This window comes from Podarcis raffonei, chromosome 6 (genome assembly GCF_027172205.1).
Source record: "Podarcis raffonei isolate rPodRaf1 chromosome 6, rPodRaf1.pri, whole genome shotgun sequence".
Lineage (NCBI taxonomy): Eukaryota > Metazoa > Chordata > Lepidosauria > Squamata > Lacertidae > Podarcis > Podarcis raffonei.
Window position 1 is genome coordinate 88,096,389 of NC_070607.1, and position 144,179 is coordinate 88,240,567.

The window sequence follows — 144,179 nt, forward strand, 5'->3', positions numbered from 1 at the left end:
TATGTATTTTTTATTTGGAGAGAAAATACAATTAAAATACATATTTAAATATGTTTTGTGCTGATTCTTTTTTTTAAAGATATTGATACAGAAATTAATTTGAAACACCCACCTTATGAAATGATCTCTCTTTGGAGGTCTGGCAGGCACCTACAGCACTGGTATTTCACCGCTTATTAAAAACTCATCTGTTTACTCAGGCATTATCAAGCCATTAATTCTTCGTAACAGCATTTAATAAGCCTGGATATTTTTGTGTGTGTGTTTTAGTTCATTGTAAATCACCCTGTAATCATTCTGGTGAAAGGTGACATAGAAACTGTTTTAAATAAATAGGATGGAAATATGGGTGAGCAAATGCAAAAGTGCCAAAGACCATAGATAGATTGATTTGTCCAACCAGAACCAGAACTCTATGGGGCAAAGTACACATCGCTTGTAAAAGAGTACAACAAAGCCCTATTATACTCTTTTTCAATGAAAAGCAGTCTTGGGAGGCTGCATTGCTGATCAGAGGAGGATTAGGGACAGGTAACTCCTTCCCTCATTGGCTGATTGCATGTTTCCAAGATTAAGTATGCATCTCCTTCCCTGTAGAAGGGAAAGTTGCTTGGGGTACATGTGCTTTCAATTGGAAAATCAGCCATTAGGGAAAGAACTAAGCACATACTCGTCCACACACAAAAATGGGCTCCCAGCCAATCAGCACTCCTGCATAGCTGGCTCCCAGCCAATCAGCATCAAGCACAGCCTTCTGCCAGCTCATCAGTGCTATGCTGTAGACCCGACAGAACCAGCCTTTCTGTTCTAAAAAGGAATAATATGTGAGTCAACAATGCAGTATGTGCATTCCAGAACACAGTGAATTCTGTCCCTTAAATCCATTTTACTACTTTCTGTATTACCAGTGAGATTCTATAGAAATGTTTCCCTTTCTCCTTCAGAATGTATATTTTAATAAAGCTATTGACACCATGCTCCCCACTCTAAACCATAATCTTCTCTTTTTCCACTGCATAACTCAAAAATTGCATCAACTCCTCCACTCCCCAATCACTGACTTCTTCCCTGGTCTAGTTTAGGAGATTCACCTCGACTCAAACTGTCTTTTGAAAGCAGGCAGCAACAAGATTAGACTGAGAAATTCAAGGCACTCGTTTCCTAAAGTTAGGGTCTGCTTGAAAGGAATTCCCATTTGACACAGGGTCATGCTGGATGCACAAGCAATCCAAGCCTCGGCTCGGAAAACATCAAAGACTTCAAACAAGCCAATAAGGAAAGGAACAAACAAAAAACAACGTGTAAATTGAGACTCCCTGGGAGGTTTGTAAAAATAAAAAATAAAAATCAATGTTTTTCCATTTGAAATAATGTCTCTATTTTCAGGCTTTTCTCCTGAGAATATTGGAAATAAAGGGGAGGGGTTGAGAATAAGATGTTGTGTAAGAATAAGAATTCAGCAGGAGGTGAAATCAGTTCCTGTATCCTTTCCATTGCAGGCAACATTTCCATGAGCAAATGCTACTATCCAGCATGGGCTCGCACCAAGTGGAAAAAGGAGTTGGGTTCAAAGTGCCCTGGAGTGGACCAGTGCCTGGGAAGTTCATTTTTAAAAGGAACTAGTTCTAGCTATAGTTCCTCCTTTCCCAAAAGGAGCTAGTTCCAGTTCTAGTGCTTCCTTTTACAAAACAAATTAAGGTAAAGGTAAAGGGACCCCTGACCATTAGGTCCAGTCATGACTGACTCTGGGATAAATCCAAAGCAACGGCATTAGCCATGCCTGCCTAATAAGCCTTAAAATGTTGCCTCCACATTTTGCTTTCTAATTGATGTCTGATTAATTTACTTAAAAACAGAAAGTTAAGAATTCATCAGTGTTTTAGTGCACTTTACTCATAAAAGACACCAGTTTGGAAAACAATTTCCTTTAATACAATAAATCGTTATATGATTACTTTATATGCATTTTTATGCACACTTTCCCTTAACATATGGGCTTCTGGATTAGACAGCTGTACTGTCTAATCCAGGAAAGTTGGAAGGACAGCTGAATTTTGATTCATGCATTTTTCAGAAAGTGTAAATTAGCTGGGTTCGCACTAAAATGTGATTGAATCCCCCCCACATCCCTAAGAAGGACATGGATCAAAAGAGGTAATCCAGGGTCATTAACAGAACATAGTAAAATTAAAAATGTAAAGGACACCTGGACAGTTAAGTCCAGTCAAAGGCAACTATGGGGTTGCAGTGCTCATCTCACTTCAGTCCGTGGAAGCCGGCATTTGTGCACAGACAGCTTTCTGGATCATGTGGCCAGCATGACTAAACTGTTTTTAGTGCAACGGAACACCTTGATGGGAGCCAGAGCACATGGAAATGCCATTTACCTTCCTGCCGCAGCAGTACCTATTTATCTACTTGCACTGGTATGCTTTCGACCTGCTAGGTTGCCAGAAGCTGGAATAGAATGCCAGGAGCTCACTCTGTTGCACGGATTCGAACTGCCAACCTCCCAAGAGGCTCAGTGGTTTAGACCACAGCGTCACCCGTATCCCCCTAACAGAACATAGCATAAAGAGTCATTAAACTGACTGGTGTGCCTGTGGGAATGGATGTGGAAGCTGTGTAGTAAAGGCTAAAGCTAACATCCTGCCTAACCAACCGATCTAGGACCAGGGAATCAGTGATTTTAACTCTCACCTGAGCCATGAACTGCCTAAGTGGCCTTAGGCATGCACCATCACTTCTCTATCTGCAATATACAGAAGGTAATAAGAGTAGGCATTACGAAGGGTGAGGTGGCCTAACTCCAAAGGACGATGCGTTCCTGCCTATGCAAAGAGGACACATTCGAAATGTGACTTTGAATACCCCAGCTTCCATAATGTTCCTTTCACTGCAGTGAGGCTTGGTTTTGCTAATGAAACCTTATTCCTTTCCTCACCCCCTCCCATCTCCCTCTCTCTCCCTCTCTTACATTCACGCTGCCACCTTGCAAGGAAATGTTCGTTTCCAAGCCTTTCGGTTTTTTTTATCACAAATGTCAGCCTTGCCAACACTGCCAATTAGAAACTGAAGGAACTTTCCTTTCCCTTTTGACATTTTGACTTTCCGTCTGAAATGGGAAACAATGTGGGAATGACCTGCTCAGGTGGAACCTGCTGGCAAACCTGAGCCACGTGCAAGGTACTTGCATTGATTTACAAGGCCCTTCACCATTTGGATCCAGGTGGCTCAAGGCCTGCCCAGTCCCTCATATTCTCGGATGTCTTTGGGGGAATCGCCGCTAGTGGTTCCTCCGTGATTCAGTGCATGGTTTGCATCCACCAGGATCTGTGCTTTCAGGATTGGGTGCATTTCTTTTCCAGTTGAGATCAGACAGGCTTCCTCCTTGTTGAGCTTCGGGAGGCGAAAAGGTAAAGGTAAAGGGACCCCTGACCATTAGGTCCAGTCGTGGCCGACTCTGGGGTTGCGGCACTCATCTCACTTTATTGGCCGAGGGAGCCGGCGTACAGCTTCCGGGTCATGTGGCCAGCATGACTAAGCCGCTTCTGGTGAACCAGAGCAGCGCACAGAAATGCCATTTACCTTCCCACCAGAGCGGTACCTATTTATCTACTTGCACTTTGACGTGCTTTCGAACTGCTAGGTTGGCAGGAGCAGGGACCGAGCAACGGGAGCTCACCCCGTCGTGGGGATTCGAACCGCCGACCTTCTGATCAGCAAGTCCTAGGCTCTGTGGTTTAACCCACTACTGAATACTTAAAAAAAAAATCCATTAGGCATTTTAATTGAAATCTGATTTTACCGTTCCAACTGAATTCTGACCTTGTTTGTGTGGTAGAATCATAGAATCATAGTGTTGGAAGAGACCACAAGGGCCATCGAGTCCAACCCCCTGCCAAGCAGGAAACACCATCAGAGCACTCCTGACATATGGTTGTCAAGCCTCTGCTTAAAGACCTCCAAAGAAGGAGACTCCACCACACTCCTTGCCAGCAAATTCCACTGTCGAACAGCTCTTACTGTCAGGAAGTTCTTCCTAATGTTTAGGTGGAATCTTCTTTCTTGTAGTTTGGATCCATTGCTCCGTGTCCGCTTCTCTGGAGCAGCAGAAAACAACCTTTCTCCCTCCTCTATGTGACATCCTTTTATATATTTGAACATGGCTATCATATCACCCCTTAACCTCCTCTTCTACAGGCTAAACATGCCCAGCTCCCTTAGCCGTTCCTCATAAGGCATCGTTTCCAGGCCTTTGACCATTTTGGTTGCCCTCCTCTGGACACGTTCCAGTTTGTCAGTGTCCTTCTTGAACTGTGGTGCCCAGAACTGGACACAGTACTCCAGGTGAGGTCTGACCAGAGCAGAATACAGTGGCACTATTACTTCCCTTGATCTAGATGCTATACTCCTATTGATGCAGCCCAGAATTGCATTGGCTTTTTTAGCTGCCGCGTCACACTGTTGGCTCATGTCAAGTTTGTGGTCAACCAAGACTCCTAGATCCTTTTCACATGTACTGCTCTCAAGCCAGGTGTCACCCATCTTGTATTTGTGCCTCTCATTTTTTTTTGCCCAAGTGCAATACTTTACATTTCTCCCTGTTAAAATTCATCTTGTTTGTTTTGGCCCAGTTCTCTAATCTGTCAAGGTCGTTTTGAAGTGTGATCCTGTCCTCTGGGGTGTTAGCCAACCCTCCCAGTTTGGTGTCATCTGCAAATTTGATCAGGATGCCCTTGAGTCCATCATCCAAGTCGTTGATAAATATGTTGAATAAGACCGGGCCCAAGACAGAACCCTGTGGCACCCCACTAGTCACTCTTCTCCAAGATGAAGAGGAACCATTGATGAGCACCCTTTGGGTTCGGTCAGTCAGCCAGTTACAAATCCACTGAGTGGTAGCATAGTCAAGACTGCATTTTACCAGCTTCTACACCATTTAGAGGCAATGGTAGTTAAGTGGTGGAAAGAAAGAAAGAAAGAAAGAAAGAAAGAAAGAAAGAAAGAAAGAAAGAAAGAAAGAAAGAAAGAAGACTGTCGCATCATACCACTAGAGGGAGAAACATAAAGAGCATCTAGAAATCCAGTGCTAAAATGGGTCCGTTGTGATATCACAGCATTTGTGGCCGTCTCCTGCTTTCAGCATCTAGCTGCTGCTGCTTGTCATTGTTTCTGTAGTTTACTGAGAATTTTTAATTATCTATATCAGAGCTGGGCCCATATGAGGCCCTCCAGATCTAGTTATGTGGCCCTCAGGACTCTCCCCCAGATCAAATTATCTACCGAGGTCACACCTTTCTCTGCTCCTGCTCTCACCTGTCTCAGGTGTTTTTTGCCTGGCTGCAATGTGTCCTTCCACTGAGATATTGCCTCTTGCCTGCCTGGCTGGAGAAGGGATGGATACCTGTGTAAAGAAACCTTTTCACCTTTGCATTACTGGAATATATCCTCTTCAACAAAAGCAAAAGCCACATTTGCTGCTTTTCCGGCTTCTTTTCCCCCTAGGAGGGAATCTGACCCTTGGGTTGAGAAAAATATTTCCCACCTTTACCAATAACAATAGATTATGAGAGAAATGGAAAAGAAAAGGCTGTTCCAATTTTAGTTATAACGTTTTTAAAAAAGGGTATATCATCCTTTTGGGTAAAATAAGTAAAAGTAAAAGAAGAAGAAGCTGTCAGGAAGAAAAGAAGTTTGCAATAATTAAATTATGCCCCTGTCATAACAGTTTTGGAGCTCTGTAGAATTATTGAAAATCCTGCCTTTCCTTTTTATCGAGTTAAGTAGGAAGATTGGGGAAAAGGCAGAAGAGGATAAATGTGGAGGAAGGGCAGGGAAAGAGGGGGTGAGGGGGCAAGGATGGAGAGCCTGTGCTTTGTCCGGAAAAAGTTCCAGGTTTAATCAAAAGCATCTTTCAAGCTAAATGCACCAGGTGATGGGAAAGAATTTTCCCTCCCTCGAAGTGACTTTAGCATGGTCTTTTCCAGTTGCAGTAGGGTAGGACCAGCCTTTCGCTCATAAGAGCATAAGGAGAGCAGGCTGGATGAGGCCAATGACCCATCTAGTCCAGCACCGTGTTCTCACAGTGGCCAACCAGATGCCTGTGTTGGAAACCCACAACCACAACCTCTCTTCTCCTGTGGCTTCCAGCAACTGGAACATAGCCATCATGGCCAGCAGCCACTGATAGACTGACCCTCCGTGAATTTGTCTAATCCTCTTATAAAGCCATCACAGTTGTTGGCCATCATTACCTTTCCTGAGAGCATCTCCCATAGTTTAACTATCCACCGTGTGCAGAAGTACCTTCTTTTCCCTGTCCTGAATCTTCCAACATTCAGCTTCATTGGATGATCCCCATTTCTAGTATTAAGAGGAAGGGAGAAAACCTTCTCTCTATCAACTTTCTCCACATCACACACAATTGTGCATACCTCTGTCACGTCCAACCCCTTTAATCATCTTTTCTTCCAAACTGACACCCCCACCACACAAATGTAACTCTTCCTCAAGAGAGATTTTCTCCCCCCAAAAAGTGCTTGCAGGTTGTAAAATTAACTGTGCCAGTTCCTTTCCTTCCCGCACACATCCTCCCGCAATGATGAGCATTCATCTAGTATCTTTATTAGTTCTCCATTGTGTGTATTAAAATACGCAGATGTCTTCATAGATGCGTAGACTTTGCAGATTGGTTTAAGTCAGCTGTGATTTAGGGTTGTCCTTGATACCATATTTGTGATAGTATTAGAAGTGTGTGTGAAATAAAGAGCAGAGAGATTTGATCCAGACAGGAGCATAGGAAGTGGGGGTGCCGGGGGTGCGGGCCACCTCAGGTGTCATCCCTGAGGGGGTGACAAAATGGCATGCTGCAGGGGGCGGCACTTTCTGTGGGGCCTGGCCTGCAGCGCACCCAAGCCATGCATCTCTCCTGGGAGTGACTCAGTGGCTCGGGGCCCTGTGCGGCCCAAAACGGCAGCGTGGGGCTTGCGCCTGCCAGGCGGACTCTGTGGGCAGCTCACCGCACTGCCCCCCTGGGCGGATTGCTGTGGCACCCCCGTGGGCGCTTCGCCCTGCCCCCACAGCTCCAGCTGCCAGAGCAGCTAGCTACGCCCCTGGATCCAGGGCAATGTGGCTAAATCACCAGATCACTTCTGATGGGCTCTATCAAGCATGGGCTGATATAATTGCTCAAGTGGGTATCTCACTTGGATTAGCAGCTGTCATATATATAAATTTTACAAAATCAGCCTGCAAATATATGTAAATCAAATGCATTATCTCATCAGAGTGAACATCGCTATCAAAAGACAAGTGACAAGTCTCACTGAAGCCCCCCTACTGAGTGCATATTCTGTCATTCAGCAACTTGTTCAAAGTCCTGTATTTTTTGCAAACTTTTGATGATCCTCTCTCTCAGTCTGGTTCCAACACCTTCTCACTTCTTTAGTGAAATTCTGTGGCTCCTTCGGCTCTCTTTCCACCTCCTATTCATCTCCGTAAAGCTTCCCACCTCATGTCCTTCTTGCAGAACTGCCACCTGTAAGGGCAGCCTTTCCACACAGCCTATTCATTCAGGAATATTTATGTCCAGTTCTATCTCCTCTATAGATAGATACACCCACACACACAAACACACACACAAACACACACACACACACACACACACACACACACACACACAGGGTATGAATAATAAATACATAATAAAACTGCTGCTGCTGTTGTTATATCCTGCTGTCCCTCCCCATGGGGACCATGGTGGCAAAAACTGCCCCTCAGTGGTACTGTGTTGTAGCTGCAGTTGTAATACTTGCAGTTTTTAAAAAAATCTGTTGCTATCTTGTTAGAGCTCTCTGAGCATCTAAAACTTGGTTCCTCTTCAGCTGGAAGGGTCACCTATACTTGGAAGTAAGAACAACTTTCTTTGCACAATCTTACCTAGTGGAGCAAGGGATGCGGGTGGCGCTGTGAGTTAAACCACAGAGCCTAGGACTTGCCGATCAGAAGGTCGGCGGTTTGAATCCCCGCGACGGGGTGAGCTCCCATTGCTTGGTCCCTGCTCCTGCCAACCTAGCAGTTCGAAAGCACATCAAAGTGCAAGTAGATAAATAGGTACCGCTCTGGCGGGAAGGTAAATGGCGTTTCCGTGCACTGCTCTGGTTCGCCAGAAGCGGCTTAGTCATGCTGGCCACATGACCTGGAAGCTGTACGCCGGCTCCCTCGGCCAATAAAGCGAGATGAGTGCCGCAACCCCAGAGCCAGCCACGACTGGACCTAATGGTCAGGGGTCCCTTTACCTTTAGCTTTTACCTAATGGAGCAAGGGGGAGGGGCAACCAGATTGGGCCCCATGATGTTTGACAGCAGTGAAACTGGCTTGGGATCCAATGGATCCTGGAGCAGCCCAGCACCAGAACAGCTGGAACACACTGTTTTGGAGCCTTCTATTGGATAGTAAAGACACCTTCTGACCTTGGAAGTAGCAGCAGGAGAGGCTGGTGCCCACTGAGACTGGTAGAAGGTGTTCCAGTAGGTGGAGATAGAGCCAACAGCTGGTGGAGACAACTAATTTTGGGCTTTCCCCCAGCCTTCTCCCTGCCAAATATCCTGCTGCACTGGATATAAGGAAGAACGTATGCTGCTGGGATGAGGTTGATGACATAGTGCCACATTCATTCTAATGGACCAGCTTTGACTGGTTGTTGTTGCAGATAGAGGGTGAGACACCCTCTGGCCTAGGCAGCACATGGCAACAGATCCCTCTTCTGCCACTTTCCCAGTCCATCGGATGCTGACTGTGCAGGTAAAAAAGTGGGGCATCCTCTCAAGGCATGTCTCATTGATTATGAATGTACTAAGAGTTTCAGGGTAATAGTTCCTGGCTCCAAATAAAAAGTGAGTATTATGAGCAGCAGAAATTCATATTATATGTATCATCGGTTTTGTATTCATCAGCAACTTTAGTTTCAGCTCAACTCTGCATAATAGCATTCCCAATCTGCAGTTCATGTAGAAAGACTTGTTAGAGTAACACAATAACTGGGTATCCCTGTGTGTGTGTGTGTGTGTGTGTTTGTGTGCTTAACGCTCTTTCGTGCACCAGGCCAAAATTTCAGAGTTCTGTCAAAGCTGATCTAAATTAACAACTAAAACAGGAAAGCTTTATTGCCCAAATAGTATTTCTGTTCCCAGAATGATAAGGACATTATGACAGCTATTGATCTCCTAAGATGGCAGTCGGCATTGAAAGATGGATCTTCCCATTTTCTTTTTGTCCTCACCCTATTATTATCTGTATTGGGAATCTGTCGGGATGGTTGACACTAAATCTCGGGCTGCTGATAAACAGATAAACCCTGTATATATGGGAAGTAATGACTGATCAATGTATATTAAATAGCTCTTAGGAGGGGGGAATATAATACTTTCTCAGCTTCCCCCTGCAGCAATATTTAATAGCCAATCTTGCCTCCCAGTTGTTTCCTTGGGAATCTCCACTGCTTTCCCGAACCTCAATTAATTACTTTCATTTGGATGATGAGTATAGTTTTTCTCATGGGTGAGCTCTAAGTCAGAAGAGCCCCACTTGGAGAAGAGTAATTGTCGAACAATGTAACTTTGTATCCTTGTTGTTTCTAATTAGATCCTTCTCCCCCTCCCTTTCATGCCTTGCGCATGTTGAAAGCACATTTAGCAAATCAGAAATGTGCTTCAAGGGTAGCTGATGTGTAAATAAATACCAAGGTGAAAGCAGAAGATATAAGGTTGTGTTCAATGTAGCAATAAGCAAAAGTTTCAGTGGAATATTCTTCCCCTCTCCTTCCTTTGAATGCCTCCTAAATCTATTCTGGGATTTGTGCTCCCAACCATCTGGAGCAGGTTTGAGGATGGTGCAGGAGGAGAAGGGGAAATCCCATTGCATTCACACTAATCCTTACATTAGCGCAACTATTTACATTGGGTTGTTTCTTTTAAATAAATTTTTATTAACCGGCCAATCAAATCAAATTAAATCACATCAAATAAATTCCGAATTACAAAGCCGAATTTTAAATTTTTGTCGAGGGGACCCATATTTCAAGATCCGAAGGGGGATTCTGATCATCTTCTTGCTACTGCGTTAATGTCCAAATCAATCCAAATCAGTCCAAACAGAGTTCATAATTCTATCCAGTCTTATCTTGCTGTTTCCACATCACATCTTGTTCATATATTTTCTCTTTTTTCTTTATGATCTCTTCTGATAGTCTCCTTAAGCCGATAAACACCAATAATAATCCTGTGTGAATTTTTCCGTTCTTCCAATCCTCAAATCGAGATGGTTTCCATATATCATCGCCTTCATAGATAACATCGCTCTTTCTTTAATCTCGCAAAACTGTCACTCTTAAATCCCTCTGAGGAGTTTCACCCACAATATAAAAACAGCTCTATTTCTCTATTTCTCCTCCCAGACTCAAGTCCTCCGACAGAACTTCCCAATATGGCGACGGCATTTTTAACTGCGTCATTCCAAAGCTCTTATACATTCCACGCTCTTCTTAAAACATGCTTTGGTTCGAAAGTTTATCTCCACACAGCCTTAAATCCATAGCTTAAGTCCTTAAAACGACATTTCTGACTCGTGAGGGGAGGGGATTCTTGTTTAATCACATAAGGAAAGAAAGGAAAGTTTTTTTTCCCGCTCCCCCATCAGTCATTTGCCATACCGTGTCTTGGCGTATCTTCTCATGATTTAAACTTGTCTTGTTTTATCAGAGATCTCTTCTGTTAGCAGTCTTTACTCCCCCTCCTTCCTTGAAATATGTGCATTCCTTCATCCAAATTGTTTCTTTTGAAGTTCTTGCAGCTAGTTGCGCGGATCAGGGACGGCGTCCAGGAGCACCGGAATCCCACAGGAGGGCTTTGTGCCTAGTGCCCCCATCCCCACAAATTCGGGGGTGGTATAGGGCACAGCAGGCAAGGCAGTCCCCCCCCCCCATCCTGGGGGGGGTAGGGAGGCTAATTACTCCCATCATAGCCTCCAAATTACCTTGTGTGGGTCGGAGAGTTGTTATTGTCAGCCATCTTCCGATGCGCCCCCTAGTGGCCCCCCAACTATTTACATTGGTACCTTGGTTTTAGAACAGCTTAGTTTATGAACAACTTGGAAACAGAACTCTGCAAACCCGGAAGTAGGTGTTGCAATTTGTGAACTTTGCCTTGGAACCAGAACATGTTCCACTTCCTGTTGTCGGCTGTTGAGTCCCGAGCACCCATGCAACACAGAGGTGATATTTGGAGCTATTGTATTTGCTATTTTTTGTGTTTTTGTTTGTGTTGCTTTTTCATTATTATTTTTTACTGTGACTTGTTCTTCGTTTTATGGGACTGACTTGTGACTGTGGCTTGTGGCTTCGTTTTTGTGACTTGTTTTTGTGACTCTGTGGAACCCAGTTCAGTTACTGATTGATTGATTGATTGATTGATTGTGTGACTGCAGTAATGGAGAAAAGCCCCCCATCCAAACAATGACTATCATCAGTGCACGTAAGGAAAAAATAATAATTTTAATTTTTATCATCTACAATACTGTCTTATTTATTTATAGTACAGTACTTTGATTATTGCTTTCATTTTATGGATCAATGGTCTCATTAGATAGTAAAATTCATGTTAAATTGCTGTTTTAGGGGTTGTTTTAAAAAGTCTGGAACGGATTAATCCATTTTGCATTACTTTCTATGGGAAAGCATGCCTTGGTTTTAGAATGCTTTGGTTTTGGAACAGACTTCCGGAATTGATTAAGTTTGGGAACCAAGGTACCACTGTAGTTGAAAACTGCCCATAGGCCACTTTAGACTGTCACTATTTTGTGAGAATGATTCAGTCGTATATCAGCATATTTAGGTCGCACAATTCAAGTGAATTTGACACTCTTGTACAACATGCTAGCTTCTAAAAATACCCACAACTCTCCTTCATTGAAGGTTTTTAAACAGAGGTTGGGTGACCATCTTTCAGGGATTCTTTAGTGGTGATTCCTATATTGCAGGGAGTTGACTAGATGACCCTCTGGGTCCCTTTCAACTATACAATTCTATGAATCTATGAAAACAAAAGCAAAACACCAGATTTTTATTTTTGCTGTAAGAAAAGTAATGGGGAAATGTCCCGGAATGCATGGGATAATGATGACATTGGGCAATGTCATATAACCTCTGTGCAAATAATAAAAAAGAATGCTTAATAAGCAGCCATACAAATAAACTCCATACAAATATGAGGCAAACAAATCAGGACAAATGCTCAATAAGCAGGTTGTCTGGGAGAGCCTATAATCTAGTTTACCAGTGTAAATGATCAGTTAATCAGCAACAATACTCTCTTCGTGTAGGAGTGGAATCAATCAATCAAAATGTCTTTACCGCACAGCGAGAAAATTGCCTAACAATATATCAAAAATTCCCAGACAAATCCGCAAGAATATGGTCCACTACTAAATCAAAAACATATTAACATGATCAATGCTATAGAAGTTAGAATTCCTTACATCGGCATGAAAGAGGAAAGGAAAACATGTTTCAGTCTTATCCTTTTCCAAACTCGCAGAAACACAGCTGCACAATTTTCCTCGTCAGCTAGCAAAATAATGAAGTCAACATTCTGTAAATGGTAACCACTTTGGGCTCTTTTTAGTTTGTAAGAAAGAAAGATGGAAATGGTACCCAATAGAGGACCAACTTTTTTTTCATGAAAAGGAGGCTATTGGACAAGGTAAATGAAGAAGACCACTCAATAATCTTTGTAATAAAGACTCTCCTCCCTGGAAGAGAGGGGAGTGGTTGTGGGCGGGAGCCCGAGCACCACCCCTAGCAGGGGGCGTTAGCCCCCTGCCTCCACCTCTCCTGGCTGGCGCCCATGCCCCTCGGCAGGCACCCAACCAGGTGCCTCTGAGGGGGCGTGCTCAGCAGCCTTTTGCTGCAGCGCCAGCCTCTCCCCGGCCTCATTCTTCGCCGTCGTCTCGCCACAAGTCACCCACCCTCCACTCCCTTTGAGTTAGGGCTTAGGTCATTGGCCTTGCTATGGACCTTAGGTTGGTCGCCCTGGTTGTCCAGGGAGCCTGGTAGGAGTTTTTCCATTTGGCATTAGGCCTTTTGGTTTTTTCGCCTACCTCGTAGCAATCATCACAACTTTTGTGGTATTGGTGGGTAGGTTAGGCATTGGAATAATGTGGTGTGGTGTGTCGAAGGGCTAGGTGTGGCCATCGCCTATGCCTTCAATTTTTGGGTATTCCGTTAAAGGAATCTGGCGGTCGTGTATTCTGTCCGATGCCTGCTTGGCGGGAGGCCATGGCACGACCCTCAGTGACATCAGGGGTGAGCCTATAGTTGGATTAGCATCAACAGGCTCCACCTACTGGTGAATAAACCCTCCTCCTATAGTCATCCAATGCCTAAGCCAATACCTTTTCACTGCTGTAATCAATAAAGTTGTGGCCTTTCCTTGCCCATTAACCTTATATCATGTGTCCTTGTGTATTCATTTCACATTGCGGGGGTCGGGTCCTCGAACCACAATAGTGCTTTGGGAAAATGTTATACCTTTCATCTCTCTCTCTCTCTCTCTCTCTCTCTCTCTCTCTCTCTCTCAAATTAATTCCATGAAGGAACTATTTCGATGCATGCTCCTTCAAATGTCCTTCAGAGGATGAATAATGATGCTTGAATTTATTTTTGCTAATAGAGAAGAAAATGCTAATCTGCTCCCTCCTCTTAATAAATTAATTGCAGGGGTTCCCCCCCCAATCCCTGTTGTATACTTGCAAAGTAATCCTGTTATTAGAATCTATTTATATTTTCCAGCTTTAGGTTGCATGGATTTCTTGCCTGCTGACAAAGCTACTCTCTTTCTTTTATTGCATTTTGATGGGTTTCCTTTTCCTGAACCTGATCTCTATCTCTTGATATAATGGCAACCACTCTGTCCCTCTCCTTTTTTTGCAGATGCCAAATGGCTTCTCCCCTCCCCCCCCCCCAGATAAAATGAAAAGGTATTAATCACATTTATAGGTCTGACGTCAGTCGTTGGTATGGCTGGGTATCAGCCAGGAGCAGTGCGCTCAGAAGGGCTCACTCAATAGCGGGGTGCATTGTGGGTGTGGGAATGTTCAGGGAGGCAGAAGAGGATATATTATTTGATGATATCCTTCCTAACTTGTGTTAGCAAGTTCTATATCTTAGCAGAGTTAAACATTCCCTTTTCAATGCACAGCGGTTTGATTGTTGCAGGCTCACCTGAGCCTCTCTCTATAAGATTCCGCATAAGATCCCTTCTTGTCCCTCTTAAAAAGAATACATGACAATATTATTAATGTCTATATAAAAGTAATTTACTCACATTCATTCTGTTCACGGTTGGATCCCTGAAGGCACACTTAGGTTACAAAAAAATACATGTACATGTGGAACTATCCCTTAAGGGAGTTAGTCCCAAGTGACTGCCGACACATAGAGTGTTGACTTTCTAGGACTCAGCTGGGATGAGGATGGGGACAAAACCAGAATTAGTTGGCTCTGCCTGTTCTTGATTGTGGTTGTGCCTGACATTGGCTCTAGCTCTATTATTGACCTTCTGGCATATGTCCCACAAGTCTCAGCGGGCACCAGCCACCTCTTGGAGCAAGCCTGGGACTTCTCGCAAGCAAAACATCTGCTTTATGAGACATCACACAGGCCTCCTTTACAGCGTGGTTGTAAGCATTCCTGGGATATGACTTGTAAAAAACACACCCAAAAAATCCTTTAAAAAGCCCTGTGAAATTAAGTATTAATTAAGTATAAATGCAACGAAGTGTGAGTGTGATTCCATTTCTCTCTCCTGCCTCTAAGAGCTGCTCAGCTAAGTCACAATTTGAATACCAACAAAGTGGTCCCTCCTGACAGCCTGAGAATTTGACAAGTTGGCATAAAGTGCCTTCGCTGAATTGTTGGTCTTGTCATGTTATTTCTCCCCATAATGGGTATGACTCGAGTTGATAGTGACTCGAATGCCTAAAAATAGATGAACGGAAAATAGGCCTTTTTCGAATCCATAGCCAGGAGGAGCTGGCGTTTCTTATCACCTTGGCTCTCTATGCCATTACATGGTGTAATGTGATAGCTTAAAATAACTAAGTGCCAGTTTGGTGCCAAAAATATGAAGTGTCACTCAGTATTACAGGATCTATTTCAGCAGGAAAAAGCTGGTATCACTTTCTCGGAGTAGCTTGCCTAGCAGAAATAATTTGAAGGGTTGCCCCAGATTGAATGCTTGCAAGGGACGAAAGCTCCTCCAACAATTACTATTCTAAACGTGGAATGAGATAAGCAATTGGACCGTAGTATCTCCCCTTCTGCACTGGGATTAGTGTACAGAAGATGCTCTGCCCTGGTTTCCATTGATTCTGGGCTTTATGCAAGGTTCACAGGATGTGCATTTGTGACATTATGCTGACAACAGCCCCTTCTTTGTGTTTTTGCAAGGATTGTGTGTTTCCCTCCCCGGCGATGCAGCCTGATCTCCTGCAGAACACGCTGGCTTAAGAATGCATCATTGGTGCCGACATCCCCAGGGAAGCTCCGTATTGACACTCTTGGGTTCGACTGTGTGGGAGCACAGAATCTGCACTTATTCTTGCTTGCTTGCTCATGTTCTAATTTTTGTTGTTCCGGAAATCATTCATGCATATGATGAATCTACCGTTGTTTCAATGAGCTGGAACTTTCTGCTTGAGATGATGTCTCAGCAACTTGCTTCACAACTCAAATGCAGACAAAACATTTTCTTGTTCAGACATCATGCATTCTCATGAGCATGGATTTTGCATGTCTCTGGAGAATGTGACACAGGACAGATTATTTCCTGGGCACTTGATTGGTTGCAATTGCTTTAAATAAGGCCTGGACTTCCTATTTGCTTACAAATTTGTCTGGTTATTTGATAAATTTGTATCTTACCTTTTCACCAAAGAGTGCTCAAGGCAGCTTACTAACTACAGGGGGGGAAATCAAATCGTAAAAACATGGGGGCAAAACAATAAAAACAGGCTGTTGAACAAATTACAAATGTAAGGTTAAGGTAGAGGTAAAGGACCCCTGGACAGTTAAATCCAGTGAAACTTGACTATGGGGTGTAGTGCTCATCTCACTCCAGGCCGAGGGAGCCAGTGTTTGTCTGCAGACAGCTCTTCCAGGTCATGGGGCCAGCATGACTGAATCGCTTCTGGTGCAACGGAACACTGTGACTGAAGCCAAAGCGCACAGAAATGCCATTTATCTTCCCACTGCAGCAGTGCCTATTTATCTGCTTGTGCTGGTATGCTTTCAAACTGCTAGGTTGGCAGGAGCTGGGACAAAGCATCGCATGGATTTGAACTGCTAACCTTACAGTCGGCAAGCCCAAGAGGCTCGGTGGCTTAGACCACAGTGCCACCCTCATCCCTAAAATACTTACAATGGACATAACAATCTGCTTATGAGTATCTTCTTTTTCTTCATCTTCTTCTTTGGCAATCACTCGTAGCCGAGTAAAATTGTCTTCCATAAATAAACACAGTTTTAACAGTGAGTCAGTAAGTGATTGTGGAGGCCAATTCTGGATCCAGACGTCCTTCCACAGTGGGGACATAGGTTTCCAGGTGGGAACTGATCATGGTGAGGGTTTGCCAAGCGTGCCTTCCTCTTAGCACGTTTCTCCCTTTCATCCTGAGTTCAAGCGTCTTCAAAGCTCATGACACCTTTGGTAAAGGCTGTTCTCCAATTGGAGAACTCGGAGGCCAGTGTTTCCCAGTTGTCAATGTTTATATTACATTTTGTGTGTGTGCTGGTGGAGAGTCCCCAGAGAAGGGGCAAGGCAGTCCTCCCTTGGTAAGAAGCTCCAAAGCTTGGGTGAAGCCACCAAGAAGGCCCTTTCTTAAGTTTCTACTGTATGGGATGTCAGTGGCAAAACCAGTAACCCTATGTTTCTTCCCAGTCCCTCCCCAGTAGTATTCAGTCTTTTAAAAAGTGAGATATTATATTGTTTTAGCACTTGTGCGGTGTAGTGGTTAGAGTGTTAGATTAGGGCCTGGGAGACCAGGGTTCAAACCCCACTCAACCATAAATCTCACTGGGTGACCTTGGGACCTTCTAGGGTGATTGTGTGGGTAAAATGAGAATTGTTAGACCATCCTTCAGCTCTTTTGAGGAAAGGCAGGATATAAATGTAATAACAATTGGGGGAGGGGCTGGGTTCATCCTTCTCTCTGTGTGTGTTAGACATATATCTCAAAGAGCAATGCAGAAACAATGCAAAACAGACTTTTGATAAATACAAAGTGGCTTTATTTCTTACTGCTTATTTATTTGCACTTGCATGCCACAGTGATGAACATTCAGGGTTCACGAGAAAGCTCACCATGCAAATGTAAAATAGATAGAAAACCAAAACCAGCTTCAGAACAAATGCCACAGAAATAAATGTAAAGGCAATTGCACAACTTTTTTTTTTACAAGAGAGCTAAAGTGAATTCTCAGCAGCTAGCCAGTCCCAACACAGCTTTTCATCAGTAAGTGAGGAATTAGGGCCGCACTAGATGTGATGTTAAATGTGCCTTTGCATTTAACATGCACATTTGGGTGCCAATTGGAGTTTTCCTCCCAATGCAAATAGCAGCTTCAAAGGAATGGTTTTTGTCAGGATCTCAGCAGGAGAAACAAGGACTAAACTCCCCCTCCCCACCCACTGTGATTCCAACACTGCGAGTCTCACAAACAACAGAGATACTATTTGCATTTATTTAATTTTAAGCGGCACATTAAATGCAAAACATACTTAACATTATGTTTAGTTTGGTCCTGATAGGTGAGAACAGTCCCTTTCACAATGCTTTTTTGGGCTCTTTGTGAAGAGGAGTGGTTGGAGCATCAGGCAAGGACTTATGAGACCTGGGTTCAAATCCTCACTCAGCCGCGAAGCTTGATGGTCCCGTCACTGCTTCGCAGCCTAATCTCCCTCATGGGGTTATTGTGAGGATCAAATCAGGAGAGAGATAACTGTGGATCCCTCTTTGAGCTCCATGGTGATAAAGTGAACTATTAATGCAATGAATGCATAGAATAAAATTGCATAGGCTTGTGTGCTGGGGAAAGTTGCAGGGGCAATAGGTATGATCCTGATAACCTCCACACATTCAGCTGACAGAATTTCCAACCACATAAAAAGAGAGACTGCTGTGTGCATGGACTGAGGGACGATGCTGGAGCAATGTGGAGTCCTCAGCAATGTAAAATCTGACTTAGGGGAGGATGCAATCAAACCTCTGTCTCCCCTTCCCACAGTCCAGCAGTGGGCCACCTCTGTACCTGTAGCCCTGCCATGCAAGGCAGTAGGGACACATGTTGGAAGGTGAGCCTGGAGTTGGTGAAGCTGTTAGGATTGGGCCCAGTGCTGTCACATGATGGCAACAGGGCCAGCTTGGAATCCAGTGGATTGTCAGGACAGGTTTACTTTGCTGGGGCGGTGGTGGTGGTGGGGTTTGCTGGCTGCTACCAACAGGGATTATGTTAGCAGCATACTTGGTGTAGTGGTTAATAGTGGTAGACTCGTAATCTGGTGAACCGGGTTCGCATCCCCGCTCCTCCACATGCAGCTGCTGGGTGACCTTGGGCTGGTCACACTTCTTTGAAGTCTCTCAGCCTCATTCACCTCACAGAGTGTTTGTTGTGGGGGAGGAAGGGAAAGGAGAATGTTAGCCGCTTTGAGACTCCTTTGGGTAAATGATAAAGCGGGATATCAAATCCAAACTCCTCCTCCTCCTCCTCTTCTTCTTCTTCTTCTTCAGGCAGATGGAAGGAGAAGCAAGTGGAGTGGCACTCTGCAAGCGGCAACCACTGTGGAACCCTTTATCGGAAAGTTTTTAATGTATGATGCTTTCCTATGTTTAATATATGCTGTAAGCCCCCCAGAGTGGCTTGAGAAACCCCGTCAGATGGGCAGGGTATAAATAATAAAAATATTATTTACGTGAAGCTACCATTGAAGGGGTCCCGAAACTACAATTAATCCAAAATGTGGCAGCTAGACTGGTGACAGGGAGCAGCCGCCAAGAACACATAACACCAGTCCTGAAAGACCTACATTGGCTTGCAGTATGTTTCTGAGCACAATTCAAAGTGTTGGTGCTGACCTTTAAAGCCCTAAATGGCCTCGGCCCCAGTATACCTGAAGGAGCTTCTCCACCCCCATCGTTCAACCCGGATACTGAGGTCCAGCTCCGAGGGCCTTCTGGCGGTACCCTCCCTGCGAGAAGTGAGGCTACAGGGAACCAGGCAGCAGGCCTTCTTGGTAGTGGCGCCCACCCTGTGGAACACCCTCCCATCAGATGTGAAGGAAATAAATAACTATCCGGCTTTTAGAAGACATCTGAAGGCAGGCCTATTTAGGGAAGTTTTTAATGTTTGATGTTTTATCGTGTTTTTAATATTCTGTTAGGAGCCGCTCAGAGTGCCTGGGGAAACCCAGCCAGATGGGCAGGGTATAAATAAATTGTTGTTGTTGTTGTTGTTGTTAAACCAATGGACCCTGACAGGGATGGGCAGAAGATTAGAATCATAGAATCATAGAATCATAGAATCATAGAGTTGGAAGAGACCACAAGGGCCATCGAGTCCAACCCCCTGCCAAGCAGGAAGCACCATCAGAGCACTCCTGACATATGGTTGTCAAGCCTCTGCTTAAAGACCTCCAAAGAAGGAGACTCCACCACACTCCTTGCCAGCAAATTCCACTGTCAAACAGCTCTTACTGTCAGGAAGTTCTTCCTAATGTTTAGGTGGAATCTTCTTTCCTGCAGTTTGGATCCATTGCTCCGTGTCCGCTTCTCTGGAGCAGCAGAAAACAACCTTTCTCCCTCCTCTATGTGACATCCTTTTATATATTTGAACATGGCTATCATATCACCCCTTAGCCTCCTCTTCTCCAGGCTAAACATGCCCAGCTCCCTTAGCCGTTCCTCATAAGGCATCGTTTCCAGGCCTTTGACCATTTTGGTTGCCCTCCTCTGGACACGTTCCAGTTTGTCAGTGTCCTTCTTGAACTGTGGTGCCCAGAACTGGACACAGTACTCCAGGTGAGGTCTGACCAGAGCAGAATACAGTGGCACTATTACTTCCCTTGATGCTATACTCCTATTGATGCAGCCCAGAATTGCATTGGCTTTTTTAGCTGCCACGTCACACTGTTGGCTCATGTCTAGTTTGTGGTCAACCAAGACTCCTAGATCCTTTTCACATGCCAGGTGTCACCCATCTTGTATTTGTGCCTCTCTCTTTTTTTGCCCAAGTGCAATACTTTACATTTCTCCCTGTTAAAATTCATCTTGTTTGTTTTGGCCCAGTTCTCTAATCTGTCAAGGTTAGCCACCCCTCCCAGTTTGGTGTCATCTGCAAATTTGATCAGGATGCCCTTGAGTCCATCATCCAAGTCGTTGATTACCTCCATGCACTCCCAACACTCAACAAGGGAGAGGTGGATGGACTGATTTGCCTGCTGATTAACTTAAAGATAATTATATTTCCAGTTTATACCACAAGCAGGCTTAGTAGCATCACGTGCTCAGCCACAGAGTCCTCCCTCCCGGCGCGTGTTACTGCTGAATGGTAGAATGAATGGACACAACAACTGCCTGGGATTTAAATAGCCACAACTTTATTTTCTTCAGAAGTAGGAAGTTTTAGCATGGGGGCTGGGTGTGTATCCCTCTCAGCCCCCCCCCCCCACTGAGGAACTAAGGCATGACAGGGTCTATTCGGGGGTGGAACCACTGCAAAACACAGGTTTACGCAGATGGCCCCCAAACGCTGAGGGAAGCTCTATGTCCTACGCACTTAGATCTTTGGACAGAGACTTCCCTCTAGACCCCTCTAAGGGGGTACCCTGTTAACACCGCCACAGGGAATGGGGTGGGCAAGATGGTAAGCTGCCATTCTTCACACCAGTTTGAATCTCCTCCAGTTGTCTTCGAGTCCACTTCACATGCCCTCCCCCCCAAAAAAAAGTTACGACAGATATATATGCACATAGCCAGACACTATAAGCACATAACTACTGTTTTACACTCAAGAAAATGTATGGGATTTCTCTTTTCCCTCCCCCCACCACTTCAAGATTTCCAACGTCTCCCAACCAGATGGTGGTACAAACTGGGGCAACCTTTTTATCTAGATTTCATTGCAGGCACTCAGATCAGTATTCATTATGTATGATGCATCTGTGGGAACGCTGGGGCAAAATCAAGATTGTAGTAGCCATTTATCTTCGTCGTGAAGCCTGTGAAGTTCACTCTGGTTCTTACAATCTATTTGCTGAAGCATCAAGGACATCTGCCACTTTTATCCATCAGATAAGGACCAGCTATGGGAGCTAGAGGTGCAAAGCCAAACCAATTTAGATATTATTAACCTCAATTCAAGTTGACGGGGGAAAAATTGCAACCTGTTGGGCACTCAGGGGAAGGAACTCAGTATTTCTTCCAAGGTTTGGACCAAGTAGTCCTCCTAGCCGTCCTTGAAGAGAAAGAACAGGAGATTGAATGTCACCCACCCTTTCTCTGAGAGCTTTTCATTTCATGGAAACTGCTATCTATATTCTACTATTGCCTTTTCATCAGGTAAGAAAAATTCTGATTATTTTCCAGAGTGGCTAAGACATTCTACTATCTATCCACTCACCCACTCAATTTATAATGCACTCCACCCTAAAAGCTTCGTGGTTATGCTATATTTAAAATGGATAAAAAATGGATCCACCCTGCAGAAATGAGTTTTTCCAAATTATCCCCTGTAGTCTCCAGAATCAACCATGGAAGTGATTCTAATAATAGTTACTTGTCATTGTTCACACACCCCTGCCAATACAGAGCCCTGTCTAGTATTTCAGAGTGCCCCCCACACCAGACCTGGGATGATCCCACACCAGCCTGGCTGAGATCCACGCCCTGAAATGGCACGAGATGTTCTTTCCAATTTCTGCATTCAGCTCTAAGCTCTTTTCAAGGTTCAGAGTTCACAGAATTGCAGAGTTGAAAGGGGCCCCAAGAGTCATTTAATTCAACCCCTGCAAATGCAGGAATCTCAGCAAAAGCATCCATGACAGATAGCCATCCAATCTCTGCTTAAAAACCTCCAAGGAAGGAGAGTCCATCACCTTCCAAGGGTGTCTGTTCCACTGTTGAACAGCTCTTAGGGTCAGAAAGTTCTTCCTGGTGTTTAGTCGGAATCTCCTTTCTTGTAAATTGAAGACATTGGTTCGAGTCCTACCCTCCAGAGATGGAGAAAACAAGCTTGCTCCATCTTCCATGTGACAGCCCTTGAGATATTTGAAGATTCTACTGGATAATTCTACGGGATACAACTTTTACCCATATCCCTTGGAACAGTGAGTGTATGTCTATTTGCTTTCTCTCTTTCTGATTCTCCAGTTGTGGTGGCGGAGATCTGGGAGAGAGAGGGGGGAAATGAGAAGAGGTGACACACAGTCAAAAAAATCCAAATGCACCGGTGGGCATAAAAACAGTCAGTGATCCGTGCAAACTGCATGCCAGCTTAGATGGACCAGAGAGGGTTCTTTTATTTGTATATGTATATGCTTTGGCCTTTGGGGCTGCAAGATTTGAGTGACTGACAGAGGCAATGAATCTACCAAAGCTTTAATTACAAACTAAAAATGGCCTTTCAATCAGTCTAGCAATCAGCATGGCTCACGACAACTCACGCTCCTTAGAGGTTTGTTGCAGGTGTGAGAGTGTTGGCGGAGAGCCGTTTGCCCTCGAGGGGCAGTTAGGCATTGGGTAAGCCTTTGTTTAATGGGGGGTGGGTCAACAAGGGTATCCTGTTAAAGGAATCCGGGTGTGTGGATCCCAGATGTGGGCTAGGATCATGCCACAACCCCAATAGGGACCCCTTGGTGCCCCTATTTGATGTAAATCATAGGGCTCCCCCTTCTCATGGTTTACCCTTCGTTTGACTCCCTGCAGACCAGATGGAGTCAAGATATAGCCTGGTTTCACCCAATGCCTAAGCCAAACTGCTCACATCTGTAACCAATAAAGTTGTGGCCTGTTTTAGCCCATAGTCCTAAATACTCGCCTCTGTGTTTTATTAATCAATAGGGAACTGCCTTGGCATGCAATAGGCTAGGCAGCAAAAGACGAACAAACATCCTTGCTGAAGCTAAGAAGGCATGGGTTGGGTCAGAGTGCAAGTGGGGGATAATGCAGTGGAAAAGTTCAATGATGGAAGGAAGTTGGGATATAAATGCAAGAGACAAATATTGGACAGGATCCACCTAGCAGTGCTCATCAGTGGAAGCCTTGCACAAGGACTTTTGCTTGCACAATGGGACTTCCTTCCTTTCCTCCCTAGGCACACCTACACCCAAAATTGGCTTGCTGGAGTTCAGAGAACTCCCCAGACCAGCACAAGACAGGAGGAGACATTGCTTCATCTGGAAAGCTGATAAGCTTGTGCAGATTGTATGTTTGCAATAGCATGGTGTGGAATTCCTCCCAATATATCACTTGCAGCAGTGTGGGAGCCCCTGCGATATGGCTGCTCCCTCACATCTCGTGAGCCAGAGGTGACATGAGAGATTTCTCCCTCTCTCATAACTCTAGAACTCAGGAACATTCCTTTAAGCTCCATGTTGGAAGATTCAGGGCAGATAAAAGAAAGTGCTTCTTCTTGCAGTGCATAGTTAACCTATGGAACTCACTGCCACAGGAGGCAGTAATGACTACCAACCTAGATGGCTTTAAAAGATGATAGACAAATTCATGGAGAATAAAGATACTAGCCATGATGGCTGTGCTCTGCTTCCAGTAACGCTTCTGAATGCTCTTGTGCTTAGGTTCTGCTTGCGGGGTTTCCCGCAGTCATCTGGTTAGCCACTGTGGGAACAGGATGCTGGACAAGATGGGCCGTTGGCTTGATTAATAATAATAATAATAATAATAATAATAATAATAATAATAATAAATTTTATTTATACCCCGCCCTCCCCAGCCAAAACCAGGCTCAGGGCAGCTAACAACCAATAATAAAAGCAAGTTGATTGAAATACAACTTAAAAAACAAGATTAAAATACAACATTAAAACATTAAAATGCAGCCTCATCACAGGAGGAGAAAGGAAAAAAGAAAGAGGGGGAGGGAATCAAATTGATTCCAAGCCAAAGGCCAGGTGGAGCAACTCTGTCTTACAGACCCTGCGGAAAGAAATCAGATCCTGCAGGGCCCTGGTCTCATGAGATAGAGCGTTCCACCAGGCCGGAGCCAGTGTTGAAAAGGCCCTGGCTCTGGTTGAGGCTAATCTAACTTCCTTAGGGCCTGGGACCTCTATTTATGGACCTTAAGGTCCTCCGTGGGGCATACCGGGAGAGGCAGTCCCGTAGGTATGAAGGCTAGCAGGCTCTCCCTATGTTCTCATGGCACCCATTGTAGTAGTGGTAGCAGCGGGGGGAAGAGTCCATGTCAATCACATTTGAATTCTAGGCACTCAGAGCTTGCTGGTTGCTTGGTAACTGTCCCCCCCTCCCCTTTGTAGGAACACTTGAAAGTGTTTTCTGAAAAGAGGAGAGCTTAAAAGCCGACAGCAATTACAAGCAAGGCAAGGCAACTCTTTTCCTCTGAGAAACCAACATACAAACGGGTCCTACTAGTCTGTTAGCATTTGGTGGGGCAAAATATGGGACAGGTCGGGGGACTGGGGATTGTGGGGCACACACTCTCTCTTGACACCCAATCTTCTGCCCCTTGTGGAGGGGGGGGGTCCTCGCATTTGACCTCCTGCCTCCCTCACCATCCCAGCTCTGCTCTTCCCCTTGACTCAGGGCCAGGGGTAAACAGCTGGCTCTCATGGGCAACTTGAGCCACAGCTCCAGCCTCTCGCCCATGCTGGTGTTGGAAGAGACTCAAGTGAAGACTAGAAGAAGGAAGAAGGAGAGGTCAGGAAGGAAGGAAGGAAGGAAGGAAGGAAGGAAGGAAGGAAGGAAGGAAATAAATTATATTTATTTGGTCTCCTTCAGCCATTCCTGAATCCATATGCAAAGAGATCTGGCCACACAAGGTTTTGCATACGCCATCCTGTCCCTCTCGGCATCTTTCAGATTTTGTTTTCTCCCTCATACCTTCATCTGCTGGATAATGAAATGTCAAACTGTGAGCTACAGGGTGGTCTCGGCAATTATTTATTTATTAAACCTTTCACGGACTTTTGCCTCCCATTGTGATGGTTTTAATTAGCCATGCAAGCCTTGAGTAATTTGGTTTCCATCCAGCTCTTGTGACTGTCAAATGCCCTTGAAAAATGTCTCGAGAAAGAAGAATGCATAAAGGTAACCCCCCAAGTTGCTCCATGTTGTCCCAGCGCTGGCTCCGGAAGAGGCCAATTTCTTCTTACACAGAGGTCACTTGTGATATTTTGTGGCAGATGCCGAACTGACTCAGACCCGCAACTAAGAATAGAATGTGGCCTTTTCCATAGAGAAAACAGGTGTGTGAGAGGGCCTCCCTGGTGTATTAACTTTCCATGGGCGAGCTTTTGCAATCAAACACCCATACGCAAAAGGAAACAGGTCTCCTTCACTTCCAACAGCTGTGTGGGAGTAAGAAATCCAGCAACATCTGGAGTGGCAGGAGGGGACAATGATATTCTGGACTAAGCCTCCTGGTGGCAGCAACATCACCATGTACCTGTATGGGAAGGTGAACTGCAGAGTGGTGGGAACGTTGGGTGGTTTGGGAACACTGGCAGAGCAAATCCACTACTCCCAATGGTGAATTTGAGTCTTACCAACTTTCCCAGCCCCCTGCACTGTCCCTTACTGTCCTGATCTACAATAGTTCTGCCACTACTAGGAGGCCACTCCCGTGCATGAGCTTTCTCCACTTTTCTTCATCTTCAAATATCTCAAGGTCTGTCACATGGAAGATGGAACAAACTTGTTTTCTCATACTCACTGAGAGCCAGTGTGGTGTAGTGGTCAAGAGGGGTAGACTCGTAATCAGGGGAACCGGGTTCGTGTCTCCGCTCCTCCACATGCAGCTGCTGGGAGACCTTGGGCTAGTCACACTTCTCTGAAATCTCTCAACCCCACTCATCTCACAGAGTGTTTGTTGTGGGGGAGGAAGGGAAAGGAGAATGTTAGCCACTTTGAGACTCCTTCGGGTAGTGATAAAGCGGGATATCAAATCCAAACTCTTCTTCTTCTCTGGGGGGGGGGGCGTAGGACCCGAACCAATGGCTTCACGTTACAAGACAGGAGATTCCAACTAAACACCAGGAAGAACTTTCTGGCAGTTAAGAGCTGTTCAACAGTAGAACAGTCTCCTTCGGGAGGTTGTGGGTTCTCCTTCCTTGGAGGTTTTTAAGCAGTGGTTGGATGGCCATCTGTCATGGATGCTTTGGCTGAGATTCCTGGGGTTTTCAGGGGTTGAACCAGATGACTCTTGGAGTCCTTGTTAACCCTATGATTCACCTGGCCACCTGTCAGGGACCGTACTGAGGAGAGCTGCACTGAGGAGGAATGGTGGGAGCCTCCCCCTCCCCCTGCTCCTGATCAGGATCCTGAAACTTCCCAGGAGCAGGGAAGTAGCATAGATTTGGAACAGTGGTTTGCAGAAGGACATAGTTAAGAAGGCAGAAGTTGGGAAGTACTGGGTGGGGAACAGCTAGGAGGAGGAGAACTGGGAGAAAGAAAATTAACAGACACATTGTCTCTGGAAAGCATCCAGCCGCTCAGCAGTTCAAGGTCAAGGACAGCAGGTAAGGTAGCAGAACAGAAAGCACATTGGTTGCAAGACCACGTTTCAAGATGCTGTAGTGATGTGGGTGACTAGGGGGGAAGTGGGTGAACCCCTTAATTGGGAGTGCCTTCATTCTAAGGAATGAATTCTTTGTTTCTCTTGCTGTGATCATTAAAATTTCTAACTGGTAAGAGGCCCCTTTTGCTTTGTTCTGCTTATCTGCTGCCAAAGGGGGGGGGGGGAGGAAGCTGAGCCCCTGAAGCCTGACACCACCCAGCCCTCATGCACTCCATAGTGCTACAGCCCTATGAGAGAACTTTACCCCCTCCATTTGAATCTCTTCTCAATTTGGCAGGCATTGTCTGTTCTATGGTGGTCCATTTGACTTTAACTTGTTTCAGATGCTTCCTGGGAGGCTAGCAATCCTTTAGACGTCCATTCTTGTCATATATCCAATAATATCACTTTGTCCGTTTGAAATAATTAATTGTCGGGGGGTGCCAAAAATGACCAGCAGTTACCCTAACCCATTAGCCCTTGAGTGGCTCCAGTCACCCTTCCCTTGAGTTACTGAAGGGTCACCAGGAGCCACAAGGATGAAATGGTATTTCCGTCAGGGCCATTAGCACACTTTGGAGATAATTACATAATGTAGTATTCCTTGGGATTTACTTCGGTGCCGTAATCATGTATGTGAAGTTCAGTGGTGGGAAATTATACGTAATTTATATTGGTTTTTGTTCTGTTTCTATAGCAATAGCAGTAATTACTAATAAACAGACCACTTTATTCACTGATATCCTTCTAGAGCACAGCCTGAAATGGGAAAACAATGCTACTGAGACCCAGCCATGCAACCCACTCAAGAAAGAAATGCTATATGTGTGTCGTCCCCCCCCCCCCTTGCACACAACAGATCCTTTTTACTTGATTAAATTCACAGGCAGACAAAGAGTTATGAGCTGGATCCTCAGCTGGAGTAAATCAGCAAAGACAGTGATGTGCCAAGAGTCTAATCTATCTGATGGAACTGGTGCTAAAACGCATCCCTGATATACGTCCAGTCTAAAAAAATATGAAAAAATTAATGGGCCAGTGAATTTTCTACAATTATTTCTTTACTTTCCCTCCCTCCCTGCCAAGGCTCCTGTGCCTTTAAAAACGCAACAACAAAGACATTAAGAACATAAGAAGACCCTGATGGATCAGGCCAATGGTCCCAGTCTAGTCCAGCATCCCATTCTCACAGCAACCAATGTCTGTGGGAAATCCACAAGTCGGATGTGAGGGCAACAGTACTCTCCCCTCCTGTGGTTTCCTGCAACTGTTGTTCAGAGGAATACTACCTTTGTCCATGGAGGTAGAAAATAGCCATCAGGAGTCATAGCCTATGATAGACCTCTTCTCCATGAATTTGCCTAACCCTCTTTTGAAGCCAGCTGTGGGAACACGTTCAGCTATGCACCATGTGAAAAATGACTTTCTTTCCTCTGTGCTCAATCCACCAACATTCAGCTTCATGGACTATCCCCAAGTTCCAGTTTTATTATTATAATCTAGGTACCCGTTTTACTAAATGCACAAGTCCTGGGATGTGTAAGTAATAAAACTATTCCCAAACTGGTTCAATTGTTTCTTTGTTTGTCACTCTTGCTCTCTCTCTCTATATATATATATATTACTGATAATTATCTTTACAGGTATTAACATAGAATCATAGAATCATAGAATCATAGAGTTGGAAGAGACCACAAGGGCCATCGAGTCCAACCCCCTGCCAAGCAGGAAACACCATCAGAGCACTCCTGACATATGGTTGTCAAGCCTCTGCTTAAAGACCTCCAAAGAAGGAGACTCCACCACACTCCTTGGCAGCAAATTCCACTGTCGAACAGCTCTTACTGTCAGGAAGTTCTTCCTAATGTTTAGGTGGAATCTTCTTTCTTGTAGTTTGGATCCATTGCTCCGTGTCCGCTTCTCTGGAGCAGCAGAAAACAACCTTTCTCCCTCCTCTATGTGACATCCTTTTATATATTTATATATACATGTTATATATATTTATATATACATGTTCAGAGGTACTGCTAGTTTCTTGTACCAAAAAAGAAAGAAAGAAGTATATTCCTCTTTTCCGTATCCCGAAGTCAAGGTGTTTCTCCTACAAAAACAAGTAATCACCTACAAGTTAAAAGTGTTGTTGTGTAATTTTTCTGTTACTATTTATATATTGTTAACATTGTTAACGAATTGATGTAGCAATTACTGTGGTTTTTTTCCTTTGTTATTGTTGAATTCTAAATAAAGTATTATTCTTTAAAAAAAATAACCTACAATTAAGAACACAATATTACAGTGTCAAATGCTCTCCTTTTGATAATTTTTATTGGTTTACAAAATACAAGAAAACTCGCAACCATAAAAAATATATATATATCCGGCACATGCAGCACAGTATTACAGTTTCGATGCATCATGAATGGATTAAGTAAACTATGCCATGCAAAGGTATCCAGCAGCCATGGAGAAGCCATGGAGAGTCGCCACCATCTCCACCATCTCTTGGGACATCAGTGCATCCTCCTCCCTGAGCTCACTGACAGCAGTACTGGCGGAAGAAATAGAGTCATTCTGGGATCAAATGAGAAGCCAGGATCGCTTTTGTGATTCCGGGACTGTTCCTGGAAAATTGGAGGGTATGGTTTTTCACCCTTCCTGTCTCTTCCTATTGCTAAGCAGGCAGCTGCCCAAAGCAAGGAAACTAAGGCTTTGCAGGTCGCTGAGGGGTTCATTTTTAATGAACGATAATGCTAGCCTTTTGATAAAATAGGTTCAGAGAGCAAGAGGATCAAATCTGACATCGAAGCCCCTCAGAACCAATTCAGAAACCAATCAAGCCCTTTTGCCAGAAAGATAGGCCTTCTACTGATGCCAAATTAAATTAGGAAGGCCACGTAGTCAGTATGTCTCAGAGGAGTATTCCACAATGTAGGTATTTCCTCTGAATATATATATATATTCCAAAAGACAGTTCAAGTGACACCAACAAGGTGACATAATAGAGAAGTCCGTTTTGTCAAATGAAACTTTACCAGAAGAGCCTTGATACATAAACGTGTGTGAATCAAAAACGTGTGTGTGTGTGTGTGTGTGAGAGAGAGAGAGAGAGAGAGAGAGAGAGAAAGCCATTTGGGGAACTATTACTAGCACTGCTCTTGTTTCGCCAGAAGCGGCTTAGTCATGCTGGCCACATGACCCGGAAAAACTGTCTGTGAGCAAACGCTGGCTCCCTCAGCTATTAAAGTGAGATGAGAGCCACAACCCCATAGTCATTTGCGACTGGACTTAACTGTCAGGGGGTCCTTTACCCTTTTTACTAGAGTGAGGCAGCCTCCTCAGGCGGCTGATTTTGGGTGTCATGAAAGGGCAGTGGATTATTAGTTATTTAATTTATTGCTATTATATTGCCTTTGGGGATGGACTCAAACTGTTGGAAGGTTGCAGCGCCAGCTGTGGCTATAGAGACCAATGTGGATGAGACATGTTTTGCTGCAGCTGGGGCAGATGAAGGCGTTCAGTTATGCAGATGCACCATGGAATTTATGCTCCCTGCACTCCTCCAAGTGGATGGGATGGAGGATTGTAAATTTTGAAGGATGGCTAGATCTCAGCTTGCATATTGCTTCAGAAAGTGTGAGTTAGGTAGGTCTGCCTTTAAATGCAACTTGAATTGAATTTTCTCCTCATTCCTAGACGAAAGGAGTGCATAACCCTTAGCCTGCCAATCATTTCTCCAGTAAAAATCACTCCTACTGTGCTGCTCTTCATTCCATCTTTATCTGCTTTTGAAACCTATTATTTTACTTTCTCGTGCTTGGGTTCTTCCAGGCACCATAGCGCTGAGAAAGCTGCAAGCTTATTTTTATCTTACATGTGCTGCTGTAGCCAGAAAACTTTCTGAGTATCCTAGATGAAATCTACTTTTTTTCTCTTCTGCTCCCAGAGATAAACCACTCCATCTACTCCTATCCCAGGACTCACTTGTCCATTCTTTGCCAATCTACAAAGTTTCTTCTCTCCCTGATCCCATGCTCGCTCCTCGTTTTTCTCCTTTAAAATGCACCACACAGGCAAACTCTTTGGTTTTCAGACATATTCCCAGACTGATCCACACGCCTCCTTGAAAAATTGATGCACAGTGGTCTGCCTGAAGAGCTTCGCTTTCTCATAACTTGCATCTCTCTCTTGTACATATCTGTTCTGCCTTTGGAACGCATGGTCTAATTGTGGTTCGGGCATCGCTCTAGAAATAGACTCTCGCAAAGGAAGTCAGACCTGAGAAGAATCCCTTACAGTGGTTACAATGTTAGCATGGATATACCACTATTCCTCATTTTTTAACCATGCTGTGTTCACTAATTGGTTGTTCCGACTGAGATAAAGGTAGTCTAAGGGAAACAGAAAGGCTACGGGCTTATCCACACTTAACATTCCTCTGTGCTTTCGAGGCATGACTTTTGCCATGAGAACTCGCCATTTGACTCTGAAAAAACTCAATATGGAGGCAAATTGGCTGAAGTATTGGGAAATTCTGGAACAAGAAGGAGATAGATTAAAACTACAGAGCTTTGATAAATTAAAAAACAAAGTACGAGACTGGCTTCACTATTATCAAATAAGGGAGATATATAATTTGGACAAAAAAATTGGTTTCCAGGTGGAAAAATCAAAATTGGAAACAGAATTGTTAGAACCTAAAACTAAGAACCTGTCAAGAATGTATAACTTGCTGTTGAAATGGAATACACAGGATGAAACGGTTAAATCTGTTATGATTAAATGGGCACAGGATGTTGGACACAACATTATGTTTGCCGACTGGGAACAGTTATGGACCACAGGTATGAAGTTTACGGCATGTAATGCCTTAAGAGAGAATATTATGAAAATGATTTACAGATGGTACATGACTCCAGTCAAGCTTGCAAAAATTTATCACCTGCCCGATAATAAATGTTGGAAATGTAAAGAATGTGAAGGTACCTTTTTTCACCTTTGGTGGACATGCCCAAAGATTAAGACCTTCTGGGAGATGATTTATAATGAAATGAAAAAGGTATTTAAATATACCTTCCAGAAGAAACCAGAGGCCTTTCTCTTGGGCATGGTCGGCCAGTTGGTGTTAAAGGAGGATAGAACTTTCTTTATGTATGCTACGACAGCAGCAAGAATACTTATCGCAAAGTACTGGAAAACACAAGATCTACCCACCCGGGAAGAATGGCATATGAAGATGATGGACTACATGGAACTGGCTGAGATGACTGGCAGAATCCGAGACCAAGGAGAAGAGTCGGTGGAAGAAGAGTGGAAGAAATTTAAAGTCTATCTACAGAAATATTGTAAAATTAAGGAATGTTAGAAAGATGTTGGAATTAAACTATGTGGTTTTAGCAGAAAAGATATAAAGGATTAAGTAAAGAGGAATTGATAATAGGTAAAAATGTAAAGTTACAATATATTAAGATAAAATATTAAGATAAAAGCAAAAAGGGTAAGGATTTGCTGAAACAACTACTGAACTAGAATACAAAAAAGGGAGGTGAGAGGAGGTCAGGGAAATAAGTAAATGAAAGATAAGAGATGGAAAGACTGATTTGTTTTTAACTGTTTTTATTTTTCTGTATTTTGTATTTTTTGTTCTTTTTCTTATTTTTTCTTTTCTTTTTTCTATTTTTGTAATTTCTTTGAAACTTTAATAAATATTATTCAAAAAGAAAAAAAAAAGAGAACTCGCCATTTGTGAGACCTGTGGCTGTGTGGGGCAAAATGTAAGAGTGAACGTTGACAAACAATTGACAAACAATTGGTCCGACACTCTGGGCCACATTCACACTTCCATCAGCTTCGGCTAGTGGCCCAGCTATGCCCCTATCTGGACAGGGATAGCCTAACTACTGTTGTCTATGCTCTGGTAACCTCAAGGTTAGATTACTGCAATGCGTTATATGCAGAGCTGCCTTTGAAGACGGTTCAGAAACTTCAGCTGGTGCAGAATTCAGCAGCCAGGTTGCTCTCTGGAGCAAGACGGTTTGAGTATATTACACCAATCCTGGTCCAACTGCACTGGCTACCAATTAGTTTCTGGGCCCAATTCAAAGTGCTAGTTTAGACCCATAAAGCCTTAAATGGCTCAAGACTGCAATACCTCAAGGATAGCCTTGTCCCAAATGAACCTACCCAGACCCTGAGATCAACTTCTGAGGCTCTTCTTCGTGTGCCTCCTCCGTGAGAGGTCAGGAGGGTGGCAACACGAGAACGGACCTTTTCTGCAGTGGCTCCCTATCTGTGGATATGTTGGGATCTCCGCTCGGCCAAGCTGATAAAGCTCATTTTCTTCCCCCGAGTCTTCGGAATCGCCTCCCGACGTATAATGACCTGAGCCTTCAGTGAGGCCTCAGGCACATTCTTCAGCAGAGTTTCCAGCACAGGAAAGAGATGAGAGGTTTGGGCTACATTGTAAAGAGTTTATTTCTAAGCTATGCAGTCAGAAAAGACATCCTCTCTCTCTCTATGAAAGCAGAGAGCAACCGAACAAAGGAACAAAAGAACAGGAAACCACTAACGTCACATCCCGTCTCCCCTCCCATGAGACTGGAAGGTCTCTGGAATGTAAACAGAGTCCTGTCACTCCAAGCAGCTGCACAGTGATAAGAACAGAAACTAACAGAATGCTCTTCCCAGGGAAGTTCGCCTGGCGCCTTCACGATACACTTTTAGGTGCCAGACAAAAGCATTCATTTTCAGCCAGGCCTTTGCCTTGATCTACATCCTATACCCTTTTTAAAAATGCTGGCTCTTGGGGGGGGCGTTATTAGGTTGTTGATTTTTTTAAATGTATTTGATATTTTATGTGAACCTTCCTGAGACCTTTGGGTATAGGGCGGTATAGAAAACAAACAAACACTGAAAGCATTGCGATGCTACCTTAAATGGCTTTCCCCCAAAGAGTTATGGGAACTATTATTTTCTAAGGTTGTTGAGAGTTAAGTAAAAAGGTAAAGGGACCCCTGACCATTAGGTCCAGTCGTGACCGACTCTGGGGTTGCAGCGCTCATCTCGCTTTATTGGCCGAGGGAGCCGGCGTACAGCTTCTGGGTCATGTGGCCAGCATGACTAAGCCACTTCTGGCAAACCAGAGCAGCACACGGAAATGCCGTTTACCTTCCCGCCAGAGTGGTACCTATTTATCTACTTGCACTTTGACGTGCTTTCGAACTGCTAGGTTGGCAGGAGCTGGGACCGAGCAACGGGAGCTCACCCTGTCGTGGGCATTCGAACCGCCGACCTTCTGATCAGCAAGTCCTAGGCTCTGTGGTTTAACACACAGCGCCACCCATGCCGCACCGAGAGTTAAGTAGGAGGCCCCTATTCACCGCACAGAACCACAATTTCCAGAGTGGTTTAACCATTGATCCCTCTCCACAGGGAACTCTGGCGATTTAAGCTGATGAAATGGGGATGGGGGAAAGGTTTAAAAACACAACCTCATCCAGGTCACCCTACATGCACACACTTGTTTTAACAAGCCAATGAAAAAGACAGGCTATCTCACCATAGTGTTGCCAAAACAGCTATAGTTTCACCTTCAGACCTTTAACAGCTGCTGGGCTTGTTCAACATGCATAACCATGCATGTGTGAACCAAAAGCAGCCTGCTGTATAATTGGCTTCATTTCTCTAGAATGCAGAAACTTCACCGCATCCATAAAATTATAGGTATTATTTTATTATTCAAGAAGTGTTCTAAATATTTTAGCCATAAATCAAGGAAAGAGAATAATACCTATTCTGGTGACTGCAGCTAAAAACACATATGCCATTTTCTTCTTTCTTTCTTTTTTTTTGGGGGGGGGGGAATAAGTTATCTGCACACATCTGTATAGCATGAATGCTTATTGTGGAAAAAGCTATCATTATATGTGATTGAGCATCAAACAACTATTTCATTATTGGGCCCATTATCAGAAAATACACTGGCATTAGAATACCTGCATGCTGTTACTATAGATACCTGACTTCTCAGTAAGTGTTCTACAATATCTCGATGTGTAGAGATCCTGAGTGCCTTCTTCAAGCATTTTGTACAGATGTTAGCGTACTTTGATAGACATAATTACACGAGGTGTGCTAGACAATCTTTATTTGAATGCTTTGAGATCTCACAAAAGTGTCACGAATGCAAATGCACGAGGCAATACTTTTGTAATTCAGCTTTTTTCTAGCAGGCAATACATTTTTCTAAAAGAACCTGTGAAAACACATCGGACTAGGAGATTACTGTGTGGAGTACAAAGAAAATGTCTCTAATGGCTGGACAGTTACACTTGCAAAATGTCAAGTGCCACAATCATCTTGCTTAGTCGTTTCCAAAGCGGGAGGTACTGCCCCCTGGGGGCCTGGGGGATTACCGAGGGGGTGCTGAGAGGCAGTGGGTGGCATGGGGTGGCATGGGGATGCTGGAGATGTAAATGACAATCAGATTTTTCAAAGTTGGTATGACTGGATGAAGTGAATCTATTTTGTTGAATTAATTAAACTAAATCGTTTCAACTAGATTTTGAATAATTGTGAAACCAATTATTGCTGTCTTATCGTGTTATCATTTTCCTTAGTGGGCCAATGAAACCACTGTTTCGAACCACACTTTTCCTAGGGTAGGAGGAATTGGGGATGAATTTATGGAACCAAGGGGGCAGCCAGTGCCCCAAAATCTTTGGGGAAAACTCGTCTAGCTCATCTCTCCACACTATACATTTTGATTTCTATGGGAACTCATTGGCTGCATTCAGATGTAAAAGTTAACCATTATAGCCAGAGTCTAAAGCATCCCCCTTCTGATCTCTCATAGGGAATAGAAGCTTCCGCTCCTGGTTTTCAACAAACCCTAGTTGGCCACTTGATCCAAACTCTGAAAATGGTGGTTTTGTGTTGTGCCTACCATGGTTTGGCACACTGTTTTGTGGGCAAACCATTGTTTGCTGGGTTTGGATGAAATGGATATCAAATGTTTGCTGCTATATTAAAAATGAAAGCTTTTCATGACTGCACTGCACACTATACAAAGAAGGAGGGAACGAATGAGACTTAGGTTCATGATGCTAAGGTAGCCTTTCTTAAAAGGTAAAGGGACCCCTGACCGTTAGGTCCAGTCACGGATGACTCTGGGGTTGCGGCACTCATCTCGCTTTACTGGCCAAGGGAGCCGGTGTACAGCTTCCGGGTCATATGGCCAGCACAACTAAGCTGCTTCTGGCGAACTAGAGCAGCACACAGAAACGCTGTTTACCTTCCCACCGGAGCGGTACCTACTTATCTACTTGCACTTTGATGTGCTTTTGAACTGCTAGGTTGGCAGGAGCAGGGACCAAGCAACGGGAGCTCACCCCGTTCTGGGGATTCGAACCGCCGACCTTCTGATCGGCAAGCCCTAGGTTCTGTGGTTTAGACCACAGCGCCACCTGCATCCCACCTAGCCTTCCTTAACCAGCTACTTTTCAGATGTTGGAAAGCAGATCTACCTTCATCCAGTACCATTGGCCATGCTGGTGGGGGGAGATGAGTATTTGATTCCAAGACATCTGGAGGGCATGAGGTTGGGGGTCACTGTGCTAAACCATGGTATAACATGACATCTAAATAAGGTTGCTCAAATAGTTCTTGGCCCAGTAGAAGTCTAAGGATGACTAAACTCTACCCAGCAACTACAAAATACAGATATTAATCAGAAAATGCCACACACATACAAAACTAGGGTATTGAGCAGGAGAGTTCTAAGTTATTACTTGTCCATAACTTACTAGTTTTATATGGTGCAGCAGTCCATGGATCTACTCCTCCTGCATACCCTCTGACATTTCTCTGATGAAAATAGGGATGTCCTGTTCCATTATTATTATTTATTATTATTAATCTGACTGGGTTGCCCCGGCCACTCTGGGTGGCTTCTGACATATATAAAAGCATAATAAAACATTCAAGATGAAAAAGACTTTGCTGCCTTCTGATGTCTTCTAAAGGTTACTTATCTCCTTAGCTCGGGAGTTGCATAACTCCATACCTTCCAAGATTTCTCCAGTGAAAATAGGGACATGTTAGGGAAAAGTGGGACATTCTGCGATCAAATCAGACACAAAGACGGCTTCTATAAATCTGGGACTGTCCCTGGAAAACAGGGACACTGCTCCTGTGTTTCACCTCTGAAGTCTCCTCCATTCACATTGCTCAGACTGAGGCAAAGAAACACTTAAGCCTCCTCATGTAATTCCTGCAAGGATGTTACCCAACCTATCATCATTCCTTGCATGGAAACTGAGCCCCCTCACAAATGCCATGGCATTAATTGTCAGTGATACCTTTGCAATGTAACATCCCACTGACCCCACCTGATTATAAGCAATTGGAGGCTATGGTTCTAAAGTCCTCCAATAAGCACTTGACAGTGCAATATTCACTTAAGCCGCAACCATCCCTAGGCTTAATCATGGCATTGCTTGCAAGGTACATGCAGAAAGCCCTTTTCAAATATGTCAATCTTGGAATCAATGGTAATGATCATTAAATCCCACCCTTCCTCTCCGGAGAGCCTAGCGTGGCTAGCTCTAAGCAGAAAAGTATGAAAAACAAAAGCAGAACCACAACACAAAAATACAGCCCGTAATAATAATCAATAATGCATTATGCAAATAGTGGCATTCCTGCTGGAATTCAAAGACTCTAGGGATCCTCCGGCTTCCTTTCAAAATAAATTTGCATTCTGTGAGCAAAGTAAAAGCCTCCAAAAATTAGGAGCATCATTGGCTACCTAGGCTGAATACAGCCTTCCAGACCTGCCCATGTGGCCCCTGGGAGTCTCTCCAGGACACACCTTCTCACCAGGTCTGTTCTTTGAGTGCTTTTGACTGTCTGGAATGTGTCCTTGAACTGTGTGGATGCCTCTCGCTTGTTGCCAGGATGGAGAGGTGTGTGGGTTGGTGTATGTATGCATAGAAACTTCTACAATGTAAAAAGGTAAAGGTAAAGGACCCCTGACAGTTAAGCCAATTCGCAGACAACTCTGGGGTTGTGGCTTTCATCTCACTTTACAGGCTGAGGGAGCCGGCGTTGGTCCGCAGACAGTTTTTCCAGGTCATGTGGCCAGCATGACTAAGCCGCTTCTGGCGCAACAGAACACCGAAACCAGAGCAGTGCATGGAAACGCCATTTACCTTCCTGCTGGAGCGGTACCTATTTATCTACTTGCACTTTTTGGCATGCTTTCAAACTGCTAGGTTGGCAGGAGCTGGAACTGAGCAACGGGAGCTCACCCCATCATGGGGATTCGAACCGCTGACCTTCTAATCAGCAAGCCCAAGAGACTCAGTGGTTTAGACCAGTGTTCCCCAACCTTGGGCCTCCAGCTGTTTTTGGACTACAATTCCCATCATCCTTGACCACTGGTCTTGCTAGCGAGGGATGATGGGAGTTGTAGTCCAAAAACAGCTGGAGGCCCAAGGTTGGGGAACACTGGTTTAGACTACTACTGTAAAAAGAGACGTGCCACTTCCATTCCCAGAAAGCACCAGAGGTGGGGAGATGGCCAGCTCTCAACAAGGTTGCACTCCCCTGTAAGAAGCAGGTCAGTAGCATGCTAGTGCTGCTAAATCAATTATCACTGGAAACTCGACAGCCTTGATGATCTCTTTCCAGCTATGGCTGGTTCACTGGCTACAGTGCCTCTTTGACAGAGGGCAACTGGTGTCTATGCAAAGTACACCAGCATCACCTAGAAGCCTATAATTTCCAGCTAGGTCAGGAGGAACCAAAGTGTGGGATGGAACCATCCTTAGATCAGAGAAAGGAGTACTGTTCCTTCTTCTACTACTCTAAAGCCTTGACTGGCTTACCACAAGGGGCTCCTGGTTCAAACCCTGGGCAGCTCTGATACATGGATTTCATTTCTCCAGAATACTGTTGCCAAGCAAGGTGCTTTCATTTTCTTCTGCGCCCAAGCAGAACATGCAAAACAACACGGCAGCATGTGAACCCCATAAACAGGTGACCACAGAAGTCACCACACAGCAGAGAAAACAGAACCCGGAAAATCTACTCTTCATTTAACTTAATCCAAGGCCAAGAAATAGAAGCGCAAAAACAAGTGCGTTAAACCCAGAATGTCACCTTGGTCCTTTTTCCTTTCTTCTTTTCTTTCCTAAACACACCTTCTTTCAAGAGAAAACGCACGGTCTTTCAAATTGCAAGCAACAATAACCCTCATTTTCAGGTCCCCTTGACCTGGACCTTGATCCTGGAATCAGATGGCAGAAAGAAAGAGTAAATGCTTATCTTTCATGAAATGTATAAAGAGCCTGGATACTTATAAAGAGCTTTTCTTCTATTGTTAAAAAAAGGGGGGGTTGCTTAAAGGTAATTCTGACATTTTCTTTCTGATGACTCCATTATTGACATTGTGCGGATTCACGGGAAGATGGCCTGACGAAAAGAAAAGAAAAGAAAAGAAAAGAAAAGAAAAGAAAAGAAAAGAAAAGAAAAGAAAAGAAAAGAAAAGAAGAATGCAGTTACTACTTCAGTCTGAAATGGCACCAAGAGTTGAGATGCCAGAGTCAAGCGAATCAGCCCCCACCCCTACATACAATCCTCCACGCCTATATCTCTTTCTTGTACTCTTCCCCTCACCCTCCCCTCACCATTTTGCACAAGACTGAATTCTCTTTGGATTAGTTCTTGTGGAAATTAAATTGATTTATAACCTCCCCCACTTTCCCCTGTCCAACAACAGCTGCTCGCATGTCTCTAAGGACCAAGTTAGACGGCGGAAATTATGAGTCTCTCAGTTTGCTGGTTGAAGCAGAGGCAGTCCCAAGTATGGGCACTGGTGCCACAAGCAAGATGCCTCAGAGATCCAAGGAGCCATTTTGTGCCTTACTCCTGATTTTGCTTTTGAAGCAACCCAAGAACTAAGAGGGAGAACTGAAAGTTGGTGAGTGGGCGATTTGTAGGGTTGTGGACCACTTTTTAGATCATGGCTCATGTGGCTTTTCAGCAATGGATTACCTTCAGATGTACTAAAACTCCAACAGAGAAGTTGAGGGAAGTGTAAGGTAGCTGAGGGCTAAGCTAGACAAGGCATGGATGCAACTGATGTGCAAATTTTCTAATTATGTAAATAGCATGGGTGGGGTGAATGAGGGTAAATAACTCTCTCCCTGCACATGTCTGACAAAAATCCCCTCCCAGAACCTGCTGGTTGCATTTTAAGGGATGCTGCCATTAATACCAGTGTGATTTTCAGCTATTTGTTTATTGGATTTATATTCCAACTTTTATCCAAGGAGCTTAAGGGAGTGTACATGATTCTCCCTTAGGCTGAGAGGCAGAGGCTGGCCCAAGGTCACTCAGTGAGTTTCATGGCTAAGTGGGGACTGGAATTCTGATCCCCCAGGCCCTGGTCTGAAACTCCAACCATTACATATGGGGAGGAGTTTCTTGTTGAGACTGTGCAAAGAAGAGAAAGAATTCATCATCAACACCAACACCGTTTTATTTCAGTCCGCAGACCAGGGAAAGAAAATGCAGAGCACACCAAAATCTTAAATACAGGACCAATACAAAGAAGGATAGCATAGTAATAACAGCTCAGTTATAGACAAAGCAACAAATAACTTCAGGTAAACTCCTGGAAATAAACATTTTAGGTGTCAGGGACCATGCTGAGGAGGGCTACCCTGGGCTACCCCCTCCCCCTGATCCTGATCCTGAATCTTCCCAGCAGCAGGATGACAGCATAGATTTGGAACAGTGGTTTGCAGAGGGGCATAGTTCAGAAGGCAGAAGCTGGGAAATACTGGATGGGGAACAGCTAGGAGAGGAAACACTGGAAGAGAGAGAGAGTTATCAGATTCACAGTCTCTGGATAGCATCTACCCCCCTTCTTCAAAGTCACAAAGAGCTCAGAAAGTGTCAGAACAGGAAGCACAGAGGGTACAAGCTCAGATTACAAGACATAGGAGTGACGTAGATTAATAGGGACACAGGGGGGAGTGTCCCTTAACTGGGAGCACCGCCATTTCTAGGAGAAGTGTTCTTTGTTCTCTCGCTGTGGTTATTAAGGATTCTAACTGGTAAGGCATTCCTTTCGTTTAATCTCTTATGTGCTTCTTTGGGGGGAGAAAGCCAATTCCCCGAAGCCTGACATTAGGTGGCTGATTGCCTTCTTGTTCTCATGGCTCACCATAGAAATTTGGCCACTGTCAGTGACTCACATAGGATTTGCTTTCCCAGAAAATAGACAAGTGTGCCCAGACCCATTTCACGTTGTCAGAGCATGAGACAGGATCTGTGAGTCAACGATTCAGCAGAAGCAAATGCACATTAGCTTCTACATGCATGGGCCCGACTGCAACTCTCACCTTTGCAAGCGCCCTGAGATGGGCAGGGGTTTAAGGTGCCCTTTCCTCTGTGCTCCTCACAATGTTTAAGGGAGCAACCAGAGAAAGTATCATCCAATCTGTCCCATTAGTAAAATCAATAATGAATGGAAACAGGTATGGACTGAATCACTTAATGCATTGTGAGCTTTTATAAAGATGCTTTTCACGGTGAAAAATGAAATTCAAACCCAGCAGAACTTTCTTCAGGAGCTGTGTGGTTACACTGCTGAAAAACTTTTTGGCAGTAAAATAGGAAATGCGATTCAGTGCAAACAAGGGTAAAACGATACACCTTTGGACAATACCCCACCCCTGGCTAATTTCAAGTATAAACTGTTAGGGATGTTATAACCAAAGCAAGACCACCTCCATCTTTGTTACAACTGAAGATTTCATCTTGAGCCAATAGTCATCAACACCATTTTTAAGTGACATAATCATTTGTTTGTAATCATGCTAAAATGTCAGCTTAAGAGAGGAACAGAAAAAGAACAAAGAAATGGTGTAAGTAAAAGTTATAAAAGCGTGCAAGGGAATTATTGTTGTTGTTGTTGTTGTTGTTGTTGTTGTTGTTGTTGTTGTTGTTATATTTGTAGCCCACTCAGATGACTGGATCACCCCAGCCACTCTGGGCAGCTTCCAACATATAGGAAAACATAATAAAATATTGCACATTAAAAGGCTTCCCAATGCAGAGCAGCCTTCAGATGTCTTCTAAAGGTTATATAGTTACTCATCACCTTGACATCTGATGGGAGGGCGTTCCACTGCCTGGCTCCCTGTAGCTTCACTTCCCGCAGTGAGGGAACCGCCAGAAGACTCTCGCTGCTGGATCTCAGAGTCCAGGCTGAACGATGGGGATGGAGACGCTCCTTTGGGTATGACCTTTTAAAAAAGGTGTAAACAGGGAAATGCCTGGTTAGCTGAGGTGTGGAAACATCTGTCTTTGCCATTAAGCTTGTGGTAATATATCACCGAGGGTCTTGCACGTCTAACCTATATGGTTATAAATTCAAGTAGGTAGCCATGTTGGTCTGACGTAGTCGAAATAAATTTTAAAAATGTGCAGTAGCACCTTAGAGACCAACTAAGTTTGTTCTGGGTATAAGCTTTCGTGTGCATGCACACTTATTCAGATACCATAAGGTTCAGATCTATATGGTTATAGAAACTGTGTATTAACAGAAATCAGGATTCCAGACTCTGATCACTTTTCTGATTGCTTGCTGTAACCTTTCCTGCTTGAGCAAGAAGTAAAACCTTGCTTTTAGATAATTCTTGGGCGTCACTCATTATTGCTAGTGAGTAAAGGACTTGGTTGTGCAATGGACCTTAGGTAGAGATTTCCCAAATCAGGCACAAGGATGGGAGCAGAGGTAACTTGCCTGTCCTGACAAGCAACCCCACTCCCCACGCTGATTAATGATTATGTTTAGGCTACTGTGCATATTATTAACTATATCTGTGCAAAAAATTTTTAAAAAATACTTTGTAAACCACTTAGAAGCCTATTTGGTGTGTGTGTGTGTGTGTGTGTGTGTGTGTGTGTGTAAAAAGACTCAATAATTCTACAGAAATGCTATAAATAGGTTGTCGGAAAGAATAACTGCAGATCTGAGTCAATGGTCAGCCCTCACCTCTCAGTTACAGAGAAAATGTGGTGATGTTAGGCCAAATAATTTCATCGGCACAATAAATACCCTTCGCACAGATTGCAGAGGGGAGATTGTTTTCATTATAGTTTGCTTGTTCCTTTTAAACAGAAGTCAAAAGGAACATCAACATATTTGCTTACACTTTGACCAATAGGAATGCTGCTATTATCTTAAAGTTAGCACCGCTATTCTTAAGTCATCTTCTTCTGTAAAATGAGATGCAAATTTTAAAAGGTTTCATAAACTGAGGATGATGGGTTAATCATGTATATAAGTGGGATCTGCTACGAAATGTTGCAGTGTAAAGTGTTGCTGCTAATGGTTCTAGTCAGCCAGCCATACCCTATTCCACTCCTGTTTTTTTATTCTCCCATTAAGGAGTAGGGTTTTGCAGGGAGAGAGGTACTTCTGCAAACATTGGGTTCTCCTTCAAGCCTTTTACAACTCTCTCTAGTGCACAGATGGTGCCATTTGGAGTGCAAACAGATTCACACTCAAAGAATGAGCTTGCTTTTCATTTATGGGATACATTCATACCTCAGGTTACAGCCACTTCAGGTTGCGTTTTTTTGGGTTACGGACCGCCAAAACCCAGAAGTACCAGAACAGGTTACTTCCGGGTTTCGGCAGTCACACATGTGCAGAAGCGCTAAATCGCACTTTGTGCATGCGCAGAGCACTAAATCGCAACCCACGCATGTGCAGATGCGGGTTGTGAACGCTGTGGGTTGTGAAAGTGCATCCCGCACGGATCACATTCACAACCTGAGCGTTCACTGTATATATATATTAACAATTTCGTGTGCCTGTCAAAATCAACAGATATGAACTTTGCAATTTTTTGTGAGGTTTGACCTTGTATTCAGTATGATTGTGGGGTTGCAGCAAAGCTTTTGATTCAGCAAGAATCTGTGTTATTTTCTTGGGTTGCACCCCCCCCACACACACACATTCATTTTGTGCCTTAGCATAACCATTGGGGAGAAATTTCCTCTGAGCATTGCATTTTCCCTCAATCCGCTCTGGAAACATGTTGCATTGTTTTGCCCTGCTTGCCGGCTAAGTGCATTTCTAAAGATCCCTGATGCCAAACTTGATATATCCTTAACATTTTCATTAAGTTCATTCTTTGGGGCATGCATTATCCCTTCAGGTAGCAAACAGCATGATGTTTCCCTGCTGTGGCCATGCATAGTAAGCTTTTCAAAACACCGGAGCTATTGGTGGAGGCTTCGGCAAGTGAACAATGGAGGGGGAGGAACATGCAGATTTTTTATGCAAAAGATCTGTGTGGCTTAAGTGTGCCTTTACTTAGTAGCTATGGGTATGAAACTCTCTGTAAGTACTAATAGGAAAGACCATGGAAGACCAGTTGTCATGTGTGGCCTGTATCTCCCCTCTCCTCTCTGGGTGTGATTCCCTCACATCCTTGCTGCCTTGTTGAGTTGCTTCTCTGTTGTTCCTAGGAAAGTTAAGTATGGAAGTTCTCCTGCTGCTTCTTGGTATTAGGGCAGATCTGTTGCAAAGTTTCTCGGGCAGTGGCTGCTGCTTCCAAACCCACAAGATACTACAATAGGGATGAGGGAGAATCATAGAATCATAGAGTTGGAAGAGACCACAAGGGCCATCGAGTCCAACCCCCTGCCAAGCAGGAAACACCATCAGAGCACTCCTGACATATGGTTGTCAAGCCTCTGCTTAAAGACCTCCAAAGAAGGAGACTCCACCACACTCCTTGGCAGCAAATTCCACTGTCGAACAGCTCTTACTGTCAGGAAGTTCTTCCTAATGTTTAGGTGGAATCTTCTTTCCTGCAGTTTGGATCCATTGCTCCGTGTCCGCTTCTCTGGAGCAGCAGAAAACAGCCTTTCTCCCTCCTCTATGTGACATCCTTTTATATATTTGAAGGAATTAATTCAGTTTGGGTTTCGGTCAGAGCTTTTTTTCCCCAACCGGAACTCACCAGAACTGAGAGCGGTGTTCATGGTGAGTTCTGGCACCTCTTTTTCGATAAAAAATAGCAGTGGTTTTAGCGCAACCCTACGTGAACTGCCAGTTTCAAACCAGTAAGAGAATGGAAACACAGCTCTCCTGCAAAGTGTGCACTTCTCTGAATTCTGTAACTCTGGTGGATGCAAAAATGCTTGTACTAATTTAAAGAATGCACAAACACATACGTATATTAGTTAAAAATAATGTACAGAGTTGTATTAAATTAGGGGGCATTTTGATAAAGTTAAGGGAGCATCGTTCATAAAGTGGCTGCCGTCAATATGTAGTATAACACAAAATGGCTGCTGTGGAGTGGGGCAGTCTAACACAAAATGGTTGCCACATCCAAAAGGGCAGAAAAGGAGGCAGGACCTCCTCCTAACCTACCTCTGCAGTGATGAAGAACCTCCCTTCTGCTGAGAGGGGTGCCCACTGCAATATGTGTATGTGAGCACAAACACATGCCTTTCCATGTACCCGAATGTGTGCATGTGGTGGGTGAATGTGAGTGCATGTACCTCTGTGCGCACACATGTGCATGAGGCATACAGCCCACAGAACTGACCCTTAGACTGAAAAACATGCGCCACTCCTGAATGAAGGCTACGAACAGGAAACTGTTACCCTTATGCTAGCGTGGTCTGGCTTTAGTTAGGATGAGCCTCTGGGAGGCTGGGCAAGGAGACTGATGGGTTTAGAAGCAATGGCACACTGGGGAGGTGGAACATCTGTGATGTGCTCAGAGGTGGTGACTTGGCAAGGCAGCCAACCAGCCCAAGTCGACCACAAGCAAAGATTGGGATGCTTTAGGGAATAGTTGGGGGTTCGGGAGAAATCCACAAGGAGCTCCCACTGCCCTTTGGCAACCTCCACCTCCCCTGGATTCCTCACACTGCCCAACGGTAGAGCCAGCCCTGTCTATAAAAGCAGAACTTCCTGTTATATTGAAGTGATTTACACAGACTCTTCTTACCTGGTTTTCCATGTGCGCATTGAGTACCATGGGCCTTAGGTGTACGTATGTTATAGTGGACTAGAAAGCATATAGGATCAGGATGCAGCCATTCTCTGTTGATGCTATAATAAAAGATAATGCCTCACCTATTTTGCATTTTCTGTTTCTCCAAATACTGTCATAGAAAGCCAGCACAACAGCTGTTAGTTCTCCAGCCGCTCCTGATTCCTCCCCCAGTCTCTTCCCCTGTGATTTCTTCTTCTGTGATTTTTTGTGTGTTTTGTACAGATGCAATTTAACAGATCATAAATCAATCACTACTTTTGGTAGGTTTTCCCCCAACCCCTCTTCCATGAACAGATGTCCTCTTTAGGGACTGCCATATAAATGCAGTTAACCCCCACCCCATCTTCTCTTTGTTTTGAAGAACTGCCAGTTACAAAAGGATGCCAATTGGCACCACCATTCCTTGAACATATGACTTCCTAATCGATACTATTTTCTGGATGACATATAGAGAGATGAGCACAGAAGGATGTTTTTGGTTGTCCATCTGAGCCTTCAGATGGGAGAATCTGCTTTTTAGCGTCATATGACACAGCCACCACCAAGCAGAAGCAAAAATGTGTTCATTGTTGTTGGCACTTCAAATAAACAGCTGCCTTCTTAAATGGTTTGGAGTAAGCACTGGTGAGCACCCTCCCATGTTAACGGAAGATCATCTGCTAATTAAAGACAAGGAATCTCTTCAAATACCCACCTTTGAAAAAGTGCTGTTGCTACCCGAAAAACTTGGTTGACACAAAGAAGTACCAGTGAAGTGTTTCCTCAAGTCCAGTGAATTTTGGCTGCACAATGGAATTTCCCTTTCTTCTTTTTGCCTTAAAGGTAAAGGGACCCCTGACCATTAGGTCCAGTCATGGCCGACTCTGGGGTTGTGGCGCTCATCTCGCTTCATTGGCTGAGGGAGCCGGCGTACAGCTTCCGGGTCATGTGGCCAGCATGACTAAGCGACTTCTGGTGAACCAGAGCAGTGCACGGAAATGCTGTTTACCTTCCCACCGGAGTGGTACCTATTTATCTACTTGCACTTTGACGTGCTTTTCACCTGCTAGGTTGGCAGGAGCAGGGACTGAGCAACGGGAGCTCACCCCGTCACAGGGATTCGAACTGCCGTCCTTCTGATCGGCAGTGGTTTAACCCACATCGCCACCCGCGTCTTCTCACCTTAGGTACCTCCTAAATCTGTTCTGGTGTTTCCTCCAACCCTCTGCATTTAGGGAGGATTAAGTGGGTGTGGTAGGGACGCAGGTGGTGCTGTGGTATAAACCACTGAGCCTAGGGCTTGCCAATTGGAAGGTCGTGGTTTGTATCCCCGTGACGGGGTGAGCTCCCATTGCTCAGTCCCTGCTCCTGCCAACCTAGCAGTTCGAAAGCATGCCAGTGCAAGTAGATAAATAGGTACCGCTCCGGCGGGAAGGTAAACGCAGTTTCCGTGTGCTGCTCTGGTTCGCCAGAAGCAGCTTAGTCATGCTGGCCACATGACCTGGAAGCTGTACGCCGGCCCCCTCGACCAATAAAGCGAGATGAGCGCCGCAACCCCAGAGGTGTCTGCGACTGGACCTAATGGTCAGGGGTCCCTTTACCTTTTAAGTGGGTGTGGTAGGAGAAGAAAGGGAGGAGAAGTTCCTTTGCTTAAGTGGAAATCCCTGTGCTAGCAGAAGCACTTTGTTGGATACCATCCACATGCTGTAGTTGTATTAACTCAGAAGAGCCTGTGCATTGGGTATAATGGAATAATATAAGACAGGCACCACTCTTTCATATATGTCATTCTTGGGGGCGAAGTATTTGACAAGATGTAGGCAAAATCCTTTTATGTCTAGAAATCCCATGAGAATTGGTCTTTAAGTAGTTAATATTGTTCTCGTTAATAAGGTATTAGTTTAGTTACGGCCTTGGTCCTGTATACCTGAAGGAGTGTCTCCACCCCTATCGTTCAGCCTGGACACTGAGATCCAGCGCTGAGGGCCTTCTGGCGGTTCCATCATTATGAGAAGTAAGGTTACAGGGAACCAGACAGAAGGCCTTCTCGGTGGTGGTGCCCACCCTGTGGAACACCCTCCCTTCAGATGTGAAGGAAATAAGTAGCTATCCTATCTTTAAAAGACATCTGAAGGCAGCCCTGTTCAGGGACGTTTTTAATATTTAATGCTGTATTGTTTTTAACACTTGATTGGGAGCTGCCCAGAGTGGCTGGGGAAACTCAGCCAGATGGGCGGGGTATAAATAATAAATTATTATTATTATTATTATTATTTCACACAGGGCTCATCCACATTTACCTTTTACCCCACTTTTTCCAGGCACAGGTCCACACTTAAAAGCTCTGTGTCTGAGAGTGCTTTATTTTTTTATGTTACGAAGCTTTCCATGGGGAAACCCGCTCTTTAGCACTCTGTGGGAAGCAAACATAATTCTGGGGTTTCTCGCATTGACGTTTGTCCAGTTGAGCTGTAAAGTGTGGATTTTCATGTGGAATTCTCTGGAGCAAAGAAAAAGGGTGGGGGGGCAGAGGAGCTTTAAAGTGTGGACTGTTCCTGGAAAGAGCAGAGGAGAGGAAAGGAAAGGATAAGCCATTAGTTGTATATTGAGATGGCACTATATTTGCCAGAGGCGCCAACTTCTTAGGGACAATGTGTGTGTGGGGGGGTGAAGTCATGTATATGACATCAGGACATTGGGAGAAGCTGGGGATGGAACTGAAAGTGGCAGCAGCGAAGCATCAGTGGCCAGCGGCTCCTCCACCTGCCAACGCCACCGGGCACTGGGTGCTTTCCTGCTCCTTCACGTCTGCGGGAGGAGGAGGAGGAGGAGGAGGAGGAGGAGGAGGAGGAGGAGGAGGAGAAGGGACCAGCCTCTGAAGCCACACCATGCTTGGCCTCTTCCACCCCCTTTAAACATTGTGGGAGTCTGGCCCCCTCCCAAAATATATTGGGGCTTGGTTCCTAGGAGGTGGCACCCCTGGTATATGCCCACTTGATGACTTTGATTTGCAGAGCTTGCACCAGGGGCAGACTTTGTTTTTTCACCTTTCCGCGGTGCCCTGTGCGAAGATAAAATTTGGCACCAATTCACTACCTCCTAGTTGGTGCTCTGTGATGCGCCCTAGGCTTGGCACCCAGTGTGGCAGAACTGGTTGTGCTGCCCGAAATCTTCCTCTGATTGCACTTTCACCGGTGCCACATAATACTCATTCCACACTTGTCAGAATCAATCTTTCAGTGTGGCAGCACCCATTCTTTGGAACTCCCTGCCTCATGATCTCAGACAGGCACCTTCACTGTACAGTGGTACCTCTGATTAAGAACTTGATTCATTCCAGAGGTCCGTTCTTAATCTGGAACCATTCTTAACCTGAGATACCACTTTAGCTAAAGGGGCCTCCTGCTGCCGCCAAGCCACCGCAGCACGATTTCTGTTCTCATCCTGAAGCAAAGTTCTTAACCCAACGTACTATTCCTGGATTAGCGGAGTCTGTAACCTGAAGTGTCTGTAAGCCGAGGTGTCTGTAAGCCGAGGTACCACTGTACTGTTTTCAGCATGTGCTAAAAATATTTCTGTGGCTGGCCCAACATTGCCCAGTGATCTTCATGGCTTAGTGGGGATATGAACCCTGGTTTCTTAAGTCCTAGTCCAATGCTCTAACCACTACACCACACTGGCACTCAGTCATTCAATGCCAGGAAGGCCTGAGTGAACAGGTGAGATTTTGAATAGCTGAAGAAATATCGGCGTTGTGAGCCCATGTGGGGAATCCAGGGGGATGATGAATATCCAGAAGACATGGAAAAACCTAGAGGACTTCTTCTGATCAATGTAGTGGGCAAGGCACCAAAACTCCATGTAAAATTTGAAAGTGTGTTTAATCTGATACAGTGGTGCCCCACAAGACGAATGCCTCGCAAGACGGAAAACTCGCTAGACAAAAGGGTTTTCCGTTTTTTGAGCTGCTTCGCAAGATGAATTTCCCTATGGGCTTGCTTTGCAAGACGAAAACGTCTTGCAAGTTTGTTTCCTTTTTCTTAACACCGTTAATATAGTTGCGACTTGACTTCGAGGAGCACCTCATAGACCGCAGTGTACATAGTAGCCTTTTTTGAGGTTTTTAAAGACTTTGGTGATTTTTTAAGCTTTTCCAAAACTTCTTTTGCAGCCATTTGGTAAGTTAAGCTTTTAAAACTTTTTTGGGAGGTTTGGATTTTGGGTTGGGGTGTTTGGAATTCAAGGACTTGGTGTTGGGGAGGGGTTTGCGAGAATCTGGTAGCTTGTGTGTTTTTTTCTGCATTTTTATGATTTTTTGTGACCATTGGGCCACTCTGCTTTTTTTTAAAAAAAATTCTGGATTTGAATTTCTGTGTGCTGGGTGGCTGGGGGGAACAGTTGGGGAGGGGTTTGCAAGAATCTGGAAGCTTGTTTTTTTTTCTGCATTTTTATGATTTTCTGTGACCATTGGGCCACTCTGCTGTTTTTCAAAAAAAATTCTGGGTTTGAATTTTGAAATGCTCTTTACAGTATGTGTGACTTTAAAGAGCACTTAATAAACTCTTGTTGTACCAAATTTGGCTTTGTTTGGACTTTTTTTGACCATAGGAATGCATTAATTGATTTTCAATGCATTCCTATGGGATTTCGTGCTTCGCAAGACAAAAAATTCGCTAGACGAAAAAATTCACGGAACGAATTAATTTCGTCTTGCGAGGCACCACTGTAGCTGCATCCTGATCCATAGGAAGGTAAGATCAGGTTGGTCCACTGTGAAAAGTGGACCAAATGAATTTCTCCCTCATCCCTGAACTTTAGGCTTTGCTGCCGATTTGCCTTCAGATGGCTTCATGCCTTGACTTTAGCAGGTGAGACAGGCACTCTGCATATTGCCCTCAAATGCAGTGGTGTAAGATGGAAAACGAGTCATGCCCGGTAAATGAGAGCATCTTAATCAGATGGAGAAAATATCTGTTATGCCCATAGGCAAGGCTAGCTCTCTTTCTACAGATAGGTTGTTGTTGTTTTCCAAATCTGCACAGCCTGCAGAAAGCGTAAATAGTTAAAGTGAAAGCAATGCAGAGAAGTATCACGGTTGTCATATAGCAAAAAGATTTTCTTCACTTCTCTCTGAATAAGTAACTTATCGGGGCAAAGATGTAAGAGTAATTCTACCGCAAACACTTCATATGGCTTAGTGACAAAAAACAGCCAATCCTAGGGGGAAATATAACAAAAACGCACTGGTTATTGATGATCCACTTGCTCTGATTCCTGCTCCTGGTGCAATGTTAGCTGTTACTCAATCGATGTTGTAGGCTACATCTAAAGCTACAGTCCTCTGTGCATTTCAAATGAAGCCCATAGGGTTAGAGCCAGACTTAGGCGGCAATTCTAACCACGTCTACTCAGAAGTAAGTCTCATTTAATTCAATTCATTTAATTCAGGTAGGTGGTGTTAGGATCATCACTTAGTCATTCTTATTGTGACTAACCTAAATCCTATTGATTTCCATTAGTCTGCTCTAACCATCACAAAGCCTGGATCCAACACATGAACATATATATATATATATATATATATATATATATATATATATATATACACACACACACACACACACACACACACACACACACATATATACACCTGCAATAGATTCTTCATCTGCAGTATGAGCCCAGATTTCCAGATTGCAGACATACATTACCAAGAAGTCAAACACAGGATCAGCCCACAGCCATGTGGCTCTTGATGAACATCATACAGTGTTTTTGCCTTTTAAATAATTATGGAGATGGCATATGAGCATCTGCTCATAAATTAATTTCTTGCACTCTACCCTTTAACATCACAAACATTTACAGAGGAATGTTACATATGTTTCCTTGGAATTAAATCCTGCTGTGCCTAGTGAGGCTGTCTCTCAAGTAAGTGTGTAAAGAACCGCAGCCTTAAATACAATTGCAAAACTGCTCCGGGGCTGTTGTTTTGCAGGGGGACAGAGTTAGGTATGCTACTGATGACACAGACACTAGCCAATAGTACCTCCATCACCAGATTTTCCTACTGAAGCTAAACCATTTAAAAAACAAACTGCAGTGTCCTCTGTGTTTTTGTTCTGTGCACCTTGCTCTGAGAGTGAAAAACAAACCATTGGTCTTGCTACCAAACTGGCCACTCTTAAAATGTTCCATCCATCTTCACCCAAAGATTATGAACCAGGGAGCTGAATGCTTTGGTGAATAATAGAGGAATGTCACGACAGTGTCAACAGAGTGTTTTATTTGTCCACTCTGAAGCAACACAGATAACAAAATACAAAAGCCATCTGATGAAGAGTGCTCTTCCTCTGCAAAGCTCAAAATTACTTCATTAATGTATCCCATCAAAGGCATCAAATATCGGCTGGCAGTTTCCTTGCCAACCATCTGGAAAGTTGATATGCTGTTGGCTTTGCATAAAATTACCCTCAAAATAATGTTAAATAATGAGGGAGGGGTGGAATCTCACAGCTGATAAGGACCGGTGAGTGGAAGACAGAGATGTGAAATGCATCAGCGGTGGGGCAAGAACAAAACACAGCGAATGGATGGCACATATTTCTCTACTTACATTTCAAAGTATGCATTATCTAATGAGCATGGATTGTGTTTCTTTCCAGTTTGGAAAATAAATGTTACGTTAATCCACTAGATGGGGGAATATCCTTCTGTTGAGGGAATGCTTGGGCAAGTGTGGTTTTTTTTGCATCTGATTATTGGAGAAAGGGCCCTTCTCTGTGGAATGGGTCATTTCTTGCCATGGGAACTGATGGTCACACATCTGACATGGCTTTTGAAGACAAGCAGTATGGAATCTAAGCTTCAACAGATGGCCTTGACATGATCCTCAGGAAATATGTAGGTTTTCTGATTCTCTAAGGCATATGGATAAAAAGCAATTTATGCTGAGGTCTTTAGAAATGCCTTCCCCAACCTAACTAGTGCCATTCAAATCTCTTGGACTACACTCCAAAATGTGTTTTAGAATGTGCATTTTAGGGAAAATGCAATTCTGTGGACCCTGCAAGGGTATCCCAGAGACCATAGGAGATACTGAATCTCCCACTCTGAAGTAAACAAACAGGCAAAGCAGCCTTTGCCACAGGACCAAAAGGAAACATTATTATTATGAAAATGAGAGCAAAATCTGATGTTGGATGCTGCCTCCCTGTCTCTGCAGAAACATCCATGGCTTTAGCCCAGTTGACATCAATGCTCCAATGTCAGTAGAGCCCCAAAGGTGAAGTGTGGGGATTGTTCAGGAATGTGTCATGGGCAGAATGGGAAAGGGCTGAAGGATCCAAAGACATGGTCCACTGACACATCCCAAAACCAAAGAGAGATCCAGACCCTCCAAATGTCACTATTTTCCAGGGACATTCCTGCATTTATAGAAGCTGTCCTGGTTTCTGATTTGATCCCGGAATCTCCTGCTTTTCCTTAGGATGTCCCTATTTTCATGAGAGAACTGTTGAAGGGTATGGAGTTATGTGACCCCCCAAGGACAGATGATAAGTAGCTATACAACCTTTGGAAGACACCTGAAGGCAGCCCTGTATAGGGAAGGGTTTTTTAAATGTTTTATTATCTTTTTAGATATGTTGGAAGCTGCCCAGAGTGGCTGGGGCAACCCAGTCAGATGGGAGGGGCACTGTTGTTGTTGTTGAACAGGATGGCCCTATTTTCATTGGAGAAATGTTGGAGGGTATGGAGATCTAGACCAACTCATGAGCGGGTCCCCATTTGCACAATACCTTCAAGGTACTATGATACCGATTTAACAGTCAAGGCTCACCTTCCCCCAAATCCTGGGAACTGATTTAGGGTGGTGCAGGTGGTTTCCCCCCACACACACACACACACAAAGGGCGACAAGCCAAAGGGGAACATATTCAACATTATAATCATCATCATGCCTGTATTTATATGGATACCTATTGCAAAAATCCATTAAAAAGCAACAGGACCAAAAGGAATTATTATTATGAAAATAAGAAATGAGGGTGGTTGATTTTGTCCTCACTCAGGGCACCATATTACCAAAGTCCACTTCTGAGAGTTCTTAAAGTAAAGGTAAAGGTACCCCTGCCCGTACGGGCCAGTCGTGTCCGACTCTGGGGTTGCGTGCCCATCTCGCTTAAGAGGCCGGGGGCCAGCGCTGTCCGAAGACACTTCCGGGTCACGTGGCCAGCGTGACAAGCTGCATCTGGCGAGTCAGCGCAGCACACGGAAACGCCGTTTACGTTCCCACTAGTAAGCGGTCCCTATTTATCTACTTGCACCCGGGGGTGCTTTCGAACTGCTAGGTTGGCAGGCGCTGGGACCGAGCAATGGGAGCGCACCCCGCCGCGGGGATTCGAACCGCCGACCTGACGATCGGCAAGTCCTAGGCGCTGAGGTTTTACCCACAGCGCCACCCGCGTCCCTATCCTGAGAGTTCTTAGGAGACCCCCATTCTCTTCACAGAGCTGAAATTCCCAGAATTCCCTGGGAAAAGAGATTGATGGTTAAACCACTCTGGGAATTGTATTCCCTGAGGGGAACAGGGGTCTCATAAGAACTTTCAGCACCCTTAGCAAACCACAGTTCTCAGGGTTCTTTTGGTGGAACCATGACTATGGGGAAAGAGTGCTTTCAAGTGGATGCAACCTAAATCTCTCCTGTGAATTTCCCTTACATTCTTCCCAACCTCAGCGACACTGATTAACACAATGGAGGCTTGGGGAGAAGAGTATTTCTCCAACCTTATTTCTACCTTGCAAACAGGAGCACAGCAGAGCTTTGGGTGTGTAGTTAAACTACCATAAAATGGCACAGTAAGAAATACAGACCTTAAAATAGTGCATGTTTGTTATTTAAATGTAGATTTCCCTGCTGATTTTTTTTTCTTGGAAAAATTGCCGATTAATGCAGAAGTGAGACTGAACAGACTTTTGAGTCAACACATGCAAAAGAGTCAGCAACCAGAAATAGACAGTGGCTGATTATTATTGTAATGTAAGGTAAAGGTAAAAAGGTAAAAGACCCTTGGATGGTTAAGTCCAGTCAAAGGCAACTATGGCATTGCACCGCTCCTCTCGCTTTTGAGGCCAAGGGAGCTGGTGTTTGTCCACAGACAGCTTTCTAGGTCATGTGGCCAGCATGACAAAACCACTTCTGGCACAACGGGGCCAAAGCCAGAGCACACAGAGATGTCATTTACCTTCCCGCCGCAGCGGTACCTATTTATCTACTTGTACTGGTGTGCTTTCAAACTGCTAGGTTGGCAGGAGCAGGGACCGAGCAACGGGAGCTCACCCCATCACGGGGATTTGAACCACTGACCTTCCAGTTGGCAAATCCAAGAGGCTCCGTGGTTTAGACCACAGCGCCACCTGCATCCCTAATTATAGTAATATACGCCTGTTACTCCTGGAGGGACAGATCGTGAAGCTGAGGCTCCAATACTTTGGCCACCTCATGAGAAGAGAAGACTCCCTGGAAAAGACCCTGATGTTGGGGAAGATTGAGGGCACAAGGAGAAGGGGACGACAGAGGACTAGATTGTTGGACAGTGTTCTCGAATCTACCAGCATGAGTTTGACCAAATTGTGGGAGGCAGTGGAAGACAGGAGTGCTTGGCGTGCTCTGGTCCATGGGTCATGAAGAGTCGGATACGACTAAACGACTAAACAACAACACCTGTTACATTCAATGAGTGTAGCATTTGTGTGCCCCTGTACACTAAATTGACCTGTATACTTGTTTAATTCACATGCAATTATTCACATGCAGCATTCAAGAAGTGTATCGTTCACGCACTTGTTCTCACAATTGCTGAGTGGTAGAAATCAGCGTGTGTGCAGTTTCACACAAGCACTCGTGCACGTTCAAAAACAGCTTGTACCTGCATTGTGTGCCGTGTGTGAACGAGACTTGGGTGAGGTACAGTCAAGTATCTGAAATGAGTTCCAGAATTCCTGTTTGCAGGAAATGAGAAACCAACCATCTACTTACAGTTGAAGTGTTTTCAAACTTGTTGCTTAATGTTAATTATTTATGAAAAAAGAAGATATTTGATATTACCATGAGAGATACTTAAAAGGCACTTGAAGTAACTGATACGCCTTTGAATACACAGTGTGAGACCTGGGGAACCGAGCTGGTATTTTGAAGCCTCCTGGAGTTCTGTAGCTTACCAAAACAATGATCATAGCTTGGAAGGAGAGAAGCTCTCACTTTGATACTAGCCACCCGACTGGTGGATGAACATCGTAAGCCTGGAAGAACGTCGTAGGAGATCTGGCTGACAGAAGTGTCAGGAAGTTTCATCACTAGGAGGGAGAGGAAAGCAAAAGAAAACGAAGCAATATAACTAGACACCAGAAGAATAATGAATTTTGTGGAACAGACACATAATTGAATAAAGACACCCTACTATGTTTAAAGTTTTGCCCATCTTTTTTGATGTCAGATGAGTCGCTTCTTAAGAGTAAAGGCGGGGATCCAATGATTTTGATTCTGATTGAGTGGGTTTGTTTTTCTTTTGAATGCTAATGATGTGAAGAGAAAAATAAATAGCCCATAGTTATTCGTAACATTTTCTGATAAATTACAGAGTGGCTGATTGTGCTGATTGAAGGCCACATTTATGGGGTTGACTTGACCCAAGACGGTCACATTAGCTCAGCCCAACCAATAAACAGGCAAAGCAGCCTTTGCTCACAATCGTTTTAAAGAATGTTCAAGCTGATTAAAAATGGGTTGGTTAATTTGCGGGTCAATTGGTTTATAAAGCCCTCAATTATTTGCAACGGCATTTCTCTTGAATGTCTCAGAGAATCGTTCCAGGTTTTTCAAAGGAATGTTTCTTTTTTTAAACAAAAAAACTCTGCTTTGCTAGATCAGCTGAAGGTCCAGTGTTATATTTCCAGCTAAGGCCACAAAAAAATATTAGACACCTCTGAATAATCAGAGCAGAAGCAAAGGATGAAAGTGCTGGCCTTTCACTGCAGTTCGTCCCCAGAATCTGGTACCTTGGAATTTTTTATGAATGATGGAGAGAGAGTAAATTAACAGACATTCTGTTCTGCCTCTCACAATACTATAAGTCAGGATCAATAAATGAAATTGATTGAGGTATCACAAAACAGAGCACTCCTTCCCATGGCACATAATTAACTTATGGAATCCCATTACCACAATAGTCACCAGCTTAAAGATTTTTTTAAAAGATCATTATATTATACAATTTAATGGCAAATAGGCCTTCCAGGAGACATTTGCACACCATGTGGAACCTCCACAGCCAGAGGCAATCTATCTGGGAATAGCACGTGCTGGCAACAAACAAGATATGAGTGATTAGATCATGCCCCATCTGAGAGTTCCCCACAGCACTCGGCTGTTCACTGTTGTCATCCAAGTGCTGGACATGATGGGCCTTTTGCAATCACCCAGCAAAGCAATTCTTGTGCCCTTAATTTGAAGTCCATTTACAGCAGGAGTGACTGAAAAGTTGCCTTCTCTGAAATGAAGCATTTGCCAGGAGAGGATCCAAGCTATTATCGAATAGCTAGAAGACACAATTGCAAGATATCTACCACTGTAAAAAGAAAAAGGGGATTATTGCTTTTGGAAACCATTAGAAAGCATGTAAATAACTTGAGTAAATCTTCCTCTCATTTACATAACTCTCATTTGCATAATGTTGCTTGTTTACGCACTGGCATGGGCTCTTCACTTCTTTCGCCCTCTCTCTTCCCTTGGCTACGGCAAACCTCTGCATCTGCGGTGGATATTTACTCCTGCAACAAGAGGCTTAGAAACGTGTTCTTTTTGAATACTTCATGACCTTGGCTTTTGCTCTTGAAGCTGCTAGATTGAAACTATGAAGTTCTGAACAATATATATATTCTCACCCTTCTTGCCTTCTGATAATTAGCTTGGCTTGCACTAATGCTGTCACTTTGCCATCCATTTGCATAGAGATTTGGGTGCAACGGCTGAGTTGATTTCCCCTCCCAAGGAAGGCTTGCAAGAAGTGGAAATTTCAACCATAACTCTTTGAGAGTAAGAAAAGATACATATTTTACAGGCCTGGTGAAGTGAGAATTCCTTGCAATGCTCACCTCACATGCTACAATTAAATTTATTTATTGCATTTATATATGTAGGACCTCAAGGTGGCATAAAAACTTCTCCTGCTCCCCATTTTATCCTCACAGTAACTCTGTGTTGTAGGTTAGTCTAAGAGACTGTGAGATTCATGACTGAGTGGGGATGTGAACTCTGATCTTCCTGGTCCTCCCAGCTCTTGTGTGTACCTTTGAAGTGAGGCAAGGAAAGAAGGGCTACCCTTATGCTATTCGTATAATCAGTTATCAGTAATCAATATATTCACATATGCTCACACATAATCAGGGCTTACAGTATTTTTTATAATCCATTTTGAATCAAAGGAAAGCTTTTGCCTTAGCGAACTGCAAACTGCTTGGAAGAGCAACTTTAGAACCGACCTTTCCCCTAGAAACAACCTTGTACCCTGAACAAAGGGGAAGACATGAATCAGAGACACTGGTACAAAATCCCCCTCAACTGCAGGCTAAAATAATCCACAAGAACAGGAAGGGCCAAACCACAAAAACTCCAACTCCCTGTTCTGTCAGAACTGGGGAAAAGGTCAGATTGTGCATCATTGTGTATCATTTGTGCAGACAACGGAAAGCAGAAGTTGGGAGTAGAACTCTGCGCTTGACCAGGAGCTGGGAGCATGGCAAGAAGCACGCTAATTGGCTAATTTCTGCTGGCATTCGTGACGGTCTCATGACTGTCTCATGATCTGTGATTTGCTGTGATTTGCTCAGGTATAAAGACCTCAGGAATTGTGTTTCTCGGGGTCCAAGTCCTTTGGAAAAGATTCCAACTGGGTCCTTATTGCTCAGCAATAAAACCTCACCCTCTCTTTCTCCAAAGCTGTGTCTGCCTGATCCTTGTTCACTTTAAGTGGGTACCTACCTTACTTTCACGTGCTACAGAAGATCTCCATAGGTGTGCCCCATCCTATCTTTCCACCCTTAGCTCCAACTTTTTCCTGCCAGTGACCTTCATTCCATCTTTGGCCACCCCAACTTTCCTCTTAGGTAAAGGTACCCCTGACCATTAGGTCCAGTTGCGGATGACTCTGGGGTTGCGGCGCTCATTTCGTTTTATTGGCCGAGGGAGCCGGCGTACAGCTTCCGGGTCATGTGGCCAGCATGACCAAGCTGCTTCTGGTGAACCAGAGCAGTGCACGGAAATGCTGTTTACCTTCCTGCCAGAGAGGTACCTATTTATCTACGTGCATTTGACATGCTTTCGAACTGCTAGGTGGGCAGGAGCTGGGACCAAACAATGGGAGCTCATACTGTCATGGGGATTCGAACCACTGACCTTCTGATCGGCAAGCCCTAGGCTCTGTGGTTTAGACCACAGTGCCACCCGCATCCCATAACTTTCCTCTTACTCCCTTACATAGCTCAAAACTTAAGAGCAGGCCTGCTAGACCAAACCAAATCCCCATCTAGTCCAATATCCAGTTTTCAGAGTGGCCAACCAGATGGCTATGAGAAGTCTCCCCACTTGTGATTCCCAATAACTGTCTCAGGTAGTGGAGGCAGACCAGAGCCATCCACTCGTTTTCTAATCCTCTTTTTGAGCCATCCAAGGTGGTGGCAAAAAATACTCTCTTATGGTTTAAGCATGTGCCGTAAGAAGCAGGTGCTTATCACTTCATGCTGCCTAATGGGTGGGCCGGCCCTGGTAGCAGGTGATGGAACAGACCTCTGTCAGAGAGCTGCCACCACTCAACATAGATAATACTGGCCTACATGGTCCCCTAATCATATTACTAACATTTTTTTCCAAATGAGGAAAAATGTGTCTTCCTGAAAAGGGAGAAGCTCTATTGGTTTATCCTCCTCTCCTATGGCTCAGTGAATGTGATGCAAATGGCCTGGGATGGACCCTCACCTGCTCAGTCTATGCCTACTACATACCAGCTGCAGAGGTGGCCAAGCTGAAGTGAGAGGACAACATGGGAAGAGAGGGAGTTGAATGAGCCACCACTACAGTCCCAGGGCAAATAGCATCCCAGTCCTGGTCAGGACTGCATTTCTTGCAAAGAGTTAAATGCCACCAAGTTGTGCCCCTGATCCAAATAACCCCACCCCAGATATCACAGATGAGGGGGCCACAAGGGTAAAACATGTTGTGAAATCACATTAGGCCTTAGGTTACTCCTCTGGCCGCCACCTCCTCCTTCTACTCCTTCCTCTGGACCATTCCCTCCCTCCATTCCTCGTCCCTCTGCTTCTAGGGGTTTGCCTTCTCCTGAAGTCCTTACCAATGGTATTCCTTTCCTAGCCTCTTCAACCTAATTCCCTTAGCCAAGGGTAGGGAACATCAGGCTCAAGAGCCAAATATCTGCCTCTAGCCCTCTCTGGTTCGCTGGGGTCTCCATAGGCTTCACCAGCTCTCTTCTAAGCCATCCTTGAGTGCTTTTGCTGGCTGGAATGTGACCTTGAACTATGATATTGTCTCTTGCTTGCCTGGGCAGAGGATACAGAGGTAGATGGATGGGTGAATGTGGGAGTGCTGATTTTTATATACCTGGAATGTATTCTGCTGTACAAAGGTATGATTCACAAGAGAATGCACCCATCTGGTTGAATGTTCCCCATCTCTGCCCTAGGCTCTTACAGCTGTTTTTGTCCTCTCTAGGATTTGAGCAGCTCAGCCAATTACGGCCCCACCTCACTGTGACATAAGGGCAGCTCACCCAATCACTGCCTTGTGTTCTGCCAACGCCAACACATTTTGAGAGTGTTTCAAAAGAACCTGCATTGTGCCATCTTAAATATGGGCTCTGTCTTCGTGAGTTCAATACCTTCCAGCAGGAAATATATATATATAATGTATGAAGAACAGAGTGATTTATATCTGGTTTTATAGTTAAATAATGCACTACGGAACTCATTAATCAAGGCTGCATTTGTCCCGCCCCCAGTAAGACAATGAATGAATTTTAACTCCAAGGAAACAAAAGTTGTGTGACACTTTCAAGCCAATTCTGGTGGTAAAATTGGGAGTTCGTGGATAGGTCTTTGTGGTTTTAGGGCAGTTGATTAATCCGCCATTCTTCAGAGCAGGTTTGATTTCAGAGTTCAGGTATTTTACAGACCCATTCAAAGCAGCCGGCAACAGAGACTTTCCTTTGAAATTATTTTTCATCTAAGGCAGTGCTGAATTATACCTTTTTTTTCCCCTGACAAGGGCGCAGCTGTGTTAATAACAGAATCCAGCACAAGCTCTCCTACAGTCCTCATTTTCCCAGAGAGTGCCATTTAAAGTTTCCACGGATGTCCAACAAAACGCAGCAAAGGGACACCGATTTCTTTTGTGCTCTGGCTAATGAAACCCAGAAACTACACACCAGGATTCCAGGTGGATTTTCTAAGTGTGCTGAAATGTTCCTAACAGCCAATGAGGCCTATTCTAGTCAATGCTAATGATTAACTCCCTTTGTTGTCAGGACCAGGGGACACTGGGACTATGTCGTCATAGTCTGCAGATTATATGCTTCAATTTTCACCATCAGGAACAATAAATATATAGAGATAGGTAAGAGCCGTGACATGCCCTCCAACATTTCTCTGATGAAAATAAGGACAACCTATTATTATTATTATTATTAATAATAATAATAATAATAATAATACCCCACCCATCTTGCTGGGTTGCCTCAGCCACTCTGGGTGGTTTCCAACATATATAAAAACATTAAACATTTAAAAACTTCCCTATACAAGGCTTCTTTCAGACATTTCCTAAAAGTTGTATAGTAACATATCTCCTTGGCTCGGGGGTTGCATAACTTCTTACCCTCCAATATTTCTACAACGAAAATCGGGACGTCCTAAGGGAAAGCGGGACATTCCAGGGTCAAATCAGAAACCAGGATGGCTTCTGTAAATCGACGATTGCCCCTGGAAAACAGAGACACTTGGAGGGTCTGCCATGACCTCAGGATTCTGGAACATTCTAGAGCAGGCATCCCCTACCTTTGGCCTTCCAGATGTTTTGGACTACAACTCCCATCATCCCTGACCACTGGTCCTGTTAGCTAGGGATCATGGAAGTTGTAGGCCAAAACATCTGGAGGGCTGCAGGTTGGGGGTGCCTGTTCTAGAGCCTCAAGCCCTAGGGCCCAATTGTAGCCTCCTAGCTTCTATGTGTGTGGACTCTCCCCTGCCCATACATACCCCTTCCTCCGCCACCTGTTTTCTCTGTAGGCCACACACCCCCCCGGTCCTGTTTGGCAACCCAACTTCTGTAGTTTTGCTTGGCTGGAATGTGTCTTTTGACCTCTGATCATGCATCTTGCTTGCCTGTTTGGAGGTTAGAGATGGGTGCGTGGGTGTGTTTGTATGTAGAAGCTAGCCTTGTTCTACAAAGGTGGCATTGCCATTCCTTACTCTGCCCACTTTGCCTCTGGCCACACCCACTCCACTCCTGGCATATGGATCTGTGAAGGTTGTCCAGAAGGCCATGAAGATCTGGTCTGTAAACATTTCCTCAACCCTGCTCCCGGACAGAAGCCATGCAGGCGAAGAAGTGGGATTATGTAGATAGGGGTGAGGTTCATATAGCAGTGGTTCCCACTGAATTCAATGAAACACAGAAGAAGAAGAAGAAGAAGAAGAAGAAGAAGAAGAAGAAGAAGAAGAAGAAGAAGGCAATTCCATCAGCCGACATTAAGATTGGTGGTTTTTGAGGGTGATGTCATGAGGGCTACAAAAATTAAATGGGAATGCAAATGGTGGAATCTCACAGTAAACTCTGGTGGACAAGCTCCGAGTGTTCACTCAACCGTCACAGTGTACTTCTGCAATGCGCTCATTTGACATACTCACACTTTACACTTCAATAAAGGATACATTTAAATGGTTTGGATGTGTACACCTAAAAGTGGGATATAGCTCTCATAATAATAATAATATTTACAATAATAATTTATTATTTATACCCCACCCATCTGGCTGGGTTTCCCCAGCCATTCTGGACAGCTCCCAACCAAATATAAAAAACATGATAAAACATCAGACATTAAAAACTTCCCTAAACAGGGCTGTCTTCAGATGTCTTCTAAAAGTCAGATTGATGTTTATTTCCTTGACATCTGTTGGGAGGGCATTCCAAAGGGAGGGTGCAACTACCGAAAAGGCCCTCTGCCTGGTTCCCTGTAACCTCACTTCTCACAGGGAGGGAACCACCAGAAGGCCCTTGAAGCTGGACCTCAGTGTCTAGGCAGAATGTGTTAAATTCAAGCCAGCAGAGCTCAGCGAAGCTCAGAGGAATTTGGCCACCCTCCAGGTGCCCGGCTTGAATCCATGTTGACCTCCTGTCTGCGACTCCCGGCAAGATCAAGGCGAGGTCTTTATCGGCGATTCTTCCCAACGTGAAGAAGAACACACCATTCCTCCCCCTCCCATCGCCGGGGGGGGGGGGAGAGACAGACAGAAATATATTTACATGCCTTTATTTCTGTCTTTCCAGCAGTACAGAGAAATCGTGTCTGTACCCTCTCATCACAACTGCAGAGAGAGAATAACTCCACCCATGTACTTCCAGTACAGGGTCATGTGACACTCTGAGCTAACATCCGGTGCTCAGTGCACTGAATAGACTGTCCCTGGTTCCCACGGTACAGTCCCAAAACATCAGCTTCCTGTTTACCATTCCAGCCACCTGGAGCTCGCTTCTGCATTGCTCCTTTTTCGTAACAGAATGATGGGGGTGGAGACGCTCCTTCAGATATACTGGATTTCTAAAGGAGTAGTGGGATAGATGTATATTTGCTGTGTTTACTCAGAGGTAAGCTCCTTTGTTTTTGACAGGATAAGCAAGTACAGGATTACAGGGAGAAGAAAATTGTACTCTATGTCATTTTGTCAAATTGCATTCAGCAAATCTCACAGAACACAGTAGGACTCACTTTCCACTGTGGGAATTTACATTGCTCTGTAAATGAGTTAATAAATATTTGGCGTTTCCCTGCCTTTTCATTGAGATTGCTGGATGCAAAAGAGGGCCAGGCCCCCAAGGTGTAAATAAAATAATTCCAATGAGTATAGTTTAAGTGATTGAAAAGTCTTATTGCATTTGGCCATGCTATTTTTCATCAGAATTTAATTTTGAGTTTTAGGGTCCTAGTCCTTATGATGGGATTCTAACAATTTTGTTATACCACTGCTATGACGTGTCAATTAAAAAGAGATCGCTAAGAACAGCAAATTAGTTAAAATATTCTCTGGTACACCATCACACCAGCATAAATCATTTAGTGACAAGAAACTTCTAGTATTAAGCAATTCCACCAATGTAAGTGGGGAGAGAGAAATTCCTCTGTTTTAATGAGAAGTGAACAGAGAGATACCTAAACATCAAGAGGGCTTTAATTAGAAACCCTGCCTGTAACTACATCTAAATAGTGGGAAGCAAAGTCACTGAATACTTCTAATTATAATCATTATTCTGTTTTCTTTTCTTAGGTAACTAGATTCATTAATTACTTGGAAAAACTTCAAGGCTTTTATTAAAAAACCTACCATGGAGTATAGAGTGGTTTCTGTTTGTATTGTGATAGTTACACACACACTGCAAAAGCACTTTGTATTAATTAAGCAGTAGAAGCAAATGTTAGCAGGCTATTGGCTCGACTCTAAGGCAGACAATCTCTTCCAACTTTTATCTACTTTTTTTCCAGGTTTGTAATTGACATGCCCACCCCTACCCGAGTATGACAACTTGTCATTCATCCATTGTCTCAGAACATAGCATGCAAATATTCAAACCTGGACACTTGTGTCAACCCATATAATTAGATACATGAAACTTCTGAGCAGGGATGGACAACTCAGTCAATTTCAGTTTCTGCCCCCGTTCTCATTTTCCCATTTTTTCTTCCACATTTCTGCATCAATTTCTGGTTGTAGTTTTTTGTGGTCATCAGGAAAATGTGTTAGCCTTTTAGCATGCCTTTTGCATAATATACATTGTGCCACGCACAGTTTTGCTTAATATACCACAGTTTTGCAAGCAAATCCCCCTAACAAATGAATTTCTGTATATTGATTTTGCTACAACATGCACCCTTTCCCTTGATGTGTGCATCACAAATGCTTCACAACATTTGAAGAAGTGCGAATTTCAAAGAACAGCGGTGCTTCACACAGTATTTCAGGAAGTGTGAATTAGGCATCCCCTCCGCCACCAACACCCCCCAAAAAAATCCTTGCTTCCAAGCAGAACTAATGTCATAAAGGACTTTGAGCTGCAAGAAGATCAAACCTATCCATTCTGAAAGAAATCAGCCCTGAGTGCTCACTGGAAAGACAGATCCTGAAGCTAAAGCTCCAATACTTTGGCCACCTCATGAGAAGAGAAGACTCCCTGGAAAAGACCCTGATGTTGGGAAATGTTGAGGGCACAAGGAGAAGGGGACGACAGAGGACGAGATGATTGGACAGTGTTCTTGAAGCTACCAGCATGAGTTTGACAAAACTATGGGAGGCAGTGGAAGACAGGAGTGCCTGGCATGCTCTGGTCCATGGGTCACGAAGAGTCGGACATGACTAAATGACTAAACAACAACAACAGGAAATTAACATGCTTGGGTCAACTCATCACCCTACAATATGACCTAGGAGGGTCACAGGCAAATGATGTGATCCAAGACAATGGTCAAGTCTGAAAACAATAATCAGATTCCAAGATTCCAGAAGCAAGCAACGTGATTCATTGGTTAGGTTCCACGACAGGCAGCCAAATATAGCGATCACATGGTCCAAGACCCTGGCAGATCCTCCAAGTGTCCCTATTTTCCAGGGACAGTCCCAGATTTACAGAAGCAGTCCCAGTTTGTGATTTGATCCTGGAATGTCCCAATTTTGCTTAGGAAGTCCCTATATTCATCAGATAAATTTTGGAGGGGTATGGAGTTATGCAACCCTTGAGCCAAGGAGATAAGTAACTATACAACCTTTAGAAGACACCTGAAGTAAGCCCTGCATAGGAAAGTTTTTTTTAAAATGTTTAATGTTTTAATACGCTTTGATATGCTTTGGAAGCTGCCCAGAGTGGTTTATGGGTGGAGTATAAATGATAAAGTTATTATTATTATTATCATGGAATAGAACATCTCTATTTTCATTGGAGAAATGTTGGAGGGTATGAGACAGGTAAAAGGTCTATTTCCAGACCATTGGCAAACCAAGATTTCTCAAGCAGCAATTTTCTCAAAAAGCCTTGGTCCACCTCTAGGCTTTTAAAGAGCAAGGTGATGTCTTGCCCTGCAAGACCCAAACAGGACAACTTGAAACGCTTCACCCTTTTCAAAAGGGGGGGGGACTGGGATGGGGGCAAGCATTTTGGCAAATATTTTCAATAGGTTGTGTGTGTGTTAATTCTCCCAAAGTTCAAAGAGAGCCCCAAAAAAGAAATTTCTCATTAAATTTACCAGAAACTTGTTCTGTGTAGAAATTCAGGCCTGCAGCTCACCCACATTTACAGGGAGCCTAATTTTCTCACTCATGTTTTGCTCAAGAGGATGAATTGAATACCAAGCCCATAATGAGCATTTAAAGACATTTTTCCTCCTGAGATGATTGATTGATTATTTCTAACAAAGTACTGAATGTGTGTAATCAGCTTACCAATTACATGAAAAATGCAAATGATTTGATGTCCTTTTCCCTCCTCCTCTCCTTCCATTCTTGACCCATACAGAGAAAGTAGGTTTCTATTTAGGTGGGTTTTGAATGTCAGATTTATGACAAATACAGTGGGGTATTGATAGTGCTAAAATGCTGCCTGCGGCAATAAACGCAGCTCTGCCGGTATTTGCTTTTCAATAATTTGATGAATTGCCTTGTCAAAATACATTGCAGAAAGTTCTCCAGGTGGGGGAGGGGGGAAAAAAAGATTGGCATTAGATTGAGTCTACTTTTTTTTTTAACTCCCTCACCCAAACCAATCCTTTTTTTTAGGAAGGAGGGGAATTTTGGAATTGTTTTGAAAATACTTCATGAGTAAGGCTATATAGAACTGTAATTAATGCATTGCTGTGCTTTTGATTCCATTGTGCAATTAATTAGCTGTTTGTATTGACGCTGTATTACTAATTAAGGCTGCCCTTGGCCAATTCAATGAATCCTTCAGGACCAGCAATTGACCTGTCTAGCCAGATGCAGAACCTCCACCCTTTCGGCAACAAACATAACTGCATCCATGTTTTATGCGAATAAACATCCTCCCCTGCCCCCCCCCATGCTCCTGAAAATGACGCTATGGCTAGATCTAGATACCTCAAAGAAGCGTTTGAGTTTAAAGCATTGTAAATTTAAACAGGGAAAACAGGTAGAGAAAACTGGGACTCCATGTCCCCATCCAGTGGCACAATGTTATACTGCACATACAACACACAGGGGTGTAGCTAGCTGCTACGGAGGGGGCGGGCTGAACCACCCACAGGAGTGCCGGGGCAATCCGCCAGGGGGGTGCTACATGGGGGTGCTGCAGCAATCCACCCGGGGGGGGCAGGGTGAGCTATCCACAGAGTCCGCCTCGCGGACGCAAGACACATGCTGGGCCCCGAGCCACCGCTTCACTCTCAGGAGAGATGCGTGGCTCTGGCACACTGCAGGCCAGGCCCCACAGTAAGTGCTGACCCCCGCAGTGTGCCATTTTGTCACACACACCCCTCAAGGATGACACCCGGGGCGGACCACACACCCCACACACCCCTTCCTATGTCCCCGATAACACATATAAATCGCCTTTTCTCTAGCAGTCTAGCTGAGTCAGAAGAAGAAGAAGAAGAAGAAGAAGAAGAAGAAGAAGAAGAAGAAGAAGAAGAAGAAGAGACATTGTGGATGAGCAATGGCCACATAAAGGAGCTTCCTCCATGCTTGAGCTACACTGGTGTTAGACAGGGTAAGTAAGATGCCTGCTTGCATTTTTCTAGCTTGTGCTTGCTGATAGGGAATAAGAGGGCCACTCTGGGGCCATGGTGGTCCTCCCGAAGGTCCACCACATGCTGGCGGTAGCACTACATGCTTGTTTTTTCTTTCTTATATTTATTTGTCACCTTTTTTACATGGAAGCGTCTCAAAGTAGTTTTCAGAGTAGAAATAACAAGGATCATTCAAACCAATGGTAAGAGCAGCAGCAGCAGCAGCAGCAGCCTGAAATGCTTATTCATAAATACATCTAAAATGGACAAATCCAAGCTACCCTACTAAAAAGCTGAACACACACAAAAAGAAACCAGAGACATAACCCTCCCTAATATAGATCTGAAAGCTTGGTACATAAACAACAAGAAGAAGAGGAGTTTGCATTTGATATCTCGCTTTATCACTACCCGAAGGAGTCTCAAAGTGGCTAACATTCTCCTTTCCCTTCCTCCCCCACAACAAACACTCTGTGAGGTGAGTGGGGCTGAGAGACTTCAGAGAAGTGTGACTGGCCCAAGGTCACCCAGCAGCTGCATGTGGAGGAGCGGAGATGTGAACCCGGTTCACCAGATTACGAGTCTACCGCTCTTAACCACTACACCACACTGGCTCCCTTAGTCGTCATCTAGGCAAAAGTGGCTTGTCAGGTAAGGTGTAATAGCTATGCCAGCTTCCCAGCAAGTGGGTCATTGGTAGGGCCACAGATTGGCGCCACAGGGGAGGTGTGGGGGGTCCATGCACAACCCTACCTTCCACTCTGATGCTAAACCTTCACTGCCTTGTGGGATATCTTAAGGAGAAGAAAAAGGATAAAGAGTAAACTCTACACAAATCTGGAGTAGAATCCCTACGATGGTTCAATGCCTCCTTGCACTCCTCCTTCCAGCAACTCCTGAAGCTAAGCTGGTGCCAAATGTATTGCTCTGCTTTCCTTTGGACCACATCAGTGAGGCTAAGAAGGGAATCTTTTCATCTGGGCAGCCCAGGACCTCCATACACACTGCTTGCACCCCGGGGAGGTCACATCAGTGCTGCTAATGCTACAGTTTGACTTCACCCCCAAAGGCGCACTCCATTGTCTCTCGAGACATATGGATGCTAACAACAATGCTTCATGAGAGAGTTTCTGGTACCTCTGCAATGTCCAACGATCACTACCTGTTAGAAAGGTCTTTCTGTGAACTGGAATCACTATCCTCCTTTTTCCATAATTGATGCTTGATGAATTCCTTCCTCCTCCAGAGGAAGGACGGCAGTTTGACTCCGATATCGCATTGAAAACCAACAAGGGAGAGAGCCAGCAGGAAAAGGAGAGAACAGAAAAGCCCGATGTTCAAAGAGAAATGATTCTCTGTCTCATCTTTTTTATTTTTCACTCCGTTGAGATTTGTTGTATGTATCTGATTTGCTGTTCTTGAAATGTGTAATCTTGATGTCTATAAAGGAAGCATCTTTGCTATCAAATGCGAATATGTTTAGAACACTGTGTTCCTTCCAGCACTTCATTCCTAGTTCGCTTTGCCCTTAAGTTTGATGAAGGAAACTGGGTCTGAAAAGTCACTCCGTTCTGGGCGGTTGCATCATCATTTTGTATGCATTTTCACTTTGGGAAGGAAGAAGCTCCCATGCACGAAAATGATTTACTCCACCCTCACCCTCCCGGCATAGTTTACCAATGAAACTGGCAGCACATGGAATCAATATCATACAGCAGATGATCCTCGGGAATACTGAAGTCAATATATGTACGCTCTATTCAGCTACGGCTTGAGCAGGACTCCTCTACGAATATCAGAGCCCTGCTGTATCAAACCAAAGGTCAGTCTAGTCAAGCATTTAGTTTCCAACTGTGGCTAGCCAGAGGCTTCCAAATGCTCAGAAACAAGGCAGGAAAGCAACTTTCATTCCCTGTTGTTGATTCACAAAATTATCAATGCGTTACAGTCATACCTCATGTTGCATCCGCTTCGGGTTACGTGTTTTCGTGTTGCTTCCTGCAGCAACCCGGAAGTACCGAAATGGGTTACTTCTGGGTTTTGCCACTCACGCATGCACAGAAGCACTAAATCGCACTTCGCGCATGCACAGAAGTGCTAAGTTGCACCACGCGCATGCACAGATGCGGCGCTTTGGCTTGCATCAGTTCCATGTTACGGACCGGCCTCAGGAACGGATCCCGTCCATAACATGAGGTTCCACTCTATTATAAAAAGCACTCTGAATCATAGAATCGTATGTACATGATTGTCGCTCAGATTTTACATGGCCTGAAACAGACACAGAGGAAACAGGAGAGGGGAGAACCTCAATGGGTACTAAGAAACAATTCATTATGAAGAAAGTAAATGATGTTGGTCATAGAATCAGAGACTTGGAAGGTGTCCTGGGGTCATCTACTCCAACCCCCTGCAATGCAGGAATCTCAGTTGAAGCATCCATGGCAGATAGCCATCCAACCTCTGCTTCAAAACCTACTGTGGAGTCTACAACCTCTTGAGGGAGACTGTTCCAGAACTGTAGTTGTTTTTTAACCTATCTCCTGGGACTTCATGCATTCCAGTTTTGTCAGAAGACAAGAGTTGGGAACCTCAGGCCCGATCCTGATTATGGCCTTCCAATCATCTTCATCAGGCCCCCAGAAATCTCCCCGGGTCACATCACTCACTCAGGCTGAGGAAAGTTCCTTGCCTCATTCAGAAGAGAACGCTGCTTCTGCTGTTTCCTAGTTCTTGTTGACACCCCCTCCTCTCCTTTCCCCTCTGCTTATTGGAACTGCTATCTGTTTTTTCCTCTTTCCCTCAAAGAGCCATGGAATCCCAGTCGAGGTGGAATAATACATTTATGAACTGAGGAGCTACTAACTTACATAAATTGGATCCATAATTGCCCTGATCAGAGTTTTGCTGAATGAAGGGGGCAGGCAGGCAATGTTCCCCAGTTGCACATGCTGCCTCCCTGTGTCCCCTTAAAAACCTCTGCTTAAAAACATCCACAAAAGAAGAGTCCACCACCTTCCAATGGAGTCTTTTCTACTGTCAAACAGCTCACGGTAGCAGCAGCAATTTACTGTCTTACTCTTACTGTCAGAAAGTTCTTCCTGATGTTTAGTCAGAACAGGGATGGGCTTTGGTCTTTTACATTACAGCCGTTCCCTGTGCGATGCCAAAATTTGGTGCTCCCTCTTCCATTCTGCTCAATTCACTAAGTCATAGCTGTGACACTCTGTGACATCTTTTCCTGGCTAAACATACCCAGCTCCCTCAACCATTCCTCATAAGGCTTGGTTTCATCTTGAATCCCAAGTCTGTCTTCTGCGGCATTAGCTACCCCTTCCAATTTAGTGTCATCTACAAAAATGAGGGACGCTGTGATCTAAACCACAGAGCCTAGGACTTGCTGATCAGAAGGTTGGCAGTTCAAATCCCCATGACGGGGTGAGCTCCTGTTGCTCAGTCCCAGCTCCTGCTCACCTAGCAGTTCGAAAGCATGTCAAAGTACAAGTAGATAAACAGGTACTACTCCGGCAGGAAGGTAAACGGCATTTCCGTGTGCTGCTCTGGTTCGCCAGAAGAGGCTTAGTCATGCTGGTCACATGACCCGGAAGCTGTCTGCGGACAAACGCCGGCTCCCTTGGCCTATAGAGCGAGATGAGCACCGCAACCCCAGATTTGTCCACGACTGGACCTAATGGTCAGGGGTACCTTTACCTTTATCTTTACATATTTGATGAGCACCCCCTCAGTTACTGCATCAAGTCATTTATAAAGATACTGAACAACAGACAGAATCCTGTGCCTCCCCCACTTGTAACTTTTTTCCAGGATGACAAGGTACTGTTAGTGAATACTCTTCAGGTTTAGTCAGTCTTTCAGTTACAAATCCAACTTACAGTTATCTCTTCCAGACCACATCTTACCACCCTCTCTGCAATCATATCATGGGGGACTTTGTCAAAAGCCTTACTGAAATCAATATATACTATGTCCACAGCATTCCCCTGATCCACCAAGCTTGTAACTCTATCAGAAAAATAAATGAGATTTGTCTGGCTTGGCTTGCTTTTGAGAAACCCGTGCTGGGTCTTAGTAATCACAGCATCCTTTTCTAAATGCTCACAGACCAGCTGTTGGATTATCTGTTCTAGGAATTTTCCTGGTATTGATGTCAAGCTCACTGTTTGGTGGTTTCCTGGGTCTTCATTCCCCCCCCCCTTTTGAAAATGGGGACAACATTTGCCCACCTCCAGTCTGCAGGCACCTAACCTGTTCTCTAGGAAACCACAAAGCTTATAAACAGAGACTCTGAGATTACATCTGCAAACTCTTTTAGTACCCTTGGTTGCAGCTCATCAGGCCCTAGAGATTTGAATTCATTTAAAGCAGCTAACTGTTCCCTTACCAACTTTTCTCCTATCTTGGGCTGCAGCTCCCTCCTTGAATCTTTTATTCTGTTATCACCAGGTTGGGCCCTGCTTTCCATTTGGGTGGAGGAAAGGCAGGCATTGAACAGTTCCGCCTTCTCTCTGTTGACCCAATGGCATTTCTCTGTCTTCTCGCAAAGGACCTTGTTCTTCCTCTGTTCTTGTTCTTCCTCTGGCTGGTGTTGGTTCCTCAACCCATTCAAGTACATGCCAAAAATACTTACTGCGGGTGTGCATTAGCTTTGTGCATACCCCCCAATTAAAAGGTGAATTGAGGTGATTTGGAGGAGGTCCTCACATTTTTAACGTGGATCCTGCAGTTCAAGGCAATTCATGAATTTCCTTTGTTTTCAAAGTGGATCTGTGGCCTTGGGTGTCCAGAAGAATAAGAAGGCATGACCATAGTTTCCCTGCAAGCAACAAAGCCAAGCTTATTGGGGAAATGCCAGAAGCTCTGAGATAGGAGAGTGGTAAGGTGGGGGATCTTTGGTTGTGATTTACAAGTCTAGCTTTTAATCCTAGTGAAGAATTATCCCAGGGCTTTCCTGTCACTGTGGAGAGAAGCAAACTGGTTTTGGTTTCATGTGGGTGCCTGCACTCCCCTATGAAGGTCATTGGAGAGACATCCATTGTCTCCCCAAAACTCTGTTGTGGGGAGCATAAGCTTATCCCCACCAGGAAAAAAACATTCCTCTTCTCCCTGGATTTTGGCTAATCAAACCATCTATGGCCTTTTAAACTGAGGAGGTATTGATTTCGTTTCTTATCTTCTTCGACTTCTTTTGCTTTTATATTGTAAACTGCCCCATAATCTTTGGGTGAAGAGTGGTATTGAAATTTTAACAACAACCTTTGGAGCAACAGCTGGCATTTCATAATTCCTAGCGATTTCTGCTATTTTTCCATCATCCCCCTCCCCTGTGTAAGACCTCTCTCCCAGAGAGAACAAGCTGTAGCTCCAGCATTCCACAAGGTTGCGAGAAGAAGCTCAGCCCCCACCAAATGATGCTTGGGGTCCCTGCTGAGAATGGCATTTCACCCACCCCAGTCTTTCCTGGGAATACGTGCTATTTTTCCACCACCTCCACACCCCCTGTGATAAAGTGTTAAAGTCTGCCATTGTGGGAGAATCATTGCATTTATCCTCCAGAGGTGAGGCACTGCTTGAAAAATGCATCCAATTCTGGTAGAAAATGAAAAAGTTATAGGGTTCCCCCCTTTTTATAAACATATAAAAATCAGATTTTAAAGGTGCCCTGTACATAAACTCATGGATTTCTCTGGCTACAATTTGGCAGCCTTAATCCACTCTGCTGTGCCTGTCTATTTCATCCAGTTCTGTGAAAAAAGGGAGTGAAAACAATGTTTAGATTCCCCATGACAGGAGTTGAAAGCAAAACTCAGTTTTCTACAGATCTACTCTGGGTTTGAAGACCCAGAGCACCTGCAAAACAGATCAGACCACTTTCCAAAGCTACAGAGACCAGTCAAATCATCTGGTCAGTACACACCTTTAACATTTGCTAGGAGTAAAGCAAGATTCACTTAATATCCTGCTTTAGCACCTTGGAAAGCAGAACAGAACTGAAGTCTCCTCTCACTCAGAGATTGCCAAATCTGTTAATTTTGGGTTGTTGTTTTTTTCCAGTTTCTCATTTATCCAGTCTTAAATTCATCTCATTTCTGCATTTTGTGCCAGCGCAGGAAAGGCCCAACTCCAAATTCCCTTTGTAATCCCTCCATAAGAAATAGAAGGAGAACAGCATTCATCAACCTGATACCCTCCAGATGTTTTCGACTCCAATGCCCATCAGCCCCAGCCAGCGCAGCTGTGCCTCCATCATTTGGCCAAGCTGGCTGGGTCCTGATAGGAGTTGTAGTTCTACACATTTAGAGGGCACTAGGTCTGTCTTAAAAGATGAGGGGGAAGCATATGGGGGAGAAAGAGGAAGGAATGTTTTTCACATTTACCCAGGTACTCTAGCATGCAACAATTTGGGTTGGATCAATTGCCAGCTTTCCCAATTAAGTGTCATTAAAAATGGCAATGATTACAGAATAGGTACTAAGGCACAGAAAGTTTCTGTAGATCTTGACTACGGCAGATGTGCTCATCTACACTTAAATAGAGTTCTGAGCCATATCTTTTCCCAAAGAGAGGTGTCAAAACGCTATCAGTAAATGATTCATAACATTGGATACGAGCCCTGCATTGCATGGCAACATCTCCTTTAAAGTGTTCCCTCTTTTCCTCTCTCTCTCACGCACAGAACTTGCAGAATTAGCATGAATTGTGCACAAAATTCTTGAGTCAATGACCTGCGTGCAGCTGGTTTTTAATAGGACATTAGGTCCATCTCACCTTTTAGATGTTCCATGTTCTGGCAAAGAATGCCAGAGTAAAAGATGATATTTTGAAATTGTATGCTTGCCATGCAGTCACCATTAATTATAAGAGGAATTCGCATTATTCAAAAAACTTGCCAGGAACTTGTGTTAGGAATCTAATGAAGGGGGCTACAAGTATTGGGGGCCCATATGAAAACCACACATTTTTGGGGGGTACTTTCTCTGATTTTATGGGAGTATATTTAAATTCCTTCCTATTTCACATTTTGTAGCAGCAGCAGCTAGAACAGTTTCTTCCATTCATTAACTTCTCAAAAGTTTTAGTTTTTCATTCAGCCTTGTTCAGTTCACCATGTTTCCACATCAATATTTATTTAAAATATCAGCCCAAAAGTATGTATTTTTTGTTTTATTGGGGGATCCACCTTGATAATAAAAGTCACTTTTCCCACAGAGTACACTCAAATTCAACTTATATTGAAACCAGTTAAGAACATTGTGGGGGACCAGGACCTAAAAACACAACAAACAGATAAAAAGCAGGACTTATACATTCCACAGTACTAATAGAGGCCATGGTGCCACCCTTAAAATTAAGGACCAAAATCCAAGTAAAGAGAAATGCCTTTGCCTGGCACCTAAAAATGGGGGTGGGGAGAGATGGCGCCAGACATGCCTCCCTGGAGAGATCGTTCCACAAGCAGGGAGCCACTGCTGAAAAGGCCTAATCTTATGTTGCCATCCCCTGAATCTTCTGTGGCAGGGTCAAATGAAGAAGAGCCTCAGATTATGATATTAGGTACCAGGCTGGTTCATACAAGGAGAGGTGATCCTTGAGGTACTGTAGTATATGCATTTTTGCATGTAATTTGCCTGCTTCTTGGGAGAAAAGCAATGACAAACCTACACAGCATCTTAAAAAGCAGAGACATCGCCTTGCCAACAAAGGTCTGTATAGTTAAAGCCATGGTTTTCCCAGTAGTGATGTATGGAAGTGAGAGCTGGACCATAAAGAAGGCTGATCTCCGAAGAATTGATGCTTTTGAATTATGGTGCTGGAGGAGACTCTTGAGAATCCCATGGACTGCAAGAAGGTCAAACCTCTCCATTCTGAAGGAAATCAACCCTGAGTGCTCACTGGAAGGACAGATCCTGAAGCTGAGGCTCCAATACTTTGGCCACCTCATGGGAAGAGAAGACTCCCTGGAAAAGACCCTGATGTTGGGAAAGATGGAGGGCACAAGGAGAAGGGGACGACAGAGGACGAGATGGTGGGACAGTGTTCTCGAAGCTACCAGCATGAGTTTGACCAAACTGCGGGAGGCAGTGGAAGACAGGAGTGCCTGGTGTGCTCTGGTCCATGAGGTCACGAAGAGTCAGACACGACTAAACAACTAAACAACTAAACAACAACAACAACAAATGCTTTCCTGATAATTCTCTAATAGAACGGGTTGTATTCAACTTAGTACAGCAATTTCTGCTTGCACAACAGAACTTTTTCCCACTTTCCCCCCAACAGGAATCTGATCTAGGGGTTCCCCCCAACCCTCTGGAGCAGATGTGGGGGAGATGAAGGAAAGTGGGGGATTCCATTTTGCAAGTTGATGGGATGAGTTAGTAGAGTACCACTCAACATCTTTTTCTGCCTGGTTTTTACTTCTGTTGTTGGAGAGATGCACCATAAAACCCAGAGATGTGTGAATTTTGCAAGGTAGCTGCGTTTCAGTTCCCTTCTTGATTCAAGAGGTATGAATCAGGACAGATTCAGCTGAACTGAAGGAATTTCAATTAGGATTCAGTGTGAAATTGCATCCACAAGGCTTTGGTGCTGAGGGTTGATTTTTTTAACATCACCAACTCTTCCCTTCATTGATCATGAGCACTGCCTGGCTAGAATCCTACTAATGAATGAAGGAATACATTTCATTTGGTTCTCAATAAAGAGGATATAGGGTGGGTGTTCTTCCTCCTTTAATCAATTCAGAGAGAAACTAGTCCTGAATTAATATTAGATTTTTTCCTTATGTTTAATTAAGTCTAATTAAACAATGCAGACATCTTCCTGTCACCTGTGGTGTGATTACGTTAAATATTTAATGGTTTTGAAGGATTAGCCTGAACATCTAATCTATATCTAGCAATCTGTTTCCCTCTCTGGAGTATATGTATTTTTTTTATTTATTTAGTTCTGCTTTGGTATAATGAATTGCATTTCCAAGGAAATTGTTAGATGCGTCGGAGGAAAAAGGAGATGGGCTGGGGGCCATTTGGGAAGGTGAAAAGCACTTCTAATTGGGCGTGGAGAATGACATGATGGTGGTGTGCTTTGATGCTTGCTCTTGGGAGAGGTAGGAAGAAGAAGGTATCTGCTTTTCGAGTACCATTCCTTGCCCTTGTAAAAAAATAACAATAATGTGATTATTTAGTTGAGGTCCATCCATCCCAAGACATGCACCAGGACTGCTGTTGTGATAATAGATGACAACAAACTGGTTCAAACCTTTTGGCTCATTTGAACAGGTACTGTTGACATGAACAATGAACAATGAAGACTTAGGCTGAGCACATACCATACCTTTAAAGCGCACATTCAAAGCGCACACAAGAGTCCTGCGAACTGTTCCCAGGATTCTTTTAATGTGCTTTCAAGCTATGGTGCATATTCAGACTCACACAAGGACCCAGACTTCCCTGTAGCCTGAATCCCTGCTGATCAGGATCTTATCACCACCAACTTCATATTAGTTAGTAGTTGTCAGGCAGCAGAGGAACCAACCCCCACGGCAGGTTGCCAGGAATGGACAAGACAAGGGAAAGCCCTTACCATCTGCTTTTATTCAATATTCACAGAGAGAGGCTTGGGAATGTGGCCTCTCTGAATAATGGCAGTGCTCAGAGTGAATCTCCACCCCCTCCCACTTCCTCATGAGTCATCACTATGGGTGCTGGGACATGCCCTCTGCCTTTGAGCTCTTTGCTCTCCTACTTTCAAGGCCCACCATGTTCTGGGAGAGAGGGGGGTCTGGAATGCTCTCTAAGGACACTGAGTCTGTCAGCTGTCTCTCCCCTGGTGTTTCCTCCTCCTCCTCCCATTATTTCCCAGCCTCTGAGCTGTGACCTCCCTCAAACCTCTGTTGTAATTCTGAACTGTCTCCTTCTTCTCTAGAAGGGTCAGGCTGGAAAGGTGGTCTTCACCATTCTTCCTCTGCCGTGTCCCTGACATCAGTGATGGGAGACAATGTAGAAGGTACCACCAAAGACTAGAGGGGTGCAGGCTACAAAGAGATCTGTTGGGGTACCCATGCTTCTGAAATCCCCGTGATGTTGAGATACTTGGGACATGCTGTACTGAGGACTGTCTATAGCCTGTGCTCTACTTTGATGGGACCCTTCCTGCTCCCACCATCCCATTCTCCAGCTCCAGTAGTAGTAGAGGTTCTAAGGAGGCTTCTAGAGGGGTCGTGATCTGCTATCTAATGGGAGGTCCTAGAAGCATTGTCATGTCGCTCCCAGCACAGACAGGCCCCCTTTCCACTCTGATACATGGTGTCTAGCAGAGAGGGGGACAGCAAACACCTTGCCTCAGCAGCAATACTATGCTTACAGAGAGGGAAAGAGAGAGGGGCAAGACCTCAAGGAGGCCTATCTGGTGCTCCCACCACTGTTCCTGCACCATGCTGATATCCCGCTACCTCTCCCTTCCCAATAAGTGCAGTGACACTGCTGATACAAGTGCACGATGGCATCTCCCAAATCATTTAAAGGCATAGCCAGGTCAGGTTCACAATGGCATGGGCATAACATGCATCAAGGCCTCTAGACCTGACATGCTTCTAATTATAGAATTTTAGAGTTAGAAATACCCCCAAGTGCAATCTCCAACCCCCTGCAATGCAGGAATTTCAGCTAAAGCATCCATGACAAGTGGCCCATGTACTCATTGGAAGTACACTGAGATCCAGAAGCTCCCAAAATTTTTTGGGAAAGTTCACTACCTTCATAGAGACCAAATGCCAGCTTGGTGGGTGAATCTGAATTAGGCTGCTGAAAAACCTTTGGAATCTTTGGGGAAATGAAGGAATGAATGGAGCAGGAACAAAAAGAACAGGAAATGCTTACTGTGAGGCAGATAACATCAGGTAGCAGCTACTATGGAAAATGCACCGTTGGTCACTGTCAGGCAATGAATTTTACCATATCACATACTGTCAAATGTTGGATGCTGTTGAAAGCAGGAAGTAACTGCATACCAAATGACAAAAATATGCACAGCCAGTGAATATTTGCCACCCCAATTTGCAGGGAGGAGAATCTGGACATGAATGTCAACTTTAGTGCACACCATTGGAAGGATAACAGCGCAACATGACCCAAACATTAATGCTGGCATGGTTGTTTGTTTGTTTTGGTGCTTTGTAAGTTTCTGAGGGGTCCCCTTGCCCAGCAGAGCAGGATGATTAAGGACTGAGTGTGAGAGCTGAGGGTTCACATTGAAAATATCCCTGCTGGCATATACACACTTCTCAAGGTTGCTCGTTTCTTAGGCTTGTTTTCCCAAGGCGCTGTCAGCTGTGTAACAGGAGGAAAAACGTATTTGCACATCTCCCCCTTCCAGCCTCCTCCCAGACCCACAACCCCCTTTGCTACTGCTTCTCGGAAACTGCACAATGCACAATTCAGTCACTGTTGGGAATAGAGCAATTGTAAGCAAGGTCCACATACATGTGAGCATGCTTTATTCTGCTTGTGCATCCAACAGTTCTTAATGATGTCTTCCCTTTGGCTGGCAAAAAAAGGAAAGGGGAGGGGAGAGAGAGAGAGTCCTACTTTGAGAGGGGAAAATTTTTTAGAAGAAAATATAGCACAATCAAGGCTATGACTAGCAATGGGGAATAATTCACAGAGTCTTTATTTGTATTGCATCTAAGAACAAAAGATAAATTCCTATAATTATTTTCCAGTTGGTTTGGTCCATGCTTGTGTAATCATTCTTCCTATTATTTCTTTCCCCCCTTCCCATCATACACAGCCCTTCCTCCATAAAACATCCTGGTTAATAGCTCCTTCATATTTACTGCTCAGAAGGAGGTGATCCGGCAGTCGGACTTTGTTTTTATTTTATTTTTATGATGTAGGGTGAACTTTAAAAAAATTAAATTAGTGGTGCTTACAGCGGCGCCTCTCGTTGTGAGCTAATTGGTCCTCTTGGCAGGGCCACCTTGGCTCTCCTATTCGGATGTGAAGATCTGGGAGCACAAAGGGGACTTGCTGTCAGAATGTGGGTTTGAAACTCCCACATTCCTTGGGGGAGAGGTGATGCACTGATGAGGTGAGAGGTGGCCAGGGAACACTCGAAACAGGCCTTCTCAAACAGGAAAGAAACTCTCATCTGAGCAAACCAGGAGCACTTACTCTCTTTTTCCCTCTCTCTCTCTCCCCCCCCCCCCGCCCCAATTCAGCAGAATCTCACAGTTGCAGCTTTTCTGATCCTGCCGATAAACCCACATGTTTTGATCTGCAGAAACTGTTTAACGTTCGGAAGGGGCTCTATTACACATAGCTCTGTGGGGGGAACTTGAGTCAAACAATAAAGCCTCAAACAGAGGAACACACCCACCGCTTGCCTTCTGTGCAGTGGGGGGGGGGGAGGTAGGACTGAAATAAATGGCTCCTTGGGTACCTGTCGGCAGAGCAGATCATGTATATTCAACAGCCTAACTGGCTTTTTGAGCAGTAACTTTGCACTTATGCAAAATTAATAGGGTATTCATTATGAAATCCAGGCAGAGTCTTATTAAATCTGCTCTGTCACTGAAAGGAGAAGTCGAAAGGAGGAGCTAGGGGGTTTTGTTTTGTTTTTTTAAGCTGGGGTTTGGTTGCCCTCTAGTGAATGAGGTCAGCACTATGCATGGGGAAATTATTTTGATGGCTGCATAATTAATGTTTGCGGAAGTTCACAAAGAACACAGAGTCCCAGCCCAAGCTCCCCGCAACCGCTTGATTCACATGAACGACAGAGAAGCCCCATGCTGCTGACACACAATTTTCGCTGCTAGCTTTTCTCACTGCAATGGAAGGGGATGTTCAACAGGGTGGCTTTTCGTGATAAGGTGAGCAAAAGAGGCATGTGGCATAAATCAGCAGCAATCTGGCTTGGAAGCACAGCAGCTGTTTAATATATTTCTATACGCTGAATGTGCCTTTGAAAGAGAATGTCTACTGTCATGTTCTCCCCCCCCCCCAAAAAAAAGGTCAATGCGTTTACAATAGTAACCTTAATGTGCACCGTGGTTTACTTTCAGAAAGAACACCGAAATTTATGGGCAAAAATTACAATGCCACATTTTTGAGGGGCAGGGGATGAAATAAAAGGAAATCCACAAAGCAGCACTGACTCCTTCGTTCCAAGGAAAACAAGGATTTCCAATTTGACGCCTCCTTCTTCCCATGTCCTCCAAAATCTCTTCCAAGGATTTCCTCAACCAACCAGCGCAGATTTGTGGAAGGCATGAGATGCAGGTGGAACGCCGAGAGGGAGGAAAGTTCCACTTGTGAAAGTCGAAATCTTTGCAATGGAGGAATGGGGGAGTTGGATATCAGATCTCAGTCTGGAGAATCAGTGAAAAATCAGTTGATGCCCCAAAGATGTTGGAATCCGTTAGAACGAGGAAAGCCCAACCAAAGAACTGTGGCAAGAGAAACTGATGGACTATGTGGAATTGGCGAAACTGACACACAAACTACATGATAAGGACAACTGTGACTTTAAAGAAGAATGGGAACCGTTTACAAAGTACTTAAAGAAACAACAAAATGAACTGGACTCCTTGGCAGGTTCTGAATAAGCATACACAAACTTTTTCTTGGTAATATATATATATAGATAAATTAAGGATCTTTACAATTTTATAATATGCAGAGAATAACAAGTGTTGAAAAACCAGAGAAAGGAGCTGAGGGAAGTCTGGGTGGTGGTGGGAGGGGGGGTTCTTTTTTGGGGAGGGGGGAGGGGAAAACGGGGGGATGAACATGATGTATCTTTGATAAATTGTTATGTTGAAATTCCTAATAAAAATATATATATTTTAAAAAGGGAATCCGTTAGTATTGAGTTGGTGGAATCAAAACTGGGTGGGAATTCAGTCAATCTAGGTAACCCAAAGAGGGACAGAAAGTGGGTAATGGATGTGACTGACAGATCTTGGGTCATCCTGCTGGCCAAGTGGAGAAACAACCAATCAGGTGGTAGTCAAAAATAAGAAGGTAGAATTTGGCAATTTAACTGTGAGATAGGGCCTGGCTAAGGAAGTAGCTGTGTGGTTTGGAGCTTGTTAGGGAGGACAAAGTGGTTTAATATCCATAGGGGTCAGAAGAGATCCTGGAAAGGGGCTAGAGGCATTTTACAGGCAAGGTAAAACAGATAACCACCCTAGGAAGCATTGGATTTCTTAGAAACAGCATGGTAGAGGAAAATTATAAATAAAGTTCTTTATTACATTTGTAAAAGAAGGTTGGATTGAAACTAAGTACTGTGCCTTTACTAGCGAAACCACTATGCTTCATTCCTCATAGAGTGCTTGTTAATAAAATTCCATTTTTATTTCCATTCTGCCTCGTCTTTAGTTTTATCCCAGTTCAAGAAATACCTGGTAACAGGACCTCCCACACATAAAGAAAAGTCCTTGTTACTGAATTATAAAACACTACCGCACACATAGAATCTCTGAATTCATTGCTGTTTCTAGCAGGGAGGGTTTGAGTCTAAATCACCCAGACTTGGTCAAATTACTTCACTTCCACAATGGGCTCCCTCACCACTGCTCATAGGGGAAAAGTGGACTTGCCCAGAGATGCTGTAGTTGTATCTCCAGTCCTGTTTCTATAGAGACAAAGTCACTAGCAATCTATTTACCTTTTTCCTAGAGCATAGCATGGTTTTCAGGCAATTGTCACCAAACACAAATGGAACACTGGATTGCTGAATTTCCCCAATAGTGGAGAAATCTGGGGTACTGGCAGACTGGAAAGATTTTAATGTAGTATATTTTTTAAAATTAGGCATTATCCCCCCCCCCAATTGTATCAAGTTTTCTCTTTCATTCTTGAATATAATTCCACTGAACTACAAGTATGTCAAACTGTTGGGGCTGAGGGGGCAGATAAACAAATAGTTCTTTATTATGGGGTGGGTTTTGGCACACTTGCCAGCAGTACAGACAATGCAAAAAGCCCATTTCTTTGAACCTGTCGCTGGCAGGATGAGACACTGCAAGGGTTAGTTGTTTCTTCTTCTTCTTCTTCTTCTTCTTCTTCTTCTTCTTCTTCTTCTTCTTCTTCTTCTTCTTCTTCTGCGATCACTGATAGCCGAGTAAGATTGTCTTCCATAAACACAGTTTTAACAATGAGTCTGTAAGTGACTGTGGAGGCCGATTCTGGATCCACACGTCCTTCCACAGTGGGGACATTGGTTTCCAGGCGGGAGTTGATCATGGTGTGGGTTTGCCAAGCGTGCCTTCCTCTTAGCACGTTTCTCCCTTGTGTCCTGAGTTCGAGTGTCTTCAAAGCCCATGACACCTTTGGTAAAGGCTGTTCTCCAAGGCCAGTGTTTCCCAATTGTTGGTGTTTATACCACAGTTTTTAAAAATTTGCCTTGAGACAGTCTTTAAACCTCTTTTGTTGACCATCAGCATTGTGCTTTCCATTTTTAAGTTTGAAATAGAGTAGTTGCTTTGGAAGACGCTAATTGGGCATCCACACAACATGACCAGTCACACATAGGACATAGTGAGCACAGCAGAACCGAAGCCGAGGTGTGGAGGGTGCCAAATCAAAAGGACCTTCTCTTTCAGAGTTCCCCTATCTTTATTTCTTTAATTACATTGCATACTTCTGAGTCCATTCTCGAGCTATTCTGTTGTTGTTTTGATTTCCATTTGACTGCTTTCTATGAGCCCACACCTCATCTTCCCCTGGGCACATGTTTACCTGATGCAGAAGTGCTGCATGTTGTACGTACTTGGAACAATGAAATACTGTATTCCATACCAACATTGACTCCTAGCAAAGAAATGTGTGTGAAAAGCCAATTCTTCAAAGTCTAGTTGTGAGCATAAAAGCATTCCTAAAATATTTAAATTGGGCGTAAACCAAAGGTAGGGACAGGGGGCAGAGACTAAAAGGCTTTCAGTGATTGAAAAGGAAAATTTTGTTTAAGTGGAATCCTTTTAAACTCATAACAGTTATGAAAAACGTATGTGAAAAACTTGAAGCTGTTTCTGGATTTTTTATTCTGAAGGACCTACTTAGGTAAATGTTTGACCCACCAGATCAAACTGTACCCACATCCTGTGTTTAAAGGTCTAAGTTTAACTGGTCAGCATTTAAATACATTGGAGCTATTAGTGCATCAAGTGATGTTGATTTTGTTTCGGCTCCTCTCCCCCTCCCCCCTCCCCTTCATAATTTTGGTTTGTAAATATTTTCTTTCTATTTTTTTTAAAGATATTTATTGAGGTTTTACAAAGACATAGGTTTACAAAATAAAAAAGGTCATATCAAGAGAAAAAGATACAAAAAAGAGAACATAGAAAAATGCATAAAAAAGAAAAAAGAAGAATAAAAATACAAAATACAAAAGACAAATAACTAAAAAAAAATTAAAAACAAATCAGTTCTTTGTAACTTTAAACTCATTAACCTATTTCCTTGGCCTCCTCACACCTCCCCTTTTTGTATTCCCATTTGAATAATCAAATCAGCAAATCCTTACCCTCTTTCATTTATCTTAACTCTGTATCTTAACATATTATAACTCTATATTTTCATCCATTATCAATTCATTTTTGCATATTCTTATTAACTTTGTTGCTAATGCCACTTATTTTCAATCCAACATCATTTTAACATTCATTAATTTTACAATATTTCTGAAGATAGTCTTTAAATTTCTTCCAGTCTTCCTCCACCAACTCTTCTCCCAGGTCTCGGATTCTGCCAGTCATTTCTGCCAATTCCATATAGTCCATCACCTTCATCTGCCACTCTTCCAGGATGGGTAGCTCTTGTGTCTTCCAATACTTTGCGATAAGTATTCTTGCTGCTGTTGTTGCATACATAAAGAAAGTTCTATCCTTCTTTGGCACCAATTGGCCGACTATGCCCAGGAGGAAGGCCTCTGGTTTCTTCAGAAAGGTATATTTAAATACCTTTTTCATTTCATTATAGATCATCTCCCAGAAAGCCTTAATCTTTGGGCACGTCCACCAAAGGTGAAAGAATGTACCTTCATTTTCTTTACATTTCCAACATTTATTATCGGGCAAATGATAGATTTTTGCAAGCTTGACTGGTGTCATGTACCACCTAAATATTTTCTTTCTAGGCTTGATGCATTTCAGAACAAACCTTTCCTAAAGCACCCTGTTCATTTGATGAGAATTGCTGAGGAAAATGTACCCAAGGAGATCGGCCCACATCGCATTGGGCTGAGTCATAGCACCATCCTACACACATCTGTTCGAAAATGAATCCCTCTTAAGTACAATAGAGCTTACTCATAAGAATATGCCCAGACTGAAAAATTGTCTGTGAATTTGGTTTCCAATTGTACTTGCTTTATCTGTTTTATATTATTTGGTTTGACTTGTACTGAGATCATACATGATGAGGGACAGGATATAAATCTTGCATACAAACATACAGAAGAGGAGCCTGCTGGGTCCGGCCAAAGTTCAGCTTAACATCCTGTCACAGCGGCCAGCTAGTTGTCTATGGGAAACCTGCAAACTGAACCTAAGCTAAACCTAAGCTAGGCCTAAGCTAAACCTAAGCTAGGCTTGCCATCTAAACCAGAAAATTCTGGTCCTGTCCAGGGGGCGATGACAAACATGGACGCTCGGGTGGAATTTTAAATGTAATAGTAAATGTCTGGGTTCCCGTCTGTTCCCCAGCGGAAGCAAAAGCACTGTGGAGAGGTCGCTTTTGCCTCCCAGACAGTGATTGCAGAAGCCCGCTCGCCACCGCCAGTGCCGATCACCCAAAAAAAGGTCCAACAATCTTGGACGATCACCCCCCCCCAAAAAAATGGCAACCCTAACCTAAGCCCAATAGCACTCTCCCCATTTGTGCTTCCTAGCAACTGTTATTCAGAGGCATGCTGGTATTCACTTACTCCTAGGTAACTGGATATAGGATTGCAGGTGATGCTGTTTCATGTGTTGATTGGCTGGTCATCTGAAGCTTTTGCCCAATGACGAGTTGCCAAAATGTCCGTCCTTTCCAAAGACACGAGCAATCAATGTAAAGCAAGGCTGTGGAACCTGGAGAGAACCTCTTCAGGTGTCCTTGGACTCCAATTCCCATCAACCCCAGCCAGCACAGCTAAGGATTGGGGAGATGAGAAATACTGCGCATCAAAATCCATAGGGCCCAGGGGTGGAGGAAGGGGGGTGGTGGGGATGGTCTGCCCCGGGTGTCATCACTGAGGGGGTGACATTTGGCGCGCTGCCAGCCCGTGACTCCCAAGCCTACCCCAAACCGTCGTTTTGACAGCTCGGGGGAGGTTTGGGAGTTGTGGGCAGGCAGCGTGTCTTTGCCCCCCACTCCTGGGCTGCCTCCTGGGGGGGCAGCCTCCCCCGAGCTGTCAAAAGGAAGAGGGAAGGGAGGAAGGCTGCTGGGAAAGCTGCGCAACTCCACCCCCCCGGAAGCAGCACGCCATGGGCGGCTCGCTCTGCCCCCATGACCCCACCCCCGGGTGCACAGCATGTTAGCTCTGCCTCTGATAGGGCCACAGAGTCTCCCAACCATAAGACTCAGGGCAGGGCCTTTTCAGTTGTGGTGCCCAGACTGCAGACGCAGTTTTAGGGCAGCATGGCCAGTGCAGCGGCACCGGGTGCTGCACTGCAGGGGGTGCCACAACAATGCCATAGAACAGAGTGGGAGACGCAGGGGGGGGGTGCCCAATTTTAGCTCCACACTTTAGCCACTGAAATTTGAGAGCCCAAAGTCCACCACTGCCAGACTATGGAACTCCCATACTAAAAAAAAATTTAAGTTCTGCACTCCTTTCTGAGTTGCAGAACTCAAATCCTTAAAAGAAGAAGCGTGCATCTTATGGTTAAGATTGAGTCTTTGTCTTTTGTTCCTACTGGTTGACTTATTACCCACAACTGTTCCATGTGCCCTATAAGAGACGGCCAACGCCCTCTCATTGCAATGTCTATTCCATAGAATGTAGGAATTGGGCCTTTTAGTGTAGAACCACCTCCCTCCCATTACATCTGAGCGGTGCAATCTGCACTGTTTTCCCATGACCTTCCTTTTTCAGCAAGCCTTTGAAGTAGAGCTATTTTATGCCTGTGTGCATCACTATTAAATATGAAATGATTTTTATACATGTTTTCAATGTTAAATCACCTCGGGATGTTTCACAGGAGGCAACTCATAAGTGAAATAAACAAAACTGATCGTCTCTACTTTATTTTTAATTGTTTAACTAATATTGCCGCTGTTATATTTATCGGTATTTTTTATTATATAAATTTATTATTTATACCCCGCCCATCTGGCTGAGTTTCCCCAGCCACTCTGGGCGGCTCCCAATTAGTGTTAAAAACAGTACAGCGTTACATATTAAAAACTTCCCTGAACAGGGCTGCCTTAAGATGTCTTCTGAATGTCAGGTAATTATTTATCTCTTTGACATCTGATGGGAGGGCGTTCCACAGGGCGGGCGCCACTACCGAGAAGGCCCTCTGTCTGGTTCCCTGTAGCCTCACTTCTCGCAATGAGGGAACCGCCAGAAGGCCCTCGGCGCTGGATCTCAGTGTCCGGGCTGAACGATGGGGGTGGAGACGCTCCTTCAGGTATACAGGACCGAGGCCGTTTAGGGCTTTAAAGGTCAGCACCAACACTTTGAATTGTGCTCGGAAACGTATTATTTTATCATAAGCCACCTTGGTAAACTTTTAAAGGCTACACAGCAGGGGTGTAGGGTTGTTGTTGTTTTTTAAAAAATAATTACTTAATTAATAATTTGGTGCAAATTGTGGCTAACCTATTGGGAAACCTTTAAATAACAACAACAACAACAATAATAATAATAATTTGCAGATCGTTATGGACAAAGCAGTCCATGATTTGCATTTCTTTATTCTATGCGAAGTTTTTCCCCTGTAGCACCTTTTGGGGAGATTTCCAGTATTATTTAGCTATCTTCATCTTATTTTCCACCTGCTGTTTTGCTTTTATCTGCTCAACTATTCATAGTAACAGCATTTCCCACCATGACAGCACAGCAACAGCATTTATAATGTCATCCTGTATGCACATCAGGCAGAGTTAATAATATTGGTGCTCGCGTGGAACTTGTGACCTGTAGACAAGAGAGGAAACAGAACCAGAGGAACATAATGTTGCATGAAGCAGCGTGTGAAATGTCAAGACATAGGAGAGTCAGACCCTTGTGTGCATTTTTTTTATATAAGAAAACTAAAAGTAGGAAGCAATCCTGAATGGGAGAAGTCGGAGGTTAAATCCTAAACATACGTGCTTGGGAGTATATTCAGAAGTGGCTCACTTGATGGAGCAGAACTGCCATGCTAGATTTTCAGCAGCGGTGTCATTGCAGCTCACCAGCAGGGGGAGAAGGAAGGGGGCAGGGAGATTGTGACTGTGCAGACACGGGTCATGCAGGGCCAGCAGAACCCACCATGTGTCAAGATGCTGTCAGTGGCTCCCAGCTGGTTGCCCAGAAAAGTATAAAGACGAGGAAAAGCATCTTACAGTCCTTTTTAATTTCAAACTTTACAGAGAGAGGCTATAGAACCCAGCCTCTTGGATAATGACATTGTCCCGAGTGAATCTCCACCCCCCCCTTCTCTCCCTCTTCCTCATTCTGCATCATCATCACCTTCTCCTCAGTGTGGTGTAGTGGTTAAGAGTGGTGGACTCGTAATCTGGTGAACCAGTTCGCTTCCCTGCTCCTCCACATGCAGCTGCTGGGTGACCTTGGGCCAGTCACACTTCTCTGAAGTCTCTCAGCCCCACTCACCTCACAGAGTGTTTGTTGTGGGGGAGGAAGGGAAAGGAGATTGTTAGCTGCTTTGAGACTCATTAGGGTAGTGATAAAGCGGGATATCAAATCCAAACTCTTCTTCTTCTTCTCTACGGGTGCCGTTAAGTGCCCTTGGTCTTCGAGCTCTTTGCTCTCCTACATTTAAGGCTCAACTGGTTCTGGGAGATGCTGGGTCTGGAATGCTTTTTCTTTTTTCTTTACTTTTTATTAAAGATTTCTTGATTTACAAAAGTATGTGCAATGTCTCTTTTTTCAAGTTACATTTTCTACAGATCAGTTTCATTTGTTGAGACATTAGTGTTACATTAGGAAGAAATGGGGGAAAGAGGTGGAGGGGGCCATGGTGAGTGGGGTAGGGTCTGGTGGCAATGTTTCTATTCTACTTAATGTATGTTTGGGGTTTTGTGTCAGCGTCGCTTGTGCGGGTTCTCTTTATTATTCACTTGTGTTCCTTTGGTGCTGAGAGAGGTTGGGGTTGGCCTAGGGTGTGGTTGCTTGTCTGTGATTGGCTGTGGTGAACTTTGTTTTCATGTGTGAGTGGGGTGAGTTTTTGAATCAGGTTAGCCATACTGATTCGAACCGCCAACCTTCTGATCGGCAAGCCCTAGGCTCTGTGGTTTAACCCACAGCGCCACCCGCATCCCTTCTGGTGCCAGATGTACTGCTCTGCTTTCCTGCAAACCACATCTGCAAGGTTGAGAGGGAGTACTTGTCACCCTAGGGACGTGGGTGGCGCTGTGGGTAAAAGCCTCAGCGCCTAGGGCTTGCCGATCGAAAGGTCGGCGGTTCGAATCCCCGCGGCGGGGTGCGCTCCCGCTGCTCGGTCCCAGTGCCTGCCAACCTAGCAGTTCGAAAGCACCCAAGGGTGCAAGTAGATAAATAGGGACCGCTTACTAGCGGGAAGGTAAACGGCGTTCCGTGTGCTGCGCTGGCTCGCCAGATGCAGCTTGTCACGCTGGCCACGTGACCCGGAAGTGTCTTCGGACTGCGCTGGCCCCCGGCCTATAGCGTGAGATGGGCACACAACCCTAGAGTCTGTCAAGACTGGCCCGTACGGGCAGGGGTACCTTTACCTTTTACCTTTACTTGTCACACTGGGCAGCCCAGGACCTCCATCATCATCATTTTTAATTTGTATACCGTCTTTCTATCTTACAATACTCAAGGCGGTTTACAAGCTGAAGAAACAAAAAATGTACATCTTATAACAATCTAATGCAATACAAAATGTGATAATAAGACAACTTTAAAATAGGAAACCTACATCAAAAAAGTAACATTCAACAATCGTTAGAATAGTATAAAATAATAATAACATATAAAAGTTAAACTGAATTCCACTCAACAGTTACAATAAATAATTTCTAAACTATAATTAATAAAACAATGGCAAGCCACAGTACAGTGGTACCTCGGGTTACATATGCTTCAGGTTATATACGCTTCAGGTTACAGACTCCGCTAACCCAGAAATAATACCTCAGGTTAAGAACTTTGCTTCAGGATGAGAACAGAAATCGCGGGGCAGCAGCACTAAAGCGGTGCTTCAGGTTAAGAACAGTTTCAGGTTAAGAACGGACCTCTGGAATGAATTAAGTACGTAACCAGAGGTGCCACTGTACATAAAATAAAATACAAATTGAGAAGCAGAGATAAGAGGGTGGAGCAAGGCAGGTGGAAGAGGCCTAGCTTGATGGAGTCTCTCCCCTCACAGTTCTTCCTCCAGGACCAGCTCCCCTATGAGTACTCCTAGGGCCAGAGGGTGGGGCAAGGCAGGTGGAAAGAGGCCTTGCCTCATGGAGTCTCTCCCCTCACCAGACACACTTCCCAGGCTTGCGCCCTGGAGAAGTCACTTCAGTGCTGCTAATGCAACAAAACAATGCTGGAGGCAGCAGCTACGAGTAATAATAATAATAATTTATTATTTATACCCCGCCCATCTGGCTGGGCTTCCCCAGCCACTCTGGGCGGCTTCCAAAAAAAAATTAAAATACTGTAATACATCAAACATTAAAAGCTTCCATAAACAAGGCTGCCTTCAGATGTCTTCTAAAAGCCTGGTAGTTGTTGTTCTCTTTGACATCTGCTGGAAGGGCGTTCCACAGGGCGGGCGCCACTACCGAGAAGGCCCTCTGCCTGGTTCCCTGTAGCTTTGCTTCTCGCAATGAGGGAACCGCCAGAAGGCCCTCGGTGCTGGACCTCAGTGTCCGGGTAGAACGATGGGGGTGGAGACGCTCCTCCAGATATACTGGACCGAGTAACTGGACTCTGCAGCCGCAGCAGACACTGTGTTTCTCCAGAGGTTTTACTTCACCCCTGGAGGCACGCTCCATTGCCTGTCGAGACAGACGGATACTAACAATAATACTTATCAGTGTAATGTGCAACCATCCCGTATGAATGAAAGCAGCAATATAATCTTCACTTTCCCCATTATGCATTGGCCCTGTGATATTTGCTAATACGGTTTGATTCCCCTGCCTGATTTTTGTACTCAGTGCAAACAGCTATGAACCTTGACCCAGCTGCCACTTATTACATCCCCTTTTGCAGCTGCAATAAAGTAGAGTCTGGGAGTTATGGACCCCTTCGCAATAAAATGCACTCATAACTGGAAATTGTTTAAAAAATTGCAACAGAGGGAAGACACCAAAAGAAAGGCATCTGGTTGACTGGTCTCTAGGTAGCTCATATAGATAAGCTTCGACTCTGTTCCCTCCATTAAGAATGAGAAGTCGTTTTGCCACATTTGGGGGAATATTTCAAGGGCTTTTGCTCTGTGATTACAGATAGTTATGTGAAAATGAAATCACAGGTTCCACTGCTCTAGGAAGTACTTGTTTCTCCCCTGGATCATGATCGAATAAATGTTATCTGAAGTTGCAAAACTGTAGGATCAGGGCATAGTTATAGCAGCAATTGGCTGAATGTCCTTCAGGGGGTTGCATTCCCTTGAAGGAAGAAGGGCATAATTTGGAGTTTCTCCTGGACTTGACACTTTCTATGGGGACAGTGGTGGCCAGGAAGAAGAAGAAGAAGAAGAAGAAGAAGAAGAAGAAGAATTTGGATTTGATACCCCGCTTTATCACTACCCGAAGGAGTCTCAAAGCAGCTAATATTCTCCTTTCCCTTCCTCCCCCACAACAAACACTCTGTGAGGTGAGTGGGGCTGATAGACTTCAAAGAAGTGTGACTAGCCCAAGGTCACCCAGCAGCTGCATGTGGAGGAGCGGAGACGCGAACCCGGTTCCCCAGATTACAAGACTACCACTCTTAACCACTACACCACACTGGAACTCCTTTTAACGCTTGTGTCAGCTGGGGTACACTAGTGGTAGCCCCATTCCCATTTGTTCCTCCTTGGCTGTACCTGGCTGCTGGAGGACAGGATTGTGTGAGCCACTCCAGGAACCCCCATAACTTTCCTGCCTCAGGGAGCAAAATATCTCAGGCCGACCCAATAGTCTGTTTTTGCAGAGAAACCATTACTATTTTCTCCTCTTAGACTGTTGTTTTCTTGTACATGTATTTTAATTGCTTTGTTTCTTTTTAACTATAGACCTCCCTTACTTTCATTGACCTGAAAGGGAAGGTATTAAACATTGCAAATAAAAGAGGAAACACAACAGCTGGCAGACATATGTCGTCTTGGCACTTCACATTTCATGATTCCAAATTGTGGAAGCCTATCTCTATTTTTGATAATATTTTTTATTAGTTTTCAGTTACAATAATCCAATAAGAGCCTCATTGTAACAATGCCAAATTATAATACAATTACTAATACTAATCATTCAGATAACAAATTATATAATTTAGGTGGCCCCTGCATGCTAGAATTGATGGTTTGATTATTTAGTTTATTTCTGCATTCCAAAATTTTATTAATTTCAGTTACACTCCGGTCAAAATAACAATCCCTTATACAACAACTGCAATATTAACAACTTCCATTTGTTTTGACACATTAAATTATTTATAAATCTGCAGGTGAGGCGCTCAAACTACATCCTTGTTCTTCCTGTGTGTGGCAATTATTCTGTCGGTGATGTTTCTTCCTGTCTTTATAAAATAGTATGTCTATCTTTTCCCGGTTGTTGCTGTTCTCCATCATGTCTTGGATGGAGCTAATATCCCATTGTGGTTTCAGAAATTCACCATTGCTCCATCCCGTGCTTCATTGTTTTGCAACTTTAACAGCAGCTGCAAAAACCACACTGTCCCAATAAATAACCTGTTTTCGCCATTTTCCCTCTCAGCCTGGGAAGAAAAGTGATCCATGACTCAGTAATGAACCTTATCAACTCTTTGGCAAGCTGGCAGATCCCTTTCATCCCTCCGTTCAGCAAAAGATAAGTGAGCCAATCTCAACCAGAACATCGCAATCAATGATGGAGGTTAGTGTTCTTCAACCTCAAGCCCCCAGATGTTGTTAGACTATAACTCCCATCATCCCTGGCCATTGGCTAAGCACACTAAGGATGACAGGAACTGTAGTCCAACCCAAGGCTGAAGAAAACTGATATAGGTACCGTAAGTTAGTTTCAGACACTTAACAATCACCTTTACATTATGAGCAAATAATTCTGTGAACAAAATCCTTGATTACATTGCTCAAACCATGTGCCTTTATATCACTGTGCTTTAAAAGATAATAATGTGCTGTCGTGCTTACTGATCTTCACATTCAAATGGTCCATTTCTGCATGTCTCTTCTTTTGCATCCTTCGCTATCCATGAGACCTAATCTATGGATTTGTGCTGAGCAAATAGAGCTTTATATCCCAGATAATTGATTAAACTCAACATGTTTGCATGGGGAAAACAGTTGTAGGCATAAGAGCCTGAGGAGGAGTACACAGCTTGCAAGTGCTGAATCAGATTACAAATGGCTGGCTCCTTCAAGAACAGAGCTAGAACAGGGGCATTACAAAGCAAAGAGAAATTAACTGCTACACGAAATTTTGGTCTCGCAGCATTTTTTATTTTAATGAAACATTCACGGAAGGAGTACATCACAGCACGTTTCTTATGCCACCTCCTGGGCAAAGGCAATCTCTGTGTTGCCTTATTCTCCGTAATCATCAAGCTATTTTTCATAGCTTTATACACTGAAAAAGCTGAACCACAACAGGCGGATCCTAAGGAGCTGTGGTTTTGCCATCCTAAGCAGAGGAGCTAGAACAGAGCTTGCCTGCTTGGTCCCACTTGCAGTCAGAAAGCCTTTAAAGAGCAGGAATTTCCAACACAGCACTGCAGCAGGTAAAACTGTGAAGAGTGATGAACCTGTGGCCTTCTAGAACTTGTAGAGTACATCTTCCATCAATCCCAGCCACCATGGCCAATGGTCAGGGATGATGGCAACCGGAATCCAACAAAATCTGGAGTCACAGGCTCCCCACCCCTATAATATAATGAAGAGTCTCCTAGTTTTCAGTGATGTCTTTTGACAGCATGTCAGTCTGGACTGTGGAATTTTTAGCAATCATTTTGCAGGCCACTCTACTGTGTTATGTTTGGGTCCTAACCTGCTGAACCATCTCATTTTAGTAAATCTCCACAGTGTCCTGGAAGCAGGCTGCAGGAATCTAGCCATTAGGGAGAGAGGTGAGCAGGGTTTAGGAACATGACCTTGTTGATTCTTCTGGGTCTCTCTGTGGCTCTGTTTCAACACCTCCGGCAAAGGAGAACCCACCACTTCCTGAGTTAGTCTGTTATCACATTACCAAATACATAACTATAGGGTGGGATTTCTCTGAATCCCTCTGAATCTCCCACCATCCCCACTGTCAACATTTTCACCTGCATATTATTAAATAAGTCACAATTTCCCCCCATTCTTCCTGTTGTCTTCTTGGCTCCTGAGCTTTACAGTCAGTTTTGCCATTTCAGCATATTCCATCAGCTTCATTTGCCATTTCTCTCTTGTGGGGACTTTGTCTTCTTTCCATCTCTGGGCTAGTAGCATCCATGTGGCTGTTCTCACATACATAAACTGTCTTTTATGCTCCTTTGGAATGTCGGTACCTAAAATTCCTAGTAAAAAAGCTTCTGGTTGGTTTTCTTACAAAGGTTATTTTAAACATTTTTTCCCATTCATTATGTATCATTTCCCAGAAAGCTTTCATTACCTTACATGACCACCACATATGATAAAAGGTACCTTCTTTCTCTTTACATTTCCAACAGGTATTTGTACTTGTCTTAGTAATCTCCACCCATTGGTTCGTGTTCTGGCCACTGAAGCAACAGAGAACAAGCTTGTGGCATTTTCTGCATTAAAGCCCTTCAGATATTTGAAGACCAATATCATGGTTGTCTACTCCAGATGTTTGAAGACATCCTAATGTTGTCTACTCCAGCTAAACATAGCCACCTCTTTCAGCCATTCCCCACAGAGCATGGTTTCTAGACCCTCATCAGAAATTCAGCCTACACCTCATATGACTTTATATATATATATATATATATATATATATATATATATATATATATATGCAGGGATGGGGAGAATCGGGCTCTTCAGATGTTGTTGGATGACATCTCCCATCTTGCCTGGCTATTCACCATGCTGGATGACAACATCTGCTTCAACAACATCTGGAAGGCCACATATTCCTTATGCCTGCCTTAGTGACTGTCTGTCCTTCTGTATTCTTTCAGTAATTTGGAAGTTATTTGTTTTCGATTTATTTCACTAACTGCCGTGAGCTTTTTAAAGGAAATGTGGTATATTGGATAGACAGATAGATATTCTTAGGAAATGATGAGGCTCAGCCTTGCATACAAATGGAGATGATGAGGGGTTTTTTTGTAAATTATTCTATTTGTGCTTTGCTATACCTGTCAGATCTGTAGCTAGTTCCTTATATAACATTCAAACCCACACAAAAACGTCTTCATACTATTTAGTGTAAGAGGTCTTAATTTCTAGGAAATGATCAGTCCCCAAAATGGATCGCCATCTCCATAGCAACATGCTTTGAATGTGTGGTTTTTTTGTATTCCAACATGTAGCAAAAAGTGAGGGAGGCTGTGCTTCTGCTTTCAAACTTCTTGACGATAATTAGCACCGGGGATGTCAGCCAATTAAAGACTGTGTAGATGCTTGTCAACCAATTAATTATTTGATCCAGTTTAAATGTGAATGTATAGCAAAACTTCAGTGTAGATGCCTTTTAAGGGATGTAAGAAAGACACATAAGAAAACATACAGTTCAATAAGGAACAGATACTACTCTTTGTTAGATGGGAAGGTCCCCTTTAATATTTTTTCTTTTTCATTCCTTATTAAGCAACAAGCAAGCTTGTCCTTTCAATGCAATCAATACAGCAAGCATCAAGTAATCAAGTGTAACTCTTTAGTAATTTAATCTGTCAGTCAAAACAAGAGTGGGAAACCTGGGGCTCTCTATTTGTTGCTGGACTGCAGGTACTATTGGCTGTGGCTGATGTGAGTTGGAGACCAACAACATCTAGAGGCCACAGGTGCCCCATCCCTGTCAGATGTTAGAGCTATAAACTAATGTTCTAGCCATATGCTACGTGGGTCGTGCAGTTGACACCAGAAACTGCATCCCCTATAATGTGTTTGGTGCTGTAATTTATTACGTTAATTCTACTAACTAGATGGAAAGTTTGCATGGCAACACCATAAGAGCTCGTCCAGATCAGACCAAAGGCACATCTTCTCTAGCATCTTCATTCCCACAGTGGCCAACCAGATGCCTAGGAGAAGTTCACAAGCAGGAGATGAGCTCAATATCCCACTCTTCCCGTTGCATTCCAGTGACTGGTCTGCAGAATCATACTTGCTCTGATAGTGGAAGCAGTATATATATATTCATCATCGCTGAGCTTGTAGGGCAGCGGCTGAAGAAGGAACAAAAAGGGTTTTCTTGTGTGAGTTTCTTGTGGCTGATTAGCTGCTTTCTCTGTGCAAAGGTCAGAGGGGGCAGGGCTTCTGTTGAGGTAGGTGATTAGCTGTGGGAGGAGCTTGTCAGAGCTTGTAGGGCAGCAGCTGAAGAAGGAACAAAAAGGGTTTTCTTGTGTGAGTTTCTTGTGGCTGATTAGCTGCTTTCTCTGTGCAAAGGTCAGAGGGGGCAGGGCTTCTGTTGAGGTAGGTGATTAGCTGTGGGAGGAGCTTGTCAGAGCTTGTAGGGCAGCAGCTGAAGAAGGAACAAAAAGGGTTTTCTTGTGTGAGTTTCTTGTGGCTGATTAGCTGCTTTCTCTGTGCAAAGGTCAGAGGGGGCAGGGCTTCTGTTGAGGTAGGTGATTAGCTGTGGGAGGAGCTTGTCAGAGCTTGTAGGGCAGCAGCTGAAGAAGGAACAAAAAGGGTTTTCTTGTGTGAGTTTCTTGTGGCTGATTAGCTGCTTTCTCTGTGCAAAGGTCAGAGGGGGCAGGGCTTCTGTTGAGGTAGGTGATTAGCTGTGGGAGGAGCTTGTCAGAGCTTGTAGGGCAGCAGCTGAAGAAGGAACAAAAAGGGTTTTCTTGTGTGAGTTTCTTGTGGCTGATTAGCTGCTTTCTCTGTGCAAAGGTCAGAGGGGGCAGGGCTTCTGTTGAGGTAGGTGATTAGCTGTGGGAGGAGCTTGTCAGAGCTTGTAGGGCAGCAGCTGAAGAAGGAACAAAAAGGGTTTTCTTGTGTGAGTTTCTTGTGGCTGATTAGCTGCTTTCTCTGTGCAAAGGTCAGAGGGGGCAGGGCTTCTGTTGAGGTAGGTGATTAGCTGTGGGAGGAGCTTGTCAGAGCTTGTAGGGCAGCAGCTGAAGAAGGAACAAAAAGGGTTTTCTTGTGTGAGTTTCTTGTGGCTGATTAGCTGCTTTCTCTGTGCAAAGGTCAGAGGGGGCAGGGCTTCTGTTGAGGTAGGTGATTAGCTGTGGGAGGAGCTTGTCAGAGCTTGTAGGGCAGCAGCTGAAGAAGGAACAAAAAGGGTTTTCTTGTGTGAGTTTCTTGTGGCTGATTAGCTGCTTTCTCTGTGCAAAGGTCAGAGGGGGCAGGGCTTCTGTTGAGGTAGGTGATTAGCTGTGGGAGGAGCTTGTCAGAGCTTGTAGGGCAGCGGCGCGCGCCTAGCGGCGCGCGCAGTTTGATCCATCTTTTAGATTTAGGGGAGCTAGTCTCAAACGTTTGTTGGGGGAGATATAGGTTTATTTGGGGGGATTTATTTGTCCTGTCTTCACGCTTTTTATGATGGAGGACCGCTGTAGTCACCCCCAACGACACCTTCTCAAGATGGAGGGTGAGGGAACAGCTGCAGTCGCCTGTGGTTCCTGCGCAATGTTTGCCATCTTGCCAAAGGTTGCAGGCAGCTTTACCTGCAGCAATTGCATGTTGATTGCCCTCTTAAAAGACAAAGTCCAGCAACTGGAGGAACGTGTAGCTACGCTCCAAAGAATTAGAGAGCTGGAGCTCTTCTTGGAAGCAACAGAGCACACCGTCTCCACCAAGGAGGAGACAGGGGACTCCCCTGAGAAGGAGGCTAGTTCACCAACACAGGAGCCAGATATATGGAGAAACGTGACTCAAAGAAGTAGGAGGCCCAGGGTTCGCTCTGATTGTTTAGAAATACGCAATCGCTTTGAGGTCCTTTCCCCTAGCATGGAAGACGAAGAGCAGACTCCATTTGAGGATCTCTCCCTCATTACAGTAGATCAGGTACATGAAGACGAGCAGCAAAGGCAGTCCTCAGGGAATGTGCAGGCGACCTTGGAACGGACAGCTCACGGAAGAACCCCGACCAGACCTAAGAGGAGGCGTGTAGTGGTGATAGGGGATTCCCTACTGAGGGGAACAGAAGCAGTGATCTGTGGGCCTGACAAGATGTCTCGGGAAGTGTGCTGTCTCCCCGGGGCTAAGATCCAAGATGTAACTGAACGACTGCAAGGAATCATAAAACCCACTGACAAATACCCCTTCCTCTTGGTTCATGTGGGAACCAATGACACTGCAAGCAATAGCCTCCAGAAGATCAAAAGAGATTACGAGGCTCTGGGCAGGAAATTGAAGCAATTAAATGCACAAATTGTCATCTCATCTGTCCTCCCAGTTGAACGACGTGGCCCAAGGAGAGAGGGAAAAATAGTGGAAGTGAACAACTGGCTTCGCAAATGGTGTAAACAGGAACGGTTTGGATTCTTAGATCACGGATTGCAGTTTCTTGAAGATGGACTTCTGGCAAGCGATGGGCTGCACCTCACAACGGTTGGGAGGAATGTTTTTGCAAAAAATCTCAGAAACCTCATCAGGAGGGCTTTAAACTGACTATTGTGGGGGAGGGAGACAGTGCTCCTGAAGGTAGGAGTCTATCAATTGATGAAGATGATCATCCAAATGTCATAGACCGAATGGAGCAAACAGCACGCAGACCTAGTGGTGGGAGGAAAAAATCCTTAAATAAGAGACACGGGGGAATGCTTAATGGACTTCAATGTCTGTACACTAATGCGCAAAGTATGGGAAATAAACAAGATGAGCTTGAGCTCTTGGTACAGCAAACTAAATATGACATAATAGGAATCACTGAAACCTGGTGGGATAAGTCCCACGATTGGAATGTAATAATGGAGGGATACAATCTATTTCAGAGAAACAGACCAGACAAGAAAGGAGGAGGAGTGGCGTTATATGTCAGGGATGTGTATACCTGTGAAGAGATCCAAGATTTAGAACCTCAAAGCCAAAGTGAGAGCATTTGGGTCAAAATTAAGGGAGAGAAGAATAACAGTGACCTCATTGTGGGAGTTTACTATAGATCCCCAAGCCAAACGGAGGACATAGATGATGCCTTCCTGGAACAGATGGCCAAGCATGCAAAAGGAAGGGAGATAGTAGTAATGGGGGACTTCAATTACCCGGATATTTGTTGGATGTCAAACTCAGCCAAGAGCATAAGGTCAAACAGATTCCTCACTGGCCTTGCAGACAACTTCATTGTCCAGAAAGTGGGAGAAGCAACAAGAGGAACAGCCATTTTAGATCTGGTCCTAACCAATGTTGATGACCTGGTTAGTGGGGTAGAAGTGGAAGGATCATTAGGCGCGAGTGATCATGCTCTTCTGAAGTTTACTATACAGCGGAAAGGAGCAGCCAAGCATACTAGGACTCAATTTCTCGACTTTAAGAAAGCCGACTTCATAAAACTTAGGGAAGTGCTGGGTGAGATCCCATGGACAGTAATACTAAAAGGAAAGGGAGTTCATGATGGCTGGGAGTTTGTTAAGAGGGAGATAGTAAAAGCACAACTTCAGGCAATACCAATGAGACGGAAACATGGAAGGTGCCTAAAGAAGCCAGGGTGGCTATCTAAAGAACTTTTAACTGAGTTAAGATTAAAAAAGGATGTGTACAAAAAATGGAAAAGGGGGGAAACCACCAAAGAGGAATTCAAACAAATAGCCAGCACGTGTAGACACAAAGTCAGAAAAGCTAAAGCACAGAACGAACTCAGGCTTGCTAGAGAGGTTAAAAGCAACAAAAAAGGCTTTTATGGGTATGTTCGTAGCAAAAGGAAGAACAAAGAAACAGTGGGGTCACTCAGAGGAGAAGATGGTGAAATGCAAACAGGGGACACAGAAAGGGCTGAACTCCTCAATGCCTTCTTTGCCTCAGTCTTCTCCGATAAAGAAAACAATGCCCGACCTGAAGAATTTGGAGCAAATGATTCAGCAGAGGAAACACAGCCCAGAATAACTAAGGAGATAGTACAAGAATACTTGGCTAGTCTAGATGTATTCAAGTCTCCAGGGCCAGATGAACTGCATCCAAGAGTATTAAAAGAACTGGCAGATGTGATTTCAGAACCACTGGCAGTCATCTTTGAGAATTCCTGGAGAACAGGCGAAGTCCCGGCAGACTGGAGGAGGGCAAATGTTGTCCCTATTTTCAAAAAGGGGAAAAGAGAGGACCCAAATAATTACCGCCCAGTCAGTCTGACATCAATACCAGGGAAGATTCTGGAGCAGATCATTAAGCAAACAGTCTGTGAGCACCTAGAAAGGAATGCTGTGATCACCAATAGTCAGCATGGATTTCTGAAAAATAAGTCATGTCAGACTAACCTGATCTCGTTTTTTGACAGAATTACAAGCCTGGTAGATGAAGGGAACGCAGTGGATGTAGCCTACCTTGATTTCAGCAAGGCATTTGACAAGGTGCCCCATGATATTCTTGTAAAGAAGCTGGTAAAATGCGGTCTTGACTATGCTACCACTCAGTGGATTTGTAACTGGCTGACTGACCGAACCCAAAGGGTGCTCATCAATGGTTCCTCTTCATCCTGGAGAAGAGTGACTAGTGGGGTGCCACAGGGTTCTGTCTTGGGCCCGGTCTTATTCAACATCTTTATCAACGACTTGGATGATGGACTCAAGGGCATCCTGATCAAATTTGCAGATGACACCAAACTGGGAGGGGTGGCTAACACCCCAGAGGACAGGATCACACTTCAAAATGACCTTGACAGATTAGAGAACTGGGCCAAAACAAACAAGATGAATTTTAACAGGGAGAAATGTAAAGTATTGCACTTGGGCAAAAAAAATGAGAGGCACAAATACAAGATGGGTGACACCTGGCTTGAGAGCACTACATGTGAAAAGGATCTAGGAGTCTTGGTTGACCACAAACTTGACATGAGCCAACAGTGTGACGCGGCAGCTAAAAAAGCCAATGCAATTCTGGGCTGCATCAATAGGAGTATAGCATCTAGATCAAGGGAAGTAATAGTGCCACTGTATTCTGCTCTGGTCAGACCTCACCTGGAGTACTGTGTCCAGTTCTGGGCACCACAGTTCAAGAAGGACATTGACAAACTGGAACGTGTCCAGAGGAGGGCAACCAAAATGGTCAAAGGCCTGGAAACGATGCCTTATGAGGAACGGCTAAGGGAGCTGGGCATGTTTAGCCTGGAGAAGAGGAGGTTAAGGGGTGATATGATAGCCATGTTCAAATATATAAAAGGATGTCACATAGAGGAGGGAGAAAGGTTGTTTTCTGCTGCTCCAGAGAAGCGGACACGGAGCAATGGATCCAAACTACAAGAAAGAAGATTCCACCTAAACATTAGGAAGAACTTCCTGACAGTAAGAGCTGTTCGACAGTGGAATTTGCTGCCAAGGAGTGTGGTGGAGTCTCCTTCTTTGGAGGTCTTTAAGCAGAGGCTTGACAACCATATGTCAGGAGTGCTCTGATGGTGTTTCCTGCTTGGCAGGGGGTTGGACTCGATGGCCCTTGTGGTCTCTTCCAACTCTATGATTCTATGATTCTATGATTCTAGTAATCATTGGTAGGCTGATCCTCCATCAATTTGTCTTTCAAAGTCATTGAAGTTGATGGCCATTGCCACCTCTTGTGATGATGATGATGTATTTATACCCAGCCCATCTGACTGGGTTGCCCCAGCCACTCTGGGCAGCTTCCAGCATATAAAAACAAAGGTAAACATTAAACAGTATAAACTTCCCTATACAGAGCTACCTTCAGATGTCATCTAAAGGTTGTATAGTTTGTTATAGGGTTGCCGTGTTTCAAGAAGTGAAAATTGAGCTTTTTAAAGTTTTGCCCAACATTTTTGTGTTTTTGTTTTTGTTTTGCAAAGTTAGGATACTTTTAAAGAAAATTGGCAAAAACGACACTGCCAACATGGTTTGGCATGTGTCCAGACATTTTCTGCCGATTTCCGAAAGTTCTGGACGTATGGTAACCTTATATAGTTATTTATCTCCTTAACATCTGATGGGAGGACGTTACACAGGGTGGACACCATTACTGAGAAGGCCCTCTGCCGGATTCCCTGTAACCTCACTTCTCACAGTGAGGGAACTGCCAGAAGGCCCTCAGTGGTGGACCTCAATGTCTGGGCTGAATGACTGGGGTGGAGATGCTCCTTCAGGTATACAGGGCTGAACCTAGGGCTTTAATGGTCAGCACCAACACTAATACCATAATTTAACTATGTGCTGTGTATAGAAATACATGCTCTTGGGAGGGGGAATACTTCATTTTGTCCACCCCGAATATCCCCTCATTCAGCATTTATTCGGTGGCTGTGGCTTGTAGAGTTGTGAGAGTGGATGAAATCCTCTCTCCGCTTTCTCCACATCTGGCACATTTCTATCCCCTTCTATCCTGCCCATCCTTAAGATTTGCTCTTGGAATTTAAACCACAGAGCCTAGGACTTGCCGATCAGAAGGTCAGTGGTTCGAATCCCCGCGACGGGGTGAGCTCCCATTGCTCAGTCCCTGCTCCTGCCCACCTAGCAGTACGAAAGCACGTCAAAGTGCAAGTAGATAAATAGGTACCGCTCCAGCAGGAAGGTAAACGGCATTTCTGTGCGTTGCTCTGGTTCGCCAGAAGCGGTTTAGTCATGCTGGCCACATGACCCGGAAGCTGTATGCCGGCTCCCTCAGCCAATAAAGCGAGATGAGCGGGCAACCCCAGAGTTGGCCATGATTCGACCTAATGGTCAAGGGGTCCCTTTACCTTTACCTTTACAGTAAAATAAGATAGGTGCAGCATTGCCTTTGGAAATGGTGTTCTACCCCTTGAATAGTTGGGGCGGGGGAAGACCATCGAAAGGTTTGGCAGAGCACAGCTTCATACCTTCCTATTTTGAGCCAGAAGCTTGCAAGGGCAATGCTAAGGGCATTTGGGGATTCTGATAGCAAGGGGAACTCCAAACCTATTCACCTGAATGCACATAGACTGAATGCACTTCAGAACTTTCCCTGTGGGTGAAACTGTCACTCTCTTTCTCTTAAGTTCAGTTCTCCATGTTTCCACATCAGCCTGCAAGTTTCTTTAAGTCCTCATGAAAATTCAGCAGCATCTTAGTGCCTACACTGTTAGGATTCTTGCTCCGTGTTTGCAATTATGAGATTGTTGTCTATCACATGATGGTGTATGTTTTCATTCCACAGTGTGGGAAGTGACGGAGACAGGATGTTTGTGTTACTGTGTTCTGTGAAGTGGGACTATTGTCCTTTGTTTCTTTCTCTCTTTGCTGTCTGATGAGAAAGAGGAAGGAGCCAAGTCAGAATGCTCCGAGTGTATTATATGTAAATAAATGTAGATTAGCCAAAATGCTGTGCTACTGAGTTCTGTTACGCAAACTGTGAATACTCTGTGGATCCCTAAGTGTGCTGATGCTTCTTGGTATCAGTCGCTGTGATGTTCGGGCTGAAGAAAGCTTTTAAAGCTCCTGAATGATCAACCAGGAGGGGGAGAACATGCCAGTCGGGCATGTGTCTCTACTAGGGTCCTACACGAGTGTAGGAAGGTCCTAACATACACATGGTCATATGCAGTTTCCCCAAGTGTAAAACATTTTTATACATTATTTTCACCAGTGATTCCCCAGATGTTATACGGAGAAGAACTCTGGGGATGGAATCAGAAGCTGTTAGAACGGCTTGAAATCTTCCAAAATTTTTATCTCAGAAGAATTCTAGGCCTCCCTCAGAGCACTCCGGCAACTTTCCTAAGAGTGGAAGTAGGATTACCTTCTGTGTCTGCCAGGGCCCACTTAAGATTCCTGCGTTTTTTCACCAACCTCATAGATGCCCCGAACACCTTATTGGCTAAACAAGCCTTTGTATCATTACAAAATAATACCACTTGGCATAAAAACCTACTAGACATTCTATCTAGATACAACCTACCTGAGTTTAATACTCTCAAATTGTGGAGCCCTGATAAAGTTCGGGAATGGATCTTTGAAAAAGACGCCTTTTTGGACTCCACTAAGATAAAAAACTCTGGGTTTTCCTACTGGTTCCCCCGAGTAAAAGCAGTCAAAATCTGTGCCAACTACTTGGTGGAGATCACTGATCCCACCCTTCGGAGAGCTTTTACTATGGCAAGGTTTCAAACATTGCCAACTGCTTATTTGACCGGTAGATACACAAAAACCCCAGTAGAACATCGTTTATGTCCTTGCCTTATGAAAATTAAAGAGGATCTTACACATTACCTCCTCTATTGCCCCATTTACTCGGGCTTTAGAGACGCATTGCTGCAAATTATACCTAACTCTATAACCAGTCCTGAAGATAGAGTAAAATTTTTGTTAGTTGATGCAAACCCACGCATTACCCATGTGGTAGCGGTTTTTGTGATGAAGGCCATGAAAGCCAGGGAAAGATTTATGGACGACAACATAAAGACCTCTTCATCGTCTGTTTAACTTGTTGCTCGTTTTCCCTCCTTTTCTATTTTGTGGGAAGAAGGTTTTGTTGGCATAGTATGTAATGAATTTTAATATTTTTAACTATTGTAGTGTTGATGTTTGTGTACAGGCATGGTCCTCACAATAAATGGATTTTGATTTTGATTTTTGATTATTTTCACCAGAATGTTTGCATTTTTAGGTAAATGTTACATCTGCATGTGTGCTTTCGTACACATCGCCTGCCTGGAGAACTGCACTGAAAAATTCCGAGTTGCACGAATGTCAAAGGATGGCTATGTTTTGGTTCACAAGTTATTTCTTAACTTTGATAAATTCACAGTTTACTGAATCAAACTTAATCAAATTTATCCTCCATCCCCTCCTGTCAGTGCAGGAAGATCTGAAGTAGAGGGGGCACACAGAGGGATCTTGGGAATGAAGATTGCACATATTTAGGATCCACAGGTCTTTGAAGAGGGCTACAGTCTGCACAGCACTTGTGTCTGATCCAAAAAGATGCAACAGTATGAGGAGGGAATGAAGTAGCAGAATGGAGTGTTCCATATCAGGCTGCAGATGGAGAGAGTCATATTTTTTACACCTGATGTTAGTATAAAAAAACCCCACCTGCACGTAGAAAATTAACCCAGCAAGGAACAGTTTGGCCTTGAATCTTTATTCCTCAAGTACCAACTTTTTTCTTTTTTAACTTGCAGGAGAAGTTACATGGAGAGCATTAGATACATCCTCTACCATAAAATGACACAGTCCACTCTATTACTCAAGATTCTACTTTCCCATTCAACTGCATGGGTAGACCAAGCCTTTCTCTGAAAGAATTTCCCCATTGATCCCTCTGGATAGTGGAGAAACTCTTGTTGCTGACTCCTCAGGTTTTTCGACATCCAATATTGTATTCTCCTGAAGTACGTAGGTGTGCATCTTATTTGACAAGTGAGGGCTCCCCCCCCCCCCCATATTCGTTTTCTTCAAATAAGTTCTTCCAAACCTGCAGACTTTGACAGGAAATATTCCATAAACAATGAGTCAGTCTTCACTGCTGGTGACAGCAGAAATGCATATTCTCCGGCACTGGCTTCAATTCAAGTCTTCAGGAAGGCACAACAATATTAATACACTGGGGAGTGCTTTTCATATAAATATATGTGACTATATATAGATACATATTAGAGGTACATATGGGAGTGGGAGGGGAGTTAAATGAATAAGGTGGTCTGCCGAAGCTATATTCCCCAGGTTCAAAATTTCATAGTGCGTTCTATGTGGTCTTGAGTCCTGTAATGCACTCCACATAGGTCTAACCTTGAAGACAGTTCAGAAACTGCAAAATGCTGTCACTAGCATGTTGCCTGGGCACTTCAGTGCACAGCCATATAAAACCTATCTTGCAAGCTTTGCATTGGATGCCTATATTTCTGCAGGGCCTGCAAGACAGAACTGTTCCGCCTGGCCTTAGGTTTGGACTCAGGCTGACCCCTATGCTTCCCTCCCCTTATGGTTTTGACCTATGGACTTTAAAATGAGGCTGCATTTTAAATTGCATTTCAACCTGTATTTTAAATTGCTTTATTTTATTTTTTCTATTATCTTTTTATTGTAATTTTTTTGGTGTTAGCTGCCCTGAGCCTGGCTTTGGCCGGGGAGGGCAGGGTATAAATAAAAATATTATTATTATTATTATTATTATTATTATTATTATTATTATTATTATGCCAGGGGTCAGCAAGGTTTACATCGCCTGGGCCGGTTCACTCCAACAGAGATCCCTCTGTGGGCCAGATCACGCATGCACATGAGCACATGCACCCGCAATTTCCAGCGCCTGTGCGCCCACGATTTCCAGTGTCTTCATCTGCGCGCCCGCGATTTCCGACATCTGCATCTGCACAGAAGCAATTTCCGGCACTGTGGTATTGAGTCCCCACGCCATGCTGTACCGGTTTAGCACAGTGCACGGGGACTCACTGAGCAGGCAGCTCGGTTCAGGGGTGGCTCAGGGGCCGGTTAAACAACCCCCATGGGACGCTTGTGGCCAATAGACCTTAGGTTGTCGACCCCTGCTATATGCTATTAGGTCCAATTTAAGGTGTTGATATAACTCTCTCCAGGAGTTCCAATTTGACCCGTGTGTCATTTTTTAAAAAAAGGAAATGCCCACCTCTCCATCAGCTGATGTCGCTCTGATGGGTGATGAGTCAACCAACTGATGAGCATTGGGGTGGGGTTCAATATTGCATTGACTACATGTGTCAGTTCCTGTTAGGGAACTGCCCTGCGTAGCAAGGGCTGTAGGATTTCAAACACCCTAACCCTTTGGGGCGAGGGCTTAATCCTGCTCAGATTAGCAAGAATCGGTGCAAACTCTTGCCTGAATTAGCAAAACTGCTAGGATGCCATGAGGTTGAATGAGCAGTGATAGTGGCAACTCTGTCCTTATCCAAGGGCTGAAAACAGCATCTCAACACACAGCTGCTGCTCCCTGTTTTGGAGCCTTGCAGCCACTACAGGAGGAGGGAGGCTTCTTCCCATGTTGATGCTACATTAATAGGCAAACAGCTGGACCACAGCTCACACAGTCCAACTTTTAAAAAGCAAAATCTCCATGATATAGCAGAATCCCCAAAGCAGAGAAATATGCCAGGATCACACAGGGCATCCTGGCATCTGCCACAATATATGAGGCAATTAGCATGTTTCGTTATACAGTAGACAAATAGAAGCTCTATCTGTGGATTGATTCCTAGCCTTCTGTGGTGTGTGTGTGTGTGTGTGTGTGTGTGCATGCACATGTTTTATTAGCTGATTATTAACATTGCTGCCTACCCTGCTTTAATGACCCATGTCATTAATCTGTGCTGCTAACTTCCTGCTCTGTGCTCGCCTCTCTGTCAACCCTTCATGCCCATAAATATCCTCCGCTTGTACACCACCACAGAGAACTCTGTAAATCATCTCCTCCATTCTGCCCACTCTGAAATCCAGCACTTAAGTTCTAAAGTTCAAAGAGCAAGCGCAGCATGCACAAAAGTTGACTAAGCTGAATAATAAGTTGTGTAAGCTGAGTGGTGTGACGGTTTTCTTTTACTGCAGTGAAACTTGAAATGACGCACTGTGCAGCTCTGTTGCAGATGTGGAACCTGTGGTCCTCCAAATGTTGCTGGACTACAACTCCCATGATCCCTGGCCATTGGCCAAGTTGGCTGCAGCTGATGGGGGTTGGAGTCAAACGTCATATGGAGGAGCACAGGTTCCACATCCCTGACCTAAGAAGAGGTGGAAAACCAGGCCGTAGCCCCAGCCAACATGGCCAATGATCAGTGGACCTAGAGGCTGATAACATCAGAAGGATGAAAGCTCCGCATGTAGAGCACTTAGATGAGAAGATGGAATTCATCTTAATACCATCCACAGCTAGAAACCAACCCAGCTTTCTCTCTAAGACCCAACGCCTTGGTTGCCTACTCTGGAGTCATCAGGCATACCGCTTTTGAGAGGGAATTCCACAGCCACTACTGAGAAACCTTCTGCTTTGTGTGATCACATAACATACTTCCAGTTAAGAAGGCACTTGGAGTAATGGAAGATCTTATAACATTGATGGATAGAATCCTTTGGGATTGGAGTCCCTGATCATTTAGGGCAGGGATGTGGAACCTGAAGGCTGGAGGACCAATGCAGCCCTCCAGGCCTTTCTGGGTGGTCCTTGAAGCCCTGCTTTGCATCCTCCTTGAGTGTTTCTCCTGACTATAAGAGGTATTTGAACTCTGATATTGCTTCTAGTTTGCCAAGAAGGGAGATGTGATGGTGGGGGCTGTGAAGAGAATCTGGCCCACTCTACCAAAATTCATCTTTTTCATTCTGCCCCACAAGGGCCCACTGTTTTGCATGTCACTGCAGTAGGTGGATCTTGGAGTTCCAGTAAAAATAAAAAGTATTTGGTCTGTTCATGTCTACACAAAACCATGCTGACCATGCTAGCAGCTGACCCAGAGAGTGGTTTTGCTTAGTGCTTTATATTGGAAGATACCCTATACTGAGTCAGACCATTGGCCCATCAAGCTCAGTACTGTCTACACTGAGTGGCAGTGTCTCTCCAGAATTCCAGACAGGGCTTGTCTAGAGATGCCAAGGATTGGCCCCCAAATTTCTGCATGCAAAACAGATGCTCTATCACTAAGTCATGGCCCTTCCCTTTATTCTTATCTCTGGCATGGTATCTATAGTCTTTGTGCCTTAGGAGGTGAAATTTGCCCTTTCATACATTACTTTGCTAGATCTGAGAGATTTGAATGGATCAAAATTGTTGGATGTTTTTGAGAGGGCAGTGCTTCTGAGCCTATGCAAAGTGCCACTGAAATCATTGTGATTATTAAGACTCCACTGCATTCACATTTAAATTGTATGGGTTTGTTTGGAGATTGGAGGGAGGGCTTGCATAAGCAAGGAAAATATGTCAGCGGATGCCTGTCGAGATTGGGGTCATGTCAGCAAACTTACGGCGGAGCATTTTCAAGAGGTATCACAAGACAAGCTTGATAAGAACTCTTAACTGTCACATCTACAGGAAAGCTGACTTTTCATGAGGAAGATGTTGGCTTTATTGTGACAAAGTACAGTGATGTTTGAGAACTCCTAATATCTAATATATAAGGAAGGTCATGAATTCATATCTAAGAAGGGGTGAAAATCACACTCTGTGTGCCAGAGATGGATGGTGCTTCACTGTGTTATGCTACACAGCTAAGGAAAACACTAAATCATAAGGTGTTCCTGCTCACCTTGCCGAATTTCTAAAATGGATATTGCATTTCCTGCCCACTGAAAGACCCAATTAAAATAGTGAATTGGCATGTGGTACAGATCCAGGGTTCCCAGAAGCTAAGCTAGTTTCACAAAATGAAGCATGAAAGACTCCGCAGAGAACTATACATCAGAAAAGGCAATAGGAGCCATGTTGGCCCATAGGACAAAAACATCCAAAAGCCACAGTAAGGCATTGCCTTTATTAGGTGAACCAGAATGCCACAAAACAGTGTGCCAGATTTTGAGTTCTCCAGAAATCTCTATCAAACTAAACCAGAGAAATGGAACCTCAAGCCTGGGAGTCAAATATGGCCCTCCAAAACTCCCTATGTGGCCCTTGAGCCACTCCCCAAGCCACACTCTCTCTTTTCTGGCCACACTTTTCCCAGACCTGCCATCGGTGCTGGTGCCAAGCTATTTAGCACTCTAGGCGAGGATAGCTAACCTCAGTTTTCAAAAACAGAGGCCTTGTCGGGGGCAGTGGCGTAGCATGGGTTGTCAGCCCCCGGGGCAAGGCAAGTAATTTGCGCCCCCTAACCTGTGGATTTGCTCCCCCTAACCCTAACCCCCAGATGTTGTGCCCGGTGCGGCCGGCCCCCCCTGCACCCCCACGCTATGCCACTGGTCGGGGGGGGGGGATGAAAATCACAAAACTTGAAACTGCTAAATTTAGTTTAAATTGCAAGAATGAGTAACACAACAATGGTTGATTATCTTTCTCAGGTAGAAAAGAAAGGGTTTTTGCACACAGACCACTTAGAATAATCTTGTGAATTGTGATATTTAAATTTAAGTCTCTTAAAAGTTTCTGTTTCAAGCACGTCATAGTTTGTTTGCTTTTTCAGGAATGATGGGGTTGCTTTACCAACCTACCATCCACCGAAAACCGACCCTGATTTGTTTGCAAAGGAATTCAATAGCATTAGCTAATAAGCATTCACTCTGGTTTGTTTACAGGGAGGCTGGATCATGGTATGTCAAAGCAAGTGTTATCCCACACTTTCCACTGCACTTTCCTGTCACTTTTCTTTCAGCAAAACAGTATGATCTTTTAGGGGAGCGGGCTCAGTGCATAAGACATCTCAGTCAACCATAATTACACAACCTGAATTTGCCAGTATATGATTGAATCGCACTTGAAAACAGTGTGAGCCTGGAAGTGCCCTTTGTGTCCCAAAATAAGGAGTGTCAATGTCACACATAGGCAAGATGTTAACATTTGTGCTGCACACATTCCTGGCTTTTGTACAAGGTATACAAGCTCACCTTCGCTCTTGGTGAATGTACACACTTTGAAACCTGGAGTTGCATCCCTGAACAACAGGAAACAGATATTCTCTTCAGCAGAATGGATGGGGCATGTCTTTTATGCTCTACACAATTGTACATCATCCACCTGTAAGATCTAAAGCAGATGAAACATTATCTGATTGGGTAGTTACTATCTGTAGCTTGGGAAGGTTCTCGAAGAAAACAAATGGTGTTTATGGTAGAGTTTGAGGGAAACAATTGTTCTTTCAAATGATTGATTGAAAGAGATGTCAAGCGATATTAGCTTCAAGTACGCAGTAAATGTCAGCCAAGTAAATGAAAGAATGATACCTTTTTTAAGGGTGTTTGATTCACAGATACACAAGCCCTAGATTAACTTGACTGATTTTCTGTTTGCTATCTTCATCCAAAGCTCTTCCCCCAGCCATTGTGACTGGAGGCTATGGGAACCCTTATACAGAGCTCTTAAATAGATTCTTGCTCCCGTTGCTCAGTCCCTGCTCCTGCCAACCTAGCAGTACGAAAGCACGTCAATGTGCAAGTAGATAAATAGGTACTGCTCCAGCATGAAGGTAAACAGCATTTCCATGTGCTGCTCTGGTTCGCCAGAAGCGGCTCAGTCATGCTGCCCACATGACCCGGAAGCTGTACGCCAGCTCCCTTGGCCAGTAAAGCGAGATGAGCGCCGCAATCCCAGAGTCGTCCGCTACGGGACCTGACGGTCGGGGGTCCCTTTACCTTTAAGCTTAAAGTCACAGAGTGATCCTGTGGCCCACCAGATGTTTGGCCTCCAACTCCCATCAACCCCAACCAGCAATGGCCAATTATGGAAGCTGCAGTCCAATGGCCAGGTTCACTATTCCTGATTTAGGCCCTATTACCTAATGCAGAAGGATGCGGGTGGCGCACAAAGCCTAGGACTTGCCGATCAGAATCCCCGGGATGGGGTGAGCTCCCATTGTTCGGTCCCAGCTCCTGCCCACCTAGCAGTTCGAAAGCACGTCAAAGTGCAAGTGGATAAATAGGTACCGCTCTGGCGGGAAGGTAAACGGCATTTCTGTGCGCTGCTCTTGTTCGCCAGAAGTGGCTTAGTCATGCTGGCCACATGACCTGGAAGCTGTACGCCAGCTCCCTCGGCCAATAAAGTGAGATGAGCTCTGCAACCCCAGAGTCGGTCACGACTGGACTTAATGGTCAGGGGTCCCTTTACCTTTACCTTTACTTACCTAAAGTAGATCAGGGGTGGGGAACCTATGACCCTCCATGTGCTTTTGAACTGCAGCTCCCATAATCCCTGCCTGTTGGCCATGCTGACTGGACCTGATGGGAGCTGGAGTCCAGCAACAATTTAGAGGGCCTTGAGTTTCCCATTCCTGGGAAATTGTTCATGTAGTGACTTTCCGGGGTTTTAAACCGTGGGCTTTCTCAGGTCTACTTGGGATGCCAATAAACCTAGGATCTTCTGCATGAGAATCATGTGCCTTATTGGTGAGATACTTATGGCACTTTCCTGATGGTGCAAACTTTGTTTCTCCATGTTACCTGGCATTTTAAAAAACAGATTCTCATTGTGTCCCACAGTTATTCTTCATTAAGACATAGTTAAATTACTTAGCCTACTATCACCTATCACTAATACTCCCACAAACAGGCAAACGTTCCAGGGAGCACTTGAAAACACATCAAAAGGAAACAGTGGAGGTATTGCTGTTAGTGAAACAAACTAGAAAAGGTTCCATTTCAATTATACTGCAGCAATGTTCTTCCAAATACTGTGTTTCATTTATACCTATCCAGCTCTGTCCCCTATAGAAAAGCCACCAAAGTTATTCTGAGACAGGCTCACAAAAGAAGCCCTCTTCAAAGGAGAGGCAACACAGGAAGCTGCTGAGTAAGTATTCCAAGTCAGATCATTGGTCCATCTACAGTAGCTCAGTATTGTCAACACTGTGACTAGCAAGGACTCTCCAGGGTGTCAGGTAAAGGACATTCCTTCCCCTACCTGCAGAGGATGCAAAGGATGGAACCTGGAATATCTGTGTGCAAGGCAGATGCTCTTACCCTGTGTAGGTTCCAGAAGTCTTCTTCCCATTTGTTTATAATATGTGTGTTTGTGTGTGTGAGAGAGAGAGTGGGCGGAATTGTTGGCTCAGTTTTGAATGCAATGGAGCCATGTTGCTCCTGTTCAGTTTCTGTTAATTGGTTCTCATGGGAAACTTACAGATTCTGGCTTCACACAATTAACTCAAGGCAGTGTCAATTTACTCTTGGCAGAAAGCCCAGGTCTGCTTGACCTAGAAACTACTTACTCTGATTGGTTAACGACCAGCACTCAACTCTGTTATCTAGGGATTGCTAGCACAGTGTGACGTGGGGTGTGTTAGGAGTAGGAGTGCTGTGTATGGTTAAGAGAGAGAGAGAGAGAGAGAGAGAGAGAGAGAGAGAGAGAGAGAGAGAGAAAGAAAGGATTTATTTTGCTTTGTTTTGTATGCAGAAACTCTGCTGGTTTTATTTTTCCTTTTAATAAATCCTGTAAATAGTTATTCTGAGTCTAGCTGACTAGTCATTTCCACCTCAACTAGCTTCTTCGCTGTGCAGGAAAACTCTGCTACGTTTGGGCTAAAGCCATTAGAGCTATGCCTGACACTTCAAAGTTCCATGAGCTCCATTACAGATAGCTAAAAAGTGTCAGTTTGGGAAATGCTACTTTAGCAATGCCACAAAAGTACAATTAATAATTTAGGGATGCAGAAAAGGCAAAGCAAATGCATAAAAATGGCTGGTCTCTGAACAAATGTGCAAGGCTTTCTGTGCGCTCCCATCATATTTCTAGGCAGAAGAGCTGACACTCTTTCCTGGAGAATCATCACAGAATTTTATATAACAGATTGACCACACACACAATTGTAATTGTATGAAGATCATAGGTGTTGCTCTTAGTTATAGCATATAAGAGAAAAATCAATTTTTCATTCCTCTGGAACAGAACTGGCAATACAAAAGGAATATTACAGGTACCAAGTAAACAAAATTATATTTTAGTTCTACTGAAAATAAGAAAAAAAATGGAGCAAAAAAGATTTCTTATTCTCTGTCTTTGAGTGGTTTTCAGAGATTTGAAAAAGGAGAAGCAGGAAGGTAAATCAAGCACAGTTTGGTATGAACTACTATTCTTTCTTTTCTTTTTTTTCTTTAAGTGAATCAAAACCAACTTGAAGCACTTTAAAGACTCTTCACTGAATTTTATTCATTAACTAGTTTTGGTTCCAGTTTAGGCTCAGCAAAAGAGTTTCAAATTATGCTTCTGGTTCTGTGCAGGCCTGTTCCTAAAATCGATCCTTATCCTTATCAGCCTCATAGCAACAGCTTCACTTTAGAACATTGAAATGATTCTTACATACTGGATGCTTGCTTCTTGTGTTCTGAATGATTATTAAGGTCTTTGTGACAGAAGAACCTAAGACATTTTAAGTGTACACCTGATTAAGGAAAATATATGAAGCAAGTAATATAGTATTTGTGTCACACAGGTACATTCATAAGACAGCGAGGATTGGTTGCAGCTCTCAGGGAAAACCTAGATTTGCTGCTACCTAATCTTTGAAATGGGCCTCTTTAGATATTTTGGCCTACTCTACCCACTTTTGGAAACCCTATTTGTATTTCCTGAAGAATAAGCCCTGTCAGAATCAGTTCATGCTGTCATACTGAATTCAACCGTAATTAACCGGATCACAGTATGAACTACAATCACTTCAGCCCTAGTGGAACCAGAGGAAGAAATGAGCTGCAATATTTACTAGCATGACTCTCTGGACAGGAAGTTTGTAGGACAAAGGCAAAGTGAAAGAAATGTAAGCACCCAGGTTTAAGCAGGTGCATGAAATCCAAAGGAAGAATGAAGCAGAACCTTGCTTTGGACCAGAGCTCTGTGGGTAGTCAGGTATATATGGGCAACACTCTACTGTGGGTTGGTTGAACCTTTCATTAACATAAACAGAGTTGTTGTGAGTCAGACCGAAGGCCTATCGAGTCCAGCATCCTGTTCTCATACTGGCCAACCAGATGCTTATGGGAAGTCCTCAAGCAGGAGGGCAATAGCACTCACCCAGACTGTGGTTCCCATTTCAATGGAAGAGGAAATCCACACATACCTTTTAAAAAGCATACTTTAATCTTCTAGCTCCATAGCAATGAATGTATGACTATCAGAGCTCCACACCCATACGAAACTGCTGAATCAGTGTGCTTGACCACAAATGATTAGTCTAACTATATCCCTTTTCAACTTATGCACTGTCCTTTGTGCTGAAATGTGGACAGGAGGATACTTTCTTGTATATCATCCTGAATCATGAAACCTTATTGCCCTTCCTCCTTGAGTACAGTGGTACCTCGGGTTAAGAACTCAATTCATTCTTGAGGTCTGTTCTTACCCTGAAAATGTTCTTAACCTGAGGTACCACTTTAGCTAATGGGGCCTCCTGCTGCCACCGCCACGCGATTTCTGTTCTTATCCTGAAGCAAAGTTCTTAACCCGAGGTACTATTTCTGGGTTAGCGGAGTCTGTAACCTGAAGCGTCTGTAACCCGAGGTACCACTGTATGCATTGCAATCAGTGATGACAGTGAAAACATTGCCTGTCCACCTTCATTTAGTGACCATCCCCATTAAAATCCAGCTACAGAATTTGTCTCAGGGAACTCTTAAGAGGCATGAGTTCTACAGGATGAAATGCCCATTAGGAAAGAAATAAATGTGTGGGTTTATCTTTAAATTATACATGGGAGGGGGAAAGGAACTGACATATACTGACCTCCTCTATATGTCAGCTCTAATGCTAATCCCCTTCCTTTCTTACTACAAATGGTGCATGACATTTTTTTTTCCTTGAGTAAAGCTCAGGATGGTAATCAGAAGTGTTCAGCAGCTTTCATAGCATTTACAGAGTGCAATTAACTTGCCCGACAAAGAAGAAATACTAATTAATGTGCAATGGGTGTATTGAACATCCCATTTCCTAAAGCTTTGAAATTACTTCACTTAACATTGTATTCTTTGTTTCTTTTTCTTTTATATATGAGTACAGTAGTGGTTGCCCACCCCCTTTAGATTTCCAGATGATTTGAAATGGTTTGGGTTGAAGCAAAGGAAATCATAGTTATATACAATAAAATTTTAATTTAATTGAACCTCGGGTTATTTATTTCTTAGAAGATTTTTTTTAAAGTAATTATCTCTACCCCAAGCTTGAATCTTTTTTTCCCCAAGTCAACAAAACTTTATTGTCTAAAACCTTATTGGGTACCCATGTTCTTTAATGGAAAATGTAGCTGCATATGCCTCCTGGAAAAAACAATCTTGGCTTGTTAGTTATTGAAAAAGGCATGCCATCTGGTTCCCTGCACTGCAACAGGGATTTCAGTGTCCAGTGGGATTTTTTTGTCATATGTTTACCTCTTTTATCAACATCTCAGTATTTACAGAAAAGCCAAACCCACCACTATTTGCCCTGAAACAAGTCTCTTTAAATTCAAATATCTTTCTGGCACAATCAATCAAGACCTTCCCCAGTGAAAGTCAATTGAAAGGCATGGGAGATGCTCAAAATGTTAGTTGTGCTTCCGTCCACAACACTGCACCTTTTTCTTTTCAGTTGGGCTTATATTTTGGAGAACTACCCAGTCAATGCTGAGTGTCGGTTTAGAGTGCTGGGTTGTTTTTGTTGCTGTTTTTTTACGTAAGTTTTTCTAGTACTCTTCCCATTTCCTTCTCATTGGCATCTGCCATTCCTAAAGCACCTTTAAACTACACATGGCGCTTCGAGATCCATATGTCCTTGCAACAACCTTGCTTGACAGGTTTACTGCTGTTTCATGACAGGGAGCAGAGATTGAGAGATAGATCCCAATCAGCGATGAAATGGAATGGTGTGTTTTTCTGAAACTCCTGCAACACCTTTCTCTTTCCCACGAACACACACACACACACACACCTATTTTTAAAAGCTAAGTTTTGAAATGAGCCTGTGGAATTCCCATGGCAGATGCTCACTGAGCTCCACACCACTTCCTGCAGGAGCTGGGCTGCTAGCCAACTTCTGACCCAGCTGGGATTGTGTGTAGGTGCCAAATCATATCACTGGAACCTCAAGATGGTGCGGGGGTGGACGTGTGGCTTCTGCAATTTGTTTGCTCCCACTGCCACCTTTTTGAGCTGCTACAATTGTACAAACAGAAGCAACCATAAGTTATCCCACCCATGCGAATGTTGCAGCACTGTATTATACCATCTGCACCTCTGTGCAGTCCTTGCCATGTTGCAAACCCAGTGCTCCCAAAGGATCCAGGTGATTCTCAATGTAAATCTGGACAACTGGCTCATCCCTGACCACTATTATCACTGGGTTACAGCACAAATGAACCTGTCCAAAAGGTTGCAGAAGGTGAGGGTGGCAAACTGATTGACAGGCAATCTCACCATGGAGAATCCAAAATGAGATTAGGAACAGAGAGGAGTTCCACCCCAAAGAGAATCCAGGCCACAGTGAACCATGGTTTTCCACTGCTTTCTAATGGGTTTGTGGGTTCGTTCCAAATACTTCATTTATTCTATTAATTACATTGCTGTTCCATCCTTCTTCCCAAAGGAGCCCAGGAGAGGAAACAACACTGCAGGAAAAGAGTTTAATTATTTTGCAAGTGGTTTGAAAGCATTAAAAATATCTAAAGACATTTATAAGCACTCAGGTATCATCACAGCTAAAAATTTCAAGGATTTGGGGTACAGTATCTTTCAAGCCATCAAATGCTTGGGTGGACAGGGATATTTTAAAATTGTTTCTAAAAGTAAATAATGAAATAGAAAGACACACCGCACTGAGAATGTCCCATCATGATGAGTCAGCACCAGGTGATCATAAGTCCCAAAATGGCTGATATTTTAGAAGGCATTCTTTCATGGCTTTGTGTGAGAGGTGAGCAAACTATGGCTTGTGATGGCAGTGGCGTGTGATGAGCCTCTGTGGGCTGGTGTCTCCACCTCTTGCATGTATTGTTTGGCCTTTCTTTGCATGCCCAGCATCTGCCACAGAGCCCATGAACTCCAGAGTATTAGCAGAGCAGAAGGGACCCAAATGTAGTGGGCAATCCCCGCAGAGATTCCCAGTCTGCTATTCCAACCTAAAATGCCCACTATTGCCAACAACACCTCAACTCAAACTCTGCCTCTGTTTAAAATCCTGCATGCACTTTTGGTGCTCTGCTGAATCGTCTGCGGAGATGAATGGGGGCCCCTCACAAGAGCAGAGTTATGTATGTGTTTAACTAATTGCGGGATAAGGACCACGGAGAGCAGCCGAATTGCTTGTAAGGAAATTGAAAACATATTCTTTCCATTTAACCGAGGCTGCCTAGAGTAATTCGTATGACTGCGCTCCAGAGGCATTAAATAAGGACTCTGACTTGCTGCTGTTTTAAAATGCTATTTATATCCCCATTGTATGTAGTCTGCAGCTATAATTATTTCTTTAATGCATTATTTTATTGCAGAAGTACCGCAGCAATGATTATAAGGTATCAGAGAGTGTAGGTGGTTGTAGTGTTAATAGCATTCATAAATCCACCGGAACATCTATTTTCTCTGATGGCCCAGAATTTCCATTTTGCTTTTCCATATATTTACCTGCATGCAAAGTCATCACCTCTAAATTTGATTGTAAATGAAACATTCTGCCCACAGCCAGGTAAATGCCCTTTTGGAGACAATCCTGCAAATTAATAGTGATGCCTTCTGTTTGATGAAGTGAGCTGGATTTTCCCCCCCTACAAGTCATTAAGGCATCTGCACTCTATCTAGCTGCTGCACCATAGGTAACACAGTATATTAATTGGAGCAGGTTGTGTAAATATGCAACTATACTCTCTGCTAATGCAGAATACTTTGCCAGGAACACAGAATTCTTCTGTAAGATCTGCCAACTGATGATATGATTTTAATGCCCCAATCACCTGCCTTTTGACCAGTTAAATAATGGCTTGATCAATTACTTTTTAATAAATTTGCCAGTTACCAAAGCCTTCATTTAGGTGCTCTTTCCTGAGATGGTGAAGAAAGAATAGGATCATGCAATAAACAAAAGTTACCCATCATTACCATGAGGATACCATTATTATTTTTTATTTCCTTGGCAATCCATTTAGATTTATAGGCCTCCCCAATGTGAAAGTTCAAGGCATGTAACAAAGAAAAAATAAATCAGCAAAAAGGAAAATAGTTTCATCTAAATCTGTCTATTCTAGACTTAATCCTAATTCCCAGAGGCCAACTCAGACTGGTGGTTCTGGCAATGCTTAAAAAAGGAACTTGGGATTGAACTCAGTGATTTGTAATATTTTCCCATGTATGCCTTACAATAGTAACATACTATATTGAAACTAGCTCTTAGCTTGCAATGTCACCAATTAAAATTGGCCAGCTGCCACTCATTGATGAAATGTTCAGCTAAGTAATTCACGAATGAAGTGAACTGAGGCTTGCAGTCATAGTACCAACAGGTCAAAAGTTCATAGATGTGTCAAGGATGGTTTGGTGAGATATGGTGGTTAGCATTGTCAGAGGTTAAGTAGTAGACTAATTAGGGGGACTGTAAAGGAAGAATAAATAAGATCAGTTTGTTGTTGTTTAGTCGTTTAGTCGTGTCCGACTCTTCGTGACCCCATGGACCAGAGCACGCCAGGCACCTCTGTCCTCCACTACCTCCCGCAGTTTGGTCAGACTCATGTTTGTGGCTTCGAGAACACTATCCAACCATCTCATCCTCTGTCGCCCCCTTCTCCTTGTGCCCTCCATCTTTCCCAGCATCAGTGTCTTCTCCAGGGAGTCTTCTCTTCTCATGAGGTGGCCAAAGTACTGGAGCCTCAGCTTCACGATCTGTCCTTCCAGTGAGAACTCAGGGCTGATTTCATTAAGAATGGATGCGTTTGATCTTCTTGCAGTCCATGGGACTCTCAAGAGTCTTCTCCAGCACCATAATTCAAAAGCATCAATTCTTCGGCGATCAGCCTTCTTGATGGTCCAGCTCTCACTTCCATACATCACTACTGGGAAAACCATGGCTTTAACTATACGGACCTTTGTTGGCAAGGTGACGTCTCTACTTCTCAAGATGCTGTCTAGGCCTGTCATTGCCCTTCTCCCAAGAAGCAGGCGTCTTTTAATTTCGTGGCTGCTGTCACCATCTGCAGTGATCATGGAGCCCAAGAAAGTAAAATCTCTCACTGCCTCCATTTCTTCCCCTTCTATTTGCCAGGAGGTGATGGGACCAGTGGCCATGATCTTCGTTTTTTTGATGTTGAGCTTCAGACCATATTTTGCACTCTCCTCTTTCACCCTCATTAAAAGGTTCTTTAATTCCTCCTCACTTTCTGCCATCAAGGTTGTGTCATCTGCATATCTGAGGTTGTTGATATTTCTTCCGGCAATCTTAATTCCAGTTTGGGATTCATCCAGCCCAGCCTTTCGCATGATGTATTCTGCGTATAAATTAAATAAGCAGGGAGACAAAATACAGCCTTGTCGTACGCCTTTCCCAATTTTGAACCAATCAGTTGTTCCATATCCAGTTCTAACTGTAGCTTCTTGTCCCACATAGAGATTTCTCAGGAGACAGATGAGGTGATCAGGCACTCCCATTTCTTTAAGAACTTGCCATAGTTTGCTGTGGTCGACACAGTCAAAGGCTTTTGCATAGTCGATGAAGCAGAAGTAGATGTCTTTCTGGAACTCTCTAGCTTTCTCCATAATCCAGCGCATGTTTGCAATTTGGTCTCTGGTTCCTCTGCCTCTTCGAAATCCAGCTTGCACTTCTGGGAGTTCTCGATCCACATACTGTTTGAGCCTTCCTTGTAGAATTTTAAGCATAACCTTGCTAGCGTGTGAAATGAGTGCAATTGTGCGGTAGTTGGAGCATTCTTTGGCACTGCCCTTCTTTGGGATTGGGATGTAGACTGATCTTCTCCAATCTTCTGGCCACTGCTGAGTTTTCCAAATTTGCTGGCATATTGAGTGTAGCACCTTAACAGCATCATCTTTTAAAATTTTAAATAGTTCAGCTGGAATACCATCACTTCCACTGGCCTTGTTATTTGCAGTGCTTTCTAAGGCCCATTTGACTTCACTCTCCAGGATGTCTGGCTCAAGGTCAGCAACCACACTACCTGGGGTGTACGAGACATCCATATCTTTCTGGTATAATTCCTCTGTGTATTCTTGCCACCTCTTCTTGATGTCTTCTGCTTCTGTTAGGTCCTTACCACTTTTGTCCTTTATTATGGTAATCTTTGTACGAAATGTTCCTTTCATATCTCCAATTTTCTTGAACAGATCTCTGGTTCTTCCTATTCTGTTGTTTTCCTCTATTTGTTTGCATTGCTCGTTTAAGAAGGCCTTCTTGTCTCTCCTTGCTATTCTTTGGAAATCTGCATTCAATTTCCTGTATCTTTCACTCTCTCCCTCGCATTTTGCTTGCCTTCTCTCCTCCGCTATTTGTAAGGCCTCGTTGGACAGCTACTTTGCTTTCTTGCATTTCCTTTTCATTGGGATGGTTTTCGTTGCTGCCTCCTGTACAATGTTACGAGCCTCCATCCATAGTTCTTCAGGCACTCTGTCCACCAAATCTAAATCCTTAAACCTGTTCGTCACTTCCACTGTGTATTCATAAGGGATTTGACTTAGATTGTATCTTACCGGCCCAGTGGTTTTTCCTACTTTCTTCAGTTTAAGCTTGAATTTTGCTATAAGAAGCTGATGATCTGAGCCACAGTCAGCTCCAGGTCTTGTTTTTGCTGACTGTATAGAGCTTCTCCATCTTTGGCTGCAGAGAATATAATCAATCTGATTTCGATACTGCCCATCTGGTGATGTCCATGTGTAGAGTCGTCTCTTGTGTTGTTGGAAAAGCGTGTTTGTGATGACCAGCTTGTTCTCTTGACAGAACTCTATTAGCCTTTGCCCTGCTTCGTTTTGATCTCCAAGGCCAAACTTGCCAGTTGTTCCTTTTATCTCTTGATTCCCTACTTTAGCATTCCAATCCCCTATAATGAGAAGAACATCCTTCTTTGGTGTCACTTCTATAAGGTCTTGTAAGTCTTACATGAAGACCCCTTCATGGATCACTGCCTTGCCGTGGCGAAGGGGCTTGAAGAACTCAGAGAAGCTATGAACTACGCCGAGCAGGGCACACAAGATGAACAGGTCATAGTGGAGAGTTTTGACCAAACGTGATCCACCTGGAGGAGGAACCGGCAAGCCACTCCAGTATCCTTGCCAAGAAAACTCCATGGACAAAGACAACAGGCATATAAAAGTTATGACGCTGGAAGATGAGCCCCTCAGGTCGGAAGGCGTCCAACATGCTACTGGGGAAGAGCGGAGGGCAAGTACAAGTAGATCCAGAGCTGATGAAGCGGCTGGGCCAAAGCCGAAAGGACGCTCAGTTGCGGATATGCCTGGAAGCGAAAGGAAAGTCCAATGCTGTAAAGAAAAATATTGCATAGGAACCTGGAATGTAAGAACCATGAACCTGGGCAAGTTGGAGGTGGTCAAAAATGAGATGGCAAGAATAAATATTGACATCCTGGGCATCAGTGAACTAAAATGGACGGGAATGGGCGAATTCAGTTCGGATGACCATCACATCTACTACTGTGGGCAAGAAACCCGTAAAAGAAATGGAGTGGCCCTCATAGTCAACAAAAGAGTGGCGAAAGCTGTACTGGGATGCAATCTCAAAAATGATAGAATGATCTCGATACGAATCCAAGGCAGACCTTTTAACATCACAGTAATCCAAGTTTATGCACCAACCACTGGTGCTGAAGAAACTGAAATAGACCAATTCTATGAAGACTTACAAGATCAGTTTAGAGAAACCCATTTTCCTTTAATGCCATGTGGAAGTAAGAACGCATAGGTTTTTCCTGCTGAAGTCCCAGGCGTCTTTTTGGACGGATTTTATTATTATGAAGCAAAAAAATAAATAAAAATGAACTCTTGGAGGAAATAAAGCTTGTTATATAGTTTGAGTGAGGGGGAAATGGAAACATTTAGGACAGTTGTGGCTCAAACTCATTGCACTCAGGCTGTTGCTTATTAAGTTTACTCTGTGTGTTTGTTATGTATGCACACACGGACCAATATACAGTGATACCTCGGGTTACATACGCTTCAGGTTACAGACTCCACTAATCCAGAAATAGTGCTTCAGGTTAAGAACTTTGCTTCAGGATAAGAACAGAAATCGTGTTCCGGCAGTGCGGCGGCAGCAGGAGGCCCCATTAGCTAAAGTGGTGCTTCAGGTTAAGAACAGTTTCAGGTTAAGAACGGACCTCTGGGACGAATTAAGTACTTAACCTGAGATACCACTGTATTATATAATATAATCACCATTGGCCTAATTCATCTCTAGCAACGATTTGGCAACATTTCTAAGAATGTATTTGACTGAATAACACAATATTATTATTCATTTTATAGTTTTGTCTTTCTGCGAACTGCTTTGAGCTTCTTCTTTTTGCAGCCTAGTGGTGTGTAAATTGCATGAAACAAATAAATAATATCCATTGTTGAGGGGTGGGTTTTGTGTGGGTTTTTTTAATACGCCAATCCCCTTTAGATTTCATCATGAGCATGTGTAAACATATTTCCTTTTTTTAAATTATTTATTTATTTTAAGTCTCTCTCCAGAGACATTTGAAATTGCAAAGCCTCCGGAACATAAAATGGTATCACGGAAGAAGAAAGAAGCTGTATAGTTTTCCATTCTCTCTCGTTATGTAAAGTATAATTGCTACCAGCACACCTGAGTCTAACATGACATTAAGAGGGGAATGCTAAGCCCCCTTCAAGCCATCTTGAATAAAGGGGATTACTCGTACAAAGGTAGGACTCTGATCACCTAATATCAATACACCGGTGAGGCCTTTAGTTTTTCCTCAGGTGTTAAGTGGGTGATTAAGGAGTTAAGCAGGATATACAACAGTTTAGTGACATGCTGTCAACAAGTGCAGCAGAATCCCTGGGACTCAGCTCCTTTTAGCTTTTCAGGTCATGCCACTCCTGTCTGTCAAGCAAACACAATAGGAATTACTCAATTTAACACCATTTCAGTTCTAATTGAATTCCATTTGCTAAATCCTGAATAAATACATTATAACTGCTGCTTCGGTCAAACAGAGAGAAATAGCCATCTTTTAATGACTCCCCTGTGGATTTAATGCCTATTCTATCTGTTAGAATAATGATTCCAACATCACTTGAATACATTTAAGGGATAATAGTTATTTAAACATGCCAAGTCTTCATAGAGCAGATAAGGGTTGGGGACAGGGAGGGGCGCTTTTGTTTCGTTTCAGAATTTGCATTTATGAAATCGGAACAGAGGGCATCAAACACGCAGTTGCCAGCTTGTCTGTTTTCCAAGACATCTGTGAAATCTGCACGAATCATTTTTTAAAAGTGTATTTTGCATGTGACAATTACAAGAGGGAGAAATGATACAGTGGTGCCTCACAAGACGAAATTAATTCGTTCCGCAAGTTTTTTCTTCTTGCGAGTTTTTCGTCTTGCGAAGCACAGTTTCCCATAGGAATGCATTGAAAATCAATTAATGCGTTCCTATGGAGACAGCCTTCAGACCTTCTGAAGGCTGGCGGTGGGAAGAAAAGCCCTTCTCCCGCCGCCAGCCTTCAGAAGAGTTCCCCAGGGCTGCCTAGGCTGAGGATAGCAGCCTGCTGCCCGGCGCGAGGGGCGCTCTGAAGCAGAGCGCCCCTCGCGTGGGGCAGACATCTGCAGCTTGGGGAGCCCTGCAGGAGTTCCCCGCAGGGCTCTCCAAGCTGCGGATAGCAGCCTGCTGCCCCGCGCGAGGGGCGCTCTTAAGCAGAGTGCCCCTCACGCGGGGCAGACATTCGCAGCTTGGGGAGCCCTGCAGGAGTTCCCCGCAGGGCTCTCCAAGCTGCGGATAGGGGTAGCTGTTCTGAATGTTGGCGGTGGGGAGGAAAAACCCTCCTCCCACCGCAAGCCCCGGGAACAGAGGAGAAGCGCTGCACTCCTTCTCCTCTGTTCCCGGACCTCCCACCGCAAGCCTTCAGGACAGGTCCGGGAACAGAGGAGAAGGTGCGCTGCGCTTCCCCGCTGTCCCCGGAGATTTCCCTATGGGCTTTCGTCTTGCGAAGCAAGCCCATAGGGAAATTCATCTTGCGAAGCCGCTAAAAATCGGAAAACCCTTTCGTCTTGCAGGTTTTTCGTTTAGCGAGGCATTCGTCTTGCGGGGCACCACTGTAAATATTTCTCAAAACCCTTGCTTCAGAAGAGCAGATATGTTATCTCTATGGGTGGTAAAAAATTGTATGGAAGGAAAAAAAATGCTTCACATAATGAAAGGATGTGCCTATTATTCACAAACTGATCACTGACTTATCCCACTCCGCAGCTTCCTACAAAGAGGTTATTTTTCTGCAATGTACAGTGGGCAAGAAGTCCCTTGCAAATTCAGAGCCAGGAAACCTGCCACAGTCATTCTCTCCTCCACAGATGCAAATTGGTTTCAAACCAGCTACGAAGGTGATAATCATTTTAAGTAAAAACTCTGCTTGCTCCAGGCTTAAAATTTAGAAAAACCAGGGACTAGCCTACAGTGACAGACCTTGATTTCAACTCTGGACACATATTTCCTCTGGCAATGCTGTTACAGCTGCTAATAAGGTCATCCACACCATCCCATGCTCATTCCCCTGCTCCAATGTGATATTGGTAGTGTTGTTGGTATGTGGTGGTAACAGGATCTCCCAGAGAGAAAGCTGGAATAGCTGGGCCCTTAAGTGAGGGGTCCTCCTGGAAATTTTGGAAACTTGCACTTGCATGGAAGTTCCACTGGGAGGGCCCAGAGTGGGAAAACTCAAAGACTGGATTTACCCAGCCCTCCTTCCCCATAGGGAAGCATAAGAGGAGCAGAGACATCGCCTTGCCAACAAAGGTCCATATAGTTAAAGCTATGGTTTTCCCAGTAGTGATGTATGGAAGTGAGAGCTGGACCATAAAGAAGGCTGATCGCCAAAGAATTGATGCTTTTGAATTATGGTGCTGGAGGAGACTCTTGAGAGTCCCATGGACTGCAAGAAGATCAAATCTATCCATTCTGAAGGAAATCAGCCCTGAGTGCTCACTGGAAGGACAGGTACTGAAGCTGAGGCTCCAATACTTTGGCCACCTCATGAGAAGAGAAGACTCCTTGGAAAAGACCCTGATGTTGGGAAAGATGGAGGGCACAAGGAGAAGGGGATGACAAAGGACGAGATGGTTGGACAGGGTTCTCGAAGCTACCAGCATGAGTTTGGCCAAACTGCGGGAGGCAGTGAAAGACAGGAGTCCATGGGGTCACGAAGAGTCGGACACGACTAAATGACTAAACAACAAGACCAACAGCAAGGAGCTAGGACACTCCCATCCCCTTTAGCAAGAGCCTGCCACAGAACCCTGGCAGGATCTGACTGTCCCTGAAATCTGGGATTTACTCTAAAGGAGGCTTAAGTAGAAAAAGGAAAACTGGAGAAGGAAGAATGCTGAAGCTACCACCTCTGGGAGACAAGACCTGTTGAAAAGCGAAGTAATCTAGGAGCTTGGCAGACTCAGGAGTACGGATTAACATTGCTGAAATAAAGTTTTACTTTGGGTGAGGTGGTGCAACATTCTGATCCACTAGCATATGTAGGGTACCCCATTAGAGGGGTCTCGGTGGAAGTCTCTGTCCCAAAGCCAAGTGTGGCACAGATGGGCCATACAGCTTCCAGCAGCAAACTTCAGAGGGCCATCTCTGTAGACTGGCATCTTGGGGAGGCCATAATCCTTGGCATGACCCTGAAAAAGTTTCAACCCTCTATCAGGAGGCTAAAATGGATTTACTTCCAATGGCTGAGTCAAAATTCCACCTACATCTGTAATCAATGAAGTGGTGGCCATTTCTAATCTAGATCATTGTCTTTATATTATGTGAGTTTACATTATCACACCTTACATTTAGCCACTGCCCAGGGAAGGATGCCACTACAATTGAGACCACAAGTCCCTTTCCCAAAGGTGAAGAACACAAGAGTTTCAGTGCTATCACTTATGGACTGAACCACAAGACAAAGGATTTTCAACTCATTACATGTGTTAATTGGCTTACCAGTGCTAGGATGTCTGTATCATCGAGAGCTGTTTTTTGGGTTACCAATGTTAAGTATGTAATTATCACTTTCTGTACTTTTCTGCATTCTTCTGCATTTCATTTCCCTCTTACATCGCATTTACACATACACACACCCCTCCCAAAAAAACCCCCAACTCTCTGTGTATTTGTATACCCACAAATAGCTATAACTCAGGACAACGCTTTATGGCTATGATGAATCGGACTGTGGCCCACAAAGAGTTATGCCATGATGAATGACTTACTCTTGAACTTGCCACAAGACTCTTGGTTGAATTTAAAAAGACAGGCACAAATAATTATCAGGCACAACAGTTGGAGGATCTGCACTTCTAGTAACAGCGTGAAAGATGGGTGCTGGCTGGAGGATTTTGGATACAGAGAAATATTTCTGCACCAGATGAACATATGGTCCACTACCACCAGTAGAGATATGCCAGCCCAGTTGTGTGCACAAGCCAGCACAACTCCACAATGGCATAACCTCTCTTTCATTCCCCACCCCCCACCCCGCTATTCTTTTTTTATCGGGTTTTTCATTTTTACAATATCTGTAATCATTACATTACATTCAGGTTTCAATTTCCCCCTTTCCTGCTGACTTCTCTCAACTTCCATCCCTGGTTTATTACATCTCATGTTATATTCTGCTGTTTATATATACTTCTGTATTATCGTACTATTAAGTTTCTTGTTTTTTATAAATAAAATTGCAAATGTTTATTTAAATCCTACCAATGACTCTATTTTTTGTTGTTGTTTCTGCAAATATGATGTTAAAGGTTCCCATTCTTTTTCAAAGTCATTATTGTCTTTTTCACATAGTTTATCTGTTAACTTTGCCAACTCTGCATAGTTCATCAACTTTTCTTGCCATTGTTCCTTTGATGGTATTTCTCCAGTCTTCCAGTTCTGTGCTATCAGAATTCTTGCTGCTCTCATTGCATACATAAATAATGTCCATTTTTGTTTCGGCAGCTGTCCTAAAATTCCTATCAAAAAAACTTCTGTGTTTTTTTTTGTAGATGTCATTTTAAACATTTTTTTTCAATTCATTACGTATCATTTCCCAAAAAATTTGAATATTCTTACATTCCCACCACATGATAAAAGTACCTTCCCTTTCTTTACATCTCCAACAATTTCTTTGTTCTGTTTTATACATTCTTGCCAATTTTGTTGGTGTGACATACCACCTGTACATCATCTTCATATAGTTCTCTTTTAACAATATACAATCTGTAAACTTCAAATCAACTTTCCAAAGTATAACTTCACTTTCAGCACAACTGGGATATAGGATTGTTCACCTAACACAAGGTAATAGGTTGCTTCTCATACTTCCTGGGATCCTTTTTAACTATATCCAATGGAGTGATGATAGATTGTTGCTAGGTGACCAATGCAGTATTCACTTCAAAATGTCTAGATCTTAAAAGGGTGTCATGTCACTGTGTGCATATTTATTTATTTTTAAGAAAGGCTTCAGTGAAAGGGAGGGGAAGTTCCTTTCCAGTTGATACAAGTCATTGTGCTCTGGGTAACTGTTCTGCTTGATATCTTCAGCATGGAGTATAAGTTGAGCCAATGATATAAAAGACACACACTACTGGTTTAGAATCATAGAATTGTAGAGTTGGAAGGGACCACAAGGGTCATCTAGTCCAACCCGCTGCAATGCAGGAATCTCAACTGACAGATGGCCATCCAACCTCTGCTTAAAAACCTCCAAGGAAGGAGATCCAACAACCTCCTGAGGGAGTCTCTTCCACTGTCAAACAGTTCTCACCGTCAGAAAGTTCTTCCTGAAGTTTAGTTGGAATCTCTTTTCCTGTAACTTGAAGTCATTGGTTCGAGTCCTACCCTCCAGAGCAGGAGAAAACAAGCTTGCTCCATCCTCCATGTGACAGCCTTTGAAATATCTTAAGATGGCTATCATGTCTTCTCTTTTCCAGGCTAAACACACCCAGCTCCTTCAAGCACTCCTCATAAGGCTTGGTTTCCATCTTGGTTGCCTTCCTCTGCACACGTTCCAGCTTGTCAACATCCGTCTCAAATTGTGGTGCCTAGAATTGGACACAGTATTCCAGGTGTGGTCTGACCGAGACAGAATAGAGTGGTAAGCCAGAGCTGAGCCTTTTCTTTTCTCCTTGGGCTGACCTCAGAAGAGTTATGGACACTTCTAATCTGCGTAAATTTAAGAAAAGCAGAACACATATACACATCTTCAAGCTAATGAAAAGATAAGATAAACACCCACAGATCTGGAGCGGGCGATACAATGCAATGTGCTGGTGAGCCAAAAACTACATTGGCAGCAGCCCAGAAATGTCTCGGGAGACAGACGAGAAAGAAGGAGGAGGGGTGGGGGGAAACAGGCAGATTGAAACAATTATTGATCACGACCTTTCGCACAAGGAGCCAAAGTTAATAACATTTTATATCAAAATCAACGGTGAATCCTGAGGGCTAGATGCACATTCTAAAAATGTTTGTTTGCCCTTTCCTATGCCTAGCTAGACAGCAGTTCGAGCTGCTTAGGATTTCTGCTGGTGTGCAACTCCTCTTTCTAACAAAGTACATCAGCAGCTTGTGCTGCCTGGCTGTGTATTAGATCGCTGGCAAAATGCCTGCCATTAGAGTGTGTGGGTTCTATGCAGAGGAAGGGGTTTCACAAGGCAGTCACCCCCAGGGTGGGGAGCTGTGAGCAAGGGCGTAGGAAGGAGGCAGTGGGGGTGGTCCGCCCTGGGTGTCATCTCAGAGGGGGGTGACAAAATCCCCTCTGGGAGGATCACGGCCGTGCCGATCGGGGCCCCCAGGCAGATCGCCACCACACCAACTGGGCCTCCCCATGCGGATTGCCGCGCCCCCGGGGAGTGCACCGCTCCGGGTGCCTGAGCTCTGCCACTGGCTGTGAGCCCTGTGTGTATGTACAGATGCAATACATACCTCTGCAAAATCTTGGCTGCTGTTGGCCAAGTCACAGCAGCAGAAGGAGGTAGCTGGGCTGCTAGACTCCTGGTTGCAGTTTTGCTGCTGCTTACCATATGAGCAAGAGAGCAAGAACTGACTCCACCAGGGCACTTGCACAGCCCTGCATCAGCCCAGTAGGTGGCAATGCCCTCTTCTGCTGGCCTGCTCCTGCATGGTGTGTCCTACCCAGCCGAAGTCCTCCCCCATCCCTAGATGAGAAAGCAGCGAGGCTGGGGGTCTGCTTATTGAAAAAGCAATGTCTGCTTGTTGAAAAACATACAAGCAAAGCGTGAGTTGAGGACAGCAGAAGGTTGCATACTTAAGTCTAGTGCCTATTGTGAAAGTGGCAAATCTGGATGTACAGGTGGGCTCAAATGATGGGATGCATACCCTCCCACATGCTGCGGAGGAAAATTGGGTTTGCACATCTTTGGGGACTGGACTCTTACACAAGTCATGTGACTCATGCGAGTGAGGAGATTTCACCCCTCCCATATCCAAGAATCTGCTGATGTTCTCTGCTGATTCTCCAGAGAGGAGGGGCGGTTTGGGCTCTCTACTTATTCCGCTCCATCCTCACATCAAAGAGTCGGAGAGAGAGAGAGACTGAGTGTTAGAGAGAGATTGTGTGTATAGATAAGGTTGCTGCTAAGAGCAGCTGCAGACACTCAGTGCAGTTCAGCTTTTCAGTTTAGACCTCATTTAGCTCTGTATATAGTTGTGTAGTATAGTTGTAGATAGAATAAAGAAGATATTCTACAGAGCTGCTCTCCAAGTCGTTTATGCTCTGCTGTACTCTGCTATACTCTGCTGTGCGATGACTGTCTTCTTGTTGGAGTGAATCCGGTGCTCACAACTCTAAGCTGTGAGTCCACAGCACTTTGACCTGTTCCTGTGTAGAAGGTGGTCTCTGGAAGTGCTACCCAGCTCGCCTGGCCCAGTCGGGGCTGAAGTGGATGAGTCCTGTTGGTGGCCCTGGCTCAAGGGCGATGCTGACAGCGAGAGTGCCCCCCAAAACGTGCATCTTTCAGGGCCACGATCTTGCAGGAGCTCAAATGATGAGATGCATACCATTTCCATACCCTGCACATCTTTGGGGACTGCACTCTTGCACAAGTCATGTGACTCACATGAGAGTGCAACCCCCCCAAGGGAATCTTTGGGGTGGTGCTCTTGCGGGAGCCAAAACAGGACATCCTGAAATCCAATCAGAAGCTTGGATGGCTTCTGCAATTCTGGGATGTCTGGGACGGTTGCGGGGTATGTAGAATGCTCCCCAGCAGGCATGAAGGAAGATTCCTACACATCAAAAACTAGCAAGTCAAATATGATACTAGACTCTGCTCTTGGACATGGTGGTATTCTGTGTACATGGATCTTCTCCTTGTTGTTGTTCATTCAGCTATGTGGGCTTCCTCCTACACTTTGTAAAGTGCAGACCAGAGGCGGTTGGTGCCCAATGAGACTTTTCAGTGAGACCAACAACAGATGGAGCCAACTAATTTTAGTTTTGCCCCCAGTCCCCGTTGAGTTCTACAGGTACTAAGGAGAAAGAAGCTGAAAGCCAGTTCTAGACCATGAGCAGGAATGTGGAGCTGGCTGAGAACATATTGGTGTGGGTGGGATACTCACCCTAATGAATCAACCTCCACTGACTCAAACACAAATTCACCATCTCAGTGACAACTAGCCATGCACACACATTTATATATATACACACACACACACACACACACGTGTGAAACAGCTGCCCCAGAATTGCAATGTATGAGAACTTCGGCAAATGCAAGTGAATACCTCAGTTGCAAGTTCCATTTGTACCAATATTTTGAGTTATCATTAAACCTAATGTGGCATAGATGTGCAAAATCACATTCAGTTTTGGATAATTCACTTTATATACATGAGAAGCATTGGGCTTTCCAGTGAAACTAGTAAAGCAAACATCCTGCTTCTGGCTAAATGTCAGAGCTTCTACCTCATTCTGAAAACATATCTTTATGAATTAAACAACAACAACCCTCCACTTATTCAGGCAGAAGCTGGTAAACAATGTTTATTGTTTGCCATTGACTATATCGTTATTGAGACAGAGAAGGGGAATTTGGTAGGTCAAAGGTTGACCCAAGATTCTTAATTGTGCCTGCAAAATTTTGAGATTCATAAATTATGTATTTATTGCAAAGTCTACATATGTTTTCCTATTATAAGAAGGAAGGAAGAGGCTGTTGTGTCAAGACAAATACTTTGTTTTGTTTATTATATTTCTATTCTGCTTTTCATTCAAATGAATCCCAACACGGCTTACAAACAGTAACAACATGATATAACATCACAAGTGCAGAATAAATCATATTGAATAATTAACAAATCACCAGTGGAACAATTACAATCTATAAAACACTGTTAGTTCAGCAACCGCTGAAAAAATACGCTAAGCATCACAATTGAAGAAAAAGTCATGTTATATGATAAACAAATCAGTACAACGTTTCTAATATTTAAAGGGTAAAGGTAAAGGGACCCCTGACCATTAGGTCCAGTCATGACTGACTCAGGGGTTGCGGCGCTCATCTTGCTTTATTGGCTAAGGGAGCTGGCATGTAGCTTCTGGGTCATGTGGCCAGCATGACTGGCAAACCAGAGCAGCGCATGGAAAGGCTGTTTACCTTCCCGCGGGAGCAGTACCTATTTATCTACTTGCACTTTGACGTGCTTTCGAACTGCTAGGTTGGCAGGAGCAGGGACCAAGCAACGGGAGCTCACCCTGTTGTGGGGATTCGAACCACCGACCTGCTGATCAGCAAATCGTAGGCTCTGTGATTTAACCCACAGCGCCACCCGCGTCCCTTATAATCCTTAGAGCAACATTAACAACATTAGCAAAATAGCAGCCAAAGACTCCTTCCACTCTATTCAGCTCATTAAAATACACATACACATAATGCCCATGGCAGCCACTCCCTTCTGAAGGTTCTTCAGGCTGGAGGTAGGACAGCACAGGAGAAACCAACCATCCCCAATGGCAAACAGAGGACAAAGGCTCATCTAGTTCAACATCCTGTTCTTGCAGTGACCAGATGCCAATGGGAAGTCCACAAGCAGGCTGTGAGTGCAGCAGAATACAGTGGTACTTTGGTTGTCAAACTTAATCTGTTCCAGGAGTCGAACAGACTCCTGGAATGGTTCAAAAACCAAGATGTGGCTTCAGATTGGCTGCAGGAGCTTCCTGCACTCAACCAGAAGCCACGGAGGATGTTCAACATCCGAAAAACATTCGCAAACCGGAACACTCACTTCTGGGTTTGTGGCATTTGGGAGCCTATTTGTTTGGGAGCCAATCCATTTGACAACCAAGGTACCACTGTAGTTACCATTGGTGGTCTCCTGCAACTGGGCTTCAAGGACCTACTGCCTCTGCCCCTGGAGGTAATATAAAGGTAAAGGTAAAGGTACCCCTGCCCGTACGGGCCAGTCTTGACAGACTCTAGGGTTGTGCGCTCATCTCGCTCTATAGGCCGGGAGCCAGCGCTGTCCGCAGACACTTCCGGGTCACGTGGCCAGCGTGACAAGCTGCATCTGGTGAGCCAGCGCAGCACACGGAACGCCGTTTACCTTCCCGCTGGTAAGTGATCCCTATTTATCTACTTGCACCCGAGGGTGCTTTCGAACTGCTAGGTTGGCAGGCGCTGGGACCGAGCGACGGGAGCGCACCCCGCCGCGGGGATTCGAACCGCCGACCTTTCGATCGGCAAGCCCTAGGCGCTGAGGCTTTTACCCACAGCGCCACCCGCATCCCGGAGGTAATATAGAGCCATGATTACTAGTAGCCAATAAGCAGTGACTTGAGCATTCTTACTGGTAAAATCCCATATGGACTACAGGAGATGTTTTTTTTTTCTTTTGGAAGTGTCAAGTGCTTGATACTTTTGTGGCCTACTTGAAGACCACAGAGTCCCTATCCCCATCCATATCAGCCGATCTGGCTAGAATTGGTCCTCAGAGGTAATTCTTCCTTGCCTGAACAGTGGGTGAAGAGGGGGTACTTGTAAAAGCTAGTCTACTGGAAAAAGGTAAAAAAAAATTGTGGTAATTAGTTGTGCGGACGTTCCTTTGACAGGCAGGTCCTTTGACCCTTTTAAATAGTTCTCTTTTCTCCTCGAAAAACCATGCGACACTTGCTTTTAAAGTTTAAAAATAACATGTGACTTTTACTTGCTCTTGTCAGATTGAATGTACAAGAGAGGCAGGTGATACCTATATTTACATGAATTTGCATCTGACTGATATTTACAGACTGGCTCTGATGCTGGCAGAAGCATAATGCAACACACTTCCTGCTCTCACAGTTAAAATTCTCACACAGTTGATAACCGAACTAACTGGAAAAACCTGCCTCAGTGTGTGTGTGTGTGTGTGTGTGTGTGTGTGTTGTAAGAATTTTAAGGTCTCAAATATAGAATAAATATTCATGAATGCACACATATCTAAATATATAAACCATCTGTCTGAAATAGTATGGGAGAGTAATCCTGAAGCCATATTGACTCTCGCAATGACCTCAAATATGCCTCAGCAGTAAGGGAGGCAAATCCTGTCTTAAGGGCATGCCTGAATAGGGTGAGCCTGTGACCTGGAATCAGGAACTGAAGTACTAACCATCTCAAAAGAATGGCCAGGCTGCCCAGGTAATGCAATCAGTGACCATTATTAGGTATCATAGCAGACAGGATTTCTGCTGTAGACCACCTCCTTCTGTGGTGTATGTATGATGATTTTGGGGTGGTCTTTGGCTAAGGGGGTTGGGCATTGTCAAAAGTCTTTAAAGTTTCCTGCACACTTTTGTTCAGGGTCTCTCCCTCCTCAGAGTCAATTGACTCGACTGAGCTCTGGCCCATTCCAAGGCCAGATATCAGCTGGTCTTCCTTTGCTGTAATTGCTTGCTCCGCCTCCTACTTCTGGGAGACTCAGGTGCAGCCAATTCCTTCTCCTCTGCAGTTGAATCCAACCCCTTATGACCACCTGCCTCCTGCTCCCGCATCTCAGTGTTGCTTTGAGAAGTGACAGGCAGCCTTCTGTTTTCCTCTTCCTCCCCATCTGCCAATTCCTCTCCATAGGCCATGTCTCTGACACCCAGAAGGGAACATGGTCCTCAATCTGGAGAAAAAAGGTTCCCCATTCCTGGAAGAAGCTAACAAGTTGCAGCACACCTTTCATCAATTATCAGGGTGACATTGTGGATGAGCAACGGCCACATAAAGGAGCTTCCTCCATGCTTGAGCTACACTGGTGTTAGACAGGGTAAGTAAGATGCCTGCTTGCATTTTTCTAGCTAGTGCTTGCTGATAGGGAATAAGAGGGCCACTCTGGGAACATGGTGGTCCTCCCGAAGGTCCACCACATGCTGGCGGTGGCACTACATGCTTGTTTTTTCTTTCTTATATTTATTTGTCACCTTTTTTACATGGAAGCGTCTCAAAGTAGTTTTCAGAGTAGAAATAACAAGGATCGTTCAAACCAATGGTAAGAGCAGCAGCAGCAGCAGCAGCCTGAAATGCTTATTCATAAATACATCTAAAATGGACAAATCCAAGCTACCCTACTAAAAAGCTGAACACACACAAAAGAAACCAGAGACATAACCCTCCCTAATATAGATCTGAAAGCTTGATACATAAACAACAAGAAAAAGAGGAGTTTGCATTTGATATCCCGCTTTATCACTACCCGAAGGAGTCTCAAAGCGGCTAACAATCTCCTTCCCCTTCCTCCCCCACAACAAACACTCTGTGACGTGAGTGGGGCTGAGAGACTTCAGAGAAGTGTGACTGGCCCAAGGTCACCCAGCAGCTGCATGTGGAGAAGCAGAGACGCGAACCCGGTTCCCCAGATTACAAGTCTATCGCTCCTAACCACTACACCACACTGGCTCTCAAATGAAAGAAACAGCCAATGATGGTATGCCTTTCCAGAGAGCAGTGGCAAAGCTGCATGCTCTGGCACCGGGGACGGAGAGCAGGCGGGGGGTGGCTGGCGTGCGTCCTGGGGGCATTACACGTCGCCTGCAGGGGTGTGGTGTGCATCCCAGGGGTGCGGCATGCTGCCTGCGGGGGTGTTGTGTGCATACGGGGCATAGTGTGCCACCTGCAGGGGCATGGTACCGGCGTGGTGGTGGGGTGTACGGTGAGTGTCCGGGGGGCGACCGCAATGGTACCCCCTCCCCGATGGTGCTGGGGGCAGTGCGCTGACCCCGTTCCTCCGCCAGTGCCAGGGAGTGAATTTCACAAGCAGGGAGCCACCCCTGGAGTAGTCCATTCTCTTGTCTCCACCCACCCCTTCTCTTGAAGGGGCGCATGAAGAAGGGCAGCTAGGGACATAGGAAATGGAATTCTACTGAGTCAGGCCATTGATCCATTTTGCTCAGTATTGCCTACACTGACTCACAGCAGTTCACTAGGATTTCAAAGGGGAGACATTCCTAGCCATACATGGAGATTCCAGGGACTGAACCTGGGACCGTCTGCATGCAAGCACTGTCACTGAGCCACGGCCCTTCTTCTGCAGTGCTCATATTTGGTCTTCTTTTGAGTCTTCTCACTTATGTTATGTAGCCTTCTGTGAAGTTCCAGCCGTTTTTTCACTACTTTTTGAACATTCTTCGTAGCTCAACCCCCTCCCTTCCCAAAGGGAAATCAATTTGGGGCTAAAGTACTAACAAAATGGCACAAAATATAGTTCCACTTACATTCAAGGCTATGAGGAATATTTCAGTCTGGAAGCTAAGAAGAAATGATATCCAGGAACTTTTTGGAAACTTCGGCCTTCATTAAAAGTACCGAGACTTCCGTTACAAAACCTCCAGTTCTTCCTGTAACCCCTTTTGGTTTCTCTTTCCCCCTTTTTTATTACTCCATTTTGATGGAGAAGATTTTAAAAGGTTGTTCTGGAGAGCAGTGCATAACTGTTAGGTGGGGGAAAATAGTATATATAAAATAGTTTTGTTTTTGAAGCTTGCTCTGTGGCTTTAGAATGCTTCCACAAGTGGTAATAAAAACTCACTTTTATTTTTTGACACATTTTAAAAAACGAAATGAAACAAAGAATCATGTGATCCCCTAGAAAGGTGACTATAAAGAGTTTTAAGCGATGAGTTATTTGAAAGCAGCCTGACCTAGACACTGTGATCCACGCGACAGTCACCTCCAGACTTGATTATTGTAACTCACTCTACATGGGGCTGCTGTTGAGACTGACCCAGAAACTCCAGCGGGTGCAGAATGCCATGGTGAGACTCCTTATGGGGTCCTCGTCGCGGGATCACATTCACCCGGTGCTATACCAGCTGCACTGGCTCCTGGTGGAGTACAGGATCAGGTTTAAGGTGCTGGTTTTAACCTTTAAAGCCCTATACGGCCTAGGACCCTCATACCTATGGGACCGCCTCTCCTGGTATGTCCCACAGAAAACCTTACGGTCTTCAGACAAAAACATCTTGGAGGTCCCAGGCCACAGGGAGGTTAGGCTGGCCTCAACTAGAGCCAGGGCTTTTTCAGCTGTGGCCCCGATCTGGTGGAACGCTCTGTCACAAGAGACTAGGGGCCTGCGAGACTTGACATCTTTCCACAGGGCCTGCAAGACAGAGCTGTTCCACCAGGCCTTTGGCCAAGGCACAGTCTGACCCCGTCCATTGGTAATCCTCACACAACTCTAGCCCAATGGTTGCCATTAATTTGGTTTTGAATTGATTTTAGAATGAATTGATTTTAGAATGTTGTGTTACTTTTATTGTTGTTAGCTGTTCTGAGCCCGGCTCTGGCTGGGGAGAGTGGGATATAAATAAAAAAGTATTATTATTATTATTATTATTATTATTATTATTATTATTATTATCTAGCAGACATAAGAAGAGCCTGCTGGATCAAACCAATGGTCCATTCAGTCCAGCATCCAATTCTCACAGTGGCCAACCAGAGGCCTGTGAGAAACTGCAAGCAGGATCCCTAAATAAGAAGAAGAGTCCTTTGTCCACCTATGACTCCCACCAACTGGTATTCGGAAACATGGCTGCCTCTAACTATGAAGCCATTGGCTAAGTTGCCTTAGTGTCACAGAGGGAGGGATGAGGCAGGCAGAAAGGTCTTGAGCTGTTCTCAGCCAAGAAAAGGCAGCCAGAACAGCTGAGGAAGGGGAGGTTGAAAAAAACCCACAATCTGCCTTCAAAGCCTGAGAAGGCAGCAGAATAAGGGAAGCAAGAAGGGAAGGGGGCTGACAATCCAGGAAATTCAGCCAGAGATGGAGCAAACAGAGGGGTGGACAGCTGGAAAGCCAGGTGGGACCAGCAGCAAATAAAAGTTGCAGTCTGGCAGTCATGGCTGCTGCTCATTGGGACTGGAAGGGCATAAGGCAGGGAGCCCATTCAGTACCTGGAGCCAAAGCCAATGACAGGCAAAGCCAATGAATTCTAGTTTTGTACCCAGACTCCTCCCTGCTGAATTCTACAGAGGAGGAAGAAGCTGACAGTGTGGAGAGCCAGTGTGGTGTAGTGGTTAAGAGCAGTGGACTCGTAATCTGGGGAACTGGGTTCGCGTCTCCGCTCCTCCACATGCAGCTGCTGGGTGACCTTGGGCTACTCACACTTCTCTGAAGTCTCTCAACCCCACTCACCTCACAGAGTGTTTGTTGTGGGGGAGGAAGGGAAAGGAGAATGTTAGCCGCTTTGAGACTCTTTAGGGTAGTGATAAAGCGGGATATCAAATCCAAACTCTTCTTCTTCTTCTGACAAGCAATGGTGTCTCCTAGGTAGAAAGACTGTGGTTGACTGACTGTGGTTGACCCCATTTGCCCATATGGACCAGCAGTTTCTGGTCATAAGGCTTTGGTCTTACAGACTTTTCTGTTTCCTTCTGAGAACTTTGGGGTCCCTCACAGCTTCTCCTTCTTCATGGACCATGTCCTTTTGGCTAGATGCTGGATTGGCACTTGGAGAACGAGTTTGCTATTAGTACACAGGAACTGCAGAACATACCAGTGCTAAAGTTCACATCATTTCAAATCACATGCGAAATCTTTGCTAGCAGGCTCCCAGATCTGCAGCGCATCTAGAGTTTCCAAACTGCCACTCATGGATTGAACAAAGACAACAGATTTTTAACCAACGATATGTGTTAATTGGCTGACCAATGCCAAAAAGTCTGTATCACCAAGAGCTGTTTTGTGAATGACCAGTGTTGAGTATGCAGTTATCACTGCTTTTACTCTACACTTTATTTCCCTCTGATCTCACATTTGCCCACCACTAAAAATGTTGTGTGTATATATAGACACATATACATACATCTATAACTCGGGGTTATTATGCATCTGATGAAATAGACTGTAGTCCAGTTAAGCTTATGCCATGATTGATGCTTTACTCTTGAACAGGCCACAAGACTCTTGGTTGAATTTTTTTTTAAAAAAAATTAAAAGCACAAAGCATTATCAGGCATAACTGTTTCGTTAAGAACAATATAAAATTTCCCCAATAGATTAATTTATCCAATGCATTAGAATTTCCTGTTGCAAAGCAAAAATCAGGTGTGGTCTTAAATCCACAGTATTCTGTGGTTAACGTTCCTACATTTCAGTTTAGAGTTCAAAGTAGTGCTTTCAGGCAAGGGGAAATATTGCTGGATGAGGGACCTTGATTGTGAGAAAATTCACATTCCACTCCCACCCCCATCCTCATTTTCTGGCACTGTCCTTGTTTCCCCTGCCTTCTGCTTTGACACTATTCCCACCCCTCTTCTAATTACTGTGCTAACAAAAATTTTCACACAATTATTTCCCAGAAAACATACACAGCATAACATAAATGTGGAATGTAACACAGCTAATTAGAGCCCATACATAAAATAAGCAGGAAATTTAATATACAACACAAACAATAAAATCAGTGTCGTTACATATAAATGAAGCAAATTATGAACCAGTGTTTAACAAGGCATGGCTTAGTGAGCACTTCTGAAAGTGAAAGTCGACCTAATCTTTCCCCAATGGAATGTAGAATGTTTGCGGACATTCTGTGATGCCGTAACAGTTGAACTCCTGGCTGCAGTGCTCAACCAGTGGCAACCAGTGGTAGACAGTTTGAAGCATGCAGTTCTGGCTTGGCAGTGCATCACTTGCAATAAGCACAGAGCTTTAATTTTGTTCCCATTTCATGGGGCAGTAGCGATGAGAATGGAAGGTTTAAAATCAAGTCCCTGATCTGGGACAAGAGCCCAAAGCCCAATGAATGCATGTGCCATTGTTGTTGTTTAGTCATTTAGTCGTGTCCGACTCTTTGTGACCCCATGGACCAGAGCACGCCAGGCACTCCTGTCTTCCACTGCCTCCCACAATTTGGTCAAACTCATGCTGGTAGCTTCGAGAACATTGTCCAACCATCTCGTCGTCTGTCGTCCCCTTCTCCTTGTGCCTTCAATCTTTCCCAACATCAGGGTCTTTTCCAGGGAGTTTTCTCTTCTCATGAGGTGGCCAAAGTACTGGAGCCTCAGCTTCACGATCTGTCCTTCCAGTGAGCACTCAGGGCTGATTTCCTTCAGAATGGATAGGTTTGATCTTCTTGCAGTCCATGGGACTCTCAAGAGTCTCCTCCAGCACCATAATTCAAAAGCATCAATTATTCAGCGATCAGCCTTCTTTATGGTCCAGCTCTCACTTCCATACATCACTACTGGGAAAACCATAGCTTTTACTATACGGACCTTTGTTGTGCCATTATGTGGCCACTAAACATTTCACACTAATACACAATAGTACGAAACCCAGGGGGGCTCTGTTTGAAATATTAACACCAACTTGTGAAAAGGAAAAGGTTTCAGAAAGTGGTTGGAGGCAAGGAGCAAACTAAGAAGAGTGATACAGGAAGGGTTAAGCACCTTCTCTCCCTTGTTGCCGCCACCTCACAGTATGTTTTCCCTGCTGTTGTTGATACAGAAATACCAGCCATTTCAGTGTTGCTGCACATCTTTGCATGTAATGCAATGCTTTGGGGCTGTTTGGCATTTGAGGCGCATAAGTACATTTTTGAGACAAAGCTAGTAAAGAGCGTTCAGAGGTTTTCCATTTGAGCAGTTTTTAAACAGAAGGCCTTGAATGAATCCTTTCCACAGTTTTGGGGTGTGATTTTGAGGTGGAATATTTAACCTTTTCTGTATGGTGCCTTAATTGGAGAGAATGCATTGTCTGTTTATCTTCTGTGCTTATTTTAGTCAGAAGGTGAATATAAGTCATTTTCATTAGGAACCACTCCGTAAAATGTGCTATTTATGGATTTGGTTGCCGTTTGAAAATGTTAAGTACGTAGTTCCACAAAAAATAAAAAACCACATCAGCTCGGATTCACTATTCAGGGAAGGGCTGTGAACAAATTTCCTACTCCATAACTCGTAATCTTATTTGAAATAATGAAAAATGGCATTTTGACGCACCTTCCTACATTTGGTGTTTCTGCAAGTTAATTTTTTTCAAAGGATGAAAGAATCTGTTAGTTAACACTGCAGTTTAAAGCTGTGCAATGGGATGACATTGTAGTTCTCTGCATTAGCCAGATTGTACTCAGTGATGCTCAGGTACCAAAGTGATGTGCTGAGGGCTGCCAGTTCCCATGGTCCCCACAGGTGTTCTGTACCTCGCAGCACAGGCTGCAATGCTTCGTCCCTGGACCAAACGCTTCTGGCGGTTCCTGGCATCATCTCCTGCCTTAATAAATCTATGAAGGATCCCAGCAACACTCACTTTGCCCCTTCACCAGCTGCACACATCACCATTCCCCACCTGCGGTACACTTTACCTACCACTCCTCTTTCCCCCAGCATCCTGATCTCCTTGACAACCGCTACCTGAAGGCATGCACAATGTACCTGACCTTTCTTGTCCTCCATTCCACCCAGGTGAATCTTCCTACTTCTTGCTACAAGGCATTCTACACACACACACACACACACACACACACACACACACAGATGCTGGACCTCCCCACCCAGAAGTAGTGGTAGTTCCTGCCAGAGAACCAGAGATGGTGTATATCCCTAACACAAAATTTAACACCCTACGTGTGTGTCTACTCCGACCTAAGAACTACTTAGTGCTATAGGATTTACTCCTAAATATAAGTGCTGTCCAGAGCACCCAGGCAACAGAGGCATACTTCTGGGGGTTAATTCCTTTTTTTGGGGGGGGGGGGGAGGAGACACACAGTGACAGCAACTTCCACATACACACTTCTAGTCAGCAGGCAGCTGTTCCCTGTTCTGTGCCCTAAGGAGCAGTTGCAACAACATTGGGAGCACACCTTCCTGCAGGTGTGCAGGTAAAAGGTAAAAGGTAAAGGACCCCTGGATGGTTAAGTCCTGTCAAAGGCAACTATGGGGTGTGGCGCTCATCTCGCTTTTCAGGCCAAGGGAGCCGGTGCTTGTCTGCAGACAGCTTTCCGGGTCATGTGACCAGCATAACTAAACCACTTTTGGCGCATGGAGGACCGTGATGAGTGCCAGAGCGCATGGAAATGCTGTTTACCTTCCTACTGCAGTGGTACCTATTTATCTACTTGCACTGGTATGCTTTCGAACTGCTAGGCTGGCAGAAGCTTGGACAGAGCAACAGGAACTCACCCCATCGTGCAGATTCAAACTGCTAACCTTCCAATCGGCAAGCCCAAGAGGCTCAGTGTCCCCTGTGTCCCCTTCTTTTTTGCTCATGTACCCTCATAAGCATGCAATCTGAGACTTCTCCTACACAGAAACCATCACTGCTCCTCCCTCTTCAAACCTCTCCTGGTTCTAAGAGACAGCGAGGCAGGGGGTGGTGGGGATTCTACTGGCCCACCCCTCTCTTGGACAGCCCCTTCCTCTGCTTCTCACACATCCTACGCCCCCACCTCTGCCTCCACCTGCTCTAACCAGTCATCCTTCCCTTGCTCCTGTCTTCTCCCAAGGTACACCCATCACCAGTCCTGCTTTGCACCCTCAATTCATGTTTATGCCTAGCTGATATGTGTTGATGAGCTCTGATAATACCCCACACTTGCCTGGATGAAGGATAGAGAGTGACGTGCAAGTGTCGAAAGTGGCCTATTATACAAAAGTAGTATCTGCCAAACAGTGGCGTAGCGTGGGGGGTGCAGGGGGGGCCGGCCGCACCGGGCGCAACATCTGGGGGTTAGGATTAGGGGGCTCAAATCCACGGGTTAGGGGGCGCAAATCCATGGGTTAGGGGGTGCAAATTACTTGCCTTGCCCTGGGTGCTGACAACCCATGCTACGCCACTGCTGCCAAACCTCTCTGGGGACAGCATTCCACAAACAGGGAGCCACTACAGAAAAGGCCCATTTTCGTGTTGCCACCCTCCAGACCTCTCACAGAGGAGGCGCACGAATAAGGGCCTTAGAGGATGATCTCAGGGTTTGGGTAGTTCATACAGACCCTCCAAGTGTTCCTATTTTCCAGGGATGTTCCTGATTTAGATAAGGTATCCCGGTTTCTGATTTGATCCCAGAATGTCCCACTTTTCCTTAGGATGTTCCTATTTTCATCAGACCAAAGTTGGAGGGTTTGGTAGGATGTCCCTATTTTCATTGGAGAAATGTTGGAGGATATGGAGTTATCTGACCCCCGAGCTATCTGAAGGCAATCCTGCATAGGGAAGGGTTTTTTTTTAATGTTTAATGTTTTATTATGTTTTTATATATGCTGGAAGCTGCTCAGAGTGGCTGGGGCAACCCAGTAAGATGTGTGGGGTATAAACAGTAAAATTATCTTTATGGAATGGGACGTCCTGATTTTCATCGGAGAAATGTTA